Below are 131,445 nucleotides of genomic sequence, written 5' to 3' on the forward strand. Positions count from 1 at the left end.
AAATGTGGTGTGCTTACATGGGATTTCCTTCCCTGATTGCCAGCTGGTGGTCACCTGAGCTGGACAAAAAGCACTTTTTGCTAAACATTTAAAGAAAAGAACCTGCTGACTGATACTCCTTATATGTGGAGGTAATTACTTTTGAGTTTCTTTTCTGTGCACCACCTGCTTGTGCAGGTGCTGACATGGATGTCACCTTGACATGCCATTAGCCTCGGGGGTGTTGAGCGGAGAAGACACAGAAGGGCCGCGCCCCTGCATGAGTGCATAAGCAGCTCTGCTTTCTGTTCGTTGTGTGAACAGTATGTTAACATTGTAGTAATAAGCCTGACAGATACTTGATGTGTTTGGATTACCGTGTGAATGACAATGCTCTTAATCACCAGGTCTTCTTCGCACATTACTGGATGGATCCCAGCTATGACCGGTGTGGTGATTACCAGGTCAAAAGACACCTGGAACTTTGGGATAAGTTTGGTGAAATTGTGAGAGCTTCTACCAGAACTGAAGTTTTCTGACAAAACAATGGCATCCAGTCAGAAAGATGGCTTTCTTTATGTTTCATGTCATATTAGAGTCCTGAGAACAATGTTAGACAAGCAGCCACACCCTGTGCACCAGCTGTTATTCTCATTACTCATGAACACTATTAATCCTTATATTTAATGACTGAAAACTTTCCCTAGACAGACACGCACACACACACACACACACACGCACACACACACACACAAAGGCACACACACACAGGCACACACAGGCATTGTTCATGCAGGGTGAAGATGCCAAGGATCTGACATGATGAGACGGCCCCTCCGACGCAGAACCAACAAAACAAAACAATTAAAAATCTCCTCCTCATACAGGAGATTCTGTCTGTACTTGCAGGGTTGTGATCTGAGTCAGCACAGAAATGCTAACATGAGATAGTTGTGTCTGTGTGTATGTTTTATGGAAAAGGGGGTTTCACTTGATGGCAGGATTAATAAAAAGCACCCCGCCTTTGATTACAGCCAATCGTGGGTGTGTTCATGGGTGTGGAGCTCGTATTCGCCAAGGAGCTTCCCTTAGATCCCCTGCGGGCCAAGGTGGATCTCAGGACGCTGAATATATTAACGTTAACCTTAATAGTTGTAACGGCTTGAGGAGAACAAGAACAGGTTCATACTGCTCCCTTTTCTTCTTTTTTATTTTTTTCAAATCAAAGCATGCACACAACTCTGAGGCTGACACTAATTGACCCCCATGAAGTTATGCATACACCATCTACTGTCAGATTAGTGTCACCGATGTCACCAATGTACCCCTGTAGATGGTACTAGTGATGTTATGTTTAATCACCCGCTATATAGCTGCAAAAACTGACAAGAATTTGGCTCTGGAAAAAAACTTTTCTGTAAGAATCGGATCCTTTTTATGTGCATTTGTATTTAAACTGTTCACCTGCTCCACCTGTTCCACTGATGTAGACACAGGTGTGTGTCTTTGCCTCCTTCTTTCTAAAGTCAACAATCAGCAACTTGGTCTTGCTGACGCTGGGCAGTACATGTTCTCTGTGCATCACTCTGCAAGGCTGTCGATTTCCTCCCAATATGAACTCTCGTTGTTGTTTATAATACGGCCGATGATGGTGGTCAACAATAGAGTCTGTCTGGGAGTGCAGTCACGGGTTTACAGTGTGGACGGGAAAGGGCTGAGCACACAACCCTGGAAAGGTGTTTCTGCAAACCACAGGCTTGCAGAAACTTTACATTTATCTATATTGCAGCTCTATGGTTCTTTAACATTGTCTCTTGACGCCACCCCAGTATCCGCCATTCGCAGCATGTCATCTCATTCCTTGACATCTGTCAAGCTGTCCTGTCAATAAAGCCATGAAAAGGCCAAAAAAAAAAAAAACTGCTGTGCTGGCAGTGATCAGTGGGTTTGACCTAGCTTGTTTGCTAAAACCAGCCGAGAGTTGGATTAAAGACTTTGTTCGTTTGTGGACCCCTTTCACATAACCGGCACTCATTTAAATGTCATTTAATCATTGATATCAGTTTAATAAATCAACATAGCTGAATGTAGTGTAGGGAGGGTTGGGTAAATTTGGTGCAGGTCCAGTCACAGTCACAGTAACAGTAACAGTGGGCCAGTTCATAAAGGTAAGAAGTGAACTCTCTTTACTCTCGCTGCAGCATTCTGGACCAGTGATATCAAACAATAGCAAGTTCAAGTACTCAAGATTGGAAGATATGAGGGCGAGAATGACATTCTCTTTTCTCAAGTGCCTGATCAAGGAAATGATCAAGATTTCCTTGTTCATTGTATTTTAGTTCTGGATTAATTGCAAAAAGATTTGCTCCACAGTATTTCCATGTCCCCTCCATGAGCCTGTCAAACATGGGAGCTTCTGCACATCTTTCACACTCCCAATCATATGTCGGGCAACTTTACAAACCCATTAAAGTGTGCAAGCCTTATCCTGCCTCCAGTAATCAGGAATGAAAGGAGAGGGAAGAGGGTGAGAATGCTGGGACGACGCCTCAGAAGCACACCCTAGAATTATTCAACTCACTCAGCCAGAGGACAAAAAAGACTCACATATAAATACAATTTAAAATGTTGAATTCAGTGATTAGTTTAAAAGGCTTTTGTGCAGCAGATTAAATATGCAGAAGACTGTGACAATCCCCTTCTTCTGTCTTAATTAAGTTTTTCCTCTGAAGTGTAATTAACCCACTGAAACATGCTCATGCAGAGTTCAAGTTCATCTCTTCATCATTTTTAAATGACAGCAGAGCTTTCAGAGCTGCAAATTAGGACTCAAATCTAGTTTTAAAAAAAAAAAGGAGGACCAGCACTGGAATGCAGTTATGGCAAAAGGTGTGTATCTGTGTGAGTTAAAAGGTACAGGCAAAGGCGTGTTCTTGAATGTTTTTTCCATGAGAAAAATGTTAAGGCAGTTTGTTAGATCTGTGAATCACTCTCAAAAACGCTCCGAGGCTGAGTCGATACTCATGAAAATGGGGAGCCTGTGAGCAGAGCTGCTGGCTTCGGCATCAAATCCCAAAATATATGGTAGAAATTCCTCTGCACCAAGTCTACAATTATAAGTGAGTTCATGGAAAACAGTTGTTTGCAATAAATCAGAACGTGCTAAACAAATTCCATAATACAGCCCTTAATTCATGCTTCTCCCTCTTACTTTCAGCCCTGTGTGCACACACACATAACTGCCAATCCCACACACTTACAAACACACACATGCTACATTCCTCAATAGCTGCTGAGTTTATTGGGTGACAGAGGATTCAAGCGCTGGTTAATCGCATGTTATTATTATCCCCCTTATAGTGATCGTCTTTTTTTTGTGCTGATGAACTGTATTGGGTCAAAGTCAGAGGGAAATGCTGAGCTGCTACTGTGCCAGTAAAGGCATGCTTGTGATGTGTAAGACATGATGGGTCTTGACTCAAAACCTGCAAATGCACCGTGTGGTTTCAGTCTGACTTTTCATCTGTTTTTCATTCCCTTCCCTGCTCTTCTTTCATCTGTTAATTGTTAATTCCGTGTAACCTGTGCTGCTGTTTTGAGATTCCGGTCAACTGAAAACAAGACTGAAGAGTCTTCTGCCCTGTGAGCAGCTCTGGCTGTTGTTAAGCACAGATACACTTTCTTACACTTTCATTCAGTAGCTAACATCAGCAAGCTAACATGGTCCCAGTGATGATGTCAATATGCTGATGTTTGTCTACACCAAGAGTTTTAATGACTGAATGAATGAAAGAACATTTTGATATCATGACACATTACACTTACACTTAAAGCAAACCAAGCAGTCCAACATTAAAGGAGCAGTTCACCGAGGCATAAAAATTCTTTTATCTCCTCGCTCCATGCTGATGGAAAGTCACTCGAAGTTTCATAGTCTGCAAAACATTTCTAGAGCTTCACTGCAAAAAGTGCTAGAATGCATCCCATCTGAAGTGGATGCACAAGCTGGACTGTGAGCCATAGGTGTACGTAATGGGAAAAAGCTTCATGATGGCACATCAAAATTAATTTAATATCATTTGTGAGTTAAATGTCGCTAACGTTATGCTTTTAAAAGGTGACAGGGATAAAAGTATAACTTGTGGGCACACATCCCCAATGTAACTGACAACATTTTACCTTTATTTTTTCAGGGAGGGTTCACTGAGAGAAACACTCTCTTTTTCTAGGAAACCTCCTGATCACATTCACACTTGGAGGATGCTCAGTACTACCACAGTCTGATCTGCAGCCACTAAGCAGCTCCGCCGGAGCTGTCAGGGTTAAGGGCCTTGCTCAAGGGCACATCAGTGGTGGTAATGAGGGAGGGCTGAGTGCTATCTTTCACTTCCCCCACCCAGATCTATTCTGCCTGTCTGGGGATTTAAACTGGCAACCCTCCAGTCTAACATTTAGGCCACCATTGTCCCCATCAACACCATCAACATCACCCAGTAGCACAAAAACTCCACATCATCTAAACATCCAAAAACAAATAATAATTCTCTAGGAGATATCAGATGATGAACTCCAACAGACGACATGACGTAATACACAAACCAAAACAAACAAAAATGAAAACTTCATTGACATCCAGTTGTACCAAACACTGTACATTTGATTGAGGTCATAAATCAGTAGTCTGCGGTCCATAAAAGAGTCAGAAGAATTTATCTCTGATGTTACCATCTTCGTTTCTTATACTGGATAACAGATAGTCATTAGTTTTGCAGGTATTTGGTGATAGAATGTTGACCTGACGGTGGCACTTGCTGAACAGAGGATCACCAAAGCTCTTAGAAATCATCCTGAGGAGAATGTGAATGTTTGGAGAAATGTTATCGCATGAATTATTAAAATATTGTAGTGGCGGGCTGACCGCTATTGCCATTCATAGAGCTCAGAGTGCTGCAAGCATGACCTAAAAAAAGATCACAGCAACATCACACTGCTTGTTTACAGAGAGGACATTTGCATATGCCTTGTGGATAATTAGGGGGTGAGCTTGTAAATGTGTGCGCTCGTACTCTCCACTTGTGTAGTGCGACTCTGAAGTCTGCGGTCGACAACTCGACAGATTTTTTTAGCACTGTTTGTCTGAAGTTTGCCGTACAGCCAGCTGATTCCAAGCTGCTTTAGAAGGTCCCGACACCTGCAGACAGACACAGACGTGAGCTTTCTGTGATGAAGAATGTTTAAGGATGTAAAACCACTTACACACACTTGTTTCTGTTTGCATGGGACATACTCATGACTCAGCATGATAAATTACATAACTGATTACATCACAACAGATTCATATCAAGTAAAGTCAGCACATGATGCAAAGAACACACCTGTGAATTATACTGTAAACTGTTAGTGTAACTCTGCACAAAATGTAAAATATGTAATAAATAATACTTGTGAGCAAAATAAGTGGGACATGTCTGAAAAAAAAAAGCAATAATAAGATATCAATCTGAGCCATTTTCAAAAACGCATGTTTTGCTTTTCATATTATGTGAACAGTCTTCAAACCGTGATGTGAATTCGAAGTTGCTGTCAATTCAGGTTGAGCTGTCGGACTTGTTTGTCCTGTGAGCCCCACCCATTGGCTGCAGGCGAGTGTTTAAGTAGAGTGTGAGTTTTTTTTTTTTTTTTTCTCTGTCTCTGCGGAGTGACAGCGGGTTGAGACGGGCGTGTTGAGGGAAGGTGTTAGAAAGATGCGAGGAGGAGAGGCCTGAGATGCACCCCGGCTGTTGTTTTCATTTGAAATTTCTCAGGTGGATGCATCATCTGTCACTGCAGCAGTTTGCCTCGAAGCTCTTTAACCTTTACAGAAGTCAGCGACTGCAGACGGCAGATCTTACATAGTCTTTTTACGATATCAAATGCACTTATACATTTTATTTTGAAACATGAGTGAATTAAAAGCCTTGTCTGCACTCTTATGTGGTTATATTTGTATTCTTGTCCACTCTGCTATACTGGCAGATAAAAGTTGTGTGCTTGGGTGCGCACACCCGTTCTGCTTCTAGTCTTGTGAGGACGTAATACTTTCCAGGTCCTAACAAGACAACCCACTTGCAGCCCTCTCCTGAACAACTGAAGTAGCTGGAGGCAACCGAGAACAAAAACATAAAATGCCTCCATACAGCTCGTCCGGCACAATCCAAATCTCTAGAAGACCCCAGACGACAATTTTTTTTCAGATGCTATTTACATCTTCTTCTAAGCCAAACTCTTCACTGTAGCTACGAAGCTAAATGTTAAACGACATCTCAAATGAGTCTGGGATCTCTGGGCCGAGCTGTATAGAGCCATTTTATGTTTTTTTTTTTCCCTTGGTTGTTTTTTACATTTTAGACAAGTGTCTGGCTACTTCAGTTGTTTAGAAGAACGCTGCAACACCGTTTTGCTGTGTGAAGCTCCAGACATGTTTTGTGGACTACTAAACTTCACCTGACTTTGCATCAGCATGGGGGGGCGGAGAGAAAGACTGAATTTTTGGGTGAACATTTCCTTTAAACTTTACAGCAATTCGAACTCAATGAATCACCTCTTTATGGCAGGGAGGACCGGATGAAACATTGTAACTTTCCAACACGTTTAAAAAAATATCATCAGTCTTCACAATCATCATTTTCTAGAAAGCCTTTACTGTGAAACCTTCTCCACTTTCCAAGATTTCCTATTTGCGCAATGTTCTCATTTATTTCTAACATTTGAAAATCAATCACTTCCTTAAAAACATTTCCTTTTTCCTCAAAATTGAGCTGCACCATTCACTTAAATAGTGGAGCGGCCAATCAAAACAAAATGTGTTGCAAACTTTATATGATTGATTAATTGTTGAAGTAATTTTTCAAGCACAAACGGTCAAACTCTTGCTGGTTCCAGCTTCTTTAACGTCAAGATCTGCAGCTTTTTCTTTGTCATTCATGGCTGTAAATGAAGAGTCTTTGGGTTTTGGACTGTTGGTTGGACAATTTGAATATGTCACTGTGGGCTCTAAGGAATCGTGATGATCATGTTTCACAAAGTTTTGACATTCTATCGACTGATCAATTCAAAATGAATATAATCTGCAGATTAGAGTTGTTGCAGCCTCACTCCAATAATATATCCACTTTCTGCCCTGTCTATTAGGATGTTAAGGGACCTGCTTCTTACTGAGGTGTCTCCATTTCTTTAGGCTGGATGATGATGCTTGTGTTTGCTGAGCTTGGGAGAGAAGGCACAACATCTTGTTTGAGACCAAGCTTGCACATACACTCACCTTGCCTCCGGCTGACTCTGGAGGGGAGTGGCGTGCACTGAGGGGAAAGTTTTTTTTGGCTCAGCAGGTTGGGGAGCGACAGAGAGGTGTGGTCACCCGCCTCCATAAGCGATCCTCCCTCCTGTGTGACTGCAGTCCGCAGCAGGACGAGCGGGGCGGTCAGGTGGAGTCAGAGAGACCAGCTGCCTGCACCCGGTTTCTTCCACCAAGTCGCCTTTGACCCCGTCAGGATGAGTATGTACGGGTCTCGGGGGAACCTGAACATGGGCCGCAGGTCCGCGTCCAAAGGTGACCTGACCGGCGGGATGACCCAACATTACGCACGGAGCGAGGTGGTGCACGGAGGCGGCAATGGATACGATCCCTACATGGACGGTTACAACACCTACACCTTCTCTAAGTCCTCCATGGGGGGGATGGCCGGCGGCATGGCGGGAGGCGGAATGTCCGGCATGACGATGAGCAATATGGGCGGCGGGATGTCCGGAGGGACGATGGGCAGTATGGGCGGCGGGATGGCCAAAGGGATGAGGTATGAATTCACTCTCTGCTTCATTTGCTAACTTTCTGAATGTGCGCTCAGCTCGGTGGCACCTATAGGTGGCACCTGTTGCCTGCGTCTGTGGAGCAGGGGGGGGTGGACACACTGCGTCGCCTCCTTTGCGGTCTGAAAAGAGCTGCTATGAAATATTCATCACGACAGCCTTCTTTTGTGCCAGTGTTCATTTCACCCCTGCGCCCCCGAGCACACACAATAATCCTCAAACCAAACAGCTCTGGCATTTGCAGATCAAACACTCTCACTGCGGGAGAACTTCGGCAGGGACCAGGATCACAAGGAAGTCATTTTTCTTGCAAATTTGCAAATTTCACCGTCCCGATCTGCACCGATCGCCGATGTGCACCGAAATGAAAACAGATGAATCGTGATTATGATGAAACAAAGGATGCTTGTGTGTAGAATAGAGTGTTTAGCCTTGCATTGCACCAACGTTATTTTCATGTTGATGGAGGTTCTCAGTCATACAGGTCATGGTGGTCCTCAATGCTGCATGTATTGTAGACAAATGTTTCACCTCTCATCCAAAAGGTATCCTCACTTGTAACTAAGTGGTTTGCAGGCTTTTAAACTTTAAGCTTTGTCCCAAGTAATTGGCACCCATATTGGAGGGATCACTGCAAATAATGGTTGTGCACTGGCTGAATCTTTTGCTTAACGATGTCTACCTAGTATCAGCACTGACCCCAAAACTACCAACACGAATCTAGGTGATAATCTGGTATTTACAACCCTCTCACTGAGTTAAAGAACGTGTGTTTTGTGACTTGATACTCTGAGAAATGATTGTCTCCTGTCCTGAAGTAGGTGTACTCCATAATAAACTTTACCAAGGCTTGAGCTTTGTTACATAACTGATAATGCTCAGTGATAACAAAACAACGCTGCACTCTCATGTCTCCGTGGCTTGAGACTGTTGAGGTTTGGCAGATTTCGTGAAGTTCCGTGTGAGCTTCATCTCTGCACAGCGGCGTCCCTCCCTGGAGAGAAATGCTGCCGAGTTTGATTTATGTCTCACGCTGAGCTGCTAAGTTCCTGCTGCTGCAACAGCTTAGCACTCACTCGCTGTTCCAGAAACATGTGTGTCAGTTTCCAGACCTTCCAGTCAGACAGAGGAAATCTGTCACTGTGGTACTTTGGAAGGAGGGAATCTGACCGACACGATCAAAACATGTCTGGCTCAAAACAACAAAGACCGTGTTACAATTCTAAGATGAACTGTGGTGATTAGTTTCTGGGTTCGAATGTCATGAAGAGGTTTCAGATGTTTATGAGCAGGTATTCTTCTGACTGCTGATTACAGTGAACATGACTGAGTGGTGGTCATAGCAGTCACCGACCTGATGTCAGTTTGTGATGGATGCGTCATCGTCCTCAGGCACATTGCAGCTTTGTTGTGTGGTGCTGTGCATTAGTTTTGGGGAAGTTTTGCAGGAATGTTGTTATTGGTTATCAGCTGATAACTAACAAGAAGCTGCAGAACAGAAATGTCAAAGCTACGTTCGACTATGTTTCGAAACAGTGACTTAATTTTTTTTATAGGTGATCCAACAGAGACCAGTTTATAAGTTTTTAGTTTTCTATGACTGTAGTAAGTTGACTTTTAAAGCGTTGTCTTACTTTTAATGATCCCTTATGATAATACTGAACACAGTACAGCTCATACACAGCATATCACTATAGCCATCTGGTGTGTCTGACCTGGTGTCACTTTCTGCTCTGTGATGCAGAACGATACTTATTAATGGTCCCATTGTTAGAGATGGAACATGGAAGTGATCATGCTGATGGAGTTCGTCAGCGGCTGGTAATTTTAAAATGACTCTCTTGAGAAAAAACTGAGAAAGAAATCACACATTTTTTAAATTGTTTGATGTCAGCTTCACCTTCAGTGTACCTACTGCATATGATGGTGATTTTTTAAAATTGTATTTGTTTGTTTGATTGGGACGGCGCACACTTACGAACATAACTTTCAAAATACTTGATGCAAACATGCTAGATTTTGCAAGAGTTCTTAATTACATCTGTGGTTCCTTGGCAGGCATGATAATGGTTTTATGAGTGTGTCATTAAATAACTTGTTCAGCCTGTATTGGCTTACAAGACACATACAAGTTCATATAAACCAGCAATACCATGGTGTATACATGATCATACTTTTCTGACTCTGCTATCAGCAATATAATACATGGATTACTAACAAACCATATGCAATTGTAGCCTAAACTAGTTATGAAAGTTATTCTTATGTGACGAAGTTGACTGTGTCATCTGTATTTTCACTGGACTGTGACAGTTATTAGTGCCTGACTAAAGAAAAAATCTCAAAGAAATGTTCAGTGGCATTTAGGGGAATTATTCAAAAATGAGGGCAATCACTGACTGATATTTTAAGACATTATAATAATGTAGAAAAACATGCCTGGTTTACTATGATATTAAATTATATGATTAATTAAATTAGTCTTATTAAAAGAGCTAATATCAGTGTCGACATGCCCCTAAAAAAATTAAGTAATGGTCGTGCTCTGAAGAAGTTTATTTTATCATGTTCTGACCAAATGTAGTTTTTTGTGAAACACAATCTGCAAAATGTATTGAAATAAAACCATCTGGGAAGAGAACGTCACTGTTTGTTGAAACTGCTCACAGCTCATTAACATGTCACAAGGGTCTGCAAGTAGACACGCCTTCATTTAACGTGGTAACATAGTAAAAAGGAAGTCAGTATCCTCTGGTCTAAACTGTCATAGTGTGGCGACTTAATGATGAAGTGGTGATGAGTTCCCTCTGCTGCCCCCTGCAGTGGCTCCAACCTCAGTGCCATCCACCAGAGGGCCATGGTCCTGCAGGGCCAGTGCCAGGAGTACCTGAAGAAAGCCGAATACGCCCTTCAGACTGTGAGTCATGACTTTCATTTTTTTTTTTTTGCAAAGCTGTTCAATGGCTCTGTCTGGGTCAGAGCTCAGATGTTGCATTTTATTTCAAAAGAAAAAGCATCACGTTGCAGCTTCAGTGTTTGTGGGCATGGAAATTCAGAAAGAATGACAGAAATGCCGTTTCGTTATAAATTGAGTAACTGGATGAGAAAGCTTTTTATGTGTAACAGACAAAATGCTTTCATGAGTAACAAGGTTCATGTTCCATGGAAAATGAAACTTACACATTTTGTTTATCTCCCTGGTGGACCTGTTTTTGTCACCACACCTCCTTGAGTGGTATTTAAACTGTCATTGAATCAGCGACAGTTTCAAATCATCGGATGAGTTCTGCAAACGCACACACGCCTTCACAGCTTCGTGTTGAGCAACGAGTGAATTATTAGCTTTTCTCAGAACTCATCTAATTTGCTTGAATAATGTTGGGGAGGGGGCTGATTTAGGAGTTTACTTTTTCTGTGTGTTGACTAGTGGCTCCAGATTTGAGCCCTCCTCATGCCTGCGTGGCTCTAAATTACAAGATATTACTCCTATTACTTTCAGATGCTATGAAATAATCCAGTCTGAAGTTTTTTCTCAGGGAGTTTTATTGCAGGTTTTTTTTTTTATTTGACATTTTTGGCACGTCACCACATATCTACTGTAACCTAAGTACTAAAAGACAAAGACAGAGTGTTTGGCTCTTTGTTACATCCAGAAAACCCAACAGATAAACTAACTAATCTATGAACATAAAGTTGTCATGGAGTGCATAGGTCCAAAAAATAATGAAAACTAAGAAGGAGCACACTGTGAGATACTTGTACTCACTAAAACATTGTGATTTATAGACATTAAACAAACTGGATGGAAGTGTCAAACCTTGTGCAGTTTTGTATCATTCTCGATTAAACATCAGAAAAATGTTTACACAGGAAAAGTAGTATATTTCTAAATCTGTCTTCCTGCACATCAGTTTTGTACATGTCTCTAAATGTTTGGTCTGTGCCTTGCAGGGCAGTGGGGATGCAGAGCGCTACATGGCGATGGCTAAAGACACCATTGAGCAGCTTAAGAGCTGCGCAATCGACCTGAGACAGATGGGACAGCCCAACGACAATGTAGTCCAGACGTGAGGAAGCCTTCTCCCTCTCTTTCTTCTTCTGATGATTTGTTAATATCCATACAAGTCTTGCAAAATGTCCTGCCTCTCTTCCCTCATCCATAGATTGGAGATGTGTAAGGACCAGCTGAGGGGCGTCCACATGGCCATCACAGGCACCATGCAGAGGAGGAGGAGCACCAGAGGGAGTGGCGGAGGCTGGGACGAGCCTGGACGGAGCTTCCAAGACGCTATGGGCTGGATCGCCCAGCAAAAGGTGTGCACACACGCATACAAACGCACACGCCGCACTCACTTTGCAAAGTATGAGAACACACCCAAGCATAACAGACTGATGCAGAGTGACAGTCCTGATTTTTCTTTTCAGTAACATTGAAGGTAATGTGAACATCAGGTTTATCTTAAGTATGACTATCATTTACCCATCAGTGTGGCCTGCTGAGAGAAACACCGTCATGTTATTGACTGTTCATCCAAGTTCACCCAAAAATGAAAAGTCAGTCATCACCTATAGAAAGTCGCGTAAACCATGAAACATTACAGCACTCCTGAAGTAACTGGGGACACAAAAAAAATAGATCCCCAAAAAACATCAAAATGGCCTCACCCAGGTGTCTGGAAGCCCTGAAATCCAAAATGTATTTGAAAAGATAATATTTACACCCTTCTTTATGCTGAAATCTTGTATTCTAGCTGCTAAGATAAAAGCGTTAGCCTGTGTGTTTTCTGAAATGGGTCCACAGGCTCGACTGCAAAAACTGAAAACAACATCTTATAGGGGTGTGACTCAGCTGCTGACCACAATGTTGCCTTTGTTGTAGGATACTAAAATCTGGAAAATGAGAGACTCAAATTCCCTTTTGACCATTTTTGTTCACATTTTGATCGCACATTGTTGCATTAATAAAACTGTTTTGTGTTTTAACTTCACTCTCAAATATCTTTAACCATGTTTTAAAGATTTTACTATGTGAATATTATTGATGCATAAAAATGCCCCTTTTTACAGCAACTTTTTTTCATATTCCAGATGTAAATTTTTGTGTTGCTATAGGAAAATGGAGTGAACAGCGACAATAAACCTGCTGACAGATCCCATTAAAACAGAACTCTGTGCATGAGAGCATTTATCTTTTATGTGATGTCACACACACAGTGGGGCACAGAAATGAAAAGAAGATTTTGTTTTGTCTTTAAGTCTTGGGCCAATTTTCTTCTAGTAGATTCCTGAAATGTTTTCAGTAAACAGGCTCATAAATTCACAGAAAAAAAAATTAGTCCTGATCCAGTTTGTTTCTCTGCCACCACCTGCTGGCGACATTATATCCACATCAGGCAAGTGTTTGAAAAAACAACTGACATATCTGAAGTGAGCATACATGCTTCTGAGAGTTGTGAGTCAGTTGTTCTGCTGTCTTTCTCTCACATATTCTGATTAGTAAAATACATGTTTCTGCTTGTTTGGTGTTTCAGCGTCTGATTGAAACAGCTTCCTGGGGAGACGATCAAGCAGCCATCGAGCAGCAGCTCATCAACCACCAGAAGTTTCACAGCTCCATCCAGAGGAGCCATGAGATGGACCGAGCCAGAGACGACCTGGTGGGTGACTAGAATGCATAGTGTCATGAATGGTGTGATTAAAAAGAAGACAAGTCTTTTATCGCCATTACACAACCAGAAAGAACTTAAACAACACATGCAACATACAGTTCAATACTGTCCATCAGGATGCACAAAGCTCCAAATGAATTCATGATGCAGGCGGAAATGTTAACAGCCTGTAAATCTTCACCTGGATCTGCACCTGCGCCATAAACACATACGGGGGATGGGATTCATCAGCCAGCAAGTGCAGCAATTTATGGGGAAATGTAAAGAAAAAAAATATGGATCACTTGCTCATAACTTTCCTCTAAATTTCGTTGAAACCTCATAAGAGTCCTCCTCAGGGACAGAAACTTCATAAACTTCCCATCAGCTAACATAAATAAAACATTACCTCCTTGGCAGATGATGAAGAGTTCCAGTTTGGCAGAACTGACTGTGGGATCCAGACTTGAGGGTCCGCCAGATTTCATTTAAATATTTCAATGAATTAAATTAAGTTTCAGCCTTTCCCTGTAACACTGAATTTAATTCGTTTTAGATTTCATATATTTGAGAAAACACTTAATATTGGTATAATACAGGTATTAAAAGCATACTTATGTGTACATTAGGAAATAGCATGCATTCCTTTAAATCTACTAAAATAGTTAATTAAGTTTTTTTGGAGGTTTTAGTTTTTGTCTTTACAAACCTCTTTCATACATCGCTAACACATTGAAATAATAATTATAGGATTTCTCAGATATCTAGAAAGTAATCCCCCCCCCTTTTTTGTAAATTAATGTGTTTTTAGTTCAGGATTTTGGTTTACAAATGCATTAACATGCGAGGGCTGGTTCCTAAGTTTGTGTCCTCCCTCCTATGTTTATACACTCAGGCCAGCAGCTGTGGATCATACAGGTCCCTTCTCTGGGGAAGAGGTACTAGTCTCATAGTGTCAAATCAGGTGACTGCTTCCCTGAATGGCAGCCAACACCACTGTGGGCTGGAACGTTGTCTCAGATTGTGCTGACTTGCATTCATTAATTACCCAAAACAGAAAGACCACAAAAGTTATTAACTTCAAACTTTTGCATAATAACAACAGATGTATGCCTCTGCTCCTTCTGACTCAGTACGGAGGACTCAGACTTTGAAAACATAAATTAAAAATAAATACAATGAAATAAATAAATAAATACATGCAAAGCTCAATAAATAAATGACATGAATTAAATGAAATAGAAAAATTAATACAAAGGTAAATAAATACAGACCAATGCTTACACTACATTTTGTATTTTGGTGAATTTAATGGTATATTCATTTATTTATCTAACCATTTATATATTTTTCATTTTGGACATTTCAGTCCTCCATACATAAGGCCATACACTTATCAATCACCCCTCATACTGAGAGATCTCTGGCTGCTACAGATATCACCCTATTTTAGATTATGAGGGGGTTTTTTGGGGGGGGATGAATTAAGGATTAACTGATCAAATGTAAGGGATTTGTGTTTAATAGTGCTCTGTGTTTTTCTGTATTTTTAAGATCACATTTTGAGAGTCTTACAGTAAATCAATTCTCATCCTGTAGATTAAGAAAGGAGACAAGGGAAACCTTCATGCTCTGGACCAAGAATGGGACAGTTTGCAGGTAAAATAAACAAAAATGTTATCAGCTCATCTTTCCTCGTGTCACACTGTTGGTCAGGTATTAAAACGCACTTTCCTCTGTCGTGCCAGAAAATGTCTTTTGGTCGGACTCAGCAGCTGCAGGAGCTCCAGCAGATCATCCAGGAGATGTCCAAGGAGATCATGTGGGTGAACGACAGGGAGGAGGAGGAGCTCATGTTTGACTGGGGTGACAAGAACATCGACCAGTACATCCCCAAGAAGCAGGAGAGCTACTCGGTCAGTAGAACAGACGCCATAAAAAAAAAAACCATGCAGGCTCAGTGAGAAGCAGGAGAGAATTCGGTACAAAAATCGATGTTTAATTTCAGCTTCATTCAAGTCACTTAACATTCTTGGCAAATGCTGTGAGTCTAAATTACATGAATGGCTCTTTATGAAGTTAATCTGCATCTCATAAGGGAGCAGTCATCTGTGATAGATTAGATTTTGGCAGTGGCAGTCAGTCATCCACTTAGAGCTGAGCCGCAGAGCCAGCTGCATCTCCACGTTTTTTGTGTCCCCTGTGATTACTGAACCTCTTTTTACGTAACAGAAACTGATGAGTGCCCTGGAGATCAAAGAGAAGGACCTGAATAAACTGAAAACCAAAGTGGACACCCTCCTGAATAACAACCATCCAGCTTCAGACAAGATCGAGGTATGGACAGATGTATCTATGTATGTATCTATGGAGACATCTCAGATCAGTTTACATCCATGTATTAACTGTGGGAGCCTTATCTTTTCCGTGTTTGTGAATCTCCTCAGGCTTACAGAGACACGCTGCAGACTCAGTGGAGTTGGCTCCTGCAAATTACAAAGTGCATTGATGTTCATCTGAAGGAGAATGCAGCTTACAACCAGGTAACAGGACAAAATGTACAACTTAAAGGAGCTCTTAATAAATATTTATACATTAGCGGGTGGATCAGCAATGGAACCGCCACTTTATGGGACTTTTAGCATCTTTAAGCCCATTGTTTTGGTTTTACAACTATACTGATTTGTTCGTTCTCACCACTCTCATCGATAAGATGGGTTAGCTAAGAAAGAAAAGAAACTCACTGATAAACTCACTAACTCGCCTGTGGACACGTACTGGTCTGGAGCCAGTGCCGACTACAGAACCAGTTATTTGCGTTTCGCCAGCTAGAAGAAGAACTGGCTCTTGGCCAGCAACACTGAGAGTGGCACTAACACTTTGCTGGTCTAGAAAAAGAACCACTTATCTGTGACCAAGGACCAACTAAAAACAGTTATGCCTCCATTTCTTTAAAACCAGACCATATTTTGCCTTATCCAAGTAAGAAGATCTTCTCTAATCAAAGCAACAGTGGTTGAAGACCAATCATGTTTGAAAGCCAATATAGGCATGCAGAGTAAATAGGAAAGGCTGAGTAAGGGTAATGAGTCGATGTGGCCCGCCATAGTTTCGGATGATGTGACTCCATAATGACACTCTTGTGCCTGTGGGAAAGGAAATCGGTTTCGCAGGATGAAGCAACTCTGAACCAGCAATAGCACCAGCCCAGGACCAGCACCTGGTTCGCTTTGATTGAAAGAGGTTTATAGTGGAAGGCTAAAGAACCAGATATTTCTGTTAGGGTTAGGGGAAAATTTGGGGTTGTAAATATTTTCAGACAAGTGTTTGACCAGCAGGACTGCTTAACCTCTTCTTGAGATGTTTTTTTTTTCCTTACACATTCCCATCTGATTATCTGCCTTCTTTTCCCAACTTGAAAACTTGAAGGTTTTCTGTCATTTCATGCTCTCCCTGGCCTCTAATAAGGCTTTTACATTCATTAAATTCAGATCAAATTAAATGGGTTGGATGGATGGATTTTTAAGTTTGTTGCTTTTAAAACTGAGCTAGCTCTTGCTGGTTTCTACAATCACACCAACCCCAGCTTTAAAGCCATAACATGTCGAATCTCCAAAATATTTTTCATATGCATCCCCTGTGGTAGTATCAGAAAAAAACATTCAGGCAGACAGGTAGTGATGTTGCTCCCCTCCCACAAGTCGAGCCCTGACCCCGCACTTTAAAATTCTACACACAGTGATGTTAAGTGATCCAAAGGGGATGTATGATGTGTTCAGTCAGTCACTGTGATGTACTGAGCTGAGTCAGACAGATCTTATCCCTTGTGATCAATTAAGTTTTCATATGGTCATGAGGATCGCATCACTCGCTGAATTTAAAGCTTTTGTGATACAGAGCCTCTGCTCCCTCAGGGGCAAAGTTAGATTTCATGGCAGTGCATTGATTTTTTCTGATATGTTTTCTGATATGTCGAGGAAAGTGGGTCCCCTCGACTAAATGACACTGTGGGAAACCCCATGATATCTACCTATTTATCTCTTTTATACATAACATTATGTGTTTATCCATAGTTCTTCAAGGAGGCCAATGAGACGTACAGCAACCTGCAGAAGGAACACGAGACGGTACGAAAGAAGTTTGTCTGTGACAAGAACACGTCACTGGAAGACCTGCTGGACGTCCTCAGGGGACTGGAGGTAAATCAGCCTCTTGCAATGTTAACAGATCAGCTGGGCTTTAATGACGGCCCTTTGAATGTCACAGCACTGAAATGAAACATAGATACTCCCTGAGTACGGAAGCCAGAGGCAAGAGAGAAATAAAAAAAAATATTTTTTTATATGTGAAAACCAAGGAAAGAAAAGGTTTAGTGGAGTCAAGTTCTTTTTTTTGTTGATCTTTTTTTGGCCAGGACAATTTTTCTATTGTTATTTTGTTCTGTTTTCTCTCTTGCCTCTGAGGGTTTCTGCATATCAGACTGGCTTAATCTGTAGAGACTCCGGTTCATAACTTGGTCTTTTCATTGCCCTTACCTTTTTTATCCCGTTGTAATATATTTGTTCCACCTATTTCATTTTTATTCATTCTGTGTAAGGGCTGGCTGATATAGCCCTAAAAAATAACAACATTTTAAGGTTGTTTTGCAAAACATGAGAACAAGTAGAACAGTCTGGTAAAATAAGACCATATATAGTCTCAGATCAGGATGATGATATAATATCAATATACTACTGAATCCTAATGTGTTAAATGTTCAGTCTTATCTCTTTTTCTGATTTAAGCTTAAGAATTCACAGTCTGTAATTACTCTTGTTGATACTGATTTTTTAAATCAATTCTCCAGATGGAGAAGGAGAAGATAATGGAGAACAAGAGGCAGGTTCACCATCTGGCGAACAGGTCCAAGAACATCGTGAGACTGAAACCCAGAAACCCTGAAGAGAAGAGCAACAACTCCATCATCGTCAAAGCCCTGTGTGACTTCAGACAAGACCAGGTCAGTCTTCTTTCTTTCTTTTTTAACTCACAGTCACAAGTTAGGTAAACTCTCTTCTTCCTTTCTCTTTTTCAGCTTTATATACTAATATTTTTGCATTAAATCCAAGTATTAAGCAATTTGAAATTTTAATACATACATATCTACTCATCTACCAAAACCCATAGAAATAATACTAATCCCAACAACAACATTTGCAAACTTTAAAAGACTACATTAATAATGACCACATTTCACAAGATTAAGTGCTTGTGTTTATATGTTATGGTATACATGATTGGGTTGATTTTAGTCATGATTTCACCTTTAATTTAAAATCAGTGAAGCTGAAGCATTCTCTTATATAACTTGTACTGTTCAAAATAGGCACAGCGTTTATTCCAGGGAAAGATGTCATTTAATATCTGAATGGAATGTGTATACAGAGGAAATACATAAGTGCGAATTAAGCAGGAGGGCCAAACACCATGCAATGACCAGGCTTCACCATTAAGTAACAGTGGATTCTTGGATCCTTAAACAGCAGCTCCACCATTTTGACACATTAAAGTGTGTTTACAGAGCCTTTCGTAGCTCCAGAGGAGGCTGCATGTAATCTGATTACCTGTCTCCAATGATGTCACTCCATAGCTAGGTTGCATTACGGGTAACATAGGTCTGAGCTCAGATTTCTAACCATCCATCAGTCTCACCACCGTGTTGAAGATGTTCCGATGTATTAACATTTTAAAACTAGATATGGCTTGTGTCTTGTGGAGCCAGATTTGATTCTGTTCGTGTATGTATTAATACAATTTTCCTTGGGCTCCACAGAAGGTGATCCTTAAGGGCAACGAGGCCATCCTGAAGGACAACAGTCAGCGCAGTAAGTGGGAGATTACAGGCCCGGGAGGACTGGATATGACGGTGCCCTCCGTGTGTCTGATCATACCACCTCCCAATCCACTCAGCATCAGTCTGGCCAACAAGTAAGATCCCAACATTTTGTTTTTTTTTGATTCAGGATGAGGATTTTATAACTTGAGGAACAGTTGTTGTATCTGGGATACAGGATACCTTGTTGTTGTGAGTGGAGGTTTAAAGGTCGTGTCTGTTTTGTTGGAAGGAACGAGCAGTACTACGAGGCCATACTGTCAATCTGGAATCAGCTCTTCATCAACGTCAAGAGTCTGATCGCCTGGCAGTACTGCCTCCTGGATATCAGACGCATCAACTCCCTCACCATCTCCATGGTAAGTGATGAGTAGTCTCTCTGAAGTCAGTCTCTGTTGTCTTAGATTAATACATATGTTAATGTATTAGCCTGTTACATACAATATGCAATATGTAAATGTTCTAAAGAAAGAACAGATTTGTAAAAGAGTTATATATCGCAGATGTGTTTCAGGTGGTATTCCAGTCAGTAACAGTCCAACACATACGTACGTGGCAACAGTTAAGAGGCAACACTACCAGTTAATTTAACAGATATCACCATGAAACTTCACTTGTCGATTATTTACAATTATATCAATTATCAATGCATAAATCAGAGAATAATGTCATTGTTCCATAAATAATTTTCTTTTGATCGACTCATTAGTTAATCAACAATTTATTGCAGTTCTAACCCATACAAAAACAGACCAGATAGTGTGTACCATCATTCTCACACCACTTTTGTTTCAGTCTAGTCTGTTTCTTCAGTACTGTGTTCACTTGCAAACAGCTACACAAAGTATTATTATTGTTGGAGTTTTTTAAAATAAATTAGTTTAAGGTCTTGGTTTCTGATGTTTTTAAGACCAAAGTCAAACATGGTGTGTGTTTGGGTGTGTCCAGCTATCCAAGATGCGTCCTGAGGAGTACCGTCAAATCATCAAGAGCCTGGAGACTCACTTTGAGGAGTTCAAAGTGAGCTGCAGCGGCTCCCAGATGTTCGCTGAGGAGGACAAGAGGAGTATGGAGAACCAGTTCAATGGAGCCCAGAACCATTATGAACAGCTGGTGGTGCAGCTGCCCACTTACAGTGAGTATTACACCAAATATACAGGACTGCTCAGAAGAGAGCAAGACAAACTACTGATTAAATGTTTGAAAATGCACAAACCATGTTTCTATATACAGTCCACTTGCAGCACCAGAGAATAACACATGGCTTTATAACATTTTCTTCTACTGCTGTCTGCTCACAGTTGCTCAACAGGAACAGATAGAAATACAACAGGTAGCTGAGCAGCAGCAACAATATCAGCTGATTATAATCCAGCAGCAGCAACAAGCTGCAGCCGAAGAGGAAGCCAGGAGGCAGGAGGAAGAGAGACGTAGATTGGAGATGAGGAAACTTGCAGAGAGGAAAGCAGAAGTCAAGAAAGAGGTGGTGAAAAAAGATCAGGTGATTAAGAAGACAGAGCAGGTGAAGAGGAAGGTGCTGCTGTCCTCCTCTTCTGCCTCGTCTGCCTCCTCATCCTCACGCAGCTTATCTGAGCTGCACGAGCTCAGACTGAGGCTGGAGGCCATTGAGGGCACGCTGAGTCAGCACATTCACATCTGCCTGGGAGACAACGGGGTGCACGACTGCGGCCTCAAGATCATTGAGTTAGAGGTAAACACAAAACAATTCCAAATCCGAGTACTTCCTCCTCGTATCCACTGCGCTAACTGTATGTGTCTATGTTTCCATGTAGTCAGTCCAGCATGACATCGACTCGATGCGTGAGGAGTACTTACGCCTGAGGGAGCGTATTTTGAAGGAGCTGGAGGGGATGAGTGATTCAGATAAAGCCCAGTTCCTCCGCAGTGAGGTTGGAGTCATCAACCAGAGACTGGGCAGCCTGGAGAGCTGCTCATCAGCTTACCTGCACCGGTAAGATGACGCAAACTCACTCAAACTCTTGTTTTTGAGCTTTGATTTTTCAGAAATATCCTTTATGACAAAGATCTCATAAGCAAGAAAGACCTGTGCCTCCAGAAAATGAAAGAGCACACGTCAGGGAGGTGAACGACAGTTATTTATTGGCACGTTGTTGGAACAGGAGCCTTTCCTGCACAAATTTAAGAAGAACAACATGTCATTAACCTGCTCTCTGTAGTGTGTTCTTTCAATTTCTGGAGGCATTTCTTCATCAGAAGACAAATGATGTAGATATGTTGGACTTAAATGTGCTTATATGTTTCTCCAAGCATCTCCCATTTACTTCAAAACAGCTGTTATCACAGTCTGGCCTCAAAGCGCGATTGAGTGACGTAATGACCCATATGTGCCAGCTGAGCAATTGTCATTGGACTGGATGTGTTTGCATTAACTATGTATTTAAGTTGACGATTTATCGGTAAATTAACGCAGTAGAAGCTCAGATCACAACATCGAAAAGCTGGAGTGTGATGTCATTCTGTCTTTAGAATGCTACTCTGACAAACCGATCTCACGCATTATTTAATATATAATATATAATATATTCTTTAATGACCGTTTCTTCATCGCTTTCAGGCTGCGGGCTCTAAGGGACTTGCTGGAGAGTGTGGCTCGAGCTGAGGACATAGTGAAAGTTCATGAGGCGAGACTGACAGAGAAAGAGACCACCTCTCTGTCGCCCAGTGAGGTGGAGGATTACATGTTGACCCTGAAGGTATTCTATACAACATAATACATTTTCATACTGTTACGACCCTAGAGGTCATAAATGTTTGATTGTTTTTGATATCCCTCTTTTTACCTGAGTGAGAGTATGTGTGCGTGTGATTGGTTTTGTAACAGTTGCTGTTCATTTCTTACATGTACTGCTCAAGTAAAAAAGCACCAATTGTGAAGCTGCAAGTTTCCAGGATTTTCTTCTGCACCACTGAACCTCATACCTGGCAAGCTGTAGCCTGGACAGAATAACAGTGCATATTAGTGCACAGCTCAGTGGTCAGCCATCAGCTTAAATTAGAAAAACTGTGATGAACAAGAGTCCTTCTGTGCTGCCTTTGGTGTATGCCATGATTCCCCTTGTTTTAAAAACATGCTGATAACTGGTCACATTTAACCTGTGTTTCCTGTGTGTTGTCGATGTGTAGAACATTAAAGCAGAACTGGATCAGAAGAAGGATGTCCTGGCCACCATGGAGGCAGAGTTGGACAAGGCGACCCATTGGAACAGCCAGGTGGGCGGGCCTTTCCACAGGTGTGACATGATGCTGTGCAAATACGGTGAGCATGTGGGGCTGCTGTCGGACCGCTGGAGGCGAATCAACGGACAGATTGACACCAGGTATGTTTTTCTTTCTCATTTATACCATCAACCTCTTGTTCCACCCAGGTTTCCCATCAATTTACGATTAATGCAAACCTGAGCTAGTGCAATATCTCTTTGTGAAGCTGTGCACAGACAATGGAGTTCAGGGAGTGTGTCATACAATCATTAGCTTTGAGGTCAGCCATTGAATCATCCCACGTCTAATCTACTGTGTGACTCACTACGTGTATGAATCTGAGGCTCGTTTTATACGTGTGTTAAACGTAGGGGTGTCACAATTTCCATTTTAAATTGAAAATCAACTGAAATTAGCTGTCATTTTCAGTTATTGAAATCAAAAGCAAGACCGCCAATCCATCACGACCCCCCAACCTCCATACATAAAAATCAAATAAAACAAAAACAACAGCACCTCAAAGATGACACAGCATCGGTCGGTTAGTTCGCAGCAACAGTCTCTTTTTTACTCTTGCACGTTCCAAAAGCAGAACTCTGCGAACAACTCCTGCCTTACAACAGCCTCAAAGACACACAACACATTAACCTCAAAATGCATCTGGTAAACATACCAGTACAGTTCTGCCTTCTGGTGACTCTTCTTTCAGTTGCTTTTTGACTTGGGGGGAAAAAAGTTATGTAATATTCCAAATAAATTATTTCAGTTTGACCATATGGCCTTAGTGTGCCAAATAAAGAAAAGGAGGAGTTTTATCACATTTGATACTATATATCCTATCTTTCTAAAGAGGAATTTGAAAATTTGAAGGACAGTTGTGAGGCTATAAAACCAATGATCTTAACAAATAAAGACTCATTGGTACAACAATGGCATAGCCATCAGTGCAGAAAAACTAAATATTTATATTAAAATTTATTTGGATGATGAGCTTAACATTAAGAGAATGGTGACAGCCTGAGTTGCACATATGGTGTCTGTTTGGATAAGTGAAACATGTCAACATGTTGCCTTTAGCAAAATTTAGCAAAACAAACCACCTTATCCTGAGGTTAAATTGGTTGTCTACATGGACACTGATACCACTGAAACTAATGGCTGATTAATTATTTAACAATTGATTAGACAGCTCATTGAGGATAAATGCTAAATTTTCCGTGGTATCAGCTTATTTTTTGTTGCTTTTATTTTATAAATTCTACATTGAATACCTTTTGCAATTGGGTAAAATAAGTTAGTCAAAGCTTGCACCTTTCCCCAGGAGTTTGTGAAGGATGTTTTTTACAATTTATTGACATTTTATTTATTTGACATTTAATTAATTTATTGAGAAAAAAAAGGAAAAATTGGAGAAGTGAAAGATTAATTTCTAATGAAAATAACAATTTATTAAAGCCTGATACTTCGTAGAACTTTATGTAAAAGGGAACTCTCAGCCTTTAACTCTGTATCTCTCATTAGTTAGTAGTTATCAATTTGTAGCTTCATTTGGAGTTCTTTCTATTTCCTGCTCAGGCTCGTGGATTTGCGGTCATATCATCCTCAGCTGGAGCACTACAAGCAAACCAGCGCCTCTCTTTTTGACTGGATCAATGTCACACGGAAAAAACAAGACGCCCTGCAGGCCACCAAGATAGACAACATCCAGGCACTGATAGACCATATTAACAACCAGAAGGTCTCCTGCTCATATCTTCATTGTTATAAATGAATTTGCTTACAGTGTCAAGGGTTAACGTCTGTGTGTTAAGTCATCAGACAATTGACATCTTCATATTATTGTGTTGTCAAGGCCCTGAACTCAGAAATCAAATCAAAGAGGGAGACAGTTGAGATGGTGCTGAAGGACAATGAGGCCTGTGTTAACTCTATCAAGGTGAGGAGCCCAAAAATATACATGTACAGACTTCTAACTAATTAGGTGAAGTCATTTCATCATTTCATGACAATGTTTTTTTACAGGACTATGAAACTGACCTGGCCTCTTACACCTCTGGTTTGGAGAGTCTGCTTAACATCCCCATAAAGAGGACGATGCTGAAGTCACCATCAATGGATCTTAATCAGGAGGTAATGGAACGCAACTCAAAATTATTTTATTGGCAGAGTTCTAAGAAAGAATTGAAGAGTCTCTGAGAATGAAGCTCCTCTGTAGTCAGATAGTACGGCAACAGAACAACCTGGCTTTACTACAGTATATCTTGCTGTTAGCTTATTATTATGAAGACATAATATACCCAGGGAATGTTGAAAACTTTAGCTTTACCTCAACAAAATTACTAATCACTGTGCAATCTATTAGCTGCATAAGCTATATATCTATACACTGACATTTGTGTATGAACAGTAACGTTACACCATTGTGTTTAAAAGTGAAAAATAGTTTATTTCACTAGCCAGATCAAGACAGGAGGCTCATACTGCTTTTCTCAACAGGGACTGTTAGAATCAACAAACTTTAAACCTCCTTGTATTTGATTTAAGTGACAATATATCCAAATTGAATCCTGACTTTACTGTGTCTTTGTCTCAGGCTACAGAACTGCAAACCCGTTACTTGGAGTTGCTTACCCTGTCTGGTGACTACAGCAAATACCTGGGAGAGCTGCACAAAAACATGGAGGAGCTCAAGGTACATTTGCATTTCATCAATTGAAAAACTAGTTATTTGACCAAACTTACATGGTAATGAAGTAAAAAATGTTTACCATGCCTTATGTTTAAATAAGATCAGATCAAGTTAGTTTTAATTGAGTTAGGTGTGCTGAGTCGCATTAAGGTCTGTGTTGGAATTCAAACCTTTTTCAGAAAGAAAATAATATGAATCCAATGTGGCCATTCACCACCGCTCTAGAAAAGGTTTCAGAATTTTTTATTGTTCTAGTTCAGTGGCATCACTGGCATCATTTCCTCTTCAGCTGTAGGGGTCAGCTGTTTCAGCAAGAGGGTTAGGGTTTATGCTACACGCCCATCACCAAATGGGTGACAAAGTTAGAAAGTAGCTGGTGAGGAGAGTGGACAATTTAGAAGCTAAAGAGATGCTTTTCCCCCCCCCAGAAGTTGGTGTAAACCAAACACGTACTAAAATGAGAGTGAATATTGGACTTGACTCCAGCTGGATGCCCCCAATTGGCCAAAAAAATCATTAATGTAGGTTTAAACAAACCATAGATATTTTTTGGATGTTGGGTGATTCCATGAATCAGTTAAATCAATTCAAGTCAATCATACAAATACACTGTGGTCAAGTTTTTCATTCCCAAAGTACACTGAATCTTCATTTTTGCTTTCAGATTCGTAACACCAGGATTGACCTGTTAGAGGAGGAACTTCGGCTTCTGCGCGATGGCATCGGAGACCGTGACGCCAAGAACAAATCTCTTGAAGAGGCTGTTGCCCGCTATCAGCTGGAGCTGTCCCAGTCGCAGGACACGCTGCTGTCGATGGAGGAGGTGAAGCAGAATGCTGCAGCACAGTGCAGTGCCACCAGAGAGAGCCTAGACAGCACTCAGAGCCAGCTGTCAGACCTCAATGATCAAGTGACACGTCTGAAGTACTTGCTCGAGGAAGAGAAGAGGAAGAGGAGGCTGGCAGAGGAGCGCTACACTCAGCAGCAGGAGGAGTATGATTTGGTGCTGAGGAAGAGGCAGAAGGAGCTGGAGACGGTCAGCTGGTCCAAGACGGAGGTGGAGAAGAGTGTGGCAAGTAAGGACCATGAGATTGAACAGCTGCGCCGACAGCTGGCTGCGGAAGCAGCAAAGAGCAAGGAGCTACAGAAGGAGTTGTCAAAGGTAAGAAGCCAGTGCAATACGGAGATCAGTAACTTAAAGCTCAGCTACGAATCTGAGATCCACGTCAGCCGCACAGATATCCAGAGGCTGGAAACCCAGAGGGAGGGGGATACAGCTGAGTTCCAGCTGCAGTATGACAGGATGGTGGCACAGAGGAGGAGCCTGGAGGAGGACATCAGGAGGCTCAGGATGTCTGTCAATGAGGCTGAAGAACAAAAGAAGAGAGCAGAGGAAGAAGCTCACAGCCAGCATGCTGTCATCACAGAGGAAGTGCACAAGAGGAGAGAACTGGAAAGTCAGGTGGAGGCCCTGATGAATCAGATAGATGAGGAAGGCAGCCAGTATAGAGAGGAGCTGGCTGAAGTCATGAGAAGTCTGCAAGAGAAGAGTGAGGAGCTGGCCTACATCACACACAGTCTAGAGGAGGAGACCCGCAGGAGAAGAACTATAGAGGAGGGGAAGGTTGTGCTTGAACAGACTTTGGCAAAGCAGGAGGTGAAGCTAACCAGTTCATCAAAGGCTGTGACCGAGCTGGGGGAGTGCAAGGAGGAGCTTCAGAAGATCCGTTTGGAGCTGGAGAGAGAGAGTAGGGAGAGAAGCAGAGTAGAACAGAACATGATCAGGTTACAGGGACGCATGAAGGACCTTCAGGCTGTGAGAGATGGATTGGAGAGCCAAGTGGAGACTCTTAGGAGGGTTAACCAAGAGGAAGTGGCCAGAAGACAGCAGGTAGAAACAGATCTGGACCAGGCCTCGTTAGCCATGAAAGAGTACAACAGCACCATTACCGCACTGCGCCAGAGCCAAGACCAAGCCAGCATGTCAGAAAGGAGAGGTGAGGAAGAACGTCTTAGGTTGCAGGAGGAGCTGGAGAGAAGCTTGAGGCAAAACAAGACCTCTGCAGGGCACATGACACAGCTGAGTGCAGAGCTGAAGGCCCTGCAGCAACAACTCCTCCAGGAGCAGGCCAGGGTCAAAGAGGCAAACCTCAAGAATGAAAGTCTTTACAGAACTATTGAGGAGAGAAGTAAGGCACTGGATGATAACACTGTTGAACTTCAAAGGCTGAAGGAGTTGACAGAAAGTCAGACCAAAGAGAGGCTGAGGGTGGAAGAGGAACTGAGGGAATCACGACAGGATAAAGAAGAACTCTTGAGATCCAGGCAGAAGTTTGATGATGAGCTCTCCTCCCAGATTGCTGCCCTTGAGCTGCAGCTGCAGGCCAGTGAGCGCAGCAATAAAGATTACCGCAACCTAGTTTCAGAGCTCTCCTCAGAGAGGGAGAAACTCAAGCTGGAGACAAAGAAAATACAAAACCAGGCCACCGAGGTACACGGAAGTTTGGCACTTTGTCCTGGACTGCTCTCATCTTTCCAAATCAGAGTCCAAATGTGGATCAATCAAGTAGCTAGCACTGTCTATAGGAAGACATTTGCTTGCATGCTGGAATGCCTCTAGATCCCCTCTACATACATTCACCTTGGCAACTCTGATTTGAACACATAATCTCTATGTGTTTGAATAAATGTGCATGTCTTGCATGCAAATATAATCTGTACCACTCTGCTTGCTGACCTCCACTGTTTCCTTGCCCGCACTGTGCAAAGATGTGTAGTCTGCATGCTTTTTTGCCTTTTCTTCTTTTGCCCAGAATGATCAACACCATAAATAACATTATTACCACTGGTCCTCTTGTCTATGGTTGGATTATTGTTTATCATTTTATTGTACCACCTTAATGATCTTTAAGACACAGTTTGTAAACTTGTAAAAACAGCACTGATGTACACCCAAAATACCCCTAATTTAAAGTATTTGAGGCACCTCCTCCTTCAATTTTTGACCATTCAGTCAACTTCTGCTCCTATCTATTGGCATTATCTATTTGTGCTGTTGTGCAAATTTACAGAATGTAGACAGCGACTGTCCCAGTCTGAACTAAGTATAGTTGAAATAGTTGATTTTCTGATTTAAACATGGCAGGGTAAACATGTAGTTTGAAAAAAGGATCGTCTGCAGGACTGGGAGTATTGATTTCACTCAGTATTTTTTTGTGCTAAAAAATGTTATTTAGGAATTGACTACTTTAGCCATTATCTATATACTTCCCATTCTTGTATGACACTGTCTTTGTTTTTTCTTGAGAATTGATAGTTTGCATAGTACATTACTAACTCAACAAAGTAAATCATATTTTGGAGGAATGCACACAGACTTTTTGACTACAGTTACAATGAATAACAATAACTTTTGGGTTGTGTAATTGTTATACATTGTGCTATGATGTGGTTTCATTTGATTTAATCAAGTTTTAAAAAGACAAAGATACAGAACAAATAGACAGGAGCTAAAGCAAGAACAGAATCAATCAATTTGCCACATCCATTTTGATGATCTAAAATAAGTTGTAAACCCAAATGTTGGACCTCCTTTCAGTATTGTGCTGGTGGAAAATATTAAAAATCAAGAATGTGTGCTGTCCTCGATAGTCCAAAATTCAGTAGCATCAAAATTCTCATTTTTATTTAATTTTTGTTCCAAAATGTTTTCATGTATACTTTAATGTGAAATGCAGATAAAAAATGTATGGCTCTTCATATACAGTGAATTTAGTAATATATTTTTGAGCTGACTAACCTTTTGTCTTTCTGCTTTTCTCTGCTTCCATCCCCACAGACAACAGCGACAATGCAATCCATTCAGTCCCAGTACAATGACATTGTAATGGAGAGAGATGCTCTGTTGCGGAAACTTCAATTGTTGGAAAAGGACAAAGATCGCGCTCAAAGGCTAGAGGAGGATCTTAGTCACAGCAAAATGACTCTAGAGTCTGAGCTTCGCAATAAACAACGTCTACTGGATGATAATGAAAGGATGAAGAGGGATTTAGGTTATTGGAAAGACCAGTATGATAGTAAGCAGGGTCTAATCAGGCAATATGACTCAGACAAGGACCGCCTGGAGAGGGAAAAGAACTCTTTGAAAAGTGAGATAGAGAGGCTGATGAGGGAACTCAAGGAGCTTGAGGAGAAACATAAAAGTAGGCTTGCAGGCCTCCAGAAAGAACTGCGAGAGGTGACTGTTCACAGACAAACCATGGAAACTGAGCTGAAGAGAGCTAGAGAGCCCCCAACCTTGGATGTGGTGATTTTTGATGGCGTCCGCAAAACAGTCACAGCAGACCAGCTGCTTGACTGTGGTGTTTTGGACAAACCTACATTTAACCAGCTTGTGAAGGGGCAAAAGACTGTCTCTGATGTTTCTGCTGACAAAAAAATCAATCTCAAAGGAACAGGACCAATAGCTGGGGTGGTAATTGAAGGTCCGAAAGGTCCAGGGTCTATTACTGGACCCCTATGCAAAATGACTTTTACCGAAGCCAAGAAAGAGAATCTTCTGCCACCAGATAGCGCTGATCTGCTACTGGATGCTCAGGCTGCTACAGGCCACATAATTGACCCAAGAACTAATCAGAAGTTGACAGTTGATGAGGCATGTAATCAAGGTGTAGTTGATGAAGAGGACAGAGAGAGGTTGCTTGCAGCAGAAGCTGCAGCTGTAGGATATAGTGGTCCTGGCACAAGCAAACCCCTTTCAGCATTTCAGGCCATGAAGAAAGGACTGATTGACAAGAATACAACACTACGCCTGCTACAAGCCCAGGAGTCTGTTGGAGGAATCCTAGATCCTGTTCTCAGTGTATTCCTTCCCAAAGACACCGCCATTGAGCGCAACTTAATTGACAGTGACACACAGCAGGCTCTGAATAAGAGACCTGAGCTCTACCTGGACCCAGAGAGTGAGGAGGGGGTTACCTATACATCAATGAAGAGGAGATGTAGAGTAGAACCACACACAGGCCTTCTGCTTCTTCCCATCACTGAGAAAGTAGACCCCTCCAAACTTGTCTTTGATGGTGTTCGGAAGCCTGTCACAGCCAGGCATCTGGCTGATTGTGGTGTACTGGACAAGCCAACATTAAAAGATCTAGAAAAGGGAAAGAAAACTGTCCCAGAAGTGTCTGTAGACAAAAAAGTTAATCTGAAGGGGACTGGGCCTATTGCTGGAGTTATTGTGGGGAGTAAAGGCAAAATGTCTTTGTCAGAGGCCAAGAAACAGATGCTGATGCAGGAAGATATTGCAGATTTGCTACTGGAAGCACAGGCTGCCACAGGCCATGTCATTGACCCCAGAACCAATCAGAAGCTGACTGTAGAAGAGGCATGTGTGAGAGGGGTGGTGGATATTATGGATCGAGACAAATTATTGGCAGCAGAGGCTGCCGCTGTGGGATACAAGGATCCCAGTGTAGCCAAGCCTCTCTCAGTGTTTGAGGCCATTAAGAAGCGGGTAATTGATGAGACAACTGGGCTACGTTTGCTGCAGGCTCAGGACTCTGTGGGAGGCATTCTAGATCCACACCTCAGTGTGTTCCTCCCCAAAGATACAGCTATCAAGCGCAAGCTTTTGGATCAAAACCTCCGTCAAGATCTAAACCAGAGTCCTAAGTGTTACCTTGACCCAGACACTGAGAATGATGTCAGTTATGGGGCACTGAAGAAGAGATGCAAGACAGAGCCTCACACAGGCCTTCTGCTTTTGCCAATCACTGAGAGGCTAGACCCCACCAAACTTGTCTTTGATGGTGTTCGGAAGCCTGTCACAGCCAAGCAGCTGGCTGATTGTGGTGTGCTGGACAAGCCAACATTAAAAGATCTAGAAAAGGGAAAGAAAACTGTCCCAGAGGTGTCTGTAGACAAAAATGTTAATCTGAAGGGGACTGGACCTATTGCTGCAGTTGTAGTTGGAAGTAAAGGTAAAATGTCTTTGTCAGAAGCCAAGAAACAGATGCTTCTGCCTGAGGAAAGTGCAGATTTGCTACTGGAAGCACAGGCTGCCACAGGCCATATCATTGACCCGAGAACCAATCAGAAGCTGACTGTAGAAGAGGCATGTGCAAGAGGGGTAGTGGATATTATGGATCGAGACAGATTATTGGCAGCAGAAGCTGCTGCTGTAGGCTACCAGGATCCCAGCACAGCTAAACCTCTCTCAGTGTTTGAAGCCATAAAGAAGGGACTAATTGATGGGACAACTGGGCTACGTCTGCTGCAGGCTCAGGAGTCTGTGGGAGGCATTCTTGACCCCAACCTCAGTGTGTTCCTACCCAAAGATACAGCTATCAAGCGCAACCTTTTGGATGAAAACCTCTCACGTGCTCTAAACCAGAGTCCGAAGTGTTACCTTGACCCAGACACTGAGAAGGATGCCAGTTATGCGGCACTGAAGAAAAGATGCAAGACAGAGCCTCACACAGGTCTTCTGCTTTTGCCAATCACTGAGAAGCTAGACCCTTCCAAATTGATCTTTGATGGTGTACGGAAGCCAGTATCAGCAAAGCAGTTGTTTGATTGTGGGGTCTTGGACAAACCAACATTGAACCAACTAATGAAGGGTGAGAAAACTGTCCCCGAAGTGTCAGTGGATAAGAAGGTATTTCTAAAGGGGACAGGACCAATTGCTGGTGTGGCAGTTGGACCTTCAGGAAAAATGTCTTTTTCAGAGGCCAAGAAACAGAAGACTATGCCCACAGACAGTGCAGATTTACTTCTGGATGCCCAAGCTGCTACAGGCCACATCATTGACCCCACAAACAATCAAAAGCTGACTGTAGAGGAAGCATGTGCAAGAGGAGTGGTGGATAATAGGGATCGAGATAGACTCTTAGCAGCAGAAGCTGCTGCTGTTGGCTACCGGGATCCTACTACAACTAAGCCTCTCTCAGTGTTTGAGGCAGTGAAGAAGGGATTAATTGATAGGGAGACTGGGTTACGTCTGCTGCAGGCCCAAGAATCTGCTGGGGGCATTCTAGATCCAAATCTAAGTGTGTTCTTTCCTAAAGACACAGCTATTAAGCGCAACCTTTTGGATGAAGACCTCTGTCGTGCTCTAAACAAGATGCCTGAGTGTTACCTTGACCCAGACACTGAACGCGATGCCAGCTATGGGGCATTAAAGAAAAGGTGCAAAACAGAGTCTCACACAGGTCTAATACTACTGCCAATCGCTGAGAGGAAAGATCCAACCAAATTGATGTTTGATGGTGTCCGTAAGCCAGTCTCAGCACAGCAGTTGTTTGAATGTGGTGTCCTTGACAAGCCGACATTTAACCAGCTAGTAAAAGGGGAGAAAACTGTTCCAGAGGTGTCACTGGAAAAGATAGTCAATCTGAAAGGCACTGGACCCATTGCTGGGGTTGAAGTTGGATGTCAAGGCAAAATGTCTTTGTCAGAAGCCAAGAAACAGATGCTTCTGCCTGAGGAAAGTGCAGATTTGCTACTGGAAGCGCAGGCTGCCACAGGCCATATTATTGACCCTAAAACTGATCAGAAATTAACAGTAGAGGAGGCATGTGCCAGAGGGGTGCTGGACATCAGGGATCGAGACAAATTATTGGCAGCGGAGGCTGCTGCTGTGGGATACAATGATCGTAGTGCAGCCAAGGTCCTCTCAGTGTTTGAAGCCATAAAGAAGGGACTAATTGACAAGACATCTGGGCTACGTCTGCTGCAGGCTCAGGAGTCTGTAGGAGGCATTCTCGATCCACACCTCAGTGTGTTCCTACCCAAAGATACAGCTATCAAGCGCAACCTTTTGGATGAAAACCTCTCTCGTGCTCTAAGCCAGACTCCAAAGTGTTACCTTGAGCCAGAAACTGAGAATGATGCCAGTTATGGGGCACTGAAGAAAAGATGCAAGACAGAGCCTCACACAGGTCTTCTGCTTTTGCCAATCACTGAGAAGCTAGACCCTTCCAAACTGATCTTTGATGGTGTACGGAAGCCAGTGTCAGCACAACAGTTGCTTGATTGTGGGGTGCTTGACAAACCAACATTTAAACAACTAATGAAAGGGGAGAAAACTGTCCCTGAGGTTTCGGTGGATAAGAAGGTCTTTTTAAAGGGGACAGGATCGATTGCCGGTGTGGCAGCTGGACCTTTAGGGAAAATGTCTTTATCAGATGCAAAGAATCAGATGCTCATGCCCCAGGATAGTGCAGATTTGCTTCTGGATGCCCAGGCTGCCACAGGCCACATCATTGATCCCACAAACAATCAAAAGCTGACTGTAGAGGAAGCATGTGCAAGAGGAGTGGTGGACAATAGGGATCGAGATAGACTCTTAGCAGCAGAAGCTGCTGCTGTGGGATACAAGGATCGTAGTGCACCCAAGCCCCTCTCAGTGTTTGAGGCCCTGAAAAGGGGTCTAATTGATAGGAAGACTGCGTTGCGCCTGCTGCAAGCCCAGGACTCTGTGGGAGGTATTCTAGATCCAAATCTAAGTGTGTTCTTTCCTAAAGACACAGCTATTAAGCGCAACCTTTTGGATGAGGACCTCTGTCGTGCTCTAAACAAGATGCCTGAGTGTTACCTTGACCCAGACACTGAACGCGATGCCAGCTATGGGGCATTAAAGAAAAGGTGCAAAACAGAGTCTCACACAGGTCTAATACTACTGCCAATCGCTGAGAGGAAAGATCCAACCAAATTGATGTTTGATGGTGTCCGTAAGCCAGTCTCAGCACAGCAATTGTTTGAATGTGGTGTCCTTGACAAGCCAACATTTAACCAGCTAGTAAAAGGGGAGAAAACTGTTCCAGAGGTATCTATAGAAAAGACAGTCAATCTGAAAGGCACTGGACCCATTGCTGGGGTGGAAGCTGGACGTCAAGGCAAAATGTCTTTGTCAGAAGCCAAGAAACAGATGCTTCTGCCTGAGAAAAGTGCAGATTTGTTACTGGAAGCGCAGGCTGCCACAGGCCACATCATTGACCCTAGAACCAATCAGAAGCTGACTGTAGAGGAGGCATGTGCCAGAGGAGTGGTGGATATTAGAGATCGAGACAGATTATTGGCAGCAGAGGCGGCTGCTATTGGCTACCGTGATCATAGCACAGCTAAGCCACTTTCAGTGTTTGAGGCAATGAAGAAGGGACTCATTGATGGGACAACTGGGCTACGTCTGCTGCAGGCTCAGGAGTCTGTGGGAGGCATTCTAGATCCGAACCTCAGTGTGTTCTTCCCCAAAGACACAGCTATCAAGCACAGCCTCTTGGATGATAATCTCCGTCAATCTCTGAACCAGAGTCCCAAGTGTTACCTTGATCCAGAAACTGAGAATGATGCTAGTTATGGGGCACTGAAGAAAAGATGCAAGACAGAGCCTCACACAGGTCTGCTGCTTCTGCCAATCACTGAAAAGTCAGACCCTTCCAAACTGATCTTTGATGGTGTCCGTAAGCCAGTATCAGCACAGCAGTTGCTTGATTGTGGGGTTCTTGACAAACCAACATTTAACCAACTAATTAAAGGGGAGAAAACAGTTCCTGAGGTGTCTGTGGATAAGACGGTCTTTTTAAAGGGGACAGGATCAATTGCTGGTGTGGCAGCTGGACCTTTAGGGAAAATGTCCTTTACAGAGGCAAAAAAACAGAAGAAAATGCCATCTGACTGTGCTGACATGCTACTCAATGCTCAGGCAGCCACAGGCCACATCATTGACCCCAGGAATAATCAGAAACTGACAGTGAAAGAAGCATGTGCTAGAGGAGTAGTAGACAAGGAGGATGAATCAAAGCTGTATGCTGCTGAGGCTGCTGCTGTAGGTTACAGAGACCCCAGTACTGCCAGGCTCCTGTCAGTTGGCCAGGCCATGAAGAAGGGATTAATCAACAGGGACACAGCTCTACGGATGCTTCAGGCTCAACAGGCAGTAGGGGGTATTTTTGACCCTGTCCTGAGTGTATTCCTTCCCAAAGATATTGCTAAGGATAGGGATCTCATAGATGAGGATCTATACTGGGCCCTGAACCAGAATCCTGAGTGCTTTCTGGACCCAGACACCCAACAAGCAACCACCTATATATCTCTAAAGAAAAAATGCAAAGCAGATCCAAGGACAGGTCTTTTGTTCCTCCCTGAACCTAAAAAGCCATTAACTGTCCAGGGGCTCAGGGATCAGGTGTTGGTCACAGATCTAGTGGATGCTAATTTGCTGGAACGTTCTGATATGGACAAACTGAGGGAGGGCAAATTGATGATCAAGGATGTTGAAGACCGTCTGCACCCCTACCTTAGAGGTTCAACCTGCATAGCAGGAGTTTATGATGAGGCGAATGATAAGATGATGTCCATTTATCAGGCCATGAAAGATGGACTGTTGCAACCAGGGACAACTCTGGAACTGCTTGAGGCCCAGGCTGCCTCAGGCTTCATTGTTGATCCTGTCAACAACCTTTACCTGACTGTTTGTGATGCCTACAGTAAAAGGCTGTTCGGGCCAGAGTTTAAGGACAACCTTCTATCAGCAGAGAAGGCTGTGGCTGGTTATAAACTGCCAGGCACAGACAAGACTATATCTCTCTATCAGGCCATAGAAAGAGGTCTAGTGGAGAAAGTTCATGGCATCCGTCTGCTAGAAGCCCAGATTGCTAGCGGTGGTATCATTGATCCTGAACACGGCCATCGTATTGATGTGAACACAGCCTACAAGAGAGGTTGCTATGATGAGAAAATGAAAAAGATCCTGACAGATCAGAGTGCTGACTCTAAGGGTTTCTTTGACCCAAACACAGAGGAAATCCTAACCTATTCAGAGCTTAAGAAACGCTGTATAACAGATAAAAAGACTGGCCTCATCCTTTTGCCTATTGTGGACAAGCAAAAACAAGAGTCAACTCTGAAGAACACTCTGAGAAAGAGGAGGGTGGTTATTGTGGACCCAGAGACTAATAAAGAGATGACAGTACGTGAAGCATATAACAAAGGATTAATAGACCACGAGACCTTCCTGGAGCTGTCTGAGCAGGAGTGCGAGTGGGAGGAGATCACTATCACCGCTCCAGATGGCACCACACAGTTTGTTATCATTGACAGGAAGACTGGAAGACAGTATGATATTACTGATCTGCTTGAAAAACGAGTAATTACTCAATCTGATCTAGATAGGTACAGATCACGTGCCATCACCCTTACTCAATTTGCAGACATCATCACCAGCAAGGCCAAACATGGATCATCTTCACCATCATTATTATCATCATCAACTTCCAGACCAGTACCATCAGTAGCCTCAGTTACATCTTCAGTTATATCATCGTCATCATCATCAACTTCAAGACCACTGGAAGCCTCAGGGTCATCCTCAGTGAAACTATCTTCATCATCAACTTCAAGACCATCAGCAGCCTCAGGTATATCCTCAATGATGTCATCGTCATCATCATCATCGACAACAACTTCAATGTCTGCATCTTCAGGTGCATCATCAGTGAAATCATCAACAACTTTTAGAACAACAGGAGCCTCAGCTCCACTGTCAGTGTCATCATCATCATCATCATCATCAGTCTCGTCAAGACCCTTATCACCTACTCTCGCCAAGATGACCACAACAAGAACTACCACTGTTACAGGGCGAGGCAGTGCAATCCGCAGTGTATCTCCAGATTCACGTGATGGCCTTAGGAATATATCCAGTGTGTCTATCAGCCTTGCCTCCCCTATTGAAACAGTAGGTGAACAGGAACCTGTGGGTGCCGTCTTTGACACAGAGACTCTAGAAAAGATATCAATCACAGAGGCTCTAGATCGTGGTCTGGTGGATTCCATCACTGCACAGAGACTACTGGAGGCTCAGGCCTGCACTGGAGGAATTGTCAATCCCACAAATGGCCATAGGCTTGGCATCCAAGAGGCCTCCCGCCTGGGTATAATAGATGATGACATGGTCCCTAAACTCAAGCCTGCCCAGAAAGCCTACATTGGCTTTGAGGATGTTAAAACTAGGAAGAAGATGTCTGTTGCTGAGGCAATGAAGGAGATGTGGGTGCCATATGAGGCAGGGCAGAGGTTCATGGAGTTCCAGCTTGTGACAGGGGGGCTTTATGACCCAGAAAGGGGCTGTCGGAGAACCATCCAAGATGCTTTGAAAATGGGCTGGCTCGATGAGAGAGCAGCTCAGAGGCTCCAAGACATCAACCATCACACAAAGAACCTAACCTGCCCGAAGAGCAAACTTAAGATCTCTTACAAGGACGCTCTGGATAAATGCCTGGTCGAGGAAAGCACAGGGGTGAAAATGCTCCAGGCATCATCTGTGTCTTCAAGAGGAATCAGCAGTCCTTACAATGTCTCCTCTGCCCCAGGATCCACCACCGGATCCAGGAGTGGCTCACGAAGAAGTTCACGCAGGAGCAGTTTGGACTTAGGCTCCCCTACCTCCTCATTAACTGGAGGCCACGGTCATTCTAGCTTCAGCTTCTTTTCCTCGTCTTCCACCAAATAAATCAAGAAAAGGTTCTGCTCACTCATAGTATTCTCATGCAAATGAATCCAGTTTTATTGAGAGTACATTGATTGTTCAGAAAAGAATTGGAAATTGTGTGGGTGGTGTGAGATAAAAAATTCAAAACTATTTTTGTATAGTTTTAGATTTTAGCTTTGGTATTGCTATGCTTTTAAAAAATGCTGTAATTCAAGTGATTATCGAAAAAAAAAATGCCAAGCTGTTTCTTTATGAAAGTGGACATAAGTATTAATGGCACCCATCAAAAGGTATTTTGATTGAAAATTAAACATGTGATTATAAATGTTGGTGCCTCTAAAATAGGCTTGGAAATGATTTCCATGTTCTTGCATACACATATTTCAAATATAGTTTTTCAAAATCTTCATGGAATGATATATCTTTGTAAGCTTTACATTAGTAACAATAACATAGTAGTATCGTGTTTACATTATTTGGACATCTAAAATGCCTATTTTGTGAGAGAAGGGATGCAAGGTTGAGATACATTTATTTGCTTTTTTTTTACAGAATCAGTTGTCAAACATTGTTTTTGCTGTTTAGTGCTTCGTGTTTTGTAACAGTTTCTCAATATCTTAAAATAAAAGCTGAGCTTTGAGTCTTTTGCTCATAGGGATTCATGACTGTTCTCTTTCATGGTCAGTTTCATAAAGAATAACACTTTTGACAGCCTCATGTAAGATATCATAGATATTCCTGTGTGTGTAGGTGCTTGTAAGAGCCCACAATTGCAGAGGACCTTTATTCTACTAAAGTATAAAATTGTAACAATAAAACTCTTTTCCACTTATAATCATACAAAGGGATAAAGTTGGGAAAATGGTTTAGTTAATAATACTAAAATGAAAGCTAAATAAGCTTAAAATAAGTGTCTGTAATAACTCTTTGTCTTCAGTTCTCATTTAGATTTTCAATAGCTTTAAATTAATTTAACCTTCAGTATCATGTAAGTTTTGATGCTTGTAAAATAATTTAAAAAAGAATTTAGACATCTGTTAGCTATGCCAATTTAAGAAACTTGAGAGCCGATAACAGAAAACTTTAATTTAAAGCTTTTATATGGAAAGCACAAATTAAAGCTGTAAAGGATGTTTCCCCATAGAGTCAGATACTCATCTTTTCACCTTGGTCAAGCATAAAGTAGACCATGGATAGAAAAACGGGTTACTTTGCTTAAACTCAGTTTCAAAATAAAAGCATAAAGGGCTTTAGCATGTATTTGCTTTTTGTACAACCGTTTTACTGAAGAAAAACCATGCTGAAGACATTTGAAAGGTGGAACATTTTGGCCGAGTTGTAAGCAGTATCACACGATAGACACAAGTGCGCCATGTTTACTATTGCTACGTGCGTTTTATTTTGATAGTCTTACCCGGAAGTGTTTCGATACAAACAACCGCTCATAGCATGTAGCAGATGTCCCATTCAGTTCATTTTTGGAAATGTGGTTTTGGACAGTAGCGCCATGAGACTGTCCAAATGTAGGTCACTAAATCCGGTGGACTTGTCGTTAGCGTTACAGTTACAAACCCTTCGTATTCGCTAACGTTAATGTTAGCTCGTTGGCTTAAGTTATGTTAGCTAAATTCGCTTAAAGATTTAGGGCGGTGAGGTGAAGCAGCTTGAGCGAGAGAAACACCAGAGCAAGGTACGACTAGCTAGTAATTTATTTGACAATTGTCACTCTATTCTGCTCATCTAAACGTATTTTAATGAATCTAAATTAAGGACTAAACGGCGTGTCATCGACGAAGGATTTGTCACTGGGGGAATAGTTTTCCACATGAAGCTAACCGCTACCGTTGCTGCTCTCACAAAACATAACGTTAAACCAGTCCGCACCATCTACTTTCAAGTTAAATAATACCAAGATAAGATAAGAGTTTTGCCCTTTATGCCAAAGCCAATGTAACCTGACAGGTTTTTTGGGGGAAATACTGTGTAGGTGTCACTGACCTGGTCGAAGTATGGCCGACGACCCTCAGAGAAACTTCCGCTCTGCATACTATGAGAAGGTGGGCTTCAGAGGAGTGGAGGAGAAGAAATCACTGGAAATACTGCTCAAGGATAATCCTCTGGGTAGGTAACAATCATATGCCAACACACGGGGAACATATCTGTCTAAACATGGTTTACATGCTGGATGAATTTGGCCGGCAGCTAGTCACATGAGCAGTCAGTTTTATTATTTTATTTTTAGTTTCTCCAATACACAAAATACAGATTCAAGACAAAAAAGTAGAAGGAAACAATAGTTGAACAACAGTAGAAACCGACACCCTGCCCAAACAGAAAATACCAGAAATATAAGGCACAGTGGTGGTGTATGGAAGATGTACATTAAAATAAGATAAGTAAGTAATACCCAATGTGACCAAAAGTCCAGTGGAGTATTCAGGATCAAGACAAAACCAAGCACATACACTGAAAGAGTACCCGACACAGAGATTCTAGGATTAAGTGTGAGGTGGACAATGTATCTCAAGACACAGACATGAATAGATACATTATTAAGATACCCTGTCCTCGTTATATAATCCAAAAAGGGATCCCAAATCTTAGCTGAGAGGGACAATGGTACAGTACCTTTTCTTTTCTAAGTACATACTCGAAATCATATGATGGAGCCGAGGCCTGGAGCGATATGAAGATTGATGTTGTGATGATCCTGGCTGAATGATTGCAATTTTACAATATTATTCAAATGTTAAAAACATATGCTTAAAACTCTTAAAATAACATTAAATTATATTGGAATCAGTTTATCTTACACTTTAAGAAACATTGCATTATAGGTAGGACACATCTTTTTTTAGTGAACATCCTTTTGGGTGAAAAATGATCTTTTAGAAGGAAATCATATAAGGTTGCCCTGCATAAAATGAAGGATGAATAATTAAATCTATGTTATACAACTGAAGAGGGGTATTGTTTAAGCTTATGGCAGAGAAACTATCACAAGGGCAAGTAAAAAGTTTGTAGTCTTAAGTCAATCATGTGGATATTCACAGTTAACCTGATCATGGAAATTTACCACAATAAATGCATCCTTCAATCTTTGCATACCTAATTGTATTGAAATATCTCATCGCAAAATTTATGCAGTCAGGGGCATGACTAGAAAGTGTGAGTTACACTCATCTGACTTACATTTGACACATTTTGGGGAAACAAGGGCTACATTTAATTCAGCTTGACCTTTGAATAGAGCATACATTGCATTGTTTAAAATCTTTAAAGCTGAAGCCTAGAGTTAACAAAACAATTCTTCATTTTATTCAAACCGTTGGTGATCTTAATGAGGCAAGCAGAAACATTACATTCAGAAGGTATCAGCAACACATTAAAATAATTTTTTCCTGGATATATTGTCCCACAGATTATTCCCATCTTCTTGTTCCGTTTTGTCAGTTCTCGTCCTGTTACTGATGTTTGTACTTTTCCAACAGATCTGGAAAAGCTGAGCACCTTCAGTCAGAGGTTTCCTCTCCCCTCCATGTACAGGATCCATGTGTGGAAAGTATTGTTGGGTAAGACACACAGACATAACCTATATCACATTAATGAATTGCATTTCCAAGGTTGCATTATGTATAAACTTCTCAGTGTAACATTAACCAGTCAGACTCTCCTGTTCCTGCAGGAATCTTACCACCGCACAGTGACTCTCACTTTCTGGTGGGAGGCTACAGGAAGGAGCAGTACCAGGATATCCTGGAGGCTCTGGAGGTGATGAGATACATAAACTCGTCCACACCCTCCACCCACATATACCTGCGCATGTTCCAGCTGGAGAGTCAGGTGCTCCCTCGATGCTCAGAGACCTCTGCCCCGGTAAGAGGAATATTGTCGTAATTTAGGCTGAGAATGCACCATAACAACTGGAGATGATGTATGGTGAACTTTGGCACCAGCAGGAGCCTCAATCCTTAAAAGAGCCTTAAATTCAGTTTTATGAATTTAAGACCTCAAAAAGTTTTCATTGCCACAAACATGTTATTTAATTTCACTAATCCATCTTTTAGTTTCTTTTTGTCAAAATGAATCAAGTTCTTCCTTGTGAAAGTCCACATTTCTAATGCGACAAATCTTTAAACCTACCACAAGACCTCATCCAATCTTAATTCCTACTGGCACTATTATGTTGGCAAAATGTAAATCACTTAATGGACTCCAACAACTATATTTCTACCTAACACCTACCTACCACATAGCTACTAATTATCTTTACACTCGCCTGCAATGCTGTTAAGTCCTAAAATCAGCCTTGTATTTGGTAAAAATGGATCTTGAATAGGTGTTAAAAAGCCTTAAATTTAAGCTTTTGATATCTGTTCTGGTCTTATGTAGAGGACAGTAGGATTTTGATACAGATGCAACCCTAAATGAAATGTTTTAGGACCAAAATGTGAGTGATAAGACATGAGTCTTAAACAAAAAAAAAAAAATGAACTGTTTTGTGTCACTTGTAGGTTTTGAGTTGAAAGCACCCATATTTACATTTTTTCATGCAATGAATCATTCATACATTTAAAGAAATTGGTGATCAAATAGAAATAATTTTAAATACAAGGCACACTGCAGCTCATATTTTAAATACTGCATTTGATTTATATGGTAGTTCATACAGGTGTGTTCTGTTAATGTTGTGATAAGACACCACTTACACCTCCCATTTCAGGTTGGTAATACTTGGATTTCTCTCTGTTTTCTTTATTCTTTGGTTCTGTAACATTATTGATATGTTGTTTCAGGATGAAGAGAATGAGGACTTCCTCTCTATCAGTCGAGCCATGGAGGAGATTGTGGATGATCCCATCGACTGTTACTGGCTCATCAAGTGTTTTGTCAATCAGTTCCACACAAAGTTTGGAGACTCAGTGCCCCATCTGGTGAGTGTTACAATGAGCTCCAAGGAAAAAACCCTTGAATGTCACCAAAATATTGTTCAAAGCAATTTGAACTTTAAGGTTTATTTTTTACCTTAAAAATATTTGATGAAAAATTATTAACATAAGGTCCACTGACTGGAACAGACAGAGTTTGTCTTGTTTGAAGCATTGTCAATTCTCTGAGGATGGCCACAAGATGTAGCAGAAAATTGTGAAAAAATGTTCCATCAATTTAGAAATAAAAACACTCAATATTTGAAAAGTGAAATTAATTTAAGTGTTTTGTTTTATTGGCAAGTTTTCAGGGTTCTTCATTTAAAAGATAATTATTCTCCTTATAGCCTTGGTGTCATTTTGAGCAAACATCATGCCACTCAAATGTGAAAAGTTATGAAACATAATGAATCCTCATTTAAATATAGTTTTTAAAATGAACTGATGTCACAAAGACTCAGGAGGTCCACTCAGGATCACAATATTTTGTAATGTGCGTCACTGTGAATTAAGACTTTGTGGTGTCCTCCTCTTATATTCATGTACAGCCAAAGAGCCTGGAGCATTATCTGAGTCAGGAGGAACCTCGACTGCTGAACCATCTGAAGATCAGCGGAGCTCTCGCTCAGCTGCCCTACAGCCTCTGGTTCAGACGCTGCTTCGCTGGCTGCCTGCCTGAGTCCAGTCTGCAGAGGTCAGTTTACCTGATCAGCATATCAGCCAACACACAGCAAGGTTTCATAGATTTTCTTATTTTATTCTTTATTATTTATTTGTGCATGATAATATGCAAGATGTTTTTTCTTCAAACCAAATTTCTACCACTGAATTAAGATAAGATCAGACTACACCAAATTTGACTTTAAGATGATTGCTTTTTCAGATTAGACGATCATGGTGCCTTAAGTTCCTGCCATGACTGTTAAAACTTCAGCTTGCTAATTGGGACTCTTTGCTGCATGGTCAATGGCAGCTAGTTGCAACAGCTAAAAGTAGATGGCAACAGTAAGAGAGTATGCTGCCGCCTGATGTTTTGGAGTTGCCTTCAAATTCTGTCCGTTTCTTGCAACAAATTATCCTGCACAGTGCTCTTTTGCACCTATGACTCTCCATGTCTGTCATAAAGCTGATTCTGTGTGTCCTGTTCCTGGTGTTAGGATGCACTCAGACATGCAGCCACATAAAGATAAAGAGTGACAGTGTGTCAATGCTTCTCAGTGGAAGCTTGCTACACAAGGAAGTACTGGTTTTAATTAAGTTTTAACTGTATACTGCACCTTACTTACAAAAGCCCTGAAGGGCACATGAAGATTTTCTTTTTTTCTGGTCATCCTGATTCTGGGTCTGATCTAAATTGTATCCTTTTTTTCATGTGTGACACAAAGTGAACAAAAAACTTTTTAGGAGATTTTTTTTCTTTCATATCTGAAACCATGTCAAAAGGGGAAAGGTTTTCTTCTTAATATATATATATATATTTTTTCCAGGAGATTTTCATTTTTGGGAGGCTCAAGTTTGTTTTTGCAATACTTATTTCAACCACAAGAGGATAAAGTGCACCAAGTCTAACACTTAAAAAGACAAAAACAAAGTCCTGCCTAGTCTTTTCTTTTTTTTAATTGGTCACTTTAGAATGACATCATTTTGAAAACTGAGCTGTACAAAATAAGAATAAAAATCTCCTGACAAACTTTCACTCATTTTCTGAAATGTGTTGCTTAGAACAAATATGATCTGGTTGAGAGACAGCCTTACTCTCTGTTTTGTCTGAATTCTCAGACACGATTGTCAGAAACGCACTTTGCTTGAATTGAAATATCCTTCAAGCCAACTTACGAAGCTTTTGTTTTATCTTGATCTTACTTTCTTCACACCCGTCACTGAGCACTATCATTATTTTCAGGGTGTGGGACAAGGTGATCAGTGGTTCCTGTAAGATCCTGGTGTTTGTGGCCCTGGAGATTCTGCTCAGCTACAAGATCATTCTGATGGGCATCAACCGGCCTGAAAGCGTCGTCAAGTTTCTGTGCAACGTGAGTAAATGACAGTAACAGTCATTGTTGATGCACAGTAGGTGTGCTTATAAAACCTCACTTTAACCTTTCCCTTCCAGATACCGCAGGAGAACACAGACGCTATTGTGACTAAAGCGATCGACCTTTGGCACAAATATTGTGGCACTCCGATGCATGCTGTGTAACCACGAGGGACTTGACTTTGTCTTCACCGACAGACAGACTCTGCCGTACAAGTAGCAGGGATTCATCTCTGCATTACTGAACTGAAAACTCATCACTGACTACTTTCATTGAAGAGATGAGAGCCATTTATCATATTGACAAGTCAATTCCCAGCTGATAATCTAGAAGTGGAAAGAACCTGAACACTGAAAATACTTTCCAAACAGAGTGGACATTCGTAAGTGTGAATGCACAAAAAGGCAAAGAAGCTTTAACTTATTTTTTAATAAGTTTCTTTCTTTAAGAAACTGCATACATCATAGAAGACTCACAATAAATTAATACTCACATGCAGTTTTTCTGCTTTACAAAAAACATTTGAAAACTTTCTTTGATCTGTACAAGTCTTATAATTCTCAGAATATTTTCTCCCAAAACACTTTTAAACATACAAGAGACAGTAATGTTACTGATGCTTGTATGTAGGCATACACACACATTCACTCAAAACAGTCATAACACACACACACACAACAGTTCTCCCAATGATACAGTCAAAACTGAAATTCATGAACTGTAAACAATAAAGAAGAAAACACAAGGTGGCAGGGTTTCTGACTTTGTACCGTTTAAGATTCATCTGAGACAATAAAATATGAAATATTAAAAAACAAAGTCTACTTTGTTGTAGTTGAGCAGAGAGTTCGGCAACATTTGACTGTGTCTACAGATACGATTCTGTATCAAATGAGATGAGTAAATTTGGCAACTTTAAATCCCTGTAAACAATCCTGTAGGCACAGTGACACAGCGCGTTACTGAACTCTGGACAGCAATCACTCTAGGATGCATTCAAGATTGCGACTTCCACAGCAAGTCAAGTTGCTTTGGTTTAAAATGGGGATCTGAAGTCTGAAAGGTGTTGAATGCAGCCCATAAACAGATGAGGAAAAAAATCTGAAATTATTGCTCAGTTGATTGATGTGTGTGTTAGGCGACCTTCATTGTTTACTGTTACTGGCTTGCAGAGAAAATTTGGGGATTTTTGATTAAGATTTTGCAACATTTTGGCTTACGATTCAGCTGCCTACAACAACGTAAGATGTTGTAAATATTTCAATTCCTCCGGAAAAATTAGATAAACGCTAACTGAGATGTCATCTGTAGAATAAAAACGGTGTCCTGACAAGTGCACCCTCAAGGAAAGGAGTCCAGTTGAGAAAGGAGAGTGAGAACATGGTGAAAGGCAAGAAATCAATCCCTGCGTAAAAAAAGAAAAGTCCCATCTTCACCTCCTACCATTCTTATCCTTGAAAATTGGCACAGATACTGTGTTTGACGTCCAAAAGCAAAAGTGCTGCAAAGTAAGCAAATCACCACCTCTTCATCATAAAAAAATGACAAAGAAAAGCTTTTGAATATCAAGAAGTCCTTAAAATCGCCACTGAGTGGAGATGCCAGTTTGATCCATCTAGAAGTGTTTGCTCCTGCTTCCTGTGAAGGCCGCAGCTCACAGGTTGTGTTTGTGTCCAGTCTGTCAGTTTGAAGTCGACGCTGGAAAAGGAACAGTTAGCAGTACGAGGGCAGCAAGTAGCAGTCTGAACACTTGAGGCTCGTTGTGGGAGTATAAAAGCGTGTCCAAGGTCTGACTCAGTCATTTTATGGCCGATGAAACCTGCAGAGAGAAACCATGACAACAAAGTGAGGCAGTGCGGCTTCAGGCTGAGCAATTTCAGGTCAGGTTTCACTTTTGTCCAGGATGAAACATCAGCAAACAACTGATGGATTACCACTAAATTAATTGCAGATATTCACAAACACAGAGGACGAATCCCCAGAGTTTTTAAGCATCACCAACAGGTAATTATTCAGCCAGTGCGCTGCATTCTGGGACATCTCTTTACTCCTGTAATGTACCTGTAAAGTTGTTGGGGTTGTATGAAAGCTGTCTGCACTGCTGAGGGCTATCTTGTTTACACTTGCCAAAAAAACATTATTTTCTTGTGGTTAGCCATTTTTAATTTACTTGTTTTTATTGTGAAACTGAGTTAAAAAAAAATTGGCAGGAAAATAAAAGAAATGTGAGAAAAAAAAACTTTCATGAATGAAATAAATACAACCATATATCTGGAAATGGAAACAAGCATACATTTTTATTTTCCTTTTTTTTTCAGATTTTGTTTGAATGTTTTTCATTTTTTCATCTGGGGATCTAACCATTCTGATCTAAGTTGCTTTCTCTACTGACTTTTGGTTTGTGAAAAAAAAAAAATCCTATGTGTGGAACCAAGGGAATTATTTTTAGTGTTTTAAAAATGAGCCTTTTTTCTCCCCGCCAAAATGTTATTTTTCACTTTTTACAAAAAATTATGTAGCTTATTAATCCTGGCAAAAGTTGTTTTTTTTCCACACAAGTTCTCCCATCATAAACATGGGAGAAAAAACAGTTTAGATCAGATTTGGAAAATGGATCACCAGAAAACAAAACAAAATTTTACCCCGCAGGGCTTCCATACAGGCACCAGACTATTGTGCCAGATGAGAAATCTAGTTCACTGAGCAGTTTCACACAAAACTAAAAGGTACTATCATTACGACAAACTGCAACTTTGACTTGCAAAAACATCTTTTAAATTGACAACCATCATTGCATTGCAATTCATGGCTCCATTCAAACCAAACAATGTCATTCCACATCAACACTGCTGCTGTGTTCGTGCCCCTGAAGCTGTTGGCAGCTTCTGCGAGGAGATTTTGCAGTGGCTAGAAATCCCCTGACTCTGAACTTAACAGTTTTCACACTCGGCTGCTCATAATTATGTTCTGAATAATGTGACAGGAGCACATTGTAGGTACTGCCGAGGCAGACAATGTGCAGCTTACACTGATAAAGGCTGAGTCAAGTCTTACAATGTAATCTGGGATTCCTTTAAATGGCTGTTGTGCAAAAGATAAACCCTTTTCATTTTAACAGCATGACCTTTCCTCTGGCACCACCCTCTGGACAAACTTTAATATTTGGTCCTACTGCTGAAAAAAACGATGTTTGACCGCCTAAAACTTCAGACAAACCTTAACTTTTTCCTTGATTCTTGTCTGGTATGTGATGAACTTTACAGCCTCATAACTTTGTCCTACCTGGTAAAATGACGACTTGACTCGTGCACCTCCATCTCTGTGCTTTTAAACTCGTTTAGCTCCTTCCTGATGGCAGCCTGAACAACACACAAACACAGTACAGACCAACTTAACCCAGAGTTAATGAGGAATTGTTGAGAGCTGTTGCGTGTGTTAAGTTAACCTTGTCAGCAGCAGTGAGCCTAGTCCATGGCTTGTCTGCTCTCCTGTCGTAGTCCTGAGCCTCGGCGACCTCCACATAGTCACTGAAGCGGATGAGGATCTTCGCCTCCCTCAGCTCCTCAACTGTTGGCCTCTGGCTGAGCTAAAAGACGCAGGAAAGAAGTCGTGTAAGTCCAATCGTTACCAAGTCGAACTCAGCATTCTGCAACACGCACGCTGGGGAACACGTGTCTGCAGAAAGGACGGCCAACGTTGAGTCAAGTTTGAGATGGATGGATTCTCTTGGTCTCTGGTGGTTTTTTCCATTACAATGTATGTTTAATTATCAGGCTTCAATCAGGCAATCAAGTTTTTTTTCATGTGTAAAATCAAGTGGGCAAACATTCTTCCATGATAATTTTTTTTTCTTTATAACTGTAAAAAAAGAAAATGCTTGTCTTAATTTCTTTTTAATTAACAGAATATTTAGGGGAGAACAAAGTTAATTGTCATATTTTTTAGATCTTGCTCCCTAGAGGACCATGTTGAAAAATGTTAGGGTGGAACTGAGGTTTGAGGTGGAATCGTGACTGTTTCTCTGCAGTAGACTAGTGGCTTCATCCATCATGACATATAATGAAATAACATGATTACTGTGGGACAACAGTCCTGAGGCTGTCAGAAAAAAGATGGAGATGATCTCTCTCTCTCTCACACACACACACACACACACAGAATGAGGGGATGATGTAACAGATAATACTATCATCTTTTCAAAATACTGTAATCTGAAGGGTGGCAGTTAGGTCACCATGATTATATTTCCAGCTGGGTCATGAACTAAACATCTGAGCACAACCACTGGGTGTCCTTCTCCACCTCCGTCTCACCTTTCTGGACAAATGTCTCTTGATCTCCCTCTTCTCCTCCTGCTCCTCCAGATCATTTCGAGCTGGCAGGAAGAAGAAACAAAGAGAGCGCCATCACACAGGCTGATGATCAATGTGTCTGTTTCCTCTCACTGTATGCAGAGTTACTCACGTTTGAGAATGTTTCTCTGTTCCAGCTCCTCTGCTGTCGGCCGCTGACTCAAACGCCTGAAAAAAGTAGTGACACATCTATTTCAGGAAATCTATTTTTAGAGTGTCTTTCGTGTGTTTCATCATCGTTGCACTGGGTTCATGCGAAAATCAAAAAAAAAAAAAAAAAGCAGGCAGAAATGTTGCTGTCCTGGAGAGACGAGCTGACTGATTGCGACATTTTATTGTGAGGTTGTGTTTCTGTGAATTTACAGACACTGAGGCTGAGGTGGGGCTGTGATTCATACAGTCGGGAGGATGGTTGGTAGTGAGCGAGAACAGTAGCAGTAAAAAGATGCCGAGAGCTTGAGACTGTTACTACTGAGAGGGTCAAAAGAGAAGCCAGAGGAGGGGGAAGATGGTGGGTGTTCTGATTCACTGCTAATGAACACTGATTAACAGTACATGTGTCTTAAGGTAGATAGCATCAATGTGACCAAATCATCACAAATCAATTGTAAGCAATTCATAAGAGGAGTTATATAAATGTAAATCACTCCACTATAGAAATAATTTAATTTCAGTTTGCGAGGCTTATATTTTTTGAGTGCAGCTCACATCAGGCATCATAGAGTAAAATCAGATCACATCAGTTCAGTCCTCTGGTTCCACCTTCTCAAATGTAAGCATTTTGTCCCTTCCGCTGCTTTTGAATATCAAATATATATGACTTTGGGGCTGTTGGTCAAACATAACAAGCTTATCTCAACCAGCTGCTAATAATTGTGACCGATGTGAATGGAAACAGCCTCTTTCATGAATTTTCTTGAAGTCCTATCAAAATTTGAGCTATGTTGTTTGCAGCAGCGTGGACTGCATATGTCATTTAAATCAGCAGACGAGAAAAGTGAGTCCCCCCGCCCCATCATGAGATCGTTCTGGGAATCTTTCTCGTGTCTCCCATGCTCACAGCACCTTTCACTCAAACTTGCCCTTTCATCCCTCACACTACACACTGTACTCTTAGCACTTCCCATTTCCCTCGTGTCTGCTCATCTTGTAGCTGCTCCTCAGCTTTAATCTCAACTCTGCCTCCTCTCTCCTCGATGACTCATCATCCATCATCCGCTCTCTTTAGCAGCCAGGTCACATCCATCACAGCTCACACAGGGTCACACACACGGGCTCACCTCGTCAGTTTGGTGGCTGTTTGTTGTCGAGACTCGAGTCTCTCCTGGTCGGACTGCAGCGGCAGGATGTTTTTCTCCTCCAGCTCTCTCTTGGATGGACGGTTACTCAGCTTGATGGCCAGAGAGTCCTTTCTCAAAACCTTCATGGCCAGTGTACCTTCAGTTATGGCACAAGAAACAAAATGGGTGTTATGCGTTAGTGCGAGCTGTTAGCTTCCAGGCGCAGATCACTCACTCGCGTCTTCATAGTTTTTTCTTGTAGCACCCATCATAACTCGACAGAGACAGGCAGATCCAAATATATGTCATGTTTGTCCTGTGATCAGATTAGATTCCAGATAACGATGATGTCTTTTGTAAGTGCTTGTTTACCCTGAAGCTCAATGTATGTCATAAAAGTATAATATGACGCAGATATCATTAGAAAACACACTGATCATTTCAGGCGCCTGTTGTACAAACGTTGGTAGAACTTCATCGTCTTCTATTTTTGTTCTCACGAGCCTGCTTTTTCCCCTCTTTTTATGTATTATCTATTGTATGTTTATTACTCATGCAAAATGAATACAGTAAAAACACTATACACATGCTCCTGTGTTAAATAGTTCAAATCTCTGATGACAAACTAGCTCAGAGAGCTTCCAGCCATGTGTGATGTTTGTGCTTGTGCAACCATATGGACACATGTTAATATATGTGCTCATACATGCATGCGCACATATTATATATCATAACTAATACAACAGGGCTGGTTAGATTATGCTGTAAACATATTTCTGCATGAAGCAGGTGGATGCTTTCACCCTGACGAAAAACACCCACTTGTAAACAAATCCTCATCTTCTTCTTCATCATCCTCTTCCTCTTCGTCGTCGTCGTCGTCTTCTTCGTCGTCATCTTCCTCCTCCTCCTCCTCTTCCTCGTCCTTGTACATACCGGGCAGGTCCTCGTAGTCCGCCTCATTGGGGAGATTCTCTTTGTCGTCGTTGCACTCGATCATCACTGTGGGAACGGCGTGCATCATGGAGCTGCGGGGAAAGGCCAAATGTCAGAGGCATGGGCTCAGTGTTGCATGAAGTTGTGAAATAACACAGCAGCTGTGTGTGTGTGTGTGTGTGTGTGTGTGATGTGCATGATTTATGTTGAGGGATCCATCACTGGCCTCAAACTCTCAGAAGAAGCTAATGGAGAGAAAATCTGCAGCCATTCTTTCGGAATCAAAGCTGTGAAATAAAAGATTGATTTGTAAAGAATAAACACCAAAACAGCTCATCACTAAGCTTTTCCATGACCCACAGTACCGGCCTTGAGCAGCGCCAGGTTTGTAGCAAATTAACCAGCAGACAGGCAACCAATCATACTGATGGATGAGGAGGAGTGACCTGCTGGAGGAGAGGCGGTGTAACCAATGTGCCTCCAATAGACACAGTGTGTGTGTTTCATCATTTGTGATAAATTGTCAGTGTTTTTCTCCCCGTAGTCATCACTGCAGGAACTCTAATGTAACCTGAGTGTACTGAGGTTATCACAAGTAACAATCATTTCTTCAATATCACATTTGAAATGCGACATTTCCTCATACCTAACTGACTGAACAGATCATCCTGCGCTTGTCTGTTTGACCCAACCCAGTGAGCCATCCCCAACCTCCTCCCGGTGTGGCCTTTATCACTCATCAATCGTACTACGCTAGAAAGAGAACTCGCTGTTGACTTTTGGTTTCAAGCACGGGACACAGTGGTCGCTGGGAAGAATGTCCTGACCTCGTCCTCTTTAAACTGCCTCACCTGACTTCCTCTTTTGCTGCTGTAATAATTACTTTAGCCACCAGAGGCTGCTGATTAACAAGAAACACAAATATGGGTCATAAACTCCTTTCACAGCTACTCGATATGGTCTTTCTCTGGGTCTTAAACCTATGTGCTATTTGCATTTCATAGAGAGCAGTAGTCTTTTTTATGATTCTTTTTTGGCTTTTAGCCTTTATTTGGATAGGACAGCTTCAATGCTGCAAAGGACCTCAGACCCAAGGCTCAAACCCATGGCAGCTGCTGAGGACTCAGTCTTATGGGGCACTTATTATTGAGTTAATAGGGCACAGCAGAGTACTGTTTTTGTTTTTTTAATGCTAGTATTCTATCAAAGTTTAAAATTCCATTATTGTGACCTTACTGTATAGAGTTAAAGGTTTACTGTTTGTTTGGTGAGAGAATGAACTAAAGTAAGCTTCATCAGATACTGAGGTACCCATCTGACTGGCTGATAAATGCAATGTGACAAAACTGATCACAGCTGTTTTTTCAAAGCACATTAAGAGTTGATATTCTGGAAAAGAAACCTGGTTTCCATAATTTGGAAAAACATACACATAAAAATGTTCTGTTGTGACCCTCACCTCTCAAACCTCTGCATGGTGAGGGCCAGAGTCTTGTTGAGCTCCTCTATGATTCGGCTGGGTGGGTGGAGGGCGACAGGTAGAGTCCCGTACTGCAGGGAGTGCCCGCCCATTGGAGCATGGCTGGGAGGGGCGGGGCACTTCTGGAAGGCGAGCGAAGGAGGCTCCATGCTCCCTGCAGGTACGGAGATCAAGAGCTTCTTTGGAGGTAGAGGAGGAGATAATTTGACTGACATGCACGGCAGCTTCACCGGGGCGCCATCTGCACAGAGAAAGAGGATGTGAGAGGATTAGATGTGCACACATGTGTCACATGTGTCCAATTATGAGCATGCATGAAGACAGCCTTACCTGTAATGTGGTTAGGTAGCCTGTTGAAGGGTTTGGGTGGCAGCGCAGGAGGTTGTTTGTGTAGCATAGGAGGTCTGGAGAGCGTTGATTCTGTGCTTTCAGCCGGATATGCACTGGACTTCTTCTTGGGCGGAGCCTGGATGGATTTTGGGGTGTGGTCCTGATGACATGCACCCTCACTTGGCATATGAAAGTCCAGCGAGCCTGAGGAGAAGAAACAACGAGATGAAACAATCAGGTACTACAACACGAGTTGACAAATGAGGCATCAACGGTGCCGAGGCTCTGCTGCCTACCTACAGCTGCAGCTGCTCCCTCCATCAGCTCAGTACCTTCACACTCTGACTGGCTAGAGCCGAGCACCGGAGAACGCCCGTTCTCCATCTTCACCTCCTCTCGCACAGCCGGGCAAGAGCCGTCTATACAGACCGAGCGGAAGGATGAACAGGAGGAAGAGCGGCAAAAATAGATCAATAAAAACAGACGAGGCAGTGTTTTTGTTAGAAAATAAAAATACGGAACAAGCAGCAACAAACTACGTCAGCTCTGAAACAACTTAAGAACATAAATCTCTCCTTTGTTTATGACTTTCTAAGTTCTTTGAATTTTTGAAGTAATAGTTTTCTCACTACTCATACTCTCATTTTGACCACAAGAGGCTGAAGCCACTACCTCATTACAAAACAAACACTCGCCAAATTACCCTTTCAAAAATAATTGATTTAGGAAATGGATTTCCAGAAAAAACTCAAATCTTAATTTCCACAGTGTGAACGTTACCAGTTATAATTTTTCTAATTTCCTTTAATCAAAATAATAACAGAGATTATTCAGTAATGAAAATAACTATTAGCAAAGCTGGAGCAACAAACCAATGTTACCCAACATTCTTACCAACTAATCAGTAATTTATTTTCTCTTTGAATTGTAAAAAAAAAAAGAGAAGAAAATAATTATTTTTCAAATATCATTAAATATCATTGATGTCTAGGAATTGTTCATTTTTTGTGATAATTTAGAATATCTAATATACAGCATAAAACAAGATATGGCACATGTATGCAAAATCATATGTAAAATAATAATAATTGCATTACACAAATCAGACAAAACTCTTTATATGCCTAAAAAATACAGTGGATTCATTCATTTATACATACACAAATTTCTAAATACGAGATATTTTCCAACCATATTAACAGAGTGACACCAGCAGGCATTAATACCAAAGTAATGTGAGGCAGGGAAAAGCTAGAAAAACTTTGGATAATCTAGATAAAAAGGTCAAAATCAAGTCAACCAACAAATCCTTTATCAACTGGCTCTTTCAGCACTTCATGTTTTATTGATGACTTTATTTTCTCACCTTTCTCATAAACCTCCTTCAGGACTCCTTTCTTGATGAGCTCCTCTCTGCTCTGGCGAGTGGACATTTTCCTCTCCAACACTGAAGAGGCAGAAAAGACATGAACGTCAAATAAACAACAACAACCGGATATACACAACGTTCATTACTGTTGAGGAATCTGCAGCAGATGTTTGTTTGGACTCCATCACTGTGCCCGTTGACGTGACCACAATAATCTGATAACTGGGAATAATCAGGTTATGATAATAACCTGATTTGACATGTTTGCTTGCACTTTAGTAATGTGATAATGGAAAAAAAGCGGATTTACATGATTCAGTCAATAAGGTGGAATTCTTTCTGAGTACATGAGGTAAAGCTGTTTCTTAGTGTGCATGTAAACACACTCAATGTCGCTACCCAGCAAGAATTTTGTGACTGAACCTCTTCTGTAACACAGGACATCCTCCTGTGTATTATTGGCAAACTGAAGACTAAAATGATGGTCTTAATATTACCTTTGGTTTATTGCCAGCTCCCTTTTACGGTCTGCACACTTTTATAACTCCATCAGTTTTCCTTTTCAATATGTTATGTCATTGATATTTTTCCTCCTCTCTGTCATGACATGTTCAAATATAAACTAGAAGGTCATGTCAAGTTTTCAAGGCTTGATATACACTGATCAGGCGGAACATTATGGCCACTGACAGGTGCAGTGAATAACACTGATGATCTCTTCATCATGGCGCCTGTTAGTGGGTTGGATATAGTAGGCAGCAAGTGAACATGTTGCCCTCAAAATTAATGTGTTAGAAGCAGGAAAAATGGGCAAGCATAAAGATTTGGGCGAGTTTGACAAGGGTCAAACTGACTGGGTCAGAGCATCTCCAAACCTGCAGCTCTTGTGAGGTGTTCCCGGTCTGCAGTGGTCAGAGTCTATCAAAAGTGGTCCAAGGAAGGAACAGTGGTGATCCGGTGACAGGGTCGTGGGGGACCAAGGCCCATCGATGCACGTGGGGAGTGAAGGCTGGCCCGTGTGGTCTGATCCCTCAAATTGCTGAAGAATTTAATGCTGGTCCTGACAGTAGGTACCAAAATACACAATGCATCGCAGTTTGTTGCGTATGGGGCTGCATAGCTGCAGGCCAGTCAGGGTGCCCATGTTGACCCCTGTCAACAGCCAACAATGGCGATGGAAGAAGATGGAAGAAGGTGGCCTGGTAGGATTAATCACGTTTTCTTTTACGTCAAGTGGATGGCCGGCTGCATCGCTTGCCTGGGGAACACATGGGACCAGGATGCACTATGGGAGGAAATCAAGCCGACGGGGGCAGTGTGATGCTTTGGGCAATATTCTGTTGGGAAACACTGGTTCCTGTCATCCATGTGGATGTCACTTTGACTGAACCACCTACCAAAGCATTGTTTCAGACCATGTCCCTTTCATGGAAACAGTATTCCATGATGACTGTGGCCTCGATCAGCAGGATGATGTGCCGTACCACAAAGCAAAAATGGTTCAGGAATGGTTTGAGGAGCACAGCCACGAGTTTGAGGTGTTGACTTGGCCTTCAAATTCCCCAGATCTCAATCCAGTCAAGCATCTGTGAGATGTGCTGGACAAACAAGTCCAATCCATGGAAACCCTAACTCCTAATTTACAGGACTTCAAGAATCTGCTGCTAACATCTTGGCACTAAAACCCCTGGGGCACACCTTCAGGGGTCTAGTGGAGGCCATGCCTCGATGGGTCAGGCTGTTTTGGCAGCAAAATGGGACCAACACAATATTAGGCAGGTTGTCATAATATTATGCCTGATTGTGTATATAGCTGTTTATTGCACTACGCTTCCCACATTCATCCGACAGGAATCGTTTGACTTTCATTTCACCTCTTCTCCTGAGACAGACACTCATTACCACCACTGTGCCTGGAGTGCTATTCATTAAACGAGTTGGATGCAGGAAATTTGAATATTATACACAGCAAAACACAGGAAGATAACCATCAGCCAATTAGTAGAAGGCCCGAGGTTAAAGCAAAGGGTGATAGCATAATATGAAGCTCTTTACAAACAAACAGAGGGTTCAGTTAGGAACATTTTACAACTCCCTGTAACTGTGACAACAGCAGGGAGGATGTGAACAATCGGCACATGAACAGCCATGACTGCTACCAAACTAACCTGAGGTGGAGCTGGGGAGGATATGCTGACTGGTTCTGACTAAAGCATACTCTGCTTTATCATCTATTTCACTCTAAATGGGACCATAAATTACAAAGTGAACATCTGTGTTGAAGACTCGAAGCTAGAAACTGACACCATAAACTCATCAGGAAACTGTTTACTGAGGTCATATATCAGCTAAGGAGTATGGTCATTTTCTCATAAGCTTACATCATTGCTCTGTCATTAATTCACGGAAAGAGAGTCTGACATACCGGGTTTCTTAGAAAAGTTCTCCACAACCGCCTTGCCTTTCTGCCAATGTCACCGTGACTTTGACTTCAAATACGCGCAACAAAAGAACGTCTAGGTCTCGTGCCATTTCACAGTGATCCGGCCAAACCCTGAACGTCTATTATTCTAAAAAAAAAACAAACGTGTTTTCTTTCTCAACACATGGTGCTCACGACACGTATATGTACCTGCGTTTGTGTTGCTGAATGTATACTGAGTTTATTTGCATACAGGGAGAGGAAGCAAGTTCCAGTCACCTGCTGTGACAGCTGGGAGAACAGCTTGTCTGTAGGAAGCCTCTCCTCACCCCTCTGCGGAGCGTTTGTGTCTCTCAGTGAGAGCAGGATGTAGAGACATTCAGCCAGCTGAGAAACAACACTCGCCTCCATTTCGAAGCTTACTACGGAGTGCAGATTGCAGCTGAGAGACAGACATATGTGCCAACATCCAAATTTCCTCGGCTAGTGGAAACATCGCACAGAGCACACTGTGGCACACACCGTCTCCGTTTAAAGCTCATTTGTTGTCGCGGTGAACATTCAAAATCAACTCTCCCCCAGCTGCTGTGTTTGTATCTCTGATGAATGTTGTAATTATCAGCTTTTAGCTGTGATGTCTGAAGTGAGTATGATAAATGTAAATTAGCCTTTAAACTTCATCATTTTCCTCTAGATTATTACTTTTGTTTTCTTTTTTAGGTGTTATTATAACCAAATGAATGGTCGCATTGTGTCTGTGTTGTTCTTTTCTCTAAATATGACTCCTAATGACCAAATTATAACTTCTTTCATTGTTAAGTTTATTAGCTACTCAAAATGTGTTTTATGTAATATGTTCTCTTATTTATCAGACTGTATCTTTAACTTCTTTGTGGATGGTGTTACACTTCTAGCTCAAGTGCAACACTAGCACATTGCTGACCGCTTCAAAAACCCTGATAACCTTTTATTTTATTGATTTTCATTTTAGGCACATTTTTCAAGCACTTGTTTTTGTAATATCTATTTTAACCACTAGAGGCTGAAGTTCACTAGCATGTTTAAAATAATGCATGTTTTCTTCAAGGAGACCTCAAACCAAAACACTCCACACAATATTTTGTTTACTTGCTTCACACATGAAAAATTACCTCTTTTTTATAGTTTTTTTTTATTATTATTATTTTTCTCAGTTTCAGAGATGGCAAAAAAATTTAAGAACTTAAAAAGATCTGCCTGGCAAAACTGTCTTTTTCACCAGTTCTCAAGTCATAAACACAGGAGAGAAAACTGTTTAGATCAGACCAGAAAAAAAAAAAAATCCTTCATTTGCCCCTCAGGGCTTCTTCAGAACACGGACTATGACTGCTGTAATTTTTGTGTTTTTGGCTCTCATTGCTCTTATATAGTTTCTATTTCATGCTATCATTTTATATAAGTCTCATTATTTTTTCAGGTTTTTCTCTCTGTACTTATTCTGTCCTCTGGGCTGCTGCAACACCCAGAGTTTATCTTATCTTACTTTAACCATTTAACATGTTAAAAAGAGACCATCCGGCAAAAGCCGGGCTGAATCAGCTGATGTGCTGGTTGATGAAGCAGCAGCGGGAGCAGCTGACCTGAAGCCTCCTGGTGCCTCACCAGCCTTAAATAACTATAATCATACACAGTCGATCTTTGCTGCTGCCTCTAGATCACCCCCCACTCTGCAGCACAGCAGTCTGAGCTGCCATTCATCAATGCTACAGTTGCTATGTGCAACGGGGGGGATAGCTACCGTCTGCAGGAGGTGTGAGCGAGGCAGATTACTACAGGGAGCAGATGAGGGGAAATGGGTGATAATGGGAGTTCTGTGTTTACAGTGTTTTGGTTCTCACCAGCAGAGGTTTGCTTGAACTTCTCACTCTTCTTCTTCCTCCATTTCCAGGGTTTAAACAGACGTCCCAGCGTGGCAAACTTGCTCCGCCGCCGGATGGGAGGCGTGTGTGTGCCCGGAACCAGCGAATCAGAGCGCATCGCTGCCAACCTCTCCACTTCCTCAGCTGGAAAACAACAACAGCGGCAAGGTCATTAACAAGCAGACAAACAGCACTGACAGGGATACCTTGTGATTTGTCTGATGGCGATTTGTGATTTTACACAGATCATAACAGCAGAATTATAATATGTGAATATTCCACTTTTCCTCTCATATAAATCATAGGACAAGTGACCAAAAGTTAAATCAGCTACTATTTTCATTATCATTTAATAATTTAAAATAATTCTAAAATATATATTTTTTAGCTTGAATCCCAAACGTTCTGTGGTCACAGCTTTTCAAACTTGAGGATTTTAAGTTCTTCTTCATTTTAACTCACTGTGAGCTTAATATCTTCGGGGTTTGGACCAAAAAAAATAAACTTCTGACAAGACAATTTTCAAGCGTTTTCTGACGTCGTTTAGACCAAAGGATTAATCAACAAAATGATTGATTTTAGGATAAGAGTCCAAAATAACCTCCCCTGGCAACCAACAACTTCTCATTTATCACAAGAAATCAATCAAGTCGATGCTGTCCTCATGATGTTACTGGCAGCTGCCAATGAGCTTGTGCTGACAAGGGTGACCATCGTGGTCCAGAGTCTGTCAGTTACATCCACAGTCAAGAAGAAGTGAGCTGGACCTTGGTGGGAGCCCTCTTGACTCCCGGGTGAAGGTGACTGGTCTGTCTGGGACTAGCAGACTGACATCAAGGCTCAGGGTGCCTAACATAGCAATACATTTCACTGGTCACACACCTTCAGTGACAGAAGCATTCATTCTGACCAAAACTGTTTTGATTTTTTACAATCCTACATTAAAAATCAATCTAAATTAAGAGCTTAGTGATAAGATGATACTAGAGCTGCAATGATTAATCAATCAAGCAGCCTTGTTGTAAACCATTAAATTCAGTGACAGAGTTTTGATAATTGATTTAGGATACAATTTTTTAAGATGGCTTATAAATTCAAATATTTTCTGGTTTATTTACTCCTGTATGCCAGGAAACTGAATATTTGACAGTTAAGAAAGTATCTTCCAAATTCAGGAATTTTTTCACTATTTTCTGATTAATCCAGAAAACATTTAGCAGGTTTAATTGTCAATAAAAATAGCATTTAGTAGCAACCCTCAATATTATGATGTGAAATAGGACTTTAAGCTCAATACTCATAGGACTAAATAACAAGTCATTTCAGGTTGCTTGTACAGTACCTTCAAAGTCAAATACAAAGTAAATATTCAATTATGACACTGAATATTAACTGTAACACTGGGCCTCTTAAACCCACAGTTAATGAAAGCAGATGATCAGTTCTCTGTGATTCAAATGTCAAGGGACACGTTGTCCCAGAGGGGCTGAGCATAATCGAGTCAGGAAAAGCTCATTTGGATCTCAGTTAATCACAGTTAAAGTCCCAGACGGATCTGACATCCAAATGAAGAAAAACCTCAGGACGGAGCTGATGGTGAAGAATTAAACACGGATCGGAAAGCAGAACATAAACAGACTGCTGAATATCCACGATGCATTTCTACTTTTTTTTTTAACAAAAATAGTACCAGGTTTCAAGTCAACTCCCTCCCTCCTCCACTTTTTTTCCCATTCACTGGCTCTGAACTGTAGTTCCTGTGGCCCTACAGGGAGTTGTGTGAAAGTAATCATGCTGGAGGCTGTCCTATAAAGCCAGCACCACTTTTCCATTTGAAATAACACCTTTTCCTATTACACACAGCATCCTGCCGCCGGAGACAGATTCTGCAGAATGAGGCAGAGGCCTGGGCCACAGGCGACAAATAAAACAAAGGAAACCAACATATGTAAACACGCAGGCATCAGCAGGCACGGATACACATATATACACAGATCCACTACAGCAGAATGTTAAACTACACGTCATTCCTGTGCACAGATCAAAATGGCTTCTAGTGTCAGAAAAGCCTCGATAAAAAAATATTACTGCCACTAATCATCATATCGCAGTATCTGTTAAACTAATCGCAATCTGATTTTCTGTTTAAACCATCATCATGTAGCACTATTAGCTATCCATCCATCCATCCATCCATCCATCATTAGCTACACCTCTCTATCCTTTGCACGGGTGGCAGAGGACAATCCCAGCTGACACTGGATGTAAGGTGCGTTACTCCATGGACCGGCTGCTGGTCATTCAGGGGGCTCACACATCGACACAGACAATTATTCACACTCATATTCACACCAACTGGTTATTTTCAGAGTTGTCAGTTAATCTGCCTGTCTTCTTTGGGCTGTGGGTGCACCTGGAGGGAACTCATGGAAGCACATGGAAAACACGCTTTTGCAGCTTTCCAAGCTTTTGAGACGTCCCGCTAACTCAAATAATTATAAGCAGTCAAAATGGACTAAACCATGACTGATGGTGGTACAGCTGGGAATAAAACTCCAATAATTATTTTGGTACAGAAGCTGATGTCCCAGAAGCTGGTATCAAATTCTTTTGATGCCAGGTTTGCTTCATCCTTTTAACAGAAAGTTCCTGACTTAAATCACTTTTTTTTTGGCCAATTTTAGATTATTTTTATCCGGCAGAATGAACCAACAACTGCCACAGACGAGATGACAAATAAAAGCTGAGCGGTGCTTCAGTTGTACAAACAGATAAACGTGAAGCAGCTGCAGACAGGAGGAGATGTCAGCCTTGTTGTGGCCTTGTTACAAGAGGGATGTCAGTTCAAATCTGTACCAGCTCAGCAGTTACCATCGAGAGGCCCTTCAACAACAACATCCGACGCCCTCCCCTCCCTCCCTCCACCCCAAACCCGCTCCACCACCACCCCTCCTCAGCTGACCCTCTGGCCTGTGGTTGTTCTGTGCAGCAGCCTGACGCGAACACTGAAACCTTCCCTGAGCAAATAAAGCTCTCTCACAGAGATCACGTCTACAGCATCATCAGGTTTCTTCTTATATTCATTTGGCTCTTGACTTCATGTTGCAGGAGTGGGTCCCTGCTGGGCTGCAGGGTGAGGAGATGCAGCATTTTAGTTTCTGAGTGATGATGTCAGAGTTTCGAGGCGTCACATCTTGACTCATCTTAACCCACGTAAGCAGATTATAGGAGGTGTCCGGTCCTTGCTGCTGTTTTCTGACCCCCTCAGCAGTGAAAGCGGGAGCAGCAGTGCGTCAGCGGGCTCGGACTCGCACTGCAGCGCGACATTCTTTCAGTCAGACCCCCCGAGTCTGTTTTCTGACACTGACTCACTCAACAACAAGCTCAACAACAAGTCGAGGCAGTCAGATGAGAGGCGATGCTGCTGCTGCTGCTGCTGCTGCTGCTGCTGGTCACTCAGTTACCTGACTCACCCTGATACTCGGTCCGATCATGTTTTCGGATCAGGTGTTTCTTTATGGACGTATTTTGAGGGAATTAGCTGTCGCAAACAAACACCAAGTAAACAGCTAACAAATGATGTTGTATTGAACTTGCAAAATCCTTCCACTATTTTAACTTCCGTTCCATCACCTTGTATTACTACACTGTGGCCATTTTAGCCTCATGCGCAATCTGCTTTTGTGCTTGAGACCACATTTATTTTAAACTTTCTAATATAGTCACGTTAACCCGGAAATAATCAGAAAGGCCGAGGATTCAAAAGATAAATGAAAGTGTCAGAACCGTTATTCTAAGCAAAGAGCAGCTTTCTCAGCATCAAATCACGGATAGACTGAAGGTCTCTGAGGGGACACTGCACGGAGCTCTAAAACACTTTCCAGAAACTAGACCAGCTGTATCCAGTACATCAGTACATCCATCTTAGTTCCCTGAGAGATAGAAAAGCAACTTCAACACTTATCTAAATACATTTTCTAAATAAAGAACACAAAACTCCTATCAGCAAAAGGCCAGTCAAAAGAAGGATGTCTAGTTGTCTCAGAGGACGAGCTGCAGGTTCTAAACCATTTATCCAGAGGGGAACAAGAAGAGGCGGGCTAAAAAATACCAACTTTACACTAGGGCCTCGCCAACACATCAGCTGGCCAATGTAGGCCTCTGGATGTATCGGCGTATATGTATATTGAAATAGATTTGAATGCATAAGAAGACACCTGGGGTCGCTTTGAAATATTACATTTGCAGTAAGTCTACTGTTAACCTGCTGTATATTTATCTTACTGTTTAATTTATATCATCCAGAGTAATAATAATAACTCCTGCACGGTTTTTACTTTTTTAATGACCTTACTTCTGCGACACCTGCACTGTTATTCATCTTAAGGTTCAACTACCTCTACAGTAGTTCTGGTAGTAAGACTATGGCTTTCACTGCTGTTTTTATTCTCACATTGTTGTTTTCATACTTCCTTTCATTACCTTGTGTGTATTATTGTTATGTAACTGTTGTAAAAGCTACTGGATGCCTACATTTCCCTCGGTATCCATCGATTGTACAGTCAACACTGCAGATGATCTTTTATGTCATAATTATTTAAAAGATGTGAACTGTTGGTCAGACAAAATGAGGCAATTTTAAGATTCTACCTGTGGCTCCATTTTCACAGTATTCTAGACAAAAGAATCACTAGGAGAGGACATTCCGCCTTTTTCTCTCATGTGCTTTCCATGACTGAAAAATGTTTTCCAGGTTTTCCTGGACGCGTTTTAACCAGTCTTTTGCATGGCTCTACTGATCTGCACATGGATCAGTAATAAGAGATATTCAAATCAAATCATCTAGTTGATTAATTGTACAAATCATATGCCAGGGCAGCCTAGGGTACTGTGAATGTGATTACACTCATGCTGTCACGAGTCCAAACACTGATTTGTCAGTTGAAGAAAACTAATCCTCAGAAATGAATATAAAAATAAACACAGTTTAGTAATTTTTCCTAGCAGAAAACTCCACATTCTCTGTTCCAGCTATTGAAATATGATGATTTGCCGTTTTTCTTTGTTTTACACGACTTAATATCTTTATGTTTTGGAGCGATGGTCGGACAAAACAAGACATTTGAAGATGTCACGTCGGGTTGCCCTTAGATCACTTTAAGACATTTTACAGACCAGTGACTTTCTGGATTGGTTTAAAATAGAGCTTTATCGATTACTTAAGCAACTGATTAGCTGTCAGCCATTACATTAATCACTTAAGTAATTGATTAACTGGTTCAAGTCTTTTTGTTTTAAGGGGAAAAAAGTCCAAATTCTCTGGTTCCAGCTCCTTAAATGTGAATGTGTTCTGGTTTGATTCCACCTGTAGGACAGTACACTGAACATCTTTGGGTTAAACTAGACAATTGAGGACATCATTTTTCACCATTGTCCCCACATTTTATAGACCAAAACACTATTCAATTCAATTCAATTCAATTCAATTCAATTCAATTTTAAGTGAGACAGGCAGATATTCTCAGGCTATTATTTCAAGGTCACACAGTCCTGCCCTGGCTGCTGATGCTGTTTTACAGGAGCGTGTGGAACCAAAACACACACACACACACACACACACACACACACACACACACACACACACACACGCCAAATAAATCTGGAATCATTCTCCAAAGTAACTCCATCCCACCTAAACAAGCGAGCACTCTGAGAGGCAACATTCATCCAACAACAGGTTTTTTTCAAAAACTACCATGTTTTCCTTTAAAGGTCAGTTGAATGAAAGTAAATAGTAGGGGCTGATCTGAGAGCTGCTCCCGGGCTGTACAGCAGATTGGCCCCACAGGCAGGGAGCGGTCGCCGACAGATAGATGACTATAATCCTTTAAAAAACTAGGCGTACAAACACCTCCTCCTCCTCCTCCTCCTCCTCCTCCGCCTCCCGCCCTGACCCGTCTAACCGGACCGGGTCCTCACCGTCCAGCGGCTCGGCTCCCCGGCAGTTGCTGCAGATGTGTTTGATCTCCTTGCCGATCTGGCAGTGGATGATGAACGGCATGTTGTTGTTGTTGTTCGCGGCGGGCTGGTGTTGCTCCTGTGCGCCGGAGCTGTTGCGGGGCTTCATCCTGGTCAGACAGAAGGCTCTCCTCCTCTTTCTCGGTTTCTGCTCCCCGGGCACGGCAGCCGCTACAGAGGGGCAGTCGGTGGCAGATCCGGATCCGGACCATGAACACATCACGTCGCCTCCAAAGCCCGCCATGTTTGAGCTGCTGGGTCTGGTCTGCGGGGCTGGACCCTCTCGCCCTCTGCTCTGGTGAAGGGGGGGATCAACTGTTTGTAGCGCTGTCCACTACTGACAAGCCTGACATATTGACAGACATACTTCCGGCCACATCTTACAAAATAAAAGCTTTATGCTCGAGCGGATCTACAGTAACTGCAAACAAACCATTTTTTTTTTTCTAATTATAATCTATGTTGCCATCTCCAGAATAGACATTTAATCGTCAGGGCAATAGCAATACTATCTTTCTTAAGACATCATAAATCATTAAAATAGAATAATCTCCAATACACTGGAACTTTCTTTAGATTAAAAGAAAAAAAACACCAGGTACTCCTGAGGACTCGATGTAGCCATGCTTTTCTGTGAAGCGTGGAAATGAAATAAGCCAGCTATAAGTCCTTTAAGGAAGTCATTTGGTGTGACATTTACCAGCTTATTTTAAATTAATCATAAAATATAGAGTTCTGATCTCTGCTTTTAAAACGGGAAATCAAATGGTGTAAGAACGGCCATTAAGTGTGGTGTGCAATAAAAGCACACTATTTTTATTCTCCTAACCAGTGGTTCTTTCCAAAAACTACATAGATGTAAATAAAAACATTGTCAGCGAACTTGGATAATCTATGTGTATATCTAAGTCCACAATCTGTACTGAATGTCGTCAAGATTCTTCTCCCTCTTCATTGTTTTATTTTGAAGTCTTCATTCACTTCCCGCTCTAGCCTCTGTACGTTGACGCTGTTAAGCTCCTCAACAGATTCAGCCAATCCAGGCTCGCTGCTGCGTTTTGGCCTCGCGGTAGTATCCAATGACATTGAAGCGCTGGGAGATTTATATTTTAGAGGGAATTTAAATGTCCACCTCGAAGAGTCAACTAGAAATGAAACAAATCTCTAGCTAACCGTTAGCCTACATCGGTGAATTTTTTTTTTTTTTTTTTGAATACAGAAATAAACCCACAGCTCACAGTTTGTAATGACAGGTTTTTGTTAACCTTTTCTTTTGACACGTTTTAATTTTTATTGGATTGCATTGTATTAGGCTGCTTATCAACTGTCCTTTCTAATTACATTTTTTTTTTAAATTCTCTACATAATTTTCCTGATTTGTTTGTCCTTTTGAAAACATTTTTGATGAATTGTCTCCTAACAACGACAGGACCCCAAAACTGCTTCTGCAAGCAAAATGTAGGCATTGTAGGCTGCTACATTCTGATTATTCTACATTTATATTTATTCATAAACCAGCCAACCCCTTCTAGAAATATATGAATCAAAATATTTAATATTAAAAAAAAAAAAGATCTTCAGCATACCACTATGAATATTTTATTTTTGGGACTTGATTATCATTAATTAATTAGTTTGTATAGTTTCTTTCGTATCTGTAGCTTAGGACATTTCCACTGAAACTTCATTGTACATTCTTGTTTTGTGTAATGACAGTTAAATACGTCTTTAAAAGACACAAACGAGATTTTAAAGATGAAATAATATGAAATCATACAGGGTTAAAGGCTCAGTATGTATGGGTGCAAGCCCATAGCAAGTCTTTAAAGTGATCAACAGGATCCTAAAATCAGTACTCAAAAGAAACAGACAGAAGCCAAGACTGGAGCAATACATTCCCATTTCCAGAGTGTCAGCAGTCTCACAGATGAGTTTTGTACTCACTCTATAATCTGTCTATGAAAACGATGATGTGCACTCTTTGACTACAGACAGACAAGGCTGAGAAATACTGGATGAAACTGGGTTGTTCCTCTTAACAGACACTAATTAATGCAGTTTTTCTGAATTTCTGCATTGTATTATCTACATTAAGGGACAACAACGCTGAAATCCCAGTGTAATGACACATTTTTTACAGCATCTTGTGCTCTGCTAAATTTTAATTGCTCATCACAAATAAGCTGAGAGAAAAGTCACTGAGAGCAGCTTTAAGGTTCCTGAGTCAAATTTTGGGAAGTCCCTTTTCGAAATCTGAACTGAATCGACATGCATGTGAGAGACACACATACTGTATGTTCTGCGGAGGCCAATGAAGGGTCACGGTTTGTAGTTACACATCTCTTCCAGCAGGCGGAGCTCACTTACAAGCAACAAGAGTGAATTCATTTGTCTCCAAACAGTGACAGACTCTGAGCCACAGGGTGCAGACTGGTTAGGAGTCTGTGTCTGCATGTAATCAGAAGCAGCTCCATAATGTTACAACACTGAGCTGCAGAAACATACAGAAGGAGGGGGACTAGACTTGTATGTGTCAATCATCTGAGGCTATGTATGTGTGTGTCACTTCCCTCGAGTAGATTGTGCGGGTGCTCATGTTTATTATTTTATGTAATACTAAGTTCAAAAGCAGTTTTTTTTTCCCTTGCTCCTTGCAGACAATGACTCATGAAGGCTTTCACATTCAAGATCATCACAAGATGAAAGGGAGACAGCTAGGTGAGCACGCCTCGTGTCTCGGGTGAGCCCTCTTCTTTCTTTTAGTTAAGAGTACAGACATTAAAGGAACAGTTCACCCGAAAATGAAAATCCAGTTATTTTCATGCTTACTTTCATGCTGATGGAAAGTCAGGTGAAGTTCTCTTGATCCACGAAAGATTTCTGGAACCTTGTAGGATTCTCCTAAAACAACTGAAGTAGAACAGGACTTGTTTTAAAATGTAAAACATGTCTCCATGAAGCTTGTTAAGCGTAATAATAATTCAAGTCTGCAGAGGCCCAGAGATGCCAAATTGACTTGAAAGATGTTATCTATGCCCTTTAGGAGCAGTCCCCATCTACTGCAGTTGCTTAGGAGAATGCTGCAACGCTGTTTTGCTGTGAAGCTCCAGAAATGTTTCATAGAAAACAAAACTTCACCCGACTTACCACCGTAAAGACAATGTATTAATATTCTTTTTGGAGTAAACTGTTCCTTTAACATATAGTTGAACACACAGCAATATTTGACATGACACCCAAACTGATGAAGAAACAAGAACAAAGTCAGAAGCACAATCTTTGTTCTTTACGTCTAGTATCCCTCAGGTTTCATTCTCTACGCCTTCGTCTGTGGGTCTTATTCTGATGACTGGCCTGATTGATACGACTCTTCACAGTTGTTGCTTCCTCTAATGAGAAGGAGATGTGAGATTAAAGCACTGGTGGTGTGAGTTTGATCAATAAATCCATGGTCTCACTCTCTCACTCATAGGCTGCTGAGGCCTACAGTTTGTCTCATGTAAATGGAAGCCAAACTGCAGGTATGAGTCACATTACTGTAAAGAAGTGACACGGGAGAGCACCGAGCAGCTATCACCATCTCTGCAGTGCGTCTCACAAATCACACATCACATTACTATGACTGTCATTCATGTCTGGAGAGAGGATACTGGTGGCAAGATTATCAACATCTGTGAGTGTGAAACCACTGGATACTTTTAAGAAGACTATTTTTAGCCACGCTAATGACAACAACACCAGATATATTTGACGACACGTTGGGAAAATTTGCAGCCTAAAACCACGTATTTTAAATTCAGTGTCAGGACAATTTCCCGCTTGGTTTTGTGGCAACAGAACCAAGTATGTTAAGCCAAAACCTGAGCTTTTCCTAACCCTAACTAAGTGCTTTTTGAGCCTAAATATAAGACGATAATCAGTGCTGTCAAAACACAACATTGAAAAATAAAGTCTTAACTGTTCCGCTCTCAAGTCAGTATGTTTGTTTTATTAAATAATTCACAGATAGGGGAAGACATAACTTGCTTTGGAAACAATAGTGTCTTCTCTCTTACACAAACTGGGAATCTCACCTCACTAACAAAGACGTTGATCATGGAAAACATTATACCTGGTAAACATTAAGCACTATGCACGAGGGTGCTGACCTTAGCGTTTAGCTCAAAGCACATCTGCCTCACAGATCTGCCAGCTGCAGACTGCTGTGGAAAAGTACATGGCTTCTCCATTTTACTTCCATACAGTTTGATTGTGAGAGGACACTGAGGAAAAAAAAAGAATAGATAAATCAAAGCAACAGAGGGCAAGATATCCATACTTTTGGTTCAGGATCCATTTCAGCTCAGGCAGAAACCTACATTCACAACAGAGCAACATCTTTTTGCATCTTTCCTTAATGAAATCCTTATCATAATCAGGATTTGGGGTTCAGTGTCACATGACACTTAAAAGTCATATGAGCTGAATGTCTTCCAATTATAAGGGCTTGGGGTTTGTTTATTGATAGCACAAAATATGCTGCGCTCAGAGCAGTCTTCAGTGACGTTATGTCTCACCTAATTGTGAGGAAAATCAATATACCTGTGTTTCAAAACAACAACCATACCTTAAATAAAAGTCTGATTAGATACAAATGTTGTTATTCTGTTCATATTTTCATACCCCAAGAACTGCATCTCATTTCATTCCATACCCTGCCTTGTTGCACTGACAAGACAAATTGCTGTAGTGTGTAGATGTTGTAGGTGGGTGTCATTTTGTTTCAGGAAGGCTCTGTGCACCCTTCACAGCTGAGGGGCTCAGTGGGCACACAAAGGTTTGGCAGGTTACAGCTCAATATGCTGCTGACAGTAATGGACGTCATGCCTCGATGTGTCGGACAAGTCAGAGCGCCTTTGCATAGACGACCAGCCTGGAAACATACCACCAAGTGTGACAGACAGACATACATGTGTGAAAGCACACACACACATACACACACACACACTCTCCCTCTCTCAGGCCCCAGGTGTGCTCCTTGTCAGATCAAAGGGGGAAGCATGTCCTTCGTGAGACAGCTGTCAGATTATTGCCTATTTGTGAGACACCGAGCTCTTTCCATCTGTCTCAACATACACCCTCCTGTCCAGCAGCATCTCAGTGCGTACGTCTCATGAGTGGGAATGACCACGTCAGCACCCAGCAAACCGCCTATGGAGTTTCCAGTCTCTGAGCGTTTGGACTGTGATGGAGATCCACATCTGCCTTGACTGAATCAATCTCGCCTTCACCTGCCTGAGAGGTGATTCATATCTCCATGGTGCTGAGTCTTCTGACAACTCTAACGAGATTCAAACAGCAGACGCACACACTGACTCTGAAGCTTGTTCCGCTAGTATAAGAAGGATGCAGAGGACATTACTACCCGTTTTTATCCTCTCATTTCTGTTTTTGTTTGTAGCTTTTAATTCAAAGTTTAAGCTGAAAATGTGTGTTTTTATTATTGTTGCAGCTGGATTCTGAACATCATCCTGCAGTCTTAGAGAAGCCAAGTTTGCCCTTCAAACCCATTCTTTTCTCAGGCTCCATTCAGACCTGGTATTGATTTCCTCACTGAGCAATCTGGACAGTGGACAGAAGAAGAAGAAGAAGAAGAAGAAGAAGAAGAAGAAGAAGATGAAGAAGAATTCCCTGCTTATTAATCTGCTAATGTTAGCAGCATGTGATGTGATGTGAGCTGCATAAAGAAGAACTTACACAACTTTTTAACAGCTAAACAAATTCCAAATCATAAGCGTCTTCTAGCACTCTGTGTCTAAAGTGCGTCTTGCCTGCCAACATTTGGCAGCTGTTTCAACACAGTTTAAACTTGTTTCACCTGCTACACTAAATGTATGAATTAAGTATCGAAAGTGGCAACTTGAGATGCATGTCACTGCCAGGTGTGAACTGATGGAGCTGTCAATTTGTGACGAGAAAACTCAGTGTAATACCCTTTATTATGCGGACAGCACACTTAATTCTGCTTGATTTATATATTACCTTTTGTGTCCCACTTTCCACTTGTCTTCTCTCTCTAAAGTACTTGTTTACTGATGTTTTAAAAGGTGCTATATAAATACAGTTTCCTCTATAAAGTGGGAATTGATCAGAGTCCAGGGGTCATGGCTCTTAGCCTCCACTGCTCCACATTAACTGCCAAAGGAAAATGCCAGGATCGATAACTGCAGTAATGCTGTTGCCTGACAGACGCTGGCCCACTGTTCACAGGTCAGACTTGCTTCTAAACCATCCCTTTAAGCTAAATGCTGCACTTTAACACACACACACAATTAATGCACTGCTGCTCCACTCCTGGGGGGAGTGTTTAGAGAGTGTAGAGAATCATTTCACTGTTGTTGGAGTGTGACACAAACTATCTTCATGACTACAAACCTCCTGTGGTAACAGACTGAAAGTCTGCTCATTACTGTCTATATGATTAATGTCACATTGGATAACCTTCCCTCTTCTCTACTGACCCTCTTGTCTATTCCTGATGACTATCCATTATCCCACATACTGTATCACCTAGTCATCTGGGCTTCTAACTCTATCAGGCAAAAAATATTAATCATCCTCTGGCCTTTGATGGCGCTGCTGCTAATTTAGGCTCCGAGCTGAGACTGTGGTCCTGACAGAGATTTAGTGTGCAAAATTAATGGTGAGGTGGCGAGGTGGAGACCGTCTGTTTGGAGTCTAAAACAGACTTGCTCTACTATTTAATCTTCATCACTCTGTTGCTTGAACCTCCATGTTCCCATCAGTTCATCTGTCCACCCACTGATTAAGACACCAACTGGCTGCAGAGGTGTCTTTCCTGAGTGACGGATGTTAATTGTTTTGATTTGGGAGCATCCTGAGCATTGTGGATGGAAGAGGCTAAATTATTAGCTGTCGGGTGAGGCTAAGTGGCTTCCAGTGAGTAAACTACATTTAATTATTATCATCATCTCTCCAGGACATACATATTAAGGGGCGCCCAAACACTCTGGTATAGTGTTGGTTTGGGTGATATGTCATTATTATCATTATTATCAGGTCTTCTACAGTAATCATCCAAATAAATGTATAACTGTTTATGGCTTTTTAAATACCCCACTGGATGCAATTTAAGACTCATTTCACTGTTGTACCAGTCAAATAATGACAGTATGGACAATAAGACCAACAATTATTATTATCATTAAAAATATTTGATTTGTAACTATTAATATAGTAACAAACAACTATTTGCTTATCTAAAGATATGGTTGGGGAGCAGCCTCCTGAGCAGAGAATGACATCACTATGCCTCTGTGTGTTCACCCTGGTATTTGTTAAGGTTGCCAGAGTCCATTTCAACATGGCCGCCTACATTTACATTTACATTGTAAATGGCCACCTACATTGAAATATGTTGCTGAAAACATTTTAAGCAAGAGATAGGCAATGCATTTCCTAATTTTACATCACATCCGAGTTTCTGTTTGTCTTCAGATTCTGCTTCTTTTTTGTTTTTGTTTTTTTTTTTTGCCCCTTTGAGGCAAATTTGTGATTTTCAGAAAAAAAATGAAATGTTAAATGTGAAAATTTTACAACAACATGAGCTTCTGTCTGGTTTGGTCTCTGTGGGTCTTTCCTTTCTTTCTCCATCTGTCTAGACGTGTGTTGGCATCAACACAGGAACAGTGTTAAAACAAAGTGTGATGCGATGAGGACGGACAAAAGAAGTCTGCGAGTTCAAAGGCAACACAAAGTTCGATGTTTTGTCTTCTTCCTACGGTTTCTTCATCTCCTGCCGTCTTACTGTCATTCACTGTTCAAAAGCCTGCACACCCCCTCTCCCCCTCCCCCTCCCCCCTCCTCCCCCCTCTCCCCTCCTCTCTGTGACTGGACCCGCTATGTGCTGAATTAATACAAAGTGACAGAGCCTGTAGGAGCTTGTGTGTGTGTGTGTGTGTGTGTGTGTGTGTGTGTGTGTGTGTGTGTGTGTGTGTGTGTGTGTGTGTGTACATCCCTGTAAATGTGTGAATGTGAGACTTGGCATATCACAGGGATATGACTCACCCTCTCCTCTCCCTCTCTCTGTCTCCTGTATGCAGCTCATCTATTTTGATAGGTGGCCTTCACCAATACAGACAGCATACTTAAAAAGGAAAACAAAAAACAAAAACAAAAAAAACATCTAGATAAAAACTCTAAAGAACATCTACTGGTGTTGGTGTCTTGGTTCTCTGGCTGCATCTTGTGGTTTGGTTTCTTGCCTGAGGAGGAGTCCTGCAGCCACCCCCACAGCTGAGGTGCCCAGGGAGAAACCACAGGGGGGCACACTTAAAACAACCAGGGGGGGAGACGACTACAAAACAAGGAGTACAACACTATAGGCAAAGTGTACTACATTAAGAACTGGAGATGACATTACTGTATGTACATCCCATCTGAAATGATTAACTGATAGTAAATGATTATCTTAATCCATAACTATCATCATAAAGAATTAATCAGTTTGAGATGAGAAAAGTTAAATCAACATATTCAGATTATTATTATTCTTTCCCCTTCTATGCCAGTAATATAATTATCTCTGGGTTATTGATGGAACAAGGATTATTTAGACTTTGGGAATTACTGATGGACATTTTCTGACATTTTCATGACAAAACCAATGAATGGATTGAGAACAGATGGACGCATTAATCAACAATTTAAAATTATTGTTACTTGTAGACCTGCACAACAACACAAATAAAGCCTGGTCTGAATTTTTGATATAAGATTTGTAAAAAGAGCTTAAAGGGTAAAGAAACCTGATGGCTTTTTTGTGATTTGGATATATACCCTTATTAATTTTGAAAAAATGTAATTGCTATACATAAAAACAAAATCTAACAGTATATCAACATTGATTAAAAAACAGGGTTGATACATCAAAATACAACCTGTAAACTTTTATTCACTACGAAGTCTTTTTGTGTAACTGTCAACTATGACAAATCCATCCAAATCTGGACAATGAACACTTCTGCCAACTCACACTATGATGACCCTTACCATATCTTTATGTAGTAACTATACATTTCTCTCAATTTGAATTGTATCTTGTAAGGACACTGTGCTCATTGGATTGGTTGCCATAAACACAACTGGAGACATCCCGAGGTCTCCTTAGAAGTGTCACACTTACAAATGTTCAAACCTAGTCTGCGGTCACTGGTTTAGCAGTCTTTTTTTACTTGAAATTCCACCACCAACCCCTTCCAGCTTCTGATGTGACAGTCAGATCATAAACATGATGTTAACATGATGAGACACGTAATGTGGAAACGTCCATGTGATACACAGGTCTAAGACAGGTACAAATTTAAACGTATCAGTGGTTTGCAGAAATATTCACTGCAACATGCGATTCTGGCAACTGGGCTGGACGTATCTGTTTTATCCCAGAATGCATCCAAGCAACTCCCTGCACAAACAGTTGTCTCACTAAAAAACTGACATGTTTGAGGAAGTGTTTCCTTTACTGACAGCTGTCTGAGCCCATAAACACTCAGCCGTGGTTAATGCCACCTCCGCCACATGTTTACATGTTAATCCTTTGGCCTATTTTAGTTTTTTGGCTTCGGTGACTGAAGATGATGCAGAGTAAATTCACACTAATGAAGTCCTCTCCAGGAGCCTGTGGGTGACATCAAAGACACGACAGGCCTCACACTGTGCCTTCACTTTAACCTCTCTGATGTTTACAGTGCAGAAAACAGTAAGATGAAATGAAAAGAAAACCAACACACAAACACTGGAACACTCACTCTGGGTGCAATCCATATGCAAGAAGTGATGGACATTTACTATTATTATCATTAATTTTTGCTTCAATATGTCTTCTCTCTGTATGCCACTGGTTTCACCATGTCGTTTGCCCTCCCTGACAGATGGGTGTTGAATGCAAGTTCAGACATGCCGTCAGTGCCGTCAAAGGACATTCAGGGAAACAAAAATCAAACTGTGTCCCAGTTCTGTACTGAATAAGACTGTTTCTACTGAAAGTGACAAAACAAAGGAAAAAGTACTGGTGGAAATTGGACAGAGTGTTACCGTGGTGACTCCATTTTCTCACCAGCTAACACGCTTGTTACTCGGTACACCAGCCTTTTTTAAAGAAAAGACTCTCACTATTTGTAGCCTGCTGGTAAATCTACTGCTAATGAAAACGTTTCTTACTGCTGCATCTTCACAATAAAAGTATTCACTTTTACTTAAGTAGGCTGGTTACAGGAAATCCAACATATTTAGTGAATTTAGCTCCAATCACTATCGTTCATCACATTATGAATCTACAGAGCGAAACAACAGCTATTTTTCTGCATTTGTTGACAGCTGATCCATTTCAGATATGGGAGTAGTTTTATTCAGTCTGTGTGGGTGATGGAACAAGAAGGAGCTGTCAGATGAAGAGCTGCAGTAGAGAGAGAGGTAACCGACTCCTTTTCCCTCATTAACTTTACCTGGTTCCCTGTTAGAATTGGGTGTTTAATCAGAAATATTGTCAGATAGGCTTGTCGCTTTGGCAACAAACCCCCTGATATCATCGTCTTTTCATGTAAGAGGTGGAGTGTGAATCCTGTCACTCTGTGCTGGGACTCTGCTGCTGGCGCTGCTGCACAGAGCAGACCCCTTCAGTTTAAAATTGTAGCTTCCATCAGAAAGCAAAGTGACGGTCGGGGCAGAGGGAAAGTACCACTGAACTTCGCTGATGAAACACTTTTTCCTTTGCCGTGCTTCTCATTTACAGGTCTTATGAGTGATGGAGCTAGCACAATCAATGTACAAATGTAGGTATAATTGCCAGAATGTAAGTAAATGTTGTGTGCCAGTTTCCACAATGGCTGAGATTTCTAAAGCAGAATCAGATGTGGACACAGCTGACTAAAAGAATGCATGTGCATATTTCTGTCTTTATGCAACACACAGTTTTAGTCTTAACTGTTCATGGAGTTTTATGCATCTGGCCTCAGAATCTTTCAGTGAACTTTAATTAAACCAGGCAAAAACGTGAAAAGAACACGAGCAAAGTTATTAAGATAAAAGTGACAATTCATCCTGATACAGATTTGATACCCTTAGCATCACAATCTGAAGTTACTCAACAGAATACAAGTACCCATCTATGTTTTCCACACTTGTGCCGATGGCCTCTGAAATGGTTCCAGGCCTTCCCAGTGTCTTGATTGTGACTTAAGTCTGATTCAAAAGGCTTCTCTCTCAGCACAGTGGTTAGCTTGTCTGAGCTGAATGGATGGACCCACGTGCCAGTGGAGGAAGAGTGAGGGGGTGTGGTGGTAGGCAGCGATGCAGGAAGCTCTCTGCTGCTCTCCACTGCATTTAAAGCTCTCACACTTCCTCCCGGTGCTTTTGTATTCTGCACAGGTACTTCTGTCACTCTGCTGCTCAAGGCCTGTATACAGATAGCAGAGCTGATGCATGTGCATCGCAGAGACAAGGAGCATTACTCACACAGTGGGAGTTGTGTGTGCACCGTTCCCACCATATTCTATGGACGACGGCCAACTCTGTTTCTTTCTCAATGTGCCAGTCTTTCTGTCCGTCGTGCCATCCTGTCCTCCTCCTCAGACTCTTCCTGCTCCTCCACCTCCTCTCATTTAAGCCCTCTCTGTCTCAGTTTTTCATTCAGGTCTGTATTAGAGCTCTCTGAATGAGAGCGTGGTAATGCCTGCGTCTTGGTCTTTGTCAGAGTGGCTAAGCTCTAACCGAGCTGACCTGGATTTACATTGCTGGAGCAGAGCTGTGCTGTGCTGCCTGGGATCTGGAACTGGCTCAAGATGACGGACCGCAGCAGAAATGCCAAAAGACAGACTTTTGAAATTGATCTGATTGAATGTACTGTTCTAAAAACATTAAAGAATGAAACAAAAACTCTGCCAACTTTTTCTATTTTAGGTTGGATAACTGTGTAGAGACTCTATGATGTCCAGAGCCTTTCAGCATCCTTTAGCTCATTGTTTTGGTTTTACAGCACATTGCCTCTTTGGGTCGTGTCAACGCTTTCATCTTGTTTCTAGCAGCAGTAAGCAGTATTTTTCTGCAAACAACAATAACAAGAACAACATCAGTGTTTCCCACACACAGAGGTGGGTGCACAGGTAAATTTGGTGACCAACTTTAGCATCTTATATGATGATATGACTTTATTTTTTCTGTCCTCACTCTTCCCCTTCAATCTACTGTCAATCACACATGCTCTGCAGACAGAAAGACGCTCCCTAGTTTTAGATCCCTGCTGTGAATGAGCTAATTCAGATGCATCTCCTATTTAATGCAGACCTTCTTATGTCATTGTTTTGCACATACTCGTACGTGCACCTGGTTGTTGCGACGTCATTTGTTGCATGTTGGTTTTGATCAGCAACAGAATTAATGACGAGCGTCCTCTGCATCCTCCTCAACTTCTGTTATGACAACAGAATTGCACTTGAACACATCCAAAAACGCAGGGTGTGTTTTAGGGCGACTTTATAAAACTTCCTGCTGATGAAGAAAGCGGATAGTGTTTCTGGGAGAATAAAAAAGGAAAGGAGAAACAGCCAGTGTGTGTGCATTAAGGTAGACAATTATTACGCCTACTGTTACAGCGATTCCAGAGAAAGATGGTACCCCAACCTGTTCGCTAATGGTAGGAATCTAAATAAGCTAGTAGGTGTTTCCTTTTACTGGGATTTAGGCATTTTAATGCCCAGCCTCAAATTCGCCCAGATGTGCTGCATTCTGGGTTAAGCACTCCATAAAATGAGTGTGATTGGTTGAAATTAATTCAAAGAAATCAGAGTGTTGTTTGCCCCTACACCATCGCCGGAGAAAGGTCTGGCTGACTGAGACTTTAGCACTGTTAAGTTAAATAATCAAAATATAACTCCACTGAAGTGTTGGCACTAGTGGATAAAGAATATACATTTTGACAGGGTGTTAAATGGTCCTAATAAAGGCACAGAAGGGAAAAAATGAAGACAAAATCAGTGCTAAAGATGCTTAACGCTGACAAAAGCGATTTTTAGCAGTTAATCTTCATTTTTGATTCAGCAGACTTCAAAATCTCTGATTACACACATGTTATATGTTACAAAACTGCCATTAATTCACCGCAGACTGCCTCTAATCCTAATAAATCATGTCAATGAAGGCACGGTGCACAACAACAGCAAGAAGCAGCGTGATGATTCAGCAAAAGTGGACTGCAAAGAAACAAACAAGGGAAATCATCTCATCGTGGTTCAACACTGAACACGGCTGAAGAGAGACAACAAGAGTTTCTAAATCCCCGAATCACATACAACTCCCCCCACATACATGTTCACAAGCATGTGTGTTACCACATGCACACTAAAGGTGTATATGTGTCACATACGAATGGTGGCACACATCAAAGAAGAGAGTGGGCTGGAATTATGCAAAAACAACAGCAGCTAAGCACACAAACATGAAGTGAAAGGGAATCGGGGGAGTGGGCGGGCAAATGGCATCTTGGGTGACAGAAAAAAGATTAGACCAAGGAAATCATGGTGGGGGAAGAGAGGGAAGGAAGAAAAGAAAACAGGAAAGGCATGAAGACAAATATCCCTCTCCTGATGTCGGTGGCAGTGCCCGCTGCATTCTTGATGATGCCACGCCAGCCTCATGCAGCTGCAGCCTGGCTGCTCCGTTCCCAGCTAATAGCCAGGAGCAGCACTGTTAGCAAGGCACAGCAGCAGCATCCTCTCCCTCCCTCCCTCCTTGAGATTCATGCCTGATGGAGGGGCTGACACAAAGCTCCAAGAAAGAATAGAGTTAGTCAGATTGGGGAGGCTCGGCCGGTCAGAGAGGAGGTGCTTAACAGAAAACAAAATGGAGAGGAAGATTGTTGAGGGCAAGACAGAGAGAGATTATGAGTAGGTGGGTCTGAACACTGTGAGTCATAAAGGTCTAAGTGGGCCAAAAGAGGTGGTGGTGGTGGTGGTGGTAGGGGCAAGCATGTGAGTAATTCCTGATCTCATTAAGATTTATGTAAGGCTGCTTTTCGCATGAATTTCTCACCTCTGCTTGAGGGAGAAATACGATCTACATTTTGCACACCAGGGCTGCACGATATGGTCAAAAAAGTCATATTGCTATTATTTTGACAAATCCAAACACTACAAAAATCACGATGGAGTGACTTTTAGTGGGGCCTTCACCAAATAAACATAAGGTGATGCAGACCAATTATCAGGGCCAGTATTCAGCACTTTCCGATCACCATTAGCCGATAAAGTAAACGACTTGTGCTACTTTGACTCTGATGCAACATCCTCTCACTCAGTGTCCCTGCTATTAATGATCCGATTGGTAACATGTCACAATTAACTAATTAACAGCCTAAAAAACACTTACTACTCTGAATCTGTAAAGTAACAAGTGACTAGATGTATCAAATAACTGTAGCGGAGAAAAAGATTTTCATTTTTAACGCAAATCAATGTCAGTTTTCAGTCTCTGGGATTTCTAATCATCAGTATCGGCCCTGAAAAGGCCACATGGGTCGATCCCTCATCTGGAGAGCTAGATCTGCAGTCCAGGACCTCTCTGCAGCTCGACGGTACTTCATCATGATGCTGTTTTGACACATTTTTACCTCAATCAAAAAAACTGCAGCTTCTTGCCATATGCATTATATTTTGAACAGAATATAGCCCAGCTTTAATATAAATACAGACTGAGGCATTGCAGGCTACATGCTGAAGACAAAGCAGAACAAAAGGGACATTTTCTAGAGTTGGCCTGTGTGAGAAATGGAAAATATAGGCTGGAGTCTAGAGCCAACACTGCTCAGCTATACACACCATGTGACGGGGATTTGTCACATCGGGGCAATTCTCGGGGAGGGTCGAGCCCGAATTCGGATGCAGCAGCTCATTAGAGAGAGAGAGGGCCTTATCATATATGTGCAGTGAGATAAAGAGACATTCCGTGTAAATCCTCCGGGCTTCTGCTCGGTGGCATTTTCAGCACCGGGGGACAGTGGACAGCTCCGCTCTGCTGTTATATTAAAGCAGCCTCCCTCCCTCGGGGCTTTTTTTGTTTTTTTGTTTTTTTTTAAAAAGGGGGCAAAACACGAGGCAGATCTGGCCGGAGATGATGCCGATGATCCAGGCTTCGTGACGCCGTACCTTCGTGACCATGGCAACAAAGGAAACAATAACTTATCTCGGCTGTCGAGCCCGAGTCGCCACATTTGTTGGTGAGGCTCTCACATGCCGGAGCATCCATCCCTCCTCCAAATGCAATGATAACAACCGCATTTTAAATGAGTGGCCAGAGGCGGCCAAGTTCGCACAGCGTCTCCACTGCAGCCGACGATCAAGGCGGAGTCTGGCCGGAGAAAAGGCAATCAGTCGTCCCTGTAGGGATAATTAGCTTTCCCATACATAACCGAGCCGTGCCGTGCTGGAATAAAAGCCAGCCTTCCCCAGTGCATGAGTCACTGCGTGCTCACCATCCACCCAGGTGCAGCTGAGCACCATGGGTACCGTCAGAGCTGCACAATGAGAACCCACAGTCACGCTAGTCCGTGGGAACTGTCACGAAACCGTGAAAAAAATCTCGCACTCCAACGTCGCCCCTGTGGAACGCAGATACACCCAGACATGCATGCGGAGAGCGTCCGCGTCACACCGGCCGGCTCGCCTACCTGTCTCCAGGTGCAGAGAGATCCTCGCCTCGTTGATGTAAGGCGTGTCACTCTTGGACCGGACCCTCCGGATCGGTCTGCGGTCTACCTCCTCCTCCGGGGCCGCCGCCATGTTCGGCCAGCCGGGCAGCGTCCACTGGCGACCGGCGGGACTGCGAGAGATTCGGCACCGCAGCAGCCACTCGTGCACCCGCCCGGACAGACGGAGTGGGAGGGGGTGGGCTGTTGTAATGGTGATGGAGGGGGAGGAGGGGGTGTGAGAGAGAGGTGGGGGGGAGGAGAAGGAGGAGAGACGGCGGGTTCAATGATGGGCTTCTGTTTCCTTCTGTTCCTGTAAGTCAGCTCCGACATGAACACTGGCCAATGAAAGGACCACGTTCAGCCACATCATCCCTCCTGCGTGCTCGTATCCACTGCAGACTGGTCAATGGTCAACCAATCGACTGACAGGAAATTAATCAATAAATTAAGACTATTGTTAATTGATTACCGTGTCATTTATTAATAGAAAACACCAAACAACCTGTGGTCCCAGCCTCTCAAATTGTAGGATGGGTTGCTTATCAGAATGAGTGTAATATATGTGGGCTTCAGAGCGTGAGTCCAACAGAAAGTGCACTGTTCAAGATCTCACCTTGTGTTCTGGGAACTTGTGAGAGCATTTTCACTATTATTTGTCAGATGTAAATGGAATAATTAAAGGATAAGTTCACCCAAAACATGACATTTAGACATCAATTGTGAGAGTAATATATTTTTGTTAGCTTTGCACATAACTATAAATGACTTTCAGGTCTACTGTGTGATACATGCAGACACGTCCTTGTGATGCTTCTGAACCTGAAAATCAGTTTATCGGTGAAATTATCGGTTTGAAATTTCAGTCATTCCTGAAACTTCACAGCAAAACAGCATGGCAGCATTCTCCTAAACTGCTAAGGTAGCTGGAGACTCGTTTTAAAATGGAAAAACAACCAGGACAAACAACGAGAAACAGCTCTCCAGTTATCCAGGTCTCCGGAAGCCCTGAGGTCCCAAATTGATTTAAAAAGATGTGACATATTTTAGCCTAAAATACAGCTATGGTGTTGTTTGCTTGTTACGTTTCTTTTTACTGTAAATGTAACAAATCTCACCGGCATCTTTACACTGAGGACAATGCACCACATATTGCTAACAATAAAAATGATTCAGGGTGGAACAAAGAAAGTAGAAGTGATGGGGCTGACTGTGCTCAGCCTGCAGATTCAATCACAATAAGACAGTAAACGTTTTTAAGTTCTACTCACAGTTTATGGAATTCAGAATGCATAGTTGTCAACAAATCCAATACGTAAACCCATAAATACTCCCTAGACAAAGCAGGAGCAGGACCTCAGGGACAGGATCTTCACCTCTCACCCTAATCAACGGAATTCATTTCAAGTCAGTGTCAAAAAAAAAAAATGCAGAGATCTGGACTCAAGTCAGTGCTGACAGAATATAAATGACTTGAGACCTGACTTGGACTCGGAAGTTCAAGACTTTTATGTGCTCATTTATGTTTTCAGTTGAGTTTCTTTTGGTCTGGCTATCATTCCTTTATTTAAAAGTGATGGAAAGGAAATATCTTACTGATGGAGAAAATAAATTAAGAAACAAATCAGCTTTTAATTTGACAACATCTATTTCACTGAATGTCAATAATAATTATAATACAAATTAACTTATTAAACAGGTTGACACAACCTGCAACTTGAATTGACTTCACTCATACTAGAAAAATGACTGTATCTCTTGAGTCACAGGTCTTTGAAAATGAAATGGAAATTGTAATACTTGGAAAATCTCACGTGAACTCAAACATAATTCATACCTTCTTACCAGCCTTGCTTATTTGTGTGACCTGACTGCAACCTCCCATTGGGGGATGCTTAAGTAATCCATCTATGCAATCTTTCTCTGGTCACTCATGATTATTATAGTGCAAGCTTCATCATATATTCACATGTTCATTTTGTGCTTTATAATCTGTTAATCTAATGATGGCCTCTTGTGGAGAATGCAGAATCAAGAATGATAACAAATGGTGCGAAATTACATGATGCTGTATTTTGGGCCCACTGAATTCACCTGTAGTGAAAAGTCCACTGCAGTACAAATGCTCCCTCTGCTGGTCATCTTCAGGGTTGTGTTTTTACCTCGCCGACTCTGTTGAGAGGCTCATTGTCAGCCCACTGACTTACTGGAGAAAACACCGCCCTAGTTCCTGCTTCCCTCAGCTGACGGGGCTGACTTCGGTCTGACAGGTAGCTTGTTAGCATTAGCAAACTTTAGCTCAAACACAGGAACCCCCCTCATCCCAGGATATATACAGCCATGATCATGACGCTGTCTTTCGGACGTAATGTGCGCGTGAAGCCGCTGTCAGCCGCTGTGTCGCACCAGCGCTAGCTTCCATTTGACAGGCTCATAGCATAGCTAGCTAGCGTACTCTACTGAAAGCTAAGACAGGCTCAGTTTACTGCGCAGGAGGGTCCATGCCTTTTTGAAGAGCAGAAAACAGAGAACTGTCATATTACCACTTTATTACTGTAGTCCATCTTAATCCCCTTATAGCATAATTTTCGAATACAATACGTAATTTAGCATGTTAGCCTTGTGCTTGTTTATGTTGACTTAGACGACCGGTACGTTTTTAAATGCCACAATGACCTTCCTGAAAACGAAACTAACCTAACTACAAGCTAACAAGAGGTTGTCTCCCACAGCTAACTCATCATCGCGTTTATCACCTAAAGAGTTGTTTTGTGAAAGAACGATGAGAACGAGCCTAGCTTTGAAGAAACCTCTGATATGACAAGTGACTTGTCGAGACTGACGAAACACTCCTCTGTTAACAAAAGGAGGTCAACTTTTAGTTTTGTTTCATTACGATTCCCAGTTTTCCAAGTTACCCCCTACTTTTTCTGTGTGAAAAACTTTTTCGTATTATTATTTGGAGAAAATAACTTCATGTGCAAAAAGAGTCCCCTCCCACTGAGCAAAACTATCCGTAAAATGTTCAAAAGAGCTAGAATGGACGTTTTTGCGGTATAATTTAAGACATGGTATTTTCAACATGGGAACCCTGCTGGGAAAACAAGCATACAAGCACCAAAACACATATGCTAGTCTTGCTGGTGACTGGTCAAGACCAGCCCACATGTTGTGTTTTGGTGCTGGTCTGTGCTGTTTTTTTCTAGCAGGGAAGGGCCAGATACTCAACCAGGTGAGCTAACCGTCTGTTTTATTGAATATGAATAAATGCATCTTAATAGAGCACCATTCAAGAGCAGAAAGTCACAAAGTGTTTCACAACACAAATGACAGAAAAACATAAACAAAGTAACATTAAAACAGCCAGCCAGCAAGCAAGTGCTGAGATATAGCAATATAAAATAGCAGACACGTTAATCAAAAGCAAGTTTAAATGAATGAGTGTTTAACTGCTTTGTAAAGTGCGTTCATTGTGTCAACCTTAGGTAAGTTCAATGGAAGACAGTTCCAGAGTGTAGGAGGAACTACTACTAAATCATAGTCTCCTTTTGTCTCTAGCCTGGTGGAAGACCAGTCAACACACCCTGGTCAGTGGAGCACACAGTCCTACTGGTGGTATAAGGCATTAAAGGGATATTCCGGTGTAAGTTTGATCCATGTTCTAACACACCTTGACACCAAGTACGACCCCCCCTCAAGAGATAAAGTTTGTGGACCGCTAAGCTTAGGTAGTTTTAGCATCCTCAGAAACTACCGCACAACAACAATACACTGCAGTAAATGGGTCCAAGTGTAAATCTCCATCAAAACGCCACAAATAATGCTCAGAACAGCACCAAACTTCAGCAACATTAGAAACAGGGTCCCAGCACATATTTTGAGGCTTCAAACATTTGATATCGTTGCCGGCTTTGTCGGAAAAGATAAACAAACCTCACCACCCGAGAAGCCTCCTTGTTGTGGGGAAGCCCTGCGAGTCGATTACCGAGTGCAGTAGAGTCGCGCAGTAATGATATTCACTGAGCTGCAGAACTCCACTGCACTCGGTAAACCCTATTTGTAATGTGTGGTGCTGTTCTGAGCATTATTTGTGGCTTTTTGGTGGTGATTTATACTTGGATCCATTTGCTGCAGTGGATTGTTGTGCAGTCGTTTCTGAGGATGATAAAACTATGTAAGCTAGCGGTCCGCAAACTTTATCTCTCGAGGGGGGGGTCGTACTCGGTGTCAAGGTGTGTAAGACCATGGATTACTTACACCGGAATATCCCTTTAAGAGCTCTTGAATGTTAAGCCGGTTCCTCACCACGCAGGGCTCTGAATGTGATTTGCAGGATCTTGAAATGAATCCCAAATTGTATGGCCAACCAGTGTAAAGACACAAGGATTGGTGTTACAAATGCCATGTTTTTGTCATCCAAGTTAATGAAGTTGCAGTTTGTAGTAATTAAAGTAAAATACTATCTAGTTTTGTGTTAAACCGCTCGGTAAACTACATCACCAACATCAACATGGCCACCAACTCGGCACAGAAAATGTAATAAAAAAGGGTTAGGGTTATTGACTTGGAAAATTATCCTTTAAACTGTATTCAGTAAAGCTGATCGGTTGCTCACCTTCATGATTATTTTGGAGGCTACAGTTTGCAGTGCCTTTGTATGTTGTTTCTGTTATTTTTAATGTATTTATGTGCTCTGTATGTAACTTATGTGTTTTCTATAACTTTGTAATATTTAGAAAATATTTTGGTAAATGAGAATGCTGGGTTTTTAGCTTTTTTGTACAGTATATAATTTATCATACTTGTTATTTTGTTTTTTTTAATTGTGCAAAATTAAAACTGCAGACTACCAGGTTGAGTGTCTCCTTCATGTATTGGGGCTCAGTCTGGGGTTTTTTTTGTTGCATGGAGTAAAATTGGGTCATCATAAAAGCTTTAACTTTGATCTGTTGCACGTCTTTAATTAAATTTGAAATGATGTCAAAAGTGACATGAAAACTCTCAGTTTGAACCTTATGAAGATGTTACTTGAACACCAGTAGTGAAGGTTGAAAGGAGGTCACGAGGCACAAACTGAGTTGAAAGTCCGCTGTGTTCCCAGAGTGACTCATGTAATATTGTCCTCTCTAGGTTGAACCAGATGATTTTGCGCCAGTTCACTTGCAGAGCCGCAAGTACCTCTCAGCTGTATGCCTGGATGAAAAGACAACGGCATTTTAAAGAGATGGCCCAGCCCAGTTCAGGTAATCTTTATTTTTCACCTTTTCTGCTTCTGTTGCATCTTCCTGCTGAGCAATTATTATCTACAAATCCCTGAACTTCCATCATTTTAATTTTGTGTTATGCATTTGTGCTCAGATCTAGCAGCATTCAGGAAGATCTTCTCCCAAGCCAACAATATCGCCATCATCACCGGAGCAGGAGTGAGTGCAGAGAGTGGAGTCCCCACCTTCAGAGGGGAGGGAGGCTACTGGAGGAAATGGCAAGCACAGGTACGCCACTATATAATTATGTTATATATATAATGCAGTAATGCAATATGATAAAATATACCAGCAGCACAAACTGCAAAACAGGTCGTAAAGTTGATTCAACACCTCTGTAAAACAAGAAACAGAATATTTTAACATTCTTAAAGGTAAGCTTTATTGCAGGACTGTTGTATTGATTGAATTGGCCTAAGCGAAGAATACCTAATAAACTGGCAAGTGTATTACACAACAGAGCTGCAACTGTGGGAAAGGAGCTTTAGTGATAGTAGCTGTCTTGGCAATGTTTTGCTCAGCACTGATTTTTGTAACAAATAACATTTTCCAACATGTTCATGTTTTAGCAACTTGCCACTCCAGAGGCCTTTTCCAGGAATCCCTCCCGTGTTTGGGAGTTTTACCACTACCGGCGTGAGGTGATGCGCACTAAAGATCCCAACCCTGCTCACCTGGCCATTGCTGAGTGTGAGGAGCGACTGAGCAAACAGGGACGCACGGTAACAGTCATCACTCAGAATATCGACGAGCTCCACCGCCGCGCCGGATCCAAAAACATCCTGGAAATCCATGGCAAGTAGAAAGCAGTGCAGACACCCAATCCTAGCTTGGATTGCATAATCAGTGTAATCTTCTCTAGCCTAGTGAAAATTCTTAATGCTTAATTGTTTGATGTTTCATATATTATGACATTTTTTTCAAGCAAATATACTGATTAATCTCTTTCATCCTTTAGACTTTAAGGATTGGACAGGAGGACATGATATTTAATGGCTTCATCTAGGATGGCCATTTTTCATTATAGGAGCTATTAATAAACTGAGAAAACAATTATTGAATTTCTAGAAGTTACATGAAAAATGTTCGTAATCTTCAAACTGGAGTAATGTTTGGCATTTGTATCTGATGTATGACACAAAGCAGTTGTTAAAAATAATTGTTAATTTTATTTTTTGTTTTCTGACTAATTGATTGACATGTTTCAATACTAATCTGATGTCTCTTATGTTGATAATCCAGGAAGTCTGTTTAAAACACGCTGTATGAGCTGTGGTCATGAAGCAGCCAATTACAAGAGTCCCATCTGTGCCGCTCTGGAGGGAAAGGGGTGAGAGCCTCATCTGATGTCATTTGATGATATGGACTGTTTTCCTCAACAATATGAACATTTGTAATAAAAGATATTGATCAAATTCATTTGAGCATAGAATTACCAGCGGAGAAAACGTCAGTTTAATTCAGTCGGACATCACAAAGCTGAATAAAATCTGATGACATAATGAAACTAAAAATCTGTGACTGCAATGAAGTGCCACTTTTAAAGCCACTTATCTGACATTCAAAATGAATGTTTTTAATCATCTAAATGATCTGCAAACTACAGTCAGTCTCTGTCTTGAATTAAAAGAAGACGGTGTTAAAATTGAAAGTATATTTCAGAGCATTAAATTATATGAATTATAGGAGCCATGCTTTAGATCAGTGTATAATTTAGAAAGTTTTGGGGCACAGTTGCCATTGACAGTGACAAACGTCTTTTATCAAATTGCCTCCTCAGAGCTCCAGACCCGAAAACAGATGACGCTGAGATCCCTGTTCAGAATCTGCCCAGGTAAGACACACACATTTTCTCTTTTAGTACTCTGCACTTTTGAAATGAGGTTATTTGTTTCGACAAAGTGTGTGTGTGTGTGTGTGTGTGTGTGTGTGTTTCAGGTGTGAGCAGACAGGCTGTCACGGCCTCCTGAGACCAGCTGTGGTTTGGTTTGGAGAGACTCTGGACGCAGACATCCTAACCCGAGCAGAGCAGGTGTTGGACAGCTGTGACCTCTGCCTCGTGGTACTGACACATTTTATTTCCATACTCTTTAACAATTGTATAACTGTTTGATATTTTGCTCCAAATTATTTAAAAAACACAGTTCAACTGTACAACTACAGAGCTCAGCACAATCAGACAGTTTGACATCTGTAGGAAAGGAGAACAAAGTTCTTGAAAAGCTGTCAAAATCTAAAAGCTAAATAAATATCATTTGCTGTGTTATTTTGAAGAATAACAACATTTTAGATGTTAAATTTGGTGCTTTATAAAAATCAAGTATGTTGTACTAAACAAAGAAAAAAATCAATTGTTATTTGTGTAGAAATTCTCCTCGAAATCTTTAGTGAAATAAATTATATCAAGGTATTTCAATTTTCAATAAATTCCCTCTCTGCAGGTCGGCACATCATCTGTTGTGTATCCAGCAGCCATGTTTGCTCCTCAGGTGGCAGCCAGAGGAGTCCCTGTGGCTGAGTTCAACATGGAAAACACACCAGCCACCCAGCGCTTCCAGTGCGTTTTAATTTACTGTCACACAGTCAGATACATGCATCATCACTACTTAATGTCATGTTTACAATTTCAACAATATTTCTTCTTTGTTTCAGGTTCCACTTCCACGGCCCCTGTGGGACCACACTGCCTCCCGCATTGGAATGCCATGAGAGGGAGCAGAGTGGAAAATGAGTCCTGGACATCAGCTGCCCACAGACCAGACTGTCTAACACTGAAGGACTTTATTTACAGATAATAAGAGTATTTAACATGTCCAGTGTGGAGAGAAACTGAAAGACTGAAGAAATGTTTGTTGAAGCTGTCACACAGACACAGTGCAATGAAGAGCAAACACACTATATTATTTAAAGTTACACACTCAGAACTTTGGGCATTTATTTTCAAGTTGATGCATTTTGTTTTTGGACTTTTGTAGATCCCAAATCACACCAGTGCTCTGCATAGTCTGCTGCCAATACTAAATGTTATTAGTGATAACCGTGAAACCAACATTTACCAAATGATTTAGCTGTGCTGGTTATAAAGGGTAATGTTGAAAAAGAAACAAATCAATAGTAATGTGGATTAAATATGATCACATGTAGGTCAACTGATCCCTCCCTCTGCAGTGAATGTACAGTGAATGTGTGACAGTAGGGGGCAGTGTTAAGCTTCATTTGTGCTGAATACAACAACACCTGTGAGGAGGAAAAACTGACTTCTTCTGAAGGATCTGTGGGCTCTGCCTGGGATATGTGGTGTGTGTGTGTGTGTGAATTTATGGACCGTGATGAATACTGTGTATGATGCCTTCCAGTGGCTGTGAGTCAGCTCCAGTTAAAGCAGGGAAACCAGTGACTGTGCATTCCCTCAGCCAGTCATGAAAAGATAAAGGATTTGTTACGTGTGTGTTGATGTTCTGATGCTGACGTGATATAAACAACATGATGAAATATGAGATGAACATCTATGCAGATGTAGTTTTTATGCATTTAAATGTTTGCATGAGTTTGCAAATGCCGAAACAGACTCAATGATAAGAATGGTAAGCGTTTATTAGCACAGTGTATGTTAGTGATGGTAGAGTGTATGAATTGTACTGTCCTCTGCACTGTATGGTCTCTGTTGTAGGCGATGTCCTGCTTATGCTGAGGATGAGATTGTGCCCGACACTTCCCTGCATTAAAGCCACAACCGCTACTGTATTTATGCTACTGTCTTGTATAGCTGTGATTCCCATGTACCAGTTTACTGTGGGAAAGATTATGGAGGTGCTCAGCTAATTTGTAAAAATTAAAAAAAATATGATTTGATGTTTAAACCTATCCAAATAAATGTTTTCAGGACAAAAAAATTAATTAAAAAAAATATGATTAGAAGTTTTGGGTGGCTCTAACTGTAAGCAGTCTAAACAGCTGAAGTGGCTGGAGACTCTTATACCCTTGAACGAGTTTGTGCACCCACTTCTGATGGAGTACAAGCTAACGCTTTTAGCTTATCAGCTACAGTGAAGATTTCAACTTTAAAAGGGGTTTAAGTATATGTTTTCTTTTTTCAAATTAGTTTGGTATTTCAGGAGTAGATTTAGATTACATCAGATTAGCTCTACGGATCCATTTTACGTTTTTTTTTTTTTGTTCTTGTTTTGTTTGTTCCTTCAAGAGACTGGGATTATACCAGATGAGCTGTATGGAGAGGGTTTCAGTTGTTTTTTTCTGTTTTATAACAAGTACCCAGCTGTCCCCATTCTGCCACTGCCGTTGTAGGTACCACATCTGGAGGATCCTGCTCTTTGCGTGTCGCCCAACCGTCTCTTTATGGACTTCTCTGTCCATATTGGATAAAGTTGGCAGAAGTACCAGAACATTTAGAACATTTCTTTTCATCTTTAACTGCATGAGCACAGGGAAGAGAGACATGGGTTGCTGACAAAACACTCTATAACAGGGATTACTGTTAGAATTAACATGTACAGCAGCTTTGATATATACAAGGCTGCGTGCATCACACAGAAAAAGGATTGGGACCACTCTGCACTATATGTTCTGTGTTACAGACAATGTTCTGCTTTGGCTGGAGATGGTATTGTTCCTGACACTTCCCTCTTTGGCCACATCCACCCCCACCGGTCCTCCATCATCTCAGCACAAACACACACTGTGCCAGGGCCGAGTCCGGCTCTGTAAACGCTCATTTGCAGGAGTGCCGGATGTCAAATGAGGTAATTAATATTTGACTAATCTGATGCTGATATTCACATTAGCCACAAGAAATCTCATTACCCCTTCTCCTCTCCTTCTCTTCCTCCCTCTGCTTTCTCTCAGCTACATCTCGCACTGCTGTTTTCCCTCCCTGCTCTCATCTGTACATCTGCCATGTGTGGTGTTTGAGACGCCATGCATCCCTCCCTCTGCTCCCTCCCCAGCTACACCTCCATCACCTGCTCATTAGAGAGAGGATGATGGTCCGACGGTCCCCCATGACTCTGCTCCAAAAATAACAGAGCCAATTTCCCGCCTGTTAGGCGGCGATTTCACACCAATCTGAGTTGTACTGCCAGCTAGGCCTGTCAGAGAGAGAGAGAGAGACAGAGAGAGAGAGAGAGAGAGAGAGACAGAGAGAGAGAGAGAGAGAGAGAGAGAGAGAGAGAGAGGCAGAGAGATAGAGAAATGAAGAACACCAGGAATGGAAAAATGTGGGTCAGAGTGGAGTGTAATGTGTCCAAGTACAAGTTCTTTATCTGATAAACATCCCACCCTCATCAGTCAACAGAGGTGGAAAGTAACAAAGTGCTCAAGAACTGTGTTGATGTACAAGTTCAGTTGTTTTGGGTGACTGCTTACATTTTAAAGGGACAGTCCCCTGAGAAATACCCTGAAAAACTACACTTTGTCTTTTGTACAGATTTAAACAATGTGTCATGCTTTAATTAAAAACCTTTAGAATTGCTGAATATGGATTATTTTTTTCATCTTTGGACAGAGTCCGGCTAGCTGTTTCCCTCTGCTACCACTTTTTATGCTATGCTAAGCTATTGATAGGAACTATATTATACAACATTATGTATATATGTATGTACGAGTCTATTCTATTTCTTACCTTTCAATATATTGTTTATTTTTTACTCTTATTATTGTTAATTGTAATATTACTGTCCTTTGGTGCTGTGACAAAGAAATGTACCCATTTGCGGGAATCTGATTCTGAAGCCAACTGTCAGCTTCATATTTATAATCTAGTCTAAAGTTTGATCAAAGGCCAATAAGCATACGTCCTCTAGCTGTTGTACTATTCCTATTCCTTGTGAACCTGTCTTCTCCAGGGCTCCTTTCATGGTCCACAGAAAATGTATGGAGCTTTGTGGCAAAACAGCACTACAGCATTCTCCTAAACACCTGAAGTAGCTAGAGATAAACATAAAAACATAAGACAGCTCCATACAGCTTGTCCAAAGTAGTCCAGGTCTCTGGAAGCCCTGAGATCCCAAAGATGTATTTTAGCCCAGCAGCTACAGTGTCGATTGTTGTTTTTTTACGCTTTAAAACAAGTCCCCAGCTACTTCAGTTGTTGGGAGAATGTTGCACCACCAGAAATAAAAACATGAAATGGTTTCATGAAGCCCATCCAACATAGTCCAGGTCCAGGCCATTGACCACCACGCTGATGGAAAGTCAGATGACGTTTTGTAGTCCACAAAACATTTCTGGAGCTTCACGGCAAAACAGTGTTGCAGCATTCTCCTAACACCTGACAGTAGATGGAGACCCATAAAATGGCTTCATACAGCTCGTCAGGTGTAGTCAAAATTTCCGAACTGATTTGAAACAACATGAATTCCACCCTTCACGAGGTCAACCGAATGCACCCACCTCAGATCGGATACACACTTACCCCTTTTGCCCAGCAGCGACAATGTGAAACTCCGGAAATGTTTTGCGGACTGGACTTGTGTGACTTCACAGCGGCATGGGAGTGAGTAGATGAACTGAATTTTCATGTTGGGATGATCTGGTTCTGTAACTCTTTTGTTAATTTAGTTTAAATGTTGCATATGTGTTGAGCGTGTAAGCGGTCATAGGTCAAGTCCCACAAGATCCAACATTATCTAAAGTGAATGCATCACTGATATACATTTATGTTAATATACACACAGTACATCCCCCGGGACATCGACTGTAACAGCCTGATTCAGATCTAGCTGAAGATGCTACGAACTGAATAATCATTTTCTCCAGCTGTGACATCTCACAGAGGTCACAGTGGTTTGTTCAGATTAGCATTTGTAATTTCACCACATCAAAAGTTGTCAAAGCAGTGAGGAGGACAGGTTGCTAGCTTCCCGCTTCAACCACACTAACATTCACGCACCACAAAATCCAGATAATGAGACAGTGCTTGTTCTCCACGAGAGCCAATCGACGATAAATTCTTTGTCATGGTATTATGGGTTGTCTCGCGTTAGCAGTCCTTACTCCCGACCACCAATAGCCCTGATTAGTTTGACTTCTTTAGCTGGAGATAAAAAAGTGATTTTTTTGTGTGCACGGTACGACTGCTTTACATATCCATCATGCATTTTTCTGATGAGGAGGGGCTGGGAACATAGGCAAATATATATGAACAACTACATTCATGATGCAGCCGGCTGTCTATGATACTGTGTAGTTAAAATGAAACATCGGCCTCAGTCACTCCTAGTTTAGCAAAAAGGTTTCAATCCAGATTAATTTACATTTATGGCATTTAGCAGACGCCTTTGTCCAAAATGACTCACAGTAATTCATACATACACTGATGGTGGAGGCTACCATGCAGGGTGCCAACCAGCACATCAAGAGCAGTTTGGGGTTCAGTATCTTGCCCAAGGACACTTTGCATGCAGGACATGCAGACCAGGGGAATCAAACCAGCGACCTTCTGATAACAAGACACTGGCCCACGATTCACTGTTTTTCAGAGATCTTTAGTGCAGATCTCTTTTTTTATTATGGTATTTCTGTTCTATTCTGGAGGGTCTTATCTGTAAGATTTAGAAATGTCGACACTTGCTTCGTCTCCAAATGGCTAAAAAAGAAAAGACCCTCTGGCAGAGCATGAAAGGCCGAAAACAAAATACAGTCTGCACCTTTTTCCTCCAGAACTCTACAAGCAAATACTTTTGCCTCCAAAAAAACTTCATATAAAAAGATTTTATAATCACATGAACATTCATCACATTGGAGCTTTAACCCCATCTGTCAGTCTGTCAGTCAGTCAGATGTAAACCAGTGTAAATTTCTTTATAAAATGAAGGCAGCTCAGAAGACATGTCGAAATGAAGAGAAGAATTACAGCATCCTCGCCTCTCCAGCCAAGGCCGGCGTGAGGTTACGGTAAATATCTCCATCAATGTCACTGTGTCACCAGCTACCACGTCAGTATGGTTATATCCCCCCTGCTGGAGCCCCTCACGCCACCAGTTTTATGAGCTACGCGCCCACATGTGACCTCTAATGGACGGGGGGCTTGTGTTTGTCTGTGTGTCTGCGAGTGGCTGCGTGACTTGGAGGATGGAAGCGGTGTAGCTGATTTCCCAGAAGTCAGTCTGCTTTATTTTGTGCAAACATTTGAAAATATTTCATGAGTATTTGTTGAGAATTATCGCCTCGGGCCGCATGTTTGACTTTCTGTATTTCGGTAGCTGTTAGGGTCGTTAAACGGAGAGAAAATGAGATGCAAAGCAACAGTGGATCATGAATAAAGTTGTGGAAAACAGTATATATAGAGTAATATTTAAAAAGCAAATGAGTGCACAGAGCATTTTTGTCCTGTTTTGATCAATGAACATGTTCATGTCCCCACATCACCAGGGACACAGCTAATGCCAACACCTTGGGCTACCTAATGGACCACCATGATTTAATGTACAGGATGTATGTATGTATGTGTGTATGTGTGTGTGTATGAATAATTTGCCTCCCCTCAAACTCTCATTCAGTCGACAGAAATTCCAATTAGAGAACCTTTCCCTCCATCTCTTCAAACTGGAGCGTCATATTTTATTCATCCGTTTGGCAAACTGTGAAAGTGAATTAACTCGGAGCCAACGAGTCCATAGACGCCTAGCCCTCCATCCACCAAGTCTCAGAGCTATCGATTTTTAATTCACACTCAAGGAAAGGTGTGTGTTGTTCAGTCTGCAGTATGAAGTTGTAGGATATGTGCAGCGTGTGTATGTGTATGTTTCACCTAGTGGTTCCACCATCATTCATCACTCTGAAAACTGAGTTGCAGTTTAATGTAAGAGTTAAAGTGAAACGCTCACCAGAATGCAACCTAGGATTTTTTGGTGAATGTACCCGAGTCGAACCTTATAACCCGTATTGTCGTTTTTCGGTCAAAGTCATTTTCAATGGCATGCTAGGGACACCTTTACGCTAGCATGAAAATCGCTATTTTTAAAACACTAAGAAGTCTCGACACAACATGAAACTTTGCTTGTAGTATCACCAGGGTCTCTACACATGAGCACGAGCATTGAGAACATTGTTTGTGTACACAGAGTTTACTAAAAAGAAAGTTTTTGAACAACTCATGTTAGCAGATGCTTGTTCCGCTCGCTGCCGTCCTGCTAGTGGAGAAGTGTCGATCTCAGAATGCAATGTAACATGGAGGACAGTTAAGGTGGAACCTTTACACAAAGGTTTGACTTGGGTATATTGACAAAAAAAAGCCTAGGTTGCATTTTGGCGAGAGTTTTGCTTCAAGTGGTACATATATATGCACATGTGATCCTTGTCTCTTTTCCAGGGACATTACCAACATTTTGTCACACTTCCCTATGATATTGACATTACTGTGTTTTTATCACACATGTCTAGCTCCATATCTTATCTATACAGCAGAATCAGGCCCAAAGACATCATGGTGGACAGATACGGGTAGCTTTGTTGCTAAAGTATGTGCTAACCGCTGCTAGATGTAATTAGCTGCCGTGAACTGGTTAGCTCTGTAAGCTAACCTAGCTGACTCAGCCCCAGTTTGCCAGGTTCCAACCCTGGTAAGAAAACCACATCAGTACTGTATTCCCTCGTCTTCTCGGAGGCTGAGTTTTTCTGTCCATGTTTACTGGAAGCTGTCAGTCCATGAAGAGTCAGCGTCAGTCAGCGGGTGGGGCACATTTGGCTGCTGGCTGTTTATAGAGGAAACACGTAGCTAAGCTGAAGCAACCAGCGCTCTATCAGACGCTTCACAGCGACTTTAAGTAAAGCAGCGTAAACCCACCTGTGGCAATTTGAGACAATCAGACCAAAAAAGAAAAGATCTTCAGCGAGCGGGGTTCGCTTCCCGTGTTAAAGCAACAATATGTAGAAATGGGTATTTTGTGCAATTTGGCATGGTTCCTAAATGCAACATAACTGTCACAAATAACATAAATCCCAGGTTTCTGTAACAACTTGCATTGCATGTGGCCTGAATCTTTGTGTCTCTTTAAGATTGAAGATTGAGTACCCCTGCTCTAAATACTAAATATTAAATCATATGACCTTGGTGCCCATTCCCTGGACCTCCTCCACACTGTCCAAAGCTACCGTGATGCTAACTTGTAGCTACATAATGCAGCAATTACATGTTGCTTTCAGAAAACTCCATAAATCACAGAGAGTTGAGGCAGAGCGAACGACATCAGACGACATCAGAGGGAAAAACCAGAAAACATTTTCTCAATAAAGATCCAGTTTCATCAGAATCAGGGATGGTTGGTGCTGTGATGTACTGCTGTAAAGCGCCACACCCTGTAATTCTACCTGCTCAACGAAGTCAGCACAGAAACAAGGCAGAGGAGCTGAGACAAAGTGACACCATTCATTATTTCACTGCAACATTCAAATGATTTAGGCGCTGCTATTTTAGGGTTTCATAGTTACATATTTCTGCATCAGTGATCCTTTTTCTATACTTAACCATGTAGTTTTTGTTATTTTTTTTAAAGTCCTCACTCTGTAAAATATCTTTATAAAATAAAATATCCTTACTTTTAAAAATGTATTTACTTTCCAAATGTCCTTGCTTTAAGAAAAAAACCTTTTCATTTTGCAATAAATCCCTCACGTTCCATATTTGATCACATTTTTCAAAAGTGTCGCCACAGTCCAAAACTATCTACATTCTAAAACCGCCCTCACTTTTCAAAATGTCCTCAATTTCCAGGTTAACTTTAACTCAAACCAGTCCTCACAAAGATAGAGGTTCAGAGGCAAACACACACACACACACACACACACACACACACACACACACACACACACACACACACACACACACACGCGCACACAGATTGTTTACTGGCTCCACCATGGTAGAGTTGAGTGCTAATGTGTTGCTGTGGGAACTAAGATGTGTGCAGCTCCTCAGCAGAAGGACGCCTGCAGCACTGTTACTGTACACACACTTCCCAAATCATTTCTCACACTCTGCTGAGCAGCAAAGGGGGAGCATGAGCCTCTGCACGTACACTTGTGTTCATGGCCCTTCATCTCCAAAATGTCAGCTATTCATTGACTGAAAAAATCCTTCTTAAAACTTTGTGAGATACTCCAAAAGGCATTTGAAGGGTTTGATAAGTAATATGAGGGATGAAGGCTTTTGAACTACTCACCATAGGAGCTGAATCTTTGGCACGCTGCCATCATGGCAGACAAAGTGTTGATCCCCGAGTGTGACCTAACAGGTAGGAGAGTAATGGTTGACCGCTCCTCAAGCCTTCCTGTTTTAAAACTAGTGATGTTGATGCTAGTGTAAAAGTGCCCCATTCACTCCATTGAAAATTAGCTTGTGTGAAACAGAAACTACAGTAAATCTTAAAAGTGCCTCTTTTGTGGTAATTATGCTTTAACATGAAGGTTTGACTCATATACATTCACAAATAAAGCCTTGGTTGCATGGCTGTATTAGACAGAGTACAGGAAGAAGATGTCACAAATTTGAGACCAAAACATTTGCTGCATTTTTTTTTTCATGAAGAAACGATTTGATGTCCTCACTGCTCCCACCTGTTGCTACGACCAGCCATGTTTTCACAAGTTTACAAGGTTACAAGGTCAATTATTGACAAAAGGATGTTCAAGTCCTTTGTGGCACATCTATTTTAGAAAAACTGAATGTTGAGGATGAATCCACGTTTTTTGGGAACCCCCTGGAAGACAAGAACAGCCTACAATAAACAGCTTCTTCTACTACTTTCAGTAAATACGTCAGAACATCTTTTTTAAATTGTTTCCTATGAGGAGAGAGTGTGTGCTCACAGAAAAAGCTCTGCACCTGGCATCTTTTTCAGAGCGCTCCGCCTCTGCTTTATCACACAGAAACTACTATAAAAAAGGGAATGAAGAAAAGGGAACAGAACACTGAATGTTGCTGATTAGTGTTGTGCTTTTATCTCCTGAAGCTTGCGTTTGCTAATGTCAATCAAAACCAATGTGTAGGACTTTTTTCTTTCGCTGCAGAAGTGATTCAAGCAAGTACTCCCAAGTGTTCCAGCCCTTTACTGCTGAAATAAATGTAATGTGGACACAGGCCCAGCTCTTTTTAAAAGAAAACCAACTCAGAACAAAACAAAAGTTTAAACTTAATTGAGGAAATGTTTTTGAATTTAGCATTTTCCAACAACCCTTTTCCTGTGTTTATGGAAACAGGGCTTAGCTGTCACTTTTTCCAAAAATCAGAACGAATCTAACGAATTTGAAATGACAAGCAATTCATCTGAATGAACGTTAAACATGAGCTGAGTTTACTGATTGGTCAACAGGGCCATAAGTCAGACTGATAGTGAAGTTTTAGAGCGCCTGCTGCAGGATCAAAAGGGAAACTACAGCTACATTTTGAGCAGGTTATTACTGTTTGAATGAGTGCTAGGATTTCTTTAGAAAGTGACAGCCCTACTGGGCGGGTTTGAGAGCATACATGAGTTCCGTCTATTGGACCATTGTGATATTATTATGATATTATAATACCGTCTAGTCTAAACTTGATCTATCGGCCAGCTTGTTTTGATGTTTTACCGCCCCCCTGTGACCAACAATCTGTTAATGCAGCTTTAAAAAGGACTCAGTTTCCTGATTTTCTTTTCCATTTCCCATGGGACAGTGACGAAATGTGAATGTCAGCCATTTCACTGGTACGGATGTTTCCATTGTTTTGCTGTGTGACAATAGTTATTCTTAGCACCTCACTTGAAGCGTGTGCGTGTGTGTCTGAGTGTGTGTGTGTTTGCTGCAGAACAGTGTTGTTTAACAAGCTTAGCAGGATCAGGTGCTGAGTAATCTGCTGGTAATGAGGCTCACAGTGGCGTGTGTGTGTGTGTGTGTGTGTGTGTGTGTGTGTGTGTGTGTGTGTGTGTGTGTGTGTGCGAACATGCATGGTAGCATTTGAACGTGAGTCCATCAGTTATGACCAACAACACACAGAGCTCTACATCTGCACAAGCTCAAGTCAGAGTATCACATCTGCTTTCCTTTAAATGTCCTCTTCCCTGCTCTCCGTTATTTCAAACTGACCCCCCCACACACACTCATCATGCCTCACTTCTGCTGCTACCAGCTAAAACATGTGGCTATATAGTTGTATGATTGCGTGCAAACATACATGCATCTGTGTTGTCTCTCTGTGTCGGGCAGGGTTTAACTGAATTAAGATGACTGAGGCTGGTGCTCTTCCCAATCGCCCCAGATTGGGCTTTGGAGTGAAAATCCTCCAGGGAAGCACTAATCCCTGACTGTCGGGAGCAATTTTTATTCCGTAAGCAAAGCTTTCTCGCTCTCTCTCTTGCTTGCTCCCTCTCTTGCTCTATCTCTCTATTTATAGCCCTCTTAAGCTGCTCTGCGTGCCACTGTTTACATTTAGAGCCCCCACTCTTTAGATTCAGATCCCCCCCCTCCTCACGCTCCCTGTCCTCCCTCAGTTCCCCGGCAAAAGAATTAAAAGCAGGACATCTCTATTGACCAGCGTGCTCGCATCAAGGAGGGGGGTGAGATGGACAGATAGAGAGATTATGAGGGTGAGGGCGAGACAGATAGAGGCAGAGAGAGAAGAGGAGGAAAGACGAGGGAGATGTAAAGTGACAGGCAGATCCAAATGTGTATTCCAGGCGGTCAGGCAAGCTGTCTGTGTGTAGAGAAGACAGATTGTGATAGGGAGGAAGAAGAGGGCGAAGAAGCTTTGAAGAGAACTGTTTTGTTCAGAGGAGCAAAGAAATGGAGATGCTCATGATGCTTTTTTTTTTTCAAAATCGCATCATTAAAGACAAGTGACTTTTTTTAATCTGCAAATTCGGTGTTTTTAAGAGAATGATTTGATATTTCGAGGGTAATCTGAACCCATGATTTACATGTAAATCTGTGTCTGGAGCCAACAGAGACTTAGATCTGTACTTATGGCTTTTCGTGTGATGTGAACAAGAAAACAAAATGTGAACACGACAGTTTGGTTTTGTGCTGGACTATTTCTTTGTTGTGTCCAGTAACTTCACCTCTGCTGGTTGCCTGGCAACCAAGAAAAAGTCAAGCACCATAACCCCCCCAAACAACTGAAAATTGACATTTTTGTGCAGATTAAACAAAGGAAATATTTATGAGGTGTTGGTGGGTGGGAAGATGTTGTCCCTTTTGAAAAGAGTCAGACCACCCCCTGTTTTTATTCTTTATGCTAAGCTAAGCTAACCAGATACTGGCTGTAGCTTCATATTCAGCAATATTCAAATATGAGAATGGAAGAAGAAGAAGAAGCCACAACAACAGGCAGAATGGATTACACACTGTCTGGTTCACTGTAATGTAAATTACTGCTCTTAACCTGCCAATGTTAGCAGCAGATGACCAGAATATCATCAATATCTCCCATAACAAATTGCGCAGTTTTGAGAGTTGTTGTGTGAGAAGAAACGTAAAAAAAAAACTTTGTGGCGCCTTCTTGTAAGTCCAGTGGTAGGGGTGAAAACATGTAGGTGTTTGTTTCCTTGTTAAAAGTGTCAGTTTGTGGAAGCGCCGCTGCACCAGCCAGCCTGCATCTTACCTGCCAACATTTAGCAGCTGTTTGAACACACTGTTTCAATGGATTTCCCCATTTACCCTAAAGAGACAACATTTTATTGATGATAACCATGTCACTATAGAAAACAGTAACCAATATAGCCTATTTCTTTGCCACATAACTTTGTGAAAGACATATTCTGATTGATTCGAGCCTTCTTGTAAATTTGGCAAATGTTCCACATGAGGTTCCGTCTTCATAAAATGTAAAAAAAAACATTGTGTCCATTGGTTCTAGCAATGTAAATATCTATTTGTGCTGAAGTTAGATCCGATCAGTGGTTGTCACTCAGGATGGATGTTCACACCAGGCCCAAAAACAATATTTCCCAAAATGTCCAGCTGTTCTAAACCAGCTGAGGAAGACTTACGAAAAGAAAAAAAATGTTGGTCCAGTGAATATGTTTTACTACATCCTGTTATAATATTTTTTGGCTTTCGTGGCTCTCAGCCCATTGGATCCTGCTGAAGACCTTTATCTATAAAACCAGGTCATGAGCATATCATTCATTTTAAGAATGTTTTTCCTAAAACAGTGGTCGCTGGGGTTTTTGTCAAACCTGAAGAAGTAGTAGAGATTTGTTGAGGACTATTTTTAGTAGCATATTGATGCACATTTGGTTCTCTAGTGCATATTGGCAGCAGGACAGTGTGTGTGGGATTTTGTCAAAGTAAACTACCGTGTGTGTGTTCGTGGTAATAAAGGAACAAGTCAACTGCCACTTCATTAATGTGTTTTTACTAGTTTTTGTGCAACAATGGAGCTGCGTAGAGGAAGAAGATATATCAGGCTCTGAATATACACATAGTACTTGAGGGAAGGATCAGTGGGGTTTTATCACAAAATAAAATCCCATGAATTTAATATATGGAACATCAACATGCTGTAAAAGGAGGAAACTGTAAATCTAAATTCTTCGTAAAAATGCGTCTCGTTGAGCCTCCCTGTTTGTTACTGCAGAGGTCAACTTGCCCCCTACAGCTGAGAACTAGCAGTTTAAGGCGGCAGCTAACATTTAGCTCATTATGTAAATGCCAATCATCAGATGTAGCACAGACCCTGGGGGTTTGGAGAGGCTCAGACACAACTAAGGCTGGCAAACCAACACGCTGCATTAACAATTCTGGTACATAAACAAAGCAATTTATGGATCGCGAGGCTGCATGGTGCTAATCTGTCAGTTCTGCTCCCTGCACACAGTAAAGCAGCGGTGATGTAAACTAGTTATGTCATTTGATGTGATGGAGCAGCCTCGTCCTCTGTGTATTTTACACTCAGATGAGGCACGCTTCCACTTGTGTTTCCTGCCCAGTGTCAATAACATAATCAGATGTGGGGCTCACAGCTGCTCTACCTGTGAGTGTGTCAGTGTGTGTGTGTGTGTGTGTGTGAGTGTGAGTGAGTGTGTGTTTGAGTGCTCAGGATAAGCCGACAGAGGAATACAGTGCAGTGTTTGGGCAGTGACACTTTTGTCGTGTTGGCTCTGTCTTCCACCACATTGGATTTAAAATGAAACAGTGACTGAGAGGTGAAGCTGCTGACTGAGTGTTTTGCTCAGATTGCGTGAATAAAGGAACTGCAGACCCGACATCGTCTTGCCAGTTTTATTCTACTATTTTACAATTCCCTGCCCATACAGTAGGTCTTGTCAACTTCATATGAAATCTGGAGATGAATGGGAAAAGTTCTTATAACTGGAAAGAGACATTTGGTGCTCAGAATGTCATATTACTGATTTAAAAACAAATATTGCAAAATTGATGACCCAAGAGCAGTGTTGGGTAGTAACGCTTAATTAGTAATGCCGTTATGTGACGCTGTTACTTTATTCAGTAACTAATAATGTAACATGTTTTTTTTTTAAAAATTCAGTAACTCCGTTTCTGTTACCAAATGCTGCGTTACTCCGTTCCTTTTGGTGAGGTTTTACAATGGCACACAGTTGCCATAACATTTTGGTGATCAATAAAGCTTGATTGAATTGAAAAAGCACTTTTTGCCCCCTAGCGTCCCAAACACACGCCACGAAGAGGGGAACGCAATCAGTCAACCTTTCTTTAATGGGAGCATTGGAAAAAAGTTACTTTCTCAGTGACGCATTACTTTTTGGTTTAAGTTACTGAGTTACTTTTTCACAAAGTAACTAGAAAGTGTAACTAGTTACTATATTATTTACAAAATATGAAATCAGTGTAAGTCTCAAGTGTTTTTCAGGTATCATTTTAAGGCTAGGGACAGAAAAATGTAAAGTTTCCATAGAATGGCCCACAAATGGATTTGTTTTACCCAGCGAGTGTCACATAGTGTTATTTTCATGTTAGACACCAAGCGCCAACATCTGGCGCTAATGCAAAAATGAGTGAGATCGATATTAAGGTTGTGGACATGTGGCTATATAATAATTAGTGGATGGAGCCATTGGTTTGCAGACTGCAGCTTTGAAGGGAGCGGTAACGGTCATCTACTTCACATCATGTAACAACCCCCAATTAAAAAAGTGATTTATACAAGTAAATATGTACAGAGCCATTTTAACTACATTTTTTGTCTCATAACCACAATGTTTTCCTTAACATAACCATACCATGAAAAGACACATTCTGAGGGAAAATAGAGGAGACATATCATAGGGAATGGGTTTAATTCAATGAATTCTTGTCTTTAGAAGACCACAAAATCCTCTGTGGACTGATACACACAAGTTAACATGATGCTCTTCTGCTTTTAAGATTGGAGCCTCCTTGATGATTGCAACAGGGTTAAATGCATCAGCACCACTGTACAGCAGCAGTGTATCTGGGGCAGTATAGTAAAGCTCAGCTGTCCATTTATCCCCCACTCATTAGCTTCTCCTCTGCCAGCTGAGAACTCTGATCTGCAAACATTGATTGGGATCAATAATTCACACTGCTGCTTTAATATTTGATGTGTGGAGCTATAATATGGTGGGTATAAGTGCCAGTGTTAAGTGTGAAACACACACTCAGCTATTGGGGATTTGTGATCATGTCTGTGGTTTTCCCTGCTCGGTGTCCCCAGTCCGAGCAGTTTCAGAGTGTCACTGAGGCGCTGCTGAATATTTGATGTGTCGGGCTGATTGTGAAGTTGACCCTAGGCCGTGGTCAGTGAGGGTTTCTCTGTCTCTCCTGCATTGATCAGACTGGCCACCTGTGGCTCCTTCATCTGAGAATAATGAAACTATTGAACGGCACTCACAGAACAGGTAGTACAAGTGAAAATATTTTAACTCATGTCAACATCTGGACTGTCAGAGCTGAAACCTTCATCGCTCAGCCTGATCTTTTCTTATTAATCTCTCTGAGACTCTTCTGGGGATTCAGTGAGGAAGAACAATGTGAGTTTACAGACGGTACTGTAGATCAAACTGACACATGTATTTTCTAACTCATCCAGGTCACAAGATATCTTGAAGTTGTCACTCAAAGACAGAAACATAAAAAACATTTTGAGTGGAAAAATGTTTCAGCAGACTGATTTAGATTTTATGAAGCGCTCTGTAACTGCAAAGCTAACATCTTCTATCTATTCTATTCATCATCTTCTATCTTCTATCTTCATTCTATTTCCAGTCTGGTATTCAGCATTAAGACACATGATCAACTGGATTTAGGTCATGTGACAAACTTGTCATAGTGCCATGTCTGTTTACGTTGGATCACTGTTGCACGGTTCAACATATTGAATAATAAAAGGGCTATAAATCTGACACTTTTCATCTGATGGAATATCTTGCAAGGCTTCTAGCTACGTCTGAATGACAGTGGTTCAGACCAATCAACGTCTGATGAGGAATTACTGGAAGCTCTTTGTGTAACTTAGGTGTGAAGACCAGACTGCGAGTTCATTGCTGATCACTGCTGCACAGACTGTCTCCAAAACAGTCACCAGCGCAAGATGGCAGCACGCTCCATTTTTGTACACATGCAAAGTCCAGTTTATGTCAAAGGGAAAACATGGATAAGGTATCTGACCAACAGCAAATACTATTTTTTGTGGTGAAGAAAATCTTGAAAATAAATGTGAGCCTCTGGCATACTTTAAAAAACCTTGACAATCAGCAGTGTCACCCTAAAGATATACTTTATTCAATACCTGCAGTGCAGTTCATAGTGTGATCTGCAAACCAGCGACCTTAGAAACACGTTAAGCTTTTCACTCAACTGTTGACACACTCATGTACTACACTTCTATCAGTGGAGGACCATTTTAATCTTCCTGTGACTCACCTTTGGGATCTATCCAAAATATTCAACAGCCATGGCACTAATAATATGCTGGTGCATCAAGAGAGGCTTGAAAGCATCATATTTTATCGATATACATACATGTGGCGTTAAGATGTTTGTACATTTTAGCCGGCAGATCATGCTGAGAGCGGCTGCATACACCTCAGTGAACACCCCGCTGTGTGCAAGTGGTTGAGACAATTGTGTGTTTTCTATAAGCTTCACAGAGAGTAAGAGTGTGAACGACAATCCATTTACCCTTTTCCTTGAGAGAAATCCTGCATTTATTCCACCAGGATGACCCTAATCCTACTTTACAGTCCACAGCGACTTTATATACTCCTAAAAGCAGGTATATGGAAGAGAGTCATTAGGAGGACGACTGCTGCTCCACAGGGAATTACCATAGTCATCATCACCATATGTCAAGTATTATTGAGACACTCTGGAGAATTAAAGGCCTGCTTTTCCCTTAAACTAAACACCAGAAGTTGTCGGTTTCTTCGTCAGAGTGTAGAGGAGCAGTTAGTCTGTTTAATCTTTCATCAGTATCAGACTGAAGTTGGGCTTTTATGTGGCTTGGCAGGCGGATTTTGTCATTCATTTAAATTCATCTGGAATTGTATCCATTCAGGATCACATTCATATTTTAATCGTGTTCATGTAAAATTCCCTCTCAAGCACTCCGAGGGGAAATTCATAAAAAAACACAGTCAATCAGGCAGGCTTTTTTTTTTTCACTTTCAAAGACGCAACTGGTGCCGTATGAAAGAGTTCTGAAACTGTACGCGTTTGTACCGGTGCGTGTGTGTGTGTGTGTGTGCATGCAAGCAGACGCGTGTGTGTGTGTGTGTCTGTGTGTGAGTGTGTGTTTAAATCATATTTGCACTGGAAATGTTATTCAGCTTCCCTCCAACATCTCTTGCTGAGGGAGATGAGAGGAGCTGACACACAGAATTAAAAATATCTCTCAATAGCACTCCCACACACACACTGCAACCCAACAGGCCCCCCCACACACACACAAGACACATTAACACACAGTCTGCTGCTGAACACTGTCTTTTTGCGTCTCTCTCATGTTTTTCATTTCCCCCTCTTGTGCATATGGATGCATACGTGCAATCTGCTGGCTGTCGAGAGCTTCAAAGCAACAGTATAGTAGGCGTATAAAGACAGATTTAAAAGAATTACTAATTTTTTTTTTCGTTTGGTTTATCATTTGACCCTGTGTTTTCAGCATTTGGATACATGTTAGCATCATGTAAAGATGAAAGAATAAACATGTTTATTGTCGCAAAGTGATACTGTGCAAAACAAGCTCTTTCATTGGCTGTATAAATATGTTGTTTATGCATGTATGAGAGCCAGTTTCTACATTCATCTATTCCTGTTCTCCACAGGAAAAGCATGGAGCTAATTGTGTTTGTATGAATGGCGGCAAGTAGGTTTATTCATGAATGCAAACAACACAGTGGCAGCGGTGGCATCAGCAGTGGCAGCAGTGGCATTAGCGGTGGCAGCAGTGGCAGCAGCAGCAGCGGCAGCAGTGGCAGCAGCGGTGGCAGCAGTGGCAGCAGCAGTGGCAGCAGCGATGGCAGCAGCAGCGGCAGCAGTGGCAGCAGCAGCAGCAGCAGCAGCATCAGCAGTGGCAGCAGTGGCAGCAGCAGTGGCAGCAGCAGCAGCAGCAGCAGTGGCAGCAGCAGTGGCAGCAGCAGTGGCAGCAGCAGCAGCAGCAGTGGCAGCAGCAGTGGCAGCAGCGATGGCAGCAGTGGCAGCAGCAGTGGCAGCAGCGATGGCAGCAGTGGCTGCAGCAGTGGTGGTAGCAGTGGCAGCAGTGGCATCAGCAGTGGCAGCAGCGGCAGCAGCAGTGGCATCAGCGGTGGCAGCAGTGGCATCAGCGGTGGCAGCAGTGGCAGCAGCAGCAGCAGCAGTGGCAGCAGCGGTGGCAGCAGTGGCAGCAGCGGTGGCGGCAGCAGTGGCAGCAGCGGCAGCAGCAGTGGCAGCAGCGGCGGCAGCAGTGGCATCAGCGGTGGCAGCAGCGGTGGCAGCAGTGGCAGCAGCGGTGGCGGCAGCAGCAGTGGCAGCAGCAGCAGCAGCGGTGGCAGCAGCGGCAGCAGCAGTGGCAGCAGCGGCGGCAGCAGTGGCATCAGCGGTGGCAGCAGCGGTGGCAGCAGTGGCAGCAGTGGCGGCAGCAGTGGCAGCAGCAGCAGCAGCAGCAGCATCAGCGGTGGCAGCTGGGGCAGCAGTGGCAGCAGCAGCAGCAGCGGTGGCAGCAGCGGCAGCAGCAGTGGCAGCAGCAGCAGCAGCGGTGGCAGCAGCGGCAGCAGCAGTGGCAGCAGCGGCGGCAGCAGTGGCATCAGCGGTGGCAGCAGCGGTGGCAGCAGTGGCAGCAGTGGTGGCAGCAGTGGCAGCAGCAGCAGCAGCAGCAGCATCAGCGGTGGCAGCAGTGGCAGCAGTGGCAGCAGCAGCAGCAGCAGTGGCATCAGCGGTGGCAGCAGTGGCAGCAGCAGCAGCAGCATCAGCGGCAGCAGCAGTGGCAGCAGCAGCAGCAGCAGTGGCATCAGCGGTGGCAGCAGTGGCAGCAGCAGCAGCAGCAGCATCAGCGGTGGCAGCAGTGGCAGCAGTGGCAGCAGCAGCAGCAGCAGTGGCATCAGCGGTGGCAGCAGTGGCATCAGCGGTGGCAGCAGTGGCAGCAGCAGCAGCAGCAGCAGCATCAGCGGCAGCAGCAGTGGCAGCAGCAGCAGCAGCAGTGGCATCAGCGGTGGCAGCAGCGGTGGCAGCAGTGGCAGCAGTGGCGGCAGCAGTGGCAGCAGCGGCAGCAGCAGTGGCAGCAGCAGCAGCAGCAGCAGTGGCAGCAGCAGCAGCAGCAGCAGCAGCAGCATCAGCGGTGGCAGCGGTGGCAGCAGCAGTGGCAGCTGCAGCTCTCCCTAACCTGGGTGCTGTTTGTCGTACTTGTTCGGGTGTTACTATAGGATGTGTTTACTGTGCTGTACCCCTGAGGAGGTTAACTGATGAGAAGAACATGCAATTTTGTGCGTTTTCGTGGGTCACTTGGATATCTTGCTGACCATTCAGTGCAATCTGGTTTTCTGATCAGCTGCTGTTTGGTGAAGCATCACAGATGAGATACCTCTTCTCTTGAGTGTCTGGGAGTGTAAATCACTTGTGTGGATTCGGGATGGATGCATGTCTCACTTCTATTAGATTTTAGATCAATAATATCCCTTGTCCATCCCCTAGTGGTATGATCAGTTGATGCTAGGAAACAGCCATTCATTTTGCATCTGTTTATAGGCCAGTCAGTGATCATCCTCCCCCATCTCTCTCATCTCTATGAAGGGATGAGACCAAAACATGTTTAACAGTAATTTCTGTATCTGTGTCCATAGGTGTGTTCTCCTTGCCCCTTGCTGTGTCTGTTGTGATGTCAGCTGGTGTTAATAGTGTGTATGTGTGTGTGTGTGTGTGTGTGTGTGTGTGTGTGTGTGTGTGTGTGTGTGTGTGTGTGTGTGCGTGTGTCTGGTGCATATTAACTCCTCCCTGTGTTCCGAGATTGTTATCTCAGTACTGTTTGTTTTCATGTGTGGTGCTGGGGTGGCACCCAGCTCAACTGATTGAATACGAGAGCCCTCGTACTCGTTGTGAAACTCGTCCATTTCCTCACTCTCTGTCTCCTGACCTGGAGCCCCAGGGTCGCCTTGCTCACCTCTTGGCAGAGTCTGATCAGCAGGAGAAGAAGGAGGAGGCTATTTTAGCCCTCCCTTTGGGCCTCGGCCCCACCGATGAAGGAGCCAGCTGGCATTTTGATGCATGGATCCATTCTGCTTTGCCCTCAACCTTTAGAGCCGTCCGTGTAACCAGTAGCACCTGGTATTGACCCTTCCATCTAGAAGAATGAGATTCTTTTTCCAGAGATTCGAGTAACACGTAATTGTCACACTAAAAAGTATGAATAGGTTTCTTTGAAGGTTTCGGGAGCCACCTGCAAATGAAATCCTCAGTATGTCTGTTTGTCGTTTCACATACTCAGTCATGTATTCATCAGTCCAAAACAAGGTGGTTTTTTCAGGTGTCAAAGGTAGACTTGTCCCTGTGGACATTGGTCTCCCCATCAAAACCTCATGAGGACTTTATATATAGGTATGTATTTATTATCTATTTTATTCTATTCAAATCTTCACTTTAATAAACCCATAACTACCCAATGAATTGATCTAATTTAGAGAAAAAAAGGCTTTTTCCCATGACACAATACAGTTACATTGTGTTTTTGTCACGTGACAAGAAGAAAGATGTATCTACTGTGTGGCACTGGAAACCTAAAATAGAATTTATTGTTTGCAAGAGAAAGTAAAATGTATTTAGTAGTCAAGGCAGCTCTTGTATGGACATTCTTGTGACTAAGAAGACAGTAAGGGTGATAACTACTTCCTGTTTTTAGCTCCAACAAACAGATTGAACCCACTCTGCATTTTCAATCATTTGGCATGAGCCTGGAAGTGGCACATAAAATTTAAATGTTGTACAAGCTTCTCTCAAACTAATCAAAACAGGCTCGTCATGGCCCATCGTATCAACTGGACATAACAAAACAAATGGAGCACAACCATTACAGTAAAAACCATCACTGAAAAGCACCCCGCTTATATCATTCACTACTGTATAGTCAGTCAGCTGTATGTTATCAGACGGACAATAGGAAAAGCCATCAGTATACAAGATCAGATCAGAATTTGGTAATGGAGTCTGCATGAGATCTGGTCTGGGAGCTGTGGTGGTTTCAATCTCTAGATCATAGTCCTGTTAAACTTCAAACTCTATGTTAGGGAGAAATGTGGCTGGATTTAGAGGTGGTGAGTGTTTTACAGTGATGTGGGGGCTTGACAAACTGATGGCTTCATAACCTGAACGACTTGCCGCTGTCACGTGTTGCGTTGTGTAGTGGAAGTGTTCAAAATGTGTAGTACTGAATGTGGAACATGTACAACGCAGTCGCCAGCCAGTACAATAGGAGCAGATTTATCTATCATGATTGCAATAGCAGCTACAGGATGGTAATGTATGACAGCCATGTTTCTGCACCAGAATGCCAGAGGCAAACCCGTCCTTTCTCCAGACACAAAAGTGAACTTGCTGTGTGTAGTCCAGCATGCCCAAAACAGGGGCTGATAGTGTCTGATCTTTGTCTGAAAATAGCAGGTACTTCAGAAAAGCCTGAATGGGGTCCAAAATATGATAAAGGGGGTGGCAGTGTGAGAACTTCTGTCAGTTTTAACATAAACAATCCATCTCTCAAGGCTGTCACTGCATGTGTTTGTCTGTCTGTAGTGGCATGTATCAAAGAATGGCATGTTATCACCATCTGATGACTCAAAGCCTGCAGTAACAGTGGCGATGACCTATGTCGGAATTAACCCTTTCCTGGATTAACGTCTGTTGATTTTTTTCAGGCAATTTGATAGACAAAGCACATCCTGGACCCATCAGTAGAAACTGCTCATTTATCAAATGATCTTGTGTGTTTAGATACGGATAGCATACAGGTTTGTACTCTTCTGTAGGATTGACTGCAGCAACACAACAGCAAGTAGCTTACACAACAAATCTCATTCCGTCATATTTAAAGGAAAGTTTTCTGTAATTGTCCTTTCTTCTTCTTCATCGAATTCTTCAGGTCAACTTCATCAGAAGAAAAAGATCTTCACCATCTGATTTTTAAGAAAAACAAACTAAATAAACTCTTCACTTTCGAGACTAAATAACTGTCATGGTGCCCCCCCTACTCCGTCCCTCTGTGTGTCTCTCTAGGCGTGGCAGCAGCAGCAGCAGCAGCAGCAGAGTGGCACACCTGAGTCAGATTAATTCTTCACCCACTGGCTTCATCTACCTGGCCTCTCCACCACTTTGGCACTAGCTCAGTGTATCCCATATGGTGACTTTAGGGTGCTGCTATTTTGTGTTTTCTGTGTTTTTGCCTTTGCGCTCAAGCCCTTCTCTTGGTTTCCTCCTACAGAAATCCCCAGTGCCAAGCAGTTCCTCCAAGCCAGTTCCACTCAACCTTCCTTGCCTGCCCGCCTGCCAGCCAGCCAGCAGCCCCCGTCATCTCATCCACGTCCAGCACCATTTGCTGATAAAATCATTTGCCCACTGCTTCCTGTCCCCGTTATCTGCATTTGGATCCTAGAATTACAATCCTCAACAATAAGTGAACAAACAAACAAAACAACAACACAATCTCATACTGCTTCACTTTGTTTCCATATGGCTGACCATGTTCAAGCAGTGTTCTGGGGATCTTATTTTCTTAAACAGCCTGTACATACAGTTATGGAGAGATTTGCTATTTCTGAGTTTGTATTATAACCTCGCTAATAATGCAAATATCAACTCTGAGTTTTGGATTATCTCTCAATCTAAAAATGCATAAGACCAAGTAAGTTGGTTAAACTCACCTGAATGTTTATGTCTAACAGCACAAAGTGTCTATCAGCCGGGGGAGGCATAGTTTCTCCCTTGATCTAATGTTTCATACTAAGCTGGAGAAATTTCAGACAAATAACCTGGTTGTACACTAGAATTGATATCTATCTCTATCTCTATTTATCTAGCTCTATCTCTCTATCTCTATATATCTGTCTATCTCTGTCTCTATATATCTATCTCTATCTTTATCTCTATATGTCTATCTCTGTATATCTATCTATCTCTATCTCTATATATATCTATCTCTATCTCTATATATCTATCTCTATCTCTATATATCTGTCTATCTCTGTCTCTATATATTTATCTCTATCTCTATATATATATCTATCTCTATCTCTATATATATCTATCTCTATCTCTATATATATCTATCTCTATCTCTATATATCTGTCTATCTCTGTCTCTATATATCTATCTCTATATCTCTATATATCTATCTCTATCTTTATCTCTATATGTCTATCTCTATATATCTATCTCTATCTTTATCTCTATATGTCTATCTCTATATATCTATCTCTATATTTTTATCTCTATCTCTATATATTTATCTCTATCTCTATATTTTTATCTCTATCTCTATATATCTATCTCTATATTTTTATCTCTATCTCTATATATCTATCTCTATATATTTATCTCTATCTCTATATATCTATCTCTATCTTTATCTCTATATGTCTATCTCTATATATCTATCTCTATATATTTATCTCTATCACTATATATCTATCTATCTCTATATATCTATCTCTATATATTCATCTCTATCTCTATATATTTATCTCTATCACTATATATCTATCTATCTCTATATATTTATCTCTATCTCTATATATCCATCTTTATCTCTATATATTTATCTCTATCTCTATATATCCATCTTTATCTCTATATATTTATCTCTATATATCTATTTCTATCTCTACATATCTATCTCTATCTCTATCTCTATCTATCTATCTATCTATCTATCTATCTATCTATCTATCTATCTATCTATCTATCTATCTATCTATCTATCTATCTATCTATCTATCTATCTATCTATCTATCTATCTATCTATCAGATGTCAGTGGGATACCAGTGGTAACAGCAGAAGAAAATGAAGAGGACTCAGAGGCACTGATGACTTACCCTGAAGTAGTTTATACAAACTTGATCAAGGAGGAACAACATCTGTCTGCCCAATGCAATGAAATTCTCTAATTTCAGGTCAAATCTACAGGTCAGAAAGCACCCCTCCCACACATGGCTATCTGTTTAATGACAAGGAAGTGAGAAGTTACTGCATGAGCTTCTCACCTGTGGTCAGGTGAGGAATACAAAGAAAAATCTATCTATGGCAGCAGACAGTAAGTCTGTATGAATATGTTGTTTATACATGCATGAGAGCTGGTTTCTGCATTCATCTATTCCTGTTCTCCACAGACAAAGCATGGAGCTAATTGTGTTTGTATGAATGGCAGCAAGTAGGTTTATTCATGAATGCAAACAACACTGCAGCAGCAGCAGCAGCAGCAGCAGCAGCAGCAGCAGCAGCAGCTTCCTCCTCAGCTCCAGTGAGACCTTCTATCCATGAATGTGCTGAAGATCCCTGTCTGCCAAGTCCTCATTTATCTGTCTCTGTGTATCCCAGCCAATTGGCTGCAATCACACACATGCAGCAACACAACAGCAGGATCTCGCCTGGCCCATCACAGGAGTGCATTACACAATCAAAGCTTCAATCCTGGGGTCACCTGGTTTAGGGTGGTGTCAGACTGGGTCTGACATTTTCAAAGTATATCAAAAATGTATGAATGTACTCACTCCATGCACACACACACACACACACACACACACACACGCACACACACACACACACACACACACACACACACACACACACACACACACGAGAAGTTAATGCATAAGCTTCTCACCTCTGGTCAAGTTAGGAATACAAAGAAAATGGGTACCATAGATAGATTGAAGGTCATCTTACGATTTTTACACAAACAATCAGCCTTGTTTTAGCTTGGTTTGTTGGGCGTCTCTTCTGCAGAAATATCTACAATAGCTTCGACTTGCGACGTTGCAGAGACCATGAGATATAAACTCATAGAGCAGACATCATTTTGACCTTATCCCGACCTTAACATTTATACAGGGTACGTATGACATCGACATCCTATCGTATGAAGACAGAATGTCCTGGGAGAGTCATGTATACATTCGCCCACAATGACTGTTCACAGCTACATGTCTACATACTGGAGTTTGGTGGGAGGGTAGTGTGTTGCTTCGGTCACCTCTGAAGCTTTCATCTGCACCACCCCATCCTTTATGTCAGAGCCTCAATTTGGAGAAATGTCAGTGAGCACAATGAGCCGGCAGGGCAGGGCGCTGTGTCACCACGCCACAGTCAGCTACAAACACATCAGCTGCACTCATCATCTCAAACCACCTGAAAGAAAGTCAGAGAGAGGAGAGAGAGAGAGAGAGAGAGAGAGAGAGAGAGAGAGAGAGCTACGGTGTCAGATTGGGAAACACCTCAGCAGCGTATCAGTCACAACTGCTAGCCTTACTGCCTCTGTTACCATGGTAACGGGGGACTGTCAGGCATCCTGGAGGGAGGGATGGTCCAAAAATCTGCAGCTGTCACTTACTTCAAGATAGAGAGTAATGGAGCTTGTGTGTGTGTGTGTGTGTGTGTGTGTGTGTGTGTGTGTGTGTGTGTTGCTGCTGTATCACTTCACTTCACTGAGAAGATGCTAAAAGATGAGACACTTTGAATGAGCCAGTGGGGATATGAGATGGAAAATAATGCTGCATTTTATGTTCCACAACAACTCAAAGCGGTTCAAGCAGACAGGTTTATTTTGTAAATGGCCGTCTACATAAGGGGAGATTTAAAAAGAGAAAGAGAAGGAAAACAACAAAGACGACTTAAAAGGCAGTTTTGACACATGTAGATGCACCTTCAAAGAAAATAAAGGAAAGTTGGTGTGTTTTTAAGAGTCACTTAAAAGCCTCAATTGGCAATTCTCAGGAGGGACACTATGAATTTGGGTCCAAACCTGGAGAAAAGCAGCTTCACTGAAAGTATTTTGTTTTTGTTTTTTTCCTTTTAGCCCAAAGGTTTAGTTTCCAAAGAGTCAACGACAGAATTACTAATAAACATAGACCCGCTTGTGCCCTGACATCCCTGATACTGAGAAAAGAAAGGGTCCTTTTTTTCACTGTATATTATACTAGAGAACAGTTTTTCAGACTGTATTCAGTCAGTGTGAAGGTGCCTCACCAAGCAGAAAAAATGTGTGTTTTAGATTTATTATTTCATTGCATGTTTAAAAACAGGTAACTTTAATTGACTTTGGACTCCTGCAGGCCTGGACGATGGCAGCCTTATATTGGAGAAAACTGGATATAACTTTGATAGATGTATGGGTGAGGTAGATGGCATAATGTATTGTACGCAGAGTGTACAGATTGCTGTGTTTCCATGTATTTTTTAGGTTTGTTTTCTGATGTGTTCCTATCATATTTATTTGTGAAATATGTGAAGATGATTAAAAGGATTATAGTTTTTTGTAAAATAAACATCTTGTTGAGTTTCTGTTTTCAAGTGGTCTCTAATGAACACGATTTCCTACGAGGCCCAGAGGGTGTGAGTTCATGGCAAGTCGAGGGCTCACAGTTTGTTCAGACATGTCTGTAATAACAACAGCATAGAGAAGAGATAACAACTCAAATTTTGGAAGATTGAGTTAAGACAAGCAGTTTGATGCTTATTTTGGTATCTCAAGGCTTCAGGACACTAGTATTATGCAAGATGAGCTGTATGGGGCCTTTTCAGTTTTTTTTTAAATTTTTGTTTTCTACATTGAAAACAAGTCCCCAGCTACATCAGTTGTTTAGGAGAATGCTATAATGCTGTTTTGTTGTGAAGCTTCAGAAATGTTTTGTAGACAAAGAAACTTCACCTTACTGGGGTTGAAATTGGGGTTAAAATATAATCACTGCATGTCATTTTTGGATGAACTTATTAGGGCTGTCAACGAATAATCTAAATTCGAATATATACTCGAATATTTAAAAAGAAAAACGAGATTCGATTGTGAAAATTAATATTTGACTGTGGAAAAAAAACACATCAGCAGCTGCTTTGCGAGTAGGCACAAAGCATGACGGGTCAGGGACAGGTCACAGGAGTCGCACTTGCATAGTGTCACTCACTGCTGAAAGTGAGACGTTACAAAAACCGGAGAAGCAGATGGCTGAGAGGGAATAAATAAATAAATAAATAAATAAATAAATAAATAAATAAATACACAGGTAAGTGATATTTATAGACAGATTTGGAGCTATAAAGCTATAAATCTTCAGACTTCAATTGTCAGACTTAATCAGAGTGCAAGAGCTCTTTTCACTCTGAACCAGCAGACAAAATCTTATCAATGTCTCCTCAGATGAGGTCAGATTGTCTCTCTTTCTTTCACTGTTGTGATGTCCACTCTGCAGCATATTGATTTAAAGCACGCTGGACGATAGTAGATATTGACCACATAGTAATTGACTGTGTGCATGTAGAGACTTTTTGTCAGGAGGAATGTCGTCTTCATTGATGAGCTGGTCCATTGAGATCTTAGCGATCTGACGCACACGTGCAACAAAAAGTGAGGTCATTGGTCAGGACATAGAGAGGAAGCCTGCATTTTTCTTCTGAAGGTACGTTTTTGCATTAAAGAGGAGCTTCTTTAGCCTGTTATTTTGATAATCATGTGAATCCTCGATTGTTTTTCAGTTCTAGCTGACAGATCTACATGTCCTTTGCTTGAGATATTTCTGGATGGCAAATCGGGCAATGTGGTCAACTGCCATGGAGCCTTCATCGTCCTTATTCTGTAGTATTTGAGTTAACTGTGTTTTTTCTTGGCATTGTCAGAATAAATACAACTAAAACACTCTGATCTAATAAGAACCAAGGTATTTGTTGATTGTATTGGATTAGCTTCAACTGTAGCAGTTACTAATCTCCCTAGGATCCACACCAAGTGTAAATCGACCCTTTGGTTTGTGGACTCCCATTATAAAGTCTCAGGTTTTGTGTTTCGGATAAGCCATCTTGGTTTATTGGGGCTAAAAGTGATCATATTTGGGAGAGAGGGTGGACCTAGGGAGGATATCCTGACTGGATCTGACTGGGAAACCAAGGAAAATATCAGCCGCAAAGTTGCCCACGTGCTAAACCATACCCTGATGGATCGCCAGCATCACTCTAAATGGGATCAGAAAAAATGCTCTCAGCTAAATTCATCTTAACTCTGTTAACTGTGTATTTTGTCAAATGAATAACATATATTATATGAGTGTAGGGAGGCAATGTAGTTATGTAGTTATTAATCATAAATGCCTACATTTATAGATGATTGAGTAGCAGCCACACACTAGCTCCATCCATCCATCCATTTTCTTCCACTTATCCGGGGCCGGGTCGCGGGGGCAGCTGTCTGAGCAGGGACACCCAGGCTTCCCTTTCACATGTCTATTATTAAAGAAGCACTCTGTTGTCTTTGAATAAAAAATCAAACTGAGAATGTTCCTACAGTATTTACAATATTCATGATGTACTAATACACTCTCCAAAATATTTATCTTTCCATCAATGAATAAACAAGCTGTTCTCAGAGGAAAATAAGGTCCCCAGAACACTGTTTGAGGCTAGAAGGATGGCAGGGTCCATCACATATAAACAAAGAACAGTATAAAATTGCGTTGTCCTTTAAGGTCAGTTTGTTTATTCAGTCATGAAACAAAGAGAGATTTAGTTTGTTTAGGCAGAAAAAGATATTTCTCTTCTGATTACAATTTCTTCCCCAAAAACTACAGAGTGCACCTTAAACATGATTTTAACATAACACACACCATTTAACATTTCTAACACAATGGTGATTGTCAAAGCCAGTTAATGCAACACTCCTACATGAAACTAGTCACTGAGACTACAAACTCATCATCTGTTCACTGCGGTGATGAATCAAGTGAGAAGCAGGGTTTTCTTTTTCTCATAAGTTACATACAATCTGACTTGAAACCAGTGCAGTTGTCCTCTGCTGGCCATTAGAAAGAATGCAAGTTGGACATGCATTTTCACCTGAGCTTTGCTTCTCAGGCCTGGAAATAAACATAATGAAAGTGGGGTTACCACACAACAAACCTGGGCCCATATAATATTCCAGCATGGACTCAAGCCACACAGGTGGGGTTCATAAAACTTATTTATGCTGTGGGTGAAACCTGTAAACCTCTTTGTGTGATACTGTATTCAAATGAGTATTGTCATCAATATGTGTTCTTCTCTCTGTTGTCCCAATATATCCCAAATGTGATAATGACATTGAGAAGGATACACATGGATATGTCACAATGTCACCTTTCTGCAGGTCGAAGCTTTAAGGGGAATGTTATGATGAAGCAAATGTACATAAAGTATAGATTGGTGTAGTCTGTAGTCGTAAAATCTGGAAATCAATTAGCATTTCTGCACATCTGGTTCCCTTGCCTCAATGTCTATAAGTTTACTGAATGGGTTTTCATTACATGTCTGAAAAAAATTAGGTGTGCTGTTAACACAGACTGAAGAAATTCAGACAGTGGTGGGGATGTTGAAGTCATGTGACCGTGATGTAGTCTGTTTGTAGCCTAACATTAGCTTTTTACTGCTAGAGGTTTAATTCACACTTCGAAAATCACAAAAGTGGTGTTCATCTATGAAGATTATCTTGATATCTACACCACTCCATATGTGCACATATAATGTACATGCACATAAAAACTTCCTATTGTACTTGACTGGTCCTCATGTCAGCTCCTAAAGTGAAACTTTGCAAGTTTTACACATTAAAATTCCTCCAGTGATGTCACACAGTAGCTAAGGTGCTGGCTGTCAACGGAACTCCACCCGTCTACCTCTAAACGGTGATCAGACCACACGCCCCAGCACGAGCACTTCCCTCTACTACATCAGCTGGCCGACTGGTACCCCCACCGCTGGGAGCAAACAAAGCCCACTCAGCAAAGTCGCGACTCTTTTTGTTCTGGCACCTCAGTGGTGGAACAAGCTCCTGACTGATGTCAGGACAGCGGAATCACTCTTCCACAATCTTCAACAAAAGACTCAAGACTCATTTTTTTCAGACTTCGTCTCGAACTAGACATAGCATTAAATGTGACAAATGTACTTATTGCAACTTGCTTTGGACGAAAGCGTCTGCTAAATGCCCTAAATCTAATGAATAATATAATAAATGTAATGTTGATGCATTGTGGGTAACGTAGGCAACAGGTCTGGAAAAGGGAGAAGAACGTGTGGGATAAAAATGACTACCCCTGTTCCTGCTCGTTTGTTTTTACCTGGTGCCTTCATTACCCACTTTGCCACTGAGTGACATCACTGGAGGCAGTTTATCAGATTACATGCAGCTTCCTCTGGAGCCACAAATAACACTTTAAACTACTTCTTTTTCACATATTCAGTAGTACTCCCGGAGACCTGTAAACACACTTTAATATGTAAGATGGAGTCACCCTTTAATATGACATCATGAAAGCATTCCTATTTCGAAATATGTACACCACAATCTAATTTCTCCTTCCTGATATGTAATTCTAAGTCACTGTACATTTACCTTCATTCTGTAATGACTGCATATTTGTGTTGCCTTCACTGTCTCTGTCCCTGCTTTTAACATGTGATGTTATCATTTTAATGTGTTCTGTATCTACCACATTGTTGACTTGAGGTGAAAACTCCCGTTCAAAATATATCACTTATGTGTGAAAACATATACATAATATATCGAGTCTCCTTCCACACTCTGGATAGGAGCTTCACATTTGTGGACATCCTGAAGCTCTCTGGTCGTTAGATTCCTATGTAACATGTGTTTGTCTTTTCTTAGACCGTATTTTTTTTTTTTTGCTGCTGCAGTTGCTGCTATTTTCAGCACCCCTCCTTTATATTTCCCACACTCTCGCATATTTTAACTCAGTTCTACTAAATGACTCTTCTTGCACATATGTGTCATTCTCTGGCGATACCGAATGATTCTCCCCACTCATTCTGTCAATATTTGTTCTGCAGCGACAGAATGTTTCAAATTCAGCCTGAAGTAAAATCTCTTATTAAAAAAAAAATAAAAAATCCACATGGTTATAGAAAAAGAAAGGCAGAAAATGTGCACGCGTGCATGCCCAAACTGCGCAAACATGCTCTCCACCACAACAACGGTGCATCACATTTTAAGATGCGCGTCATCATTCTTACATTTTCACGTTTAATTCGGGAAGAGGAGCGCTATTTTTAGCTTTACCTTCTGTCTCTAACGCGTGTGTTGCCGTTCGTTCTCTGTGTGAAGCGAGCGCTTGGCTCTGCAATTAAACATGCGAGGGGAAGAAATGCGGGGAAAGACCAAATTGTTGCTAAATTGGACCATCCACCGGTGCAGCTGGTCTATTTTTAGCTGGGAACTACATCAGCTCTGACTGCAGACATTGTGAGGGGAAATCACCAGCGCTGTTTTGCTGCTGTCTTCACCCAAGCAGCTGACATGTCACTCCGGCAAATTGAGGCAGGAGAAGGACGCACACACTCGAATATCATATCTACTGTGTGTGTGTGCGCGCGCGCGTGCGTGTGTGTTTGTTTTTTTTGTGTGCGTCTCAGGGGCGCGCAAGAGAAAGTAAATCCAGAGAAATTAATGTCAGGGGATGTTTAGGGTGACTGAGCTATACCACCATGGGTCCCGTCAGGGCGCACGAACACCGGTAACCCAGTCCGAGGCACCGCAGGAGGTCCACGAGACAGACAGAGTCAGAGAGACATGCAAACACACACACACACACACACACACACACACACACACACACACACACACACACACACACACACACACTGAGAGAGAGCGAGAGAGAGAGAGAGAGAGAGAGAGAGAGGGAGAGAGAGAGAGAGAGCTGCACATTGGTCGGGCTACTTTCCTGACGACACACCAACAGCCGTCAACCTGTGGAGAGGGCGCGCACGGTGCTGCTGCCTCCTCTCTGCCACCCTCTCCCCTCTGACACCGAGCCCCGTAGCCTCCAGGACGCATGAACTGGGAGAGGGTGCCGGTTCGATTCCCGACGGAGGAGAGGAAAGCGAAAAGTTGAGGGGCTCGCGCGCCATCCCCGCTTCATGAATGGCCGGAACATGGAGGAGGCGCCATTCGAAAGAGTCAAGACCCGGCGGAGAAAGGGTCACTGCCCGGCCGGTGCGCGGCTGGGTGCCATCGCCTGCGAGGACGAGTTCAACAGCCAGGAGCTCGAGGCTCTCTTCCAGAACTACAACCTGAAGCTGGAGCAGACCGCCACCCTCAAGGCGCTGGCGGTGCTCATCGTGGCCGCGTCGTCGCTGTCCCTGGTGGAGCTGCTGTCCAGCCCGCGCCTCACCTTGTCCAAGGGCTCCTACCCGGTGCACTGCGTGGTGTTCCTGTCGCTGTTCATCGTCACCAACGTCAAGTACCTGCAGGTGACGCAGCTGCAGCAGATCGCGAAGCTGGCGCTGCTCTTCAGCTTCACCTTTGCGCTGCTCTGCTGCCCGTTCCCGCTGGCGCTCGGCACGTCGGAGCTGGTGAGCGCCGCTGCCCCTGAGCAAGGCGTGTGGCAGCTCATGCTGGTCACCCTCGTGGCTTACGTGCTGCTGCCGGTGCGGACGCTGCTGGCCGTGCTGTTCGGGGTGATGCTGGCTGCATCCCACTTCATTGTCATAGCGACGTCGGTCACGGGGCGGAAACAGTGGCTGTGGAGACCGGTGAGTGCTGCACCTGCAACCAACCACATGCTTAGAGAGCAGTTTCACTCCTCAGCCATCATCTCATCACACAGGGAGTAGACTGAGCCGCACTTCTACCACAGCCCAGGTACCTTTGAGCAGCTGCCCCAGTGAGTCAGCCTGTATTTGTGCTCTGAGGCTCGCAGCTGGGCTGTAAAGTTACTGGATGAATGAGAAGAGGCGTGCTTACTCACCCGACTTCCCCTGGAGAGGGAGGGTTAAAAACAGCCCCAGTGCTCGATTTTAACTCCAGGATACTGGAGTTGTAAAAAGAGTTTCACTTTAGCGCTCAGCCGTAATGAAGCAGGAAGAGCTGTCCAGCTGCTGGTGCTGAAACACACACACACACACACACACACACACACACACACACACACACACACACACACACACACACACACACACACACACAGAGCACTTCCCAAACTGGTCTGTGTGACCCAGATGTAGGCAGAAGTGAGGACTTTAATATGTAGGAGGTGTTTCCCCACCTCAACATCTTGTTGGAATATGTTTTCTGAAATATTTCTGGTCCTGAAAAAAAATAACAAAAAAACAAAAAACAGTTCCAGCCTCTCTGACCTCTAAAATGAAGCTGTGTCTACTTGACCCCTCCTCAGGTCACACATGTCATCAGGCTACCAGTTCAACCACAAACATCCTCTTCAAAAGTTTTCTTTTGAAACTTTAAGGAGCCTTAAGGGAGACAAAATCAAACATCATGATACTTTTGATCAAATACCTTCAATAGTGTGACAATATTGTGGGATGACTGTTAGCAATAATAGTTAGAATCGGTCAGTAATGTGGTTGTAATGACACGACAAGAATTAGAACAAGTTGAATAGTTCAGAAAATGACATCATGTTACTGTTCTACAGCCTTTAAAACCAGGACAAGACAGCACATGTCAGATCTTGATATAATGACATCAAAAACTGAAGAAATGACTCAAATCCTGTTAATGTTTAAACATCGGTATATTGCACAGATGTACTGTGATTCCTATGAGATTGACAAACTCACTTCATTAGCAGTAAGGCATTTCCACCCACTTTGGCTTGTGACTCGTTAACATCAGAGCATTGTCTACTCGCACCATTTCTAGGGGCCTTAGAAGTAGAGCTGCAACCAATAACTGATTAATCCATAAGTTGATCAAAAGAAAATCACCCACTCTTGATAATCATTTTTTCAAGCAGCAATGTCAAACACTGTCTGGTTCCAGCAGAGGATTTGCTGTTTCTTTGTCATTCGTAACCGTGAATAAAGAGTCTTTGAGTTTTGGACTGTTCAGTGGACATAGGAAGCAATTTGAAAACTTCACTCTGAGAAATTGTTTTTTTTGTTTTTTTTAATCATAACCGATACAGCCCGACTGTTCACAGATTTATCAGATTTATCAGTATTGGTGTATATATTGTCCAATATGCACTCATATCAACCCTTTTCTTTTAGATACTGATGCAGAAAAAGATGCTTGGGGTTCCCAGTGAAGTTTATGTTTTCAGTGCACTGATTTAATGTCAGACAGTGACGGTCATTGTTAAACTGCAGGATGTGCTTCCTCTGTTGCATATCTTTGTCACAAGTGTTTGATAACCACATTTGCAGGTTTAATGCAAAACATTTGCGCATATCTACCGATACATACACATTATGATTTTGAAGTAATCAAATATCGGTCAGGCTCTCCTAAACAGTTAATCAAGAAATTAATCAGCAGCCTCATTGATAATGCAAATAATTCTTAGTTGCAGCCCAATTTAGGAGATAAAACTACCCAGCAATCTACAAGCAAAATGGCACCAATTAGATGCAGAGCACAAATATGCTTTTCTTGTTAATCATGTCACAGTCCCTCAGGTTTATCATCAGACCCCTCTCTGCCAACCCTGTTGTTGGGAACACTACACTTTCACCTTTAACTATTTCAGCCAAATTACCTGAATAAATGTAGACAACATGCGATTGTGTAAAACACGTATATGTTGAAATCATTTTTGTGTCCAACTTTACATCTCTGGGTTTAATTTCCAATTTTATGTTGTGACAATGTTGTGCTCATGCTCTGGCAAGATTTAGGCACAAAAACCCCACTTTGTTGGATGAGGGTGAGGAAAAGAACGTGTTTGGCTTAGAAATAAATGTACCACAAACACAGCTGTAAAATATTGGAACACCATCTAGAATGCTGGCCACTTTTGGCCATCCCCATCACCTCCTCCTCATCAGCTCATATACATATAATGTAAATGTGATATGGCACATATGGTAGAAATGTTGATACAACATTTATAAATCAAATTTGAACATATTTGTGTTCAGGAATGGAATTAAATGCCAACATTTAATTTTGGATTTTACATTGGACTGAGTGTGTCTTTACAGTCAGAGCCAGACAGAAGTCTTCTTTGTGAAGTGGTGTTTTTCTGGTCAACATAAAGAGGAAATGTATCAACCATCTGGCTGTGCTGGATTAGAGTGTTTCCTCGACCTTTCACCTCTGACCTTTTAGGAATCGACGGCACAGACGGGCTGCAGAGGTTATCATCCAAATGAAGTGTTGGGCCTGATCAATAGTCTCTGATCACTGACCAGTAATACACTTTGTCTGTCAGCCGCTCCGCTGTCCAGCTTTGATTCTTTAAGTCATACCTACGACTCATGCTGCAGTTACAATGCTGACCTTGATTTCTGCCATTCAATCCATCCTGTGGATTAATCAAGGATTGTGAAGTCTAATCTAACCACGATGTATGATTGCACACACAAACACACATATGGACACGTGTGTTCCTTCGGGCTCACGCGCGCGCACGCAGTATGTCGACGCTGCCAGCTCTGTTTGGCATGTCTGTTCTTGTTTGTGTGCAGCTGGTGGCCAACGCGGTGCTGTTTACCAGCGTCAACTTGTCGGGGGTGTTTGTGAGGATTCTCACCGAGCGCACCCAGAGGAAAGTCTTCCTGCAAGCCCGCAACTGCATCGAGGAGAGGCTGCGACTGGAGGATGAGAACGAGAAACAGGTGAGGCGTGAATCTGCACACACACACACACAGAAAAATGCACAGAAGGATTGAAAACAACAGAATGAGAGCAAGATGACAAGGACATGTATCCACACTTGTCGAGCGCGTATGTTGTGAAATCTTCTCAGCCTCTTGAGAAGTTTTTTTTCTTCTCTTTTTTTTAAAAAAAGGTTTCAGGTGCCAGTGTATTCTAACAACCGGCCCACAGGCACGCAGTAACTATGACAGCAGCTATTTAAGGAGAGAACAATTACTGTGGCACATGCACTGGCGCCACACATTCCACCCCCTCTGTGCACACCTACATGGAGCGATTTAACAAAGGCGCAATCAGGCAACTTCAACACACAGAAACACTTGGTTATGCGCCGCACCCTGCTCATCCGCCATGTACACGAAACCCACCCACACCGGTTGTTAAATGGACAATTAATTATCCCGTGTATGTACTATGCCTCCGTGCACGGCTCACCTTCGTTATGCACAACATTCGCAAAGTGCACACGCACACTTAGCACCTGTTCTTTGTAGATTAGATGATGATATGCTGTGTTTTCCCCGGCAGTAACAGGCTCCCTTCTGACAGGTAATTACACAAGCAGATTGCTTTCATGGCCTCCCTACTCCAGTAAAGGTCACAGTTTATCTGGGTGAGTGAAACACACACAGACCCCCTGATTGGGATCTATCAGTGGCCAGCTAGCAGCCTGCAACCATGCCGCCGCGGATGCACTCACAAACATCTCAGATTTGGATTTCAGCCTCTGTCTCTGGTTATTGCTCGGGTGTTTGCTCAGGGCTTTTGCCTTGAGTCAGATCCATAGGTTGTATTGATTCCTGACATGTGTAGGCTGTACATCTGGGTGGTACAATTGACTCCTCAGTTCAATAGCAATCTCTGAAGCCCAAAGCGATGCGTAGTTTCCTCTTGACTCATGTGAGCTGTTCAGGAACACTAGTCACGGCAGATAGACGGGAAAATGTATACATAATGTGGATAAAAGCTCCAAGAAAAAGGTTGTATTCATGGTCATGACCCTGACTTGAAGTGATTAATACAAATGTTGTCTGATCTGCCAAATCCATGGTGAAGAATCAGTTACATTAATGCAGCTAAAAAAACTCAGTCAAGGATAACGGGAAGGTCAAAGGTCACCATCCAGCCCATCCTCTTCCCTAAGAGGTTCTGTGGTATGTGCCATAACAATGTCAACTAACCACCAGAGAGTCATGTGTTCAGTCTTTGTTTTTCAGTTGTCATCATCTTCATTACATCCATTTCCTTTAGTCATAAACAGCTTCCTGTTATCACATGATTGAATTTCAAGTCATTTAGATGGCAACTGAGCAAACTCCATCTGCTGCTCAAAACTGGAAGATACAACCAACCGCCCCAATAAAACCTAGGTAAACCTTTGATTATGGTATTTTTTTCAAAGTTTACCAGAGCGTCATATGGTCACAGCTTGGTCAGGTCTGGGAAAACATCAGGATTTGGGTTAACTCTGGGTAACTTTAGTTACAAACATGGCTACATTACCAGAGAAATGTATGCTCAGTTATGCACAGTATGCAACATCAGTATGTAGAAAATAAAACAAACTCAGCACTGACTTCTTTGGCCCTCTCCCTGTCTTATCCTTTACTACTTCTCCTCACTTCCTCCTTTGCAGCTGTAATAATTACAACAGTCACCAGAGCTCACCCCCTCAAAACAAACGTAAATATGTATTGTATTAAGCTGCTTGCATTTTTGACTGGCGAGGACAGCCTCGTCTTTCTGCTCCAACACGCCTGATCGATCCGATCAGCTCTTCCTCCTGTGGTTCATTTGAATCAGGTGTGCCGGGTTAGAGAAACACCTGTTATAAGTAGGGATCATTGCACATTTTCTACTCTTTCCACATCCCTGTTGTCTCATTTATGGGTTTTTTTCTTCCTTCGTCCTGATGAAACATTGAACCATTTTCCACAGTCTGAATTCCTTCAGTTTCAAATTGTCACATTTTTTATGGAATTTCCCCTTCTTGGAAAATCCAGAAGACAGGAAATCTTCATGTTAATGTGAGAGCGAGGTGAGCCAGTGGTTCATGAATAAACCACTACCAGGAGAGTCGCAGTCAAACACAGCGAATTAGACCTGAGACAGAGCAGAGAAATTACAATCTTTGATGTGCAATTACAATATGTTCGGGGGAGAGAAATGGAAGTGATTAATAAAGCAGGTAAATTAACAATCTTATTAAAACAACCACACTCCACACTTAGGTTATGGGGAGTTTTTTTTTACTCCTGACACACACATTTACAAGTGCAAAACACCCTGACACACACTCACATCAGTAAGTATGAGTGTTTCTAAAAGCTGCTCTCCACCGTAGCTTCCTACTCTCAGCTGAGGAGCAGTTGTGTGAATGGATGTAATGTGAAACAGTGTCGGAGGAAAACACAGGAGAGCCCCGGCTGCTTTTATAACCCTGTCTCTCAACAGCCATTCAGCTGAGAAGCCTGATGATTCATCGTGCATTCACAACTGTTTGACATCCTGCTGGAGTCGGACTTCATGCTGCTGTAACTGAGACGATTCACACAAACAGAAACACTCCGATGTGTGTAACTACTACTTCAGACTGGCGCTGAACACATTCAGCTGATTAATAGATTTAACTGAAAACGATTCTGATCATGCATTAATCCCATTGGAGTTACACATTTCAGTTCGGGCTTCTCAAATGTGAAGCTCAGCATTCGCTCTGGATGATTCTGCACCACATGATTTACAACAGTAGTATATCTTTATAGACAATAAAAGACTGGATGTGACTGTAGAAGAAGGCAGGAGTTTTTGTGTTCACAGTCGAGCAATTAATCTTACAAGTAATCCTGTGAAAAATGCGTAAAAGTAAAAGTACTATTTGAATTCTTCCACTTTTTGATGACTTTTCTAGCAAATGTTTTGCAATTAAGCTGAAAAGACCCGAAACATACATATCAACTAGGCGGTGTAAGCTTGAAATCGGTAGTCAACAGTCATCATTTGATCTGCAATCAAACTGTGCACAAATTCTGTTTCTGTGCGTCTTCTTGATCTGCAGAAATGTCTTCTTCTGGCATAGTTCAGGAGAACAGGTCTGCAATGCAGCTGGGACAAGAAGAACATATCCAGATGTTTCCCTTTGATTAACACAGTTAATTTGATCATAAGTGACTAAAATGAGTTACAATTACATTATTTTATCATTTTATTAGGCCTACACAATGCTATTAAAACGGGCCTGCATAAAACAGCTCCCCTCTTGTTTAAATTACAACAGTGTTCCAGTTATTGTAGAAAGGATTTTAAAAACAACAATACTGGATGTAGAAATACGTCATCAAAAAAAGATTTGTAGAATCATCCAATGTTAACATTTGTGTTGATTTGATTGGACGGTTTGCTGCTTTTCTCTGTTTTGAATCACCGTAAATTACAAATTTTAAGTTTTACACTGTTGGTTAGACATAAGCATACATTTAAAGACATCTCGGGATCACAGAAATGCACACTGCACAACATTACATCAAATGATTGATAGGAAATGTATTCATAGGTAAATGAATATTACTAGTTTGACAGTGTTGTAAAATGGCAGCAAAACATCAAATATGAGATGTGGGAACCAGTGAATGTTGAGGAATGTTGTTTAACAGACATTATCAATTAATCAGTTCCAGAAACTGGAGAACTAATGGTTGAGTTAAAAAAGAGTGTTTTTCATGTCTTGTTTCTAAGCTCATCTGGAGGGTCTGGATGTTTACAGCAGAGCAAAGAACAGAACACAAACACACAGCGTGTACATTTATGTCCTCCCAGTTTAAACTTCTGACGTTGCCTCCTCTTCTGTTTTAACCCCTCCCTCCTCAGGAACGTCTGCTAATGAGCCTACTGCCCAGGAATGTTGCCATGGAGATGAAGGAGGACTTCCTGAAGCCGCCTGAGCGGATCTTTCACAAGATCTACATCCAGCGTCATGACAATGTCAGGTACGGGGGGGTGTCATGACAACAGCGGGCCGCAGAGGTGTGTGGAGGGGCTGCAGTGTTTTGATCCAGGTGTTACCTGCTGTGACGTCAAGGTCAAGAATAGAAGGAGAGCAATTAAGATCAGCTATTAACACAGACACAGTCAAACTACATGAGGGTGAGGAGGAGGCAGAACTGTTGTCTGTGCAGCAGATCAGAGACCTTCCTCTGTCTCATCTCATGTTTGTGGTGTTTGATTTCTGAATCTGCATCAGAAATGGAGCTAAGCATTGATTATATTTTATTGAGCGTTAAACTCTTGAAATATGTTCCATGAGAAGCACTGTAGCAGCTAAAAGGAGGCTCTCTTTTTATAATCTTTACTCAAGATCCGTTTACTCACTTTCACTTACTTCATCTCCTCAGTGAGTGAGGTGCAGACTGCTATTTTATTTTCTCAACTATCTGTCTTAGAAAGATTTTTCCAGTTTTCACAAAAATGCTCTCCTGAAACAAGCCCTTGTAGTATTTTGATGTCACTTTGGGAGAGTTTAGAATTTGAGAAAAAGACAGACATTTGAGTAATGCTTATTTCTATTTTAAGAAACAGAAATAGGCCTGGGCGATATTGCTGAAAAGTCAATGACGATAGTGAAGTTTTATATCGGAGGACATCGATAATTATTGGTAATTTTTAACTACCTGCTCTATTATTTGTCATTTTGTTCTTTTGTTTGTTGGACCTTATTTTCCTCTGAAGGCAGCTTGTTTGTTCAGTTATGGAAACAAAATACTACTGAGTTTGTATTATTACTGTATTAATATCCATGATATTGAAATTCTGAGAAAGGCTGAGAATTTTTTTCTCCAAAATTACACAATGCCCATCTAACTACTTTATCAAAGCGCCTAGGTTATATATATATATATATATATATATATATATATATATATATATATATATATATATATATATATATATATATATATACACAGGTAAACACACCAACCACTTTAGTCGCAGCTGCAGTGTCTCTGGGCTCAGGGGTAGATCCAAGTGGCGGAGCAGTGGCAGGGCAGTCCACCTTGACTTAACATTAATGAACTGACTAGATGATGATGGAAACAACTGTCGCAATAACTTAGTACATTTATAAAAAACAAGTATTTTATTGATGACTGATGATTTAACCATCTATGTCAGGTTGGGGTAAAAAGGGGAAAACTATGGAAGGAGAGGGTGGACCCAAACGCAGATACACACGGGAGTCAAAGTTAACGTGGAACAAAAAGCGAGCTTTAATAAAGCAAAAGCCGAAAACAAGAAAAAGCCAAGGCAGACAAAACAGGACAAAACGCAAAGTAACAACTGAAACAACCAGGCAAAGTAGCAACTAAACAGCAAGACAAAGTACAAAGAAAAAATCAAAGTTCAACTTAAACAGGAAAATCTTGAAACCAAAACATACCAAACCGGGGCAGGAGCACGAACAAGAACATGGACAAGAGCATGAACAGGAGCGTGGACAAGAGACAGAAAACAGCAAACAGAAAGCAATGACCAGACAAAGAGTGAGGGAAACACAGAGACTAAATACACAGACACTAATGACATGACGAGGCACAGGTGAGGAGAGAGAGGAGGAAGGAAGCCAGGTGAGATAACGAGGGGGAGGAGCACAGAGGAACAGACCAGGAGGGAACAAGACAACAGACAGAGGGAGCCAGAGGGGAGAACATAGGAGAAACTTAAAGGACACATGAGGGCATGGAAATTCAAACACATGACACACAAGACATGGAAAAAACACAACACAAGACAAGATACAAGGATGTAAATCAACAAGAAACCAAAAACCAGACACAAGAACAAACAAAAACAAGAGTCCTGACAATCTAACCATTGTCTGTAACCGCTTTATCCCTTTTATGGGGTCATCGTTTTTGTTTTTTTTTTGTTCTTTTTTTTGCTGAGCCAGTCCCAGCTGTCTCAGGGCGAGGGCAGGGTACACCCTGGACAAGTCGCCAGCCCATCGCATGGCCCTCACTGATGGCGGAGGCCGCCATGCAAGATGCCAGATGCACATCAGGAGCAATTTGGGGTTCAGTATCTTGCTCAAGGACACTTTGACATGCAGCTGAACTCATTTGAACCAGCGACCTTCTGATCACTAGCTGACCTGCTCTACCCGCTGAGCTACAGCTCCCCCACAATGATTTGTTATTAATGTAATTTCTTTGAAAAACACCAATTTGACAGTTTTCGCTGATTCATCCCAGTTCATGGATTTTTTTTAGGTTGAATCTTTTTTGTATTTTTTACTTGCAGTTGCACATGACAAGAAATGTGATGATCCCTCTTTGGTTCTGAGCTGCAGTGACACACGTTTTTTCATTCATCCATCATTATTTGAGGCCCTGTCCATGTAAATTTTATCAGCCCTTTTCAGCCGCCACCTCTGTTGCACTCGTAATAGAGAAAATATTACAGAGCGTGAGAACCTGGCAGACTTTGAGCTGATTACATTCCAACGAGGTAGTAAAGAGAAGCCGAGAGCTGTATCAGTGCTGTTGAGTGTGGGAGTGGAGGGCTAGGTAGCATGTCAATAGCAGCCCTGTCAAGAGACAGTCCTCTCCACTCTCTGACTCCCTCTCTTTCTCTCTCTCTCTTTGTCTGTTGCTCGGCTCCCACACTCAGCCTCAGCTCGGGAACATCACCTCCCGTTCGCCAGGCTCGATGCCGCGCTGGCACTCGGCCAAACATCACGCTGCTGCACCCAGCAAGCCAGCTCCCGCTCGTCTCCAGGGAGCTGCTACAAACACACATTCTCATCCGAGCACATGGCAGTGAAAAAAAAAAAAAAAAAACCCATAAACATCAGCTTCATTTTGCTGAGCAGGGGCGTGACATGATGTAGCCTCGAGAACGTTTGATCGCATATCTATTTAGCTCTGCTCCCTCTCTCCCCCTCTGCCCTCCTCTCACCTTCTTCTCCTCACCCACTACGCACCGGCAGGAGCTGCAGAACAGCGCCATTCAAAGACAAATCACACAACAGCGCTCTTCTGTCGTGATCCCGGCTTTACATACATCAGGATCCTCAGCAGCTATACTGCGCTGCCAAAAAGAGCAGCGCAGTCACGATGCAGAGGAAGGCCCCTCTTAGAGATCGGTTACAAACCTCAGTACAAAACCTCATTCCCAGGATGCCATATAGCCACATTTGGGCTGGTAAAGTGTACCGAGCTGCAACAAAGTGATAAAAACAAGAAAATGTAGGCAGAGGGCTGCAAGGTGTCTGCAGATATGAGATACTAACATGCCTTTTCTCCCAGTGTCCCTCTTTGTTTCCATCCTCTTTAGTATTTTACATTTTACATTGTTTCGTTTGCTATGTCTTCCTGTGCAAG

The 131,445-nt window shown here is 42.0% G+C and overlaps 5 protein-coding genes across 7 annotated transcripts in view; 4 read left to right on the forward strand and 1 right to left on the reverse strand.

Moving 5' to 3' along the window:
* Window positions 1–7,432: 7,432 nt before the first annotated feature.
* LOC119029044 (desmoplakin-like) lies at window positions 7,433–38,418 on the forward strand. Its single transcript, XM_037115576.1, has 24 exons — window positions 7,433–7,811; window positions 10,648–10,741; window positions 11,776–11,891; window positions 11,988–12,138; window positions 13,356–13,481; window positions 15,072–15,131; window positions 15,221–15,388; window positions 15,705–15,809; window positions 15,920–16,015; window positions 17,546–17,671; window positions 18,319–18,471; window positions 19,285–19,439; window positions 19,577–19,703; window positions 20,293–20,479; window positions 20,646–21,055; window positions 21,138–21,316; window positions 21,941–22,079; window positions 22,510–22,703; window positions 24,160–24,322; window positions 24,437–24,520; window positions 24,607–24,714; window positions 25,178–25,276; window positions 25,938–27,764; window positions 29,112–38,418. Exons 1-24 carry the CDS (start codon window positions 7,510–7,512, stop codon window positions 37,779–37,781), a joined length of 13,839 nt encoding a protein of 4,612 aa, XP_036971471.1. The 5' UTR covers window positions 7,433–7,509; the 3' UTR covers window positions 37,782–38,418.
* A 739-nt stretch (window positions 38,419–39,157) lies between these two features.
* tbc1d7 (TBC1 domain family, member 7) lies at window positions 39,158–45,539 on the forward strand. The gene is made up of 8 exons (XM_037115212.1): window positions 39,158–39,450; window positions 39,748–39,881; window positions 41,252–41,332; window positions 41,446–41,636; window positions 42,557–42,694; window positions 43,237–43,382; window positions 44,592–44,721; window positions 44,802–45,539. Exons 2-8 carry the CDS (start codon window positions 39,770–39,772, stop codon window positions 44,886–44,888), a joined length of 885 nt encoding a protein of 294 aa, XP_036971107.1. The 5' UTR covers window positions 39,158–39,450; window positions 39,748–39,769; the 3' UTR covers window positions 44,889–45,539.
* phactr1 (phosphatase and actin regulator 1) lies at window positions 45,139–80,741 on the reverse strand. 2 transcript variants are annotated; one of them, XM_037115211.1, is made up of 13 exons: window positions 80,525–80,741; window positions 58,771–58,935; window positions 54,469–54,549; window positions 53,399–53,521; window positions 53,103–53,306; window positions 52,752–53,013; window positions 51,179–51,384; window positions 50,357–50,513; window positions 49,189–49,244; window positions 49,038–49,099; window positions 48,170–48,310; window positions 48,007–48,083; window positions 45,139–46,543 (listed from the first exon to the last, which is right to left on the reverse strand). In XM_037115211.1, the coding sequence occupies exons 1-13, from the start codon at window positions 80,634–80,636 to the stop codon at window positions 46,528–46,530; spliced, it is 1,662 nt and encodes a 553-aa protein (XP_036971106.1). In that variant the 5' UTR covers window positions 80,637–80,741; the 3' UTR covers window positions 45,139–46,527. The 2 variants fall into 2 exon arrangements, with proteins under 2 accessions (XP_036971106.1, XP_036971104.1); XM_037115209.1 differs by lacking the exon at window positions 80,525–80,741 and adding an exon at window positions 64,771–65,525.
* A 1,925-nt stretch (window positions 80,742–82,666) lies between these two features.
* LOC119029234 (NAD-dependent protein deacylase sirtuin-5, mitochondrial-like) lies at window positions 82,667–89,550 on the forward strand. The gene is made up of 9 exons (XM_037115936.1): window positions 82,667–82,812; window positions 85,673–85,785; window positions 85,901–86,034; window positions 86,376–86,601; window positions 87,049–87,136; window positions 87,587–87,640; window positions 87,745–87,868; window positions 88,248–88,363; window positions 88,459–89,550. The coding sequence occupies exons 2-9, from the start codon at window positions 85,683–85,685 to the stop codon at window positions 88,535–88,537; spliced, it is 924 nt and encodes a 307-aa protein (XP_036971831.1). The 5' UTR covers window positions 82,667–82,812; window positions 85,673–85,682; the 3' UTR covers window positions 88,538–89,550.
* Window positions 89,551–120,088: 30,538 nt separating this feature from the next.
* Window positions 120,089–131,445, forward strand: part of LOC119027991 (adenylate cyclase type 1-like) — a 48,525-nt gene continuing 37,168 nt past the window's right edge. The window contains exons 1-3 of one of the 2 annotated variants that reach the window (XM_037113443.1): window positions 120,089–120,981; window positions 123,880–124,029; window positions 127,937–128,055. In XM_037113443.1, the coding sequence (XP_036969338.1) occupies window positions 120,367–120,981; window positions 123,880–124,029; window positions 127,937–128,055 (884 nt within the window). In that variant the 5' untranslated portion in view covers window positions 120,089–120,366. The remainder of the gene's footprint in view (window positions 120,982–123,879; window positions 124,030–127,936; window positions 128,056–131,445) is intronic. The other variant, XM_037113444.1, reaches the window with a different exon arrangement.

The sequence above is a fragment of the Acanthopagrus latus genome, chromosome 11 (assembly GCF_904848185.1).
Source record: "Acanthopagrus latus isolate v.2019 chromosome 11, fAcaLat1.1, whole genome shotgun sequence".
Lineage (NCBI taxonomy): Eukaryota > Metazoa > Chordata > Actinopteri > Spariformes > Sparidae > Acanthopagrus > Acanthopagrus latus.

Coding starts and splice junctions, on each gene's coding strand:
- tbc1d7 (XM_037115212.1), top strand. CDS start 39,770: ATGGCCGACGACCCTCAGAGAAACTTCCGCTCTGCATACTATGAGAAG. Junction 43,383..44,591: donor CCTGAGTCCAGTCTGCAGAG/GTCAGTTTACCT, acceptor CATTATTTTCAG/GGTGTGGGACAAGGTGATCA. Junction 44,722..44,801: donor TCGTCAAGTTTCTGTGCAAC/GTGAGTAAATGA, acceptor TTTCCCTTCCAG/ATACCGCAGGAGAACACAGA.
- phactr1 (XM_037115209.1), bottom strand. CDS start 65,053: ATGGCGGGCTTTGGAGGCGACGTGATGTGTTCATGGTCCGGATCCGGA. Junction 58,936..64,770: donor GGGAGCCGAGCCGCTGGACG/GTGAGGACCCGG, acceptor GTTGTTTTCCAG/CTGAGGAAGTGGAGAGGTTG. Junction 49,100..49,188: donor ACAGAGAAACATTCTCAAAC/GTGAGTAACTCT, acceptor TCTTCCTGCCAG/CTCGAAATGATCTGGAGGAG.
- LOC119029044 (XM_037115576.1), top strand. CDS start 7,510: ATGAGTATGTACGGGTCTCGGGGGAACCTGAACATGGGCCGCAGGTCC. Junction 19,704..20,292: donor ACTCCCTCACCATCTCCATG/GTAAGTGATGAG, acceptor GGGTGTGTCCAG/CTATCCAAGATGCGTCCTGA. Junction 21,317..21,940: donor TCATCAGCTTACCTGCACCG/GTAAGATGACGC, acceptor CATCGCTTTCAG/GCTGCGGGCTCTAAGGGACT.
- LOC119029234 (XM_037115936.1), top strand. CDS start 85,683: ATGATTTTGCGCCAGTTCACTTGCAGAGCCGCAAGTACCTCTCAGCTG. Junction 85,786..85,900: donor GATGGCCCAGCCCAGTTCAG/GTAATCTTTATT, acceptor ATTTGTGCTCAG/ATCTAGCAGCATTCAGGAAG. Junction 87,641..87,744: donor CCTGTTCAGAATCTGCCCAG/GTAAGACACACA, acceptor TGTGTGTTTCAG/GTGTGAGCAGACAGGCTGTC.